Source organism: Sciurus vulgaris (genome assembly GCF_902686455.1).
Source record: "Sciurus vulgaris genome assembly, chromosome: 3".
NCBI classification, from domain to species: domain Eukaryota; kingdom Metazoa; phylum Chordata; class Mammalia; order Rodentia; family Sciuridae; genus Sciurus; species Sciurus vulgaris.
Genome location: NC_136463.1, coordinates 159583369 through 159727547, shown reverse-complemented (window position 1 = coordinate 159727547; position 144179 = coordinate 159583369). Strand labels below are relative to the sequence as shown.

The window sequence follows — 144179 nt, the reverse complement described above, 5'->3', positions numbered from 1 at the left end:
TATGTCAGCTTCTTTCTTAAAAAAAAGAGTCCCTTGGTGTTTAAAGCCATGTATCAGGGTTAAAAAACATGCAACCAAATAAAAACAAACCCGGCACTTGGGTCATCCATTTAAGTCACTGCTTGACAGCTGTTCTGGGAATGGCTGTTGCCAGGGGTTACTGACAGGCACTCAGCATCCCAGCCTTACCCATCACCCCCAGCCTGGGCTGTCTCTCTGGAGAGGCGACCCTGCCTTCCTTTCCCTGCCCCACCCCCACTTTTGTGGTCATATTAAAGATTATTTTTTTTTTCTCCTTTGCAAGAGAAATGAAGTAATAATATGCAGAAAATTCCCTAGGTGTTGCTAGGGTAAGTCTGTGCCTTTGATGCTTTTGTTGCCCCTGATTTTTCCTGGCAGATCACATCAGTACCACTTTTTCTATAAACCTCAATACAGGGTTCCAACCTGCAGCCTTCCACAGGTGGGCTGCCATCAGGCATTACCCATCCAGTGTAGATGCTGAACAAGTTGTATGTTCTTAATTAGATTTTTCAGACAATCGCCCATCATAGTGTATTTTCAAGACTGTTTGGCTTTGTTCTTGTTCTCCGTTCTCAAACTCTTCCCTCTTCTCTTGACAATGCATTCATATATTCCTTTTGACCAGGATGCAGTGACTTCCTTCTGTCACCCTCTTTTCACAATTTCACATCCACCCACATGTTTTAGGAAAAGGGTATGATTAAGGTGGGACATCCACTATAGTGCTGTTTATTGGAAACATATGATCAAATAATCTGTTTGGGGGTTGATTTACCATCTCTGTTTCTAAAAGCTTCAAAGTCATGAAATGTGTTTTCATCTATCACACTTAAACATGATTCGTGGGAAGCACTTTGAGATTCTTGTAAGAAATTGGGCATGTTCGCATTCCTTTGTTTTGGGCGTTGGATAATGTTTAAGAATCAGAGCTTCCACTGCTGCTCCCAGGCAAACCAGGTCTTGTCAGATGTGCTGTTGGGTTCTCGGACATTTTGTTGAAAGGAATCTGTTACCCATTACTTCTTTTTCCTTGCCTTTTTTCCCCATCACCTGCTCCCCAACCACTACTTTCTATGCGGCACATGCCCCCTTTCTAGGGTTTGCATATAGATTATTAAGAAAAAAGATGTAAACGCACAGGGAGGATTAAGGTAGACACAGCTGGTGTCAACAAAAACAGAGAGAGATGAAAGCACATTGGGCATGTCTGAATGGACAGCCCGTGGGGCTTTCTCATGACTCATCCTTGACCTTTACCCTCCCAAACCATGCCCAAGGCAAGTAAACAGCTTTTCAAAGCAGACTACCTTCTGGGACTCTTCATACATTTTCATTTTAATCTCTTTGCAAATTGGTCAAAAATAAATGTGCCTATGAAGAGAAAGGCTACTGACAAAAGTCGAATTTGAAATGACATAGAATCACTCTGTGCCTAACACACAGAGGGTCCTAAATTGCTTATCAGTTCATACCAAGTGAAAAGGAAAGGAAATGGTCCTCAATAAGCATTTTAACATCTTTTAACTGCATCTTTTATAACAGTTACAAAAGCTTTTGAAAATATTGCCTGGAGGCATTTCTAAGTGCCTTAATTTCTTCTTTGTATTTTGTAGATTATCTATTAGTAGTATATATACTTCTATCATTAAAAAAACTGCTCCAAAAATGGAATTATGGTATAAATTTTTTAAATAAGAAAAATACCACCCAGTGAGTTATTTTTATAAATGACTGGAATAAAGGAAGCAGCTTCTTAAAGTTGAACTACTTAATAATGTAGATAAATTGTCATATGGCTAAGAAATACCTTCTGATAAAAAAGGCAGGTTAAAGATGGGCTTAAATTTTTTTCATTCCAAACTTAGATTATATCTAAACTCATACAATAACTCTCCCTTTGTATATCTCTCAGACCAAATAGAAAAGGGAAATTTTTCTACCTATGTTTTTAATTTGCAAGTTGTAAGGAATTTTTGTAATTAGTCGCACTCAGTTGTGTAAAAAGAAACTTGAGACCACAAAATCATTTGACCTATAAAATCGAATGTCAGTCTTGTGCACTACTTGATAACAAATGGGACTTTTAGAAGAGAGTACAACAGAAAGGCATGTGAGCGGAGGTCTATTATCATCCCTCCATTTAATTTTCTGTGATTTTGTTTTGTTTTGTTTTGTTTTGGTCTGACAGTACCACTTTTTAAACTTAAGGTTCTAGTGAGTTCAATATTAAAAATATGGATAAGATTGTTAACCAGTTCTCAAGGTCAACATAGAAGGAAGAATAGTCCTGTCCCTGTATCCATCACAATGGAAGGGAGAATCTACCAAACAACCATGGAGCTTACTTCTATTAAAGAAAACTAATACAGAGATGTGTTCTAAGTTCTAGTTACACTAAATCCTAAATATCCAGCTTTCTACAGACTTGAAAATCAAATTGCTTTATGGTTAGAGGAGCATTTAATACAGTGTGACCAGTTTAAAGTTAACATTTTGCATTCAGGATGATTAATGACACTATATTGTATTTCAATTACTACAAGATACTTCTCTGTAATAAACGATGGCAATAATATTCACATTAAGTCAATAAAAAGCATCTTCAAAGTGTGATGTATAAGTGCCATTATTATAGTATAAGTTGATCACATCATACAATGAATTATCAACAGTGTAACAGGAAATCTGTATATGAAACCATATATTTTCATCTCAGGGCACAAAGATTTTGGCAGATCACCCTCATTAGTATTAATAGGAGTCAAGTGAAAATCCTCACACTCATTAGCCACAGGACTGCTCCTTCTTCTCTCAGTCTAACTACCCTTTCTCCAAACTGCATTTTAGCAGGTTCAAGTATGAGAAATCAACATCCCCCCCCCCCAGGGCATTTAAGTTCAAAGAGAAATAGATATGGTAAGTGACTTAACTATTTCTCTTCTGGAAAAAAACAACATTTATTTTTTGAGCATTTATTTCCTCAAAGAGACTGACCACTTGCAAGAGGGATTTGGAGCACCATGGAACTTAGAGAAGTTTCTGTATGATAAATCTCCAAGGGAGTGTTGCTTTTTAAATTGCTCTGGATGATACTTGGTTACAGAAACTAGGTCACTGATGAGATGGTCCAGGGGGCTAGGAAAGTAGGCAGCAGAGAAAAGGTGGGGAAGGTGGGTGGTTTCTGCTTCTTTGTCTGTTTTCCTGTCCTTCCCCACAGGGTTTTAGCTGACTTGGTCATCATGGTGCTGAGTCTGTGAACCAAGGCCACCAGCCTGACAATGTTATACATGAAGGCACCTGTTTGTTGTGGGGATGGTGATATTTGTTGGTAAAGCTGTTCCCTGCATGGTTGGGTAGGCATGTATTGTCTGGCTACACTTCTGTAGTAGTTACACATAAAGATAATCTCCAAAATAAAGGGAAGTCAACATGATCTCTCTCCCCTTCTTTTTTTGCTTCTATCATTTTAAAATATTCATTTTTTAAAATAATAATCTTGCAGATTTCATGATACTGTAGGTCCAGGTGATTGCTGGTGATGTTATGGAATCAAAATATTTTTAAAAATAACTTTAGATGTTCTTAATTTGGACATTAGAAGAAAATAGTCACTGGTGAAGAACTACAACCCAAAATCATCAATGAAGAATTTGTGACTACCCAGAGACAATTGAGAGCCGGTGGCAATGCCAATAGAACAGTCATATCAGATGAATGCAGACTTCAGAATGTAGTTCAGTTAGATCAACATCAAACTAAAATTTTCTTAGAAATCTGGATTCACTACATGGCTATGCCCTGTGAGTCTGCATGGTTGAAGACAGTGGGATCCTTATATCCAAATCCTAACCTGCCCATAGTTGTGGTTTTGCAGATTGTAACTGAGTTTTCAGGTGACCGTAGGACGGTTGTTATCCTTCTGGGGCCTCAATTTTTTCATTTTGTAATGGAGATGATGACCATCAACCAAGGTTCAATCCAGCAGGTGTGTGGAGGCCCTCACAAGTGCCTGCTACTTTGTAAGTCTTCTCTTAGTCCACAGTCTTTCACTTGTAATTCTGAAAGTCACCAAAATTCTAAAAAAAATAATTTTTTTTTTTCCTGTTTGTAAATTGGTGTCAAAACTCATTCGGTAGCAAAACCTGACCTGAGCTGACTTGAGGCTATTTATTGGCTCTAATTCCACTTAGTATAATTTGCTGCAGAAATGTTAATGGATAAGATCAATTTAATTAATGTATCTAAAAATCCCAAAATTACAAATTCCAAAACATATCCAAGGCCAAGGGGTTCAGAGAGGGGACTATAGACCTATGATGATGATGAAGAAGTTGATAATAATACCAACACTTGTGCCTCTTATGAGCTTGCTTCTTTCTCCTGGTTGTGATGCTTGGTTCTGATTCATTGTGTCTATAGGTCCCAGCGACCTTCTGTACTTGTGCCTTTGCTGCCTTTGTGACACAGCTTCTGAGAACGTGCAATTTTCTCTAGTTTCTTGCACTGAGTTTCCAGGATATCTCTGGTTTTGAGTTCGCTCCACCTCTGGTGATCTGGGCTCAACCATCAGTGGTCTCCAGGAATGAAGAACTTAACTTTGTGCTTGTCAATTGGTAAACGCTGTATTGCTCAATTTTGAGTAAGGATAGAAGGACACAGAGCATGGGAATGATTCATTTCCTGTAAATTAGAGTCCATTCACACCCTGGTACGTTCTTTATTCCTTATTCACCGCAATTCATTGTGGCTCCACTCAAACATGTTCTGTGGTCTGAATTCCATGATCAGAAATAGGAATACTATGGGAGGTCCATAATATCATCTGGGTAGGGTTCTCTCTTCTTGATCCCTCCACAGTGGGGGGGATTATGGCTCTTTGGTCTCTGTCCCATTAGATGCAGATTCTGTCTCTATTGACATATGGCCATAGCCTTAGGGATGCTTTCCTTCTTTCCGGAAACCTGCCTGAGGCACCAGGGAGAACTTTCCTGGACATTGAAAAGAATCTCTCCCTGAGGTCTTGTCAGGGGCTTCACATTGGCTATTACCAGGGCCAACATCAAGGACCCTGGACTTTCTCACTCCTTTCTGGGTCCAAACTCACATTATTTAAAAACACCTTGTTCCCAAATTTATCAATCTCAATGTTATGTAAGATGTATATATTTGAACTGCATCCAAAAGAAATTAGTTCCTGAATAATCATAAGGCTTTATTCTAAGGAAGTTTTACCTGTTAGGTGGCCCCTTGTCTTGGAACCAAAGGACATTCTCATTTAAGTACAAAAAGGGGACATAAATCCATGAAAGAAGGAGTTAAAGTTTGGAAGTATGTGATTTATAGCATAAAAAATAGAGGAAATAGGTGTTAACTACAGAGTTTGGTGAAGAAGGGAGACTAGTTTTGGTTGAAATATCAAAAAATTGTTTTTAAAGGTTGCTGGATTTAAAGTAAACCTTAAAATGTGTGTTTATCTGATGGAGAAGAATGATACAAACTATGGATTGGGGAAGAATGTGTGTCTAGGTCGTGCAGTGAGAACTATCAAGAAGTGGAGGGAGAGGCATGTTGGGAAGGCCTTGTAGGGTCTGGTGATCAATGGCCTTGACCAAGAGACCAGAGTTTTTGGCATTTCTCTGATGCCTTGTTTAGGTTTTGAAACAGCTTTCCTCATTTTTACTTTATTTAGTAAGAGAAAATTGAAAGAGGAAAATAGAGCAAACTAAAGAGGGAAGAAATTGATTATGCAAAACTGCTGAAAAAATAATGTAAGCACTTGGCATGCATTATCTTGATCATTGTAACACCCCGAGGGGTTGTTACTTATTGTTATCTGTGTTTTTCAGATGAGGCTTGGAAATGCTAAGTCACTTGTCCAAGGGGACACAGCTAGTAAGTGTCTGCTCAAGCATTTGAACCCAGATTTGTTTGCATCCAGAGCTAAACTCTTATCTACTTACTCACAAATTAATGATCGCAATGACTCAGTTTTTAGATTATAAAGACCTCCGTTAGAGTAATCGCTTTGGGAGTCAGAAAGAAAAGGCTGGAGATGAGAGATATTGTAAAGGAAGTACCCACAGACCTGACGACTGAGTGTGAGTGGCAACAGGAGGACAAGTTAAAGATTTGCTTTCATTGCTTCAAGGCCGGATATTTAGGAGGATTGCAGAAATATCAGTGGAGAAAGACAGTGAGGAGGAAGCCTTGGCTTGAAGGGACAGAATATGAATTATTCATGAAGCCACGGTCAACATTGGCCTCTAGTTCTTTCTCCTCTATCTTACCCCACTATCTCTGCCTTTTATTACTAGCATCTTTGGAAGGCAGTAAGATGCATGTTTTAGACCTATTCTGAGTCATGTAAGATAAAATTTATATAATATATGAGAGGGTGAGGTGAATACAGGGGGAAGAGGGGGAATTAGTATTTAATGAGAATCCTCAACTGAATCTATCCTCAGTCCTCAGGATTTATTGCAATCAGATTTTCCTGTAAAAACACTATTATACTTACTTTGCACAGCTCTCCCCATGGTGGCATTGGGCCCATGGTGCAGTTACAGGACCAAATCTCAGTAGGCACTTAAAATTCATGATCTTGCTGCTGCATGGCAGAACAATATAAATTGAAAAGCACAGCCTGGATACCATCTTGTGGTTTTTATAAGGGGAAAATTAGTGGCACTTTGATTCACGAAAGGCTTATGGCAAGCCTGGGCCCTGTGGTGGCACTAATATAGCCATCACCGGAATGCCAAGAGGTGGCCTGCTGTGTTAACAGCTGTCATTTCATGCCAAACTCATATAACTGAAAGGTTATGGGCCAATAAAAAAATAAAAAAAGCCGCCGCCCCTCTCCTCTGGTTATGAGATGCAGGAGCAAGCACTTTGGAAAGCAAGCTACCTTGTTTCCTGCTAAAATATGCCTGTCAAAGTGGGCAGTTTCTATGGTGAGAGGGATTTCATAAACATGTCTGTGTCGGCATTTCTTTGTCTAGGGGCGAGCCTTGCTGGAATATGTCCTTAGAGCTGAATACAGAGCCAGCAGGGGAGAGTGACTTACTATGGTGTTGCCTTAACATTTCAGTCAGGATGGTGGCCAAGGCAACTCTGGGGCAGAACGAACTAGGACAGAACACTGGAGCTCAGATCTGAGTGGTGGATCTGATTCTGCCACTTAGCAGTTACTCAATTTGATGCAGGTCACATGTCTGCTCGGAATCTGTAATGTCCGAAGGACTGTGTCTGTACAAGGGACTTAATGCCATTTGTTTTGAAAGGTTGCTTAAAAGATCAGAAATAATGTATGAGGGGTACCTTAAAATAATAGAGCAAATTTATTGAGCTCTTATTATCCTCCAGCCCCATGTTAGGCAGTTTGCATGCATGATATCATTTGATTCTCATACTTGCCCAGGGAGGTAAGTGGCATTTTTATTCCTATTTTACAGATAAGAAAACTGAGTCTTGAAGAGGTAATTTGCTGAATAATTGTCCCTGGAACCCGACTTTGGCTCTGGATACCGTGTGACTGACAACCAAGTTGTAAGGGCTAGTCGCACAGCTCAGGGCCTGTGAAAGAACTTGAGCTCAAAGACCCATGGCACCAAGGCGGGCTCCTATGGAAGTCTGGTGGCTCAGTAATCCCAGGTTGATTTGTGCACTATGTGCAAAACTCTCCCTTCCTGCAGAAAAGTCCCTGCTGGGATAAGAATCCTTCACAAAAGCCGATTTCCAAAAACCCATGTGTCCCCACATCAGGGCTGAACTGCCTGCTACCCCTCCGCTTTTTCTCGCCATCAGCGTTCCCATATGCGTCTGGAATGGGCTACTCTGCTGGGCTACTGAGCAGGGGGGACCAGGGAGGAGCTGAAAAGAACAGCATGGAGAATGGCTTCCTTCTCCCAGGGCCAAAAGGGGTAGAAAAGAAGAAAATCTGAATTGGAGGCCCTGGGAGTAATCTAGAAGGCAGCAGTTGCTCTGAAAACATGTGCTCTGCCCCTGAAGAAAGGGAACAGAGTGCTGACTGCTGACTTTGCTTCCTCAGAGGCAGGCTGAGTGCAGGTGCAAAGTCAACCAGGAGACAGGCAGCCTCGGGGTGGTCAGAGTGCAGGCATTGATATCCTCACTGTGAGCACTGGATGCTCAGAAGCAAGTACGGCAGTCGATTTTTCAGTAGAGAGGGTGGGAGCAGCTCTGGAAGACGGGACCTGAAACGAGGCCACGAAATGGTTTGATTAGCTGGGGGTCGGTGTTTCCTCAGCAGCAGCTGTCAATCAGGCGTCCCCCCTCCCAATGTCTTGTGGAGGACACAGGCCCCCTCCCTATAAAATAAGCCAGACAAAACAAATAAGAGTTAGTCATGATTATGATGTAGATTCTGCCTTTATCTGAATAATTCCAATGTGGTAGGTTCTGAGCATATCTCATTTATAACCTACTTCCATGTTGAATTAACTGCATTCTGTCTTGCTCTGAAATTGCAGGTCCATGATCCCGAATATGTACAATTTATATAGTCACAGTTATTTGGAAGAGAAAGAAATAGGAATTTCATAGAAATAGGAATAGGAATTGTGATCCCCACCCCCACTTTTTTCACTTTACACTGCCACAAACTAAGTGTGTTTTTTATTCAAACTATTAGAAATCTACATTTGGATTAGCCATCAGGAAAATGCAAATAATCGTCTTATCTAGGAAATGTTTCAAGGAATCAATTAAAGTACAAATAGTCTTGCTAATCTCTCTTGTGGGGCTGTTCTGGTGCCAACACAGTGATAGTGAAGTGTTAAGATCATTATCCAACCAATGGGTGGTACACAAAACACAAAGCATTTTAATATTCAGCAAGCCACCATCAGAGAGGAAACTTATCCTCCCTTCAGTGTGAATAGTTCTAGAATGTTCCATGGTCTTGCATAGTAATTGTCCACCTTTTTCCTAGTGGTTGTTTCTAGGGAATATAGGTAACCCCTAAGAATTCGCTCTTCCTTGAAAATGCATTCTAGCATTTAAATGCCTATAGTTCCAAATTAGCATCTCCAGAAGACTCCAGAGGCTACTTCAAAGTAGGTGATCAGATGGCTGAAGTCAAGATGGGTTCTGCATCTATAAATACCTTCCAACATCTAAAATACTAGAACACTTTCTTAAAGTAACTCAGGTGTTTCTTCTGACTCTTTTTGTGGCACTCAATGTTGTATTTATGCTTTATGACTACCCTATGGGTAGACATTATTTTTTCCCTAATTATGGATGATAAAAGGTGCAGAGAAATTGAGGTCACCTAGCATGTGGTAACTAGACTTCAAACATAGGCTTGGAATTCTAAAGCACAACCACAGAATTCTACAGCACTCTTGAAGACTTTCATTTCAGCCTTGGTCAATTACTAACTACTAATAGGTACTGGGAAGCTTTCTTGGAGACATGATGTGATGGTTATTGAGCAAAGCGCTGAGATTAAGTTGGGGCTCTGGACATTGTCTGAGCTTAACCCTGATTCTGCTACACATCTGTATAATCTTGGACAACTTACTCACTGTGCTTCATTCTTATAAATAAATAACTTCACAGGGTTGTTATAAAGATCAAACAGGTTAAGACTTAAATAATATATAGGAACAGAGGACATACTCAGAAAAATAGGCACACAGTATGTACCCAAGAAACATTTGCTCTATAAATGATTAAATTAATGAATGCATATGGGACTCGTTAGATATAATAATCCAAATCTTGGGGCCAACTAACATTTAGACTTTGTTAGCATGAACCTTCTGTTTGAGAGTACTATGGAATTTGGAAACAAGGAAAGATCTGTAATATTTACTTTGCCTCACTGTGATTGAGAAGAGTGAGTCCCTAGAGGCTAGGTGACTGTGAGAGGTAACTGCATGAATTGACAAAGTCAGAATCTGATTTTACCTCATTTTACTTTTTAAAGACTTTGTAAACTTAGGTGGAATTAGGTGGGGGTAACTTGAACTTGCTAAAGTTGTTAGGAAACCATTTTTTCTTTAGGTTTCCATGAAAGGAGGGACACAATGGAAAAAAGGAAAGAACATCTTGGTTTTGAAGTTTTGAGTTAATATAGAGTGGAATTTCCATAGTATTTGTGATATAAACCTACATTTTGCCTCTGATTCCTATCTTTGTACATGGGTTGGGATTTCAGCCCGGTACTATATAGGTATGCAACTTTAGGCAAGTCACTTAACCTTTCCAAGCCTTGGCATATGTCACCCATGAGATTTGTTGTCATAAAGACTCAGGGTGGCCCTGAGGAAGACTGACTAAGAAGATGTAACTTGAATACTCAGCACAGGGCCTGGTGCAGAACAAGTTCTCAGTAAGCAGAGCTGTGGACCATGTTGATTCTTTCTGTGCAATGTCGCACTTAACCCTATCTTTTCATGTGTGGACAAAACTCATCTCATTAAGCTGTCAGTTTGATAAATGTCTCCCAAGTCATCCATTCGTTCTGACTTCCTATATCAACATTACATCTGGACTTTCTGATATGTTTTTCAAAACTCTCATAAAGTCACACTTTACCTCTTCTACCACTTTCCTCAGGATCCCTTCCAAGTGCACTTTTCCATCCAGCCCATCTCTGCTCTGTCCATGGTCCTGACTCCTTGGGTTCCTATTCTTTGCTCCCTTTTCTTTTGGCCAAGCCAAATCCTCTTTGTGTTTCAAGGAGTGGTCGAATTTCCAGGACTTTTTGGAAAACATTTCTGATTATTCCAGTTCTCCTTGAGTTGCTATTATGAGTTTTAAAAGTGCTTTGGAACCAGTTGGGATGGCTCCTGATTTTCACTGCAACGGGGGATCATCAACTGTGACTGAAGTTGAATTGCATAAACTATTAGTGCAGTGTTATATTAGGAAGTTACAACTAACCATAAACTGCACTAAATATATAATTTTAATACTGACGTATCACATTGGTACGATGATATATCAGCAAGTTATATAGAGTAATAATGAATATATGTAGGAATTTCTTTCTTTCTTTTTTTTTTTTTTGCGGTACTGGGGATCGAACTCAGGGCCTTGTGCTTGAGAGGCAAGCACTCTACCAGCTGAGCTATCTCCCCAGCCCGGAATTTGTATAAAATAGGCACAGATGAATGAATATCTAAACTTAATTTGCTAAAGGAAGACCATGATATTTAAAAGGATATTTTTTATTATGAAAACCATGCAGTTCTTAAAAAGAACAAAATAGATTTATATGTATTGACAAGGAAAGATGTCCTTGATATATTATGTATAACAAGTAAGCAGAGTAGTTTATATGACTTAATTTCCAGAAAACAAGTATATATTTAAAATATATTTTATGTTTCTCTATAAATAGAAAAAAACTAGATATGCTGAATCATTGAAAGTGCTTATCTCTGAAGAGTTAGAGATTGGAGATGATGACAAAAGAGTTTTAAGTATATAAACAAATAAAATCTAACTCCTCTATGTCATAAGTTTCAAAAAAATCAAAATAATTATGCATATTTAAAACTCAAAAAAATCCTGTGTTTGTTTTCTTACAATTGTAAAGTTTGTTTAAAAATATAGCACATACGATTTCAAGAATTGGAAGTTTTCTCTGTGTAAATTTTCTCCCAGTGTTGGAGATAGTTTCCCTTGACCTTAGAGCTACATTTGGATTTACCAGTATTTCTCTCAAAAACCAGCAGTCAATGTCCTCAAACTTCAGAGACCCAGTCAGGACATTGTGGGGATGATACCTTAAAAATATATAACATGTTAAATGACTTTTGCACCGACCAGTCAGGATGGATGCTGGCTGGTGTGTCAAGGCTTCCTGGCAGAATACCATCCCTGACCTTTGTAAACTCGCAGAAAGTGGTCTCTTGAATCTTGTAAACTCACTTCAGGGAGTTGAGATGATGGAGTAGAAAGAGTGTGGGCTTTGGAACTGATAGATTTGGACTTGAGAACAGGCTCCATCATTTCCTGGTTACATGATGTTGGGCAAGACAGGTAATCTCTCTGAGCTGCTATTTCATCATGTGCAAAGTGATGATGATGATTTCTACTCCCCAGGGATGTTGGTTAAATGAGCCAACCTGCCAAGCGTCTCAGGCCTAATAGGTATCAGGAAACGTTAACAATCTTCTGGTACTCCCCTCACCAGATCCTCCTTCCTGTATGCCTGGACCTACTCCAGGAAGGTCCAACTCAGATCTTTTCATCCTCCACTAGCAAGTTCATTCTTTCCTCTGTTATGTACTATCTATTTTATTGCCCAGTGCCAGATCACACATCCATTATTTCACTGGATTAAAACAATGATGTGTGGAAAACAGGTGTTTTTTAGACTACTGTGAATGTACAATCCTCAAGCAGCTTATAGCATAGAACACACCCATGGAGTAATTTAGGTCATAATGGCTGAACATGTCAGTTTTACCTTTTTTTTTTTTTTTTTTTTTTTGGTACCAGGGATTAAACTCAGGGACACTCAACCACTAGTCCTATTTTGTATTTTATTAGAGGACAGGGTCTCACTGAATTGCTTATTTCCTTGCTTTTGCTGAGGATTGTCGTCGAACACGAGATCCTCATGCCTCAACCTCCCGAGCCACTGTACTGGGATTACAGTGCCCGGCAGAGTCACCTGTTTGAACTCCATCAGAAGCTCTTTGAGGACAGAAACCATTATTCTCCTAAATATGCAGCAATGCCTTACACAATCATGAGTACATTTGTCACACAGTCATTGGCCAATTGACTGGCTCAGGGGGTCGTAAAGCCTGTTTAGGTGTGGGCAAAGAAGGTTTCGAACTGGTGACAGGGCTTGATAAGAAATGAAGCCCAAATTAGCAATTGCAGCTTAATTACATTCCCTAAGCAAATATAACTACACCTATATCATTGCAGATTGGATAAAATCCTCCATCTGTTAGCTATTTTTCATTTTCTTCTTGGCTTTCTGGTGGCCGATTGGTGTAATGGAGATGCCTTGAGGCAGGTTTTGATAATCTTAGAGCACAGGCAGACATCCCTGGGCTTTCAGAAGTACCTGGACAGGCCTGAGAGCATGAAGGAAAGCTTTGGCGAAGGCAATTGAGACACCTCCCAGCGAGACATTGTCTGCGGATCACTGGCCCGATATCACATAAAAGCCCCATCTGAGTCATTACAGCCTATTGTGTCAATGTGTTTTCTGGGAGACTGTCGTCATAGATCACAGTTGGCAGCGAAGGTACAGCCTCCATGGGAGCTGTTACTAGTTCCCATCGGTGAACTCTATTAAAGGTCCGTGGGCCACTGCCACTCGAGTTCATATTAACTTGGCCAAAGGGATGGTGATTGATTCTGTGGAATTTTGTGAATACACACAAAATACATTTCATACTGTCATCCAGGTTTTGTATTGCACTTCTATGATCCCTGCTACATGGTAAATCCAATATCATCTACTCACAGTGCTGTAGAGAAAAAACCACAGATTCCCCCTGCCATTTTAAGGCTGAAATACCTGCCCATTTCCTTTCTTCTCCAGTCATGAAAGATTTAGATCTGACTATAAACCATTGACTTCTCTCCTGACTTAACAACTTGATCTGATGGAAAGGGCATTTATTGAATGCCCACTGTGTACTAAAAAAAATAGCAGGGAGAACTTCAGGATGATATTAAAAACTTAATACATTAAGGTTTGTACCCTCAGGGAATTTAGTTAGAAGATACCTAAACAATGATTAGAGAATATAATTATAAGACAAATAGCAGGAAGTGCCAAACTCATATGCAGGTGTGCTACCGAGTGCAATAGCTATGTTCTTCAAAAGATGAATGTGTACTGATTCTTGGGAGGCACTTAAAGGGGTCTTCAACAGAGTGAATAGTGATTCCTTCTGTAGTCTAATGTCCTGATGTTAAAAGTTCTAAATTTTGTGAATCATTCTTCCTTTTGGAGTAGCAGTTGTCCCCCCTTATCCACAGGGGTGGCTGCCTGAAACCCTAGATAGTACCAGCTATATACTGCTCTTCCCTAAACACAAATACATATGATAAAGCTTAATTTTCAAACTGGGCACCATAAGAGATTTTAACTAATAATAATAAATTAGAACAATTAGGACAATACACTGTAGGATGTCTTGAAAGTCAAGACAAATTTTAGTATGTCCAGACTATGTTTAACCGTGGGTAACTACAACCACAGAAAGTGAAGCTATGGACACAGGTGGAGGGGTATCTCTACGTATACTTTGTGCTACTGGGTCAGGACAAACACCAAGTTTAGGGCTAATCATAGAATTTTCTAGATGAATTGAATTTCAATGAGAGGCTGAAAGTGAAAGATAGGAATTGATAGTAATTTTAGTGAAGAACAACCACATGCTCAGAGAAGAAAAAATAGCATCAGGTCTCCATTTCCTTCCTGAGTGGGTGTTGCTCAACACAGGGAGAGTTGGTGCCAAGGCACTCATGTGGCTTGCATGTGGAGACGTGTTACTGCTGCGAGTCCTTTCTTCAATAGATCTTTCTAAACTGCGTTCTGACACATCCTGCATTCAGTGCCAAGATAGCCTGAGACCACATGTGAACATAGAGACACGTGGTGGTCTTTTGACTCTGTGTCTGAACTCCTGAAGGAGAAACAGACCCCTTCGAGACATCCTGGGTTACTGTGGCCAGCAGCACCTGAGTGGAAGGCCCAAAGGTCTCATTCATTATAGCAATTCCTTCATTCCTGTGACCCCTCTCTGCAGCTCCTCAAAATCGCAGATCATGTTGATTTATTTATTCCGAAGATGGAGTGATGATCTGGATGGGCAAAGCTATCGCTCATTCCTTCCTGAGACCCTTTACAATGTCCTTTGTATCTGTACTTCCTTTTAATTTCCATAGTTTCATTGTGGTATGGATTCTCTTAGGTAGATGATAGATGATAGATGATAGATAGATAGATAAGTAGCTAGATAGATAGCAACGGCCTCTTAGTGTTATTCTAATTTCCACCTCTCCCTTTCCAATCATTCTAAACCCAGCTGTTATTCAACTGTCCTCAAGCACAAGATCATCATCTTCTGATTAACAGTTACCTGTTGCTTACATTCAAAGGTTCAAATTCTTCACTCTAAAATCAGTATTCCTCACAAACTCCCTCTTACCACAACTAAAACCCTGTCTCAATCTCCCTCTTATCACTGACACTCTCCTTCCTTTGTCCTCTCTGCTATCTCCTAAGTAAAATCCATTTCCTCTGCTTCTGTGGCTTTCCGTGGAATATTTTAGGGCTCAGAAGTCCTACTCACTTCTCTTATCCAAGCCACACCCTGTAAAGCTCAGATTCAAATGCATCTTTTCTGGGATATCTTCTTTAGCGTAGGATTCCTCCCCTCTCCTCATTTGTAACACACCACTCCCAGTTCAGAAGGAAAGTCAGTACAGACTTGTTTATCTAATCATGCTTAAGAAGTTTTATGTTTGGGTTATGTTCTTCACTTAGATTTCAAATTCTTACAGATAGGGGCTATTTTTCCATTTCTTTTGCCTTTCCCTGGTCCCTGACCACACCCAGAATACATTATTGTTTTTAAGCCAAGGGTAGATAGAGGCAGTCACCAAATAATAACCAGATTATTTTCTAAAATATTTTAAGTTGACCTTTGAATTTGGAATAATTCCTCTTAAGAACAAAATTTAAAATGGTGCTTAGGCTTCTTGTCAAGTCTTCAAATGTCTGTTGGCATACGCAACAGCATTAGTAGCATTAAGTTAATATAAGTGCTACATTATTCCTAATAATGTTGTGTGATATACTCATTCAAATATTGTGTGTCTTGGGCTTTCTCTGAGCTAGTACAAGGTGCATGGTGGAGAAAAATGCATGGATCCTCCTTATGGGATATATGCTATGGAGGTAAATTGCAGCAAGCAAGGGTAGGAAATAACAGAGCAATCATGGAAGGCTTCCCTGGGGAGGTGACATTTATACTGAGACTTAGAAATATTGGAAAAAATTATTCATGCAGTGAGTGAAAGAGCACCCAGGCAGAAGTAATCTAGTGCGAAAAGTCCCTAGAGTAGAAAATAGTTTGTGATGCTCAAGAGCCTGGAAGGTCAGTGTGACTTCAACATGGAGGTAAAGATGGTGGCAAGAAATGAAATTAGAAAGGAGACAGGGACCAGGTCACACAGGGAGCCACCAAGAGGAGTCCAGATCTAATATCAAGGTGATGGGAAGCTATTAGAAAATTTTCAGTGGGACTGTAGTTTTTAAGATAATAAATTGGAAGTGATCTAAAGAACTAGCTAGGTATGGAAATGCCACTTTTCCACGGAGTGGACAGGAGGGATCATGGAGGATAGAGAATGCTTGTGCAGGATTCAAGACATGGTCAGAATGGAGCCAGATACCCAACAATCCTCCTCTGCAAGGATTTAACTATTGTTGGCCAAACAGTTGAATTGAGAAGGAATATGGGGTCCCTGCCTTAGGCAAACTCCAAATCTGAGAGCTATCAGCAGAGGAGCAATGTAAACTAGAAAGTTGCAGGGAAAGCTGAGGCCCAAGTCCCAGAAAGACCAAATCTCAAGTTCTGAGGTCAGAGGGCAAGGGTCACAGCTGAGTTGAATGTGAGGAAAGATAAGTCAGCAACAAAAAGCCCCAGGGAGCTTAAGGCTTCCTTTGGTGGTGGCTTCAGACCTGCCTCTTCCTTCCTGGAACGCAGGGACAGGGGAATCCTTCTCACTCACTTGGCCTTGAAGGATTAGAGTGCTCCCTTGACATGGACAAAGAAGTTCAGGGCAGGTGATAATTCATGACAGAGATTGTTGTATCACCTGGTCAGGAAGCTTAGCTCATGAAAGTAAGTAAAGGCCAGATTTGTCTGGTTCTCCCCAGAGCCTCGTAGGCTACTTAGAACTGTTTCCAATCAGTATGTAGCTGCTGAGTAAGGAAGGTTGTGGAGAAATTTAAATGAAATAACGTATGGAAGGGCTTAGCCAAAATTGAATCACATATATTGAAAGGCTGACTTAAGGATAATAATCAGTGAACAGATGATACTTGAAATGCTACATGTAAGTGATGACATTTTGCCTGTAGTGTGATAAAAGAATTTCAGAAAAAAAGACAAGACAAAACAAAAACAAAACTCCTTGTGTTCTGCAAAAACTTATACCAAAAATACCAGTGCTTTGGTTGGGGGTGGGTGGATTAAGATTGAGACAGACCAGTTAGCACTGAGGTGACACATAAGGAAAGCACCAGGAAGAACAATAATTTCAATTAAATTTATAGTAGCTTAGAAATCAGTCATATTTATTTCTTACGAAATATACTATCGCAAACACAAGTCTAAAAAAATGAAGGTAGCTTTATAAAGGGAACATTAAAGGAATTAAGAGATTATGTCTCTTAATAGGTCGACATGCACAAAGATTAAGGAAAAACTGTAAAAAATAACTTCTAAGAACAGGATGAAGAAGACAATACTGAATTCCTCTATGGTTTGCTGCACTGAACTGAGCGAATATACTTTGCATCCAGCAGCCATTACTATACCATATAAAGCATTCACAGGCAAGCAGAAAACTTGAGAACCAGTGTGCCCCCTATATTCTTAACACACGTCCCTATTTACCAGTCATAGATGAGCAATTTTATATTCTACAAAACATGTTCGAGCATGGCTGACTGGATTTTAAAACTTTGAATAAAAAAGGTTGGTGGAATTATCCCTCTTAAATCACATACTTGACACTGTGTTAAGCCCATGATGACTCCTTTTACGTGGTCTGAGCAGTATTTTAAAATTTTTGAATTTTTAAAATTCAAACATTCAGATTTATATAAATATCTGGATTTTTCAGTTTTTTATTCCTTCATGGTGACAATTTAGTGGACTCACAGTGGATGCCACCCACTCACGAGGTAGCTCTTTTCATTTATTACCTGCATTGTACTGTAGGCACTGGGGTTGGCAGGACTGGTTACACATTCCTTTCTGCAGGACTCTGTGCATAAGTATGTGTGTTCTTAAGTGACATGTTTGTAGCCTCTGGAATGCCTACATTTTATTTATATCCACAATTTTTTTTTGTGGACTTCTCATTACCCCAAAATGCATACTCTTTCATTTAAAAGTGACCCAGATCCATACTAAACAGGTCACAGGTAAGTGAGATAAATGAATTCCAGAAATAGAAAAAGAAATAATGAGTTTTATGGGCAAATCAAACATTACCCTCCTAATTATCACAGATGCTAAGGAAGATCTGTCGATCACCTTTGGGTAGTGAGTATTTTAGTGTATTCTTTTAAATTTAATTTGATTTGATTGCTGTGGTTCTTGTGGAAATACAAGTGTATATAATGTCAACGTAATTTTATTAACTGCCTCCACATAATTGCTTTAAAATAAGCTAATTCTTCATTGCTCTACCTTAAGGTTCTATTATTAGCATTAATGTAAACAGAGCTTAAAACCTTTAATTTTTTGTGTCACAACCGTCTGATTATTATTTTTAAAGTTGACCTTGTTATTGAGATGCAATCAATACACATGTATTTGATTTTTATTTTTCAAATAAGATAATGCATACCTGTACGTTAATCTAGAAAATAAAACTGGCACTAGCCTACTCCCAATATAAGTCTTATATCTAAAAAGGTTTTGCTTTGGAATTCAGCATTTCTTCATATCTGATTCTCACGTCATGTAACCATCCCACCCCATCCACAACAGAGTGCACAATGAAGATCCCGTGAAAGGGCTTATATGATGTTTAAGCCCTATCTCAAACAAAGAATCCATAGCCATGAACTTGCATTTGATGGATGTGTGTTCATTGCATCAAATTCACCCTGTCTTGTTCCAACAATGATTGATAGCTTTGATTTCAGACCAATAAGTTAAAGGCAGATTGTTCTAAGAATGCTCACCATTCCTTATCAGGATGAGAATGTTCTATAGATGATACAAAATGCACAACATTCATTATGGAGAGACCATAAAAATAGGATATATGAAATATTAATGTAATAGGTTCTTTTCTCCTTATTATGATTTTACTTGGTTAAAAGATTATTGACAAAAATCATGAGCAATCATCTGGCATGAGGTAATTTAGTGAATTATAACTGAATTTTTAAAAATTGTGAATCTAATATCTTCTCACGCCTTGAAGTTCAATTTACTATTCCTTTTGATGTTATTGCTAATTATTGCTGATTTCAGGGTCAGAAATATTCAATACATTTTCCCTGACCCCTCCAACACTCAGTGTTATGTAAATGTTTTTTAATGGATCCTAGTTGCTGATTCTGTTGTCAGTCAAGGAGCTTATGGTTTTTTACATCACCGTCTAATATCACAGTATGTTTCCATGGAAAGAAATGTGTAGTAAAAGATCAATTGTATCTCTCACCCCCAAAGGTATATTTCCTCTCCCCTTGTAAGTACATCTACTACTACATTTATTGCAAACATTGTTTCAAACCATTCTTTACAAATGTTTCTTCTTCTTCATCTTTTTTTTTTTAGCTGATATCACTGATTTGTTAAGTCAATACAAAACTGCACAAATTTCTCTCCCTCCATTTTTCCAAGTTCCATATTATAATGATTTCTAATAAGGGCTTCTGTTCTCGTTTTTGGTAATTTTATTCATGATTTTTAAAGAAGTTATTGAATAGATGCATAAATTTCTTCTATTTTTACCGGCAAAACCTTTTTTTTAAATCGTTTTTGAGGAATTTCGACTTAGAAAGCCTATGAGTGTGCCCAGTTAAATGCTTGTACCTCAAGTCCTTGTGGTGCTATGGATACAGCAGATGTCAGTGACTGAGGACAATGAGCCCACAGTCCCTCTGACGCTGGAGAGAGAACACTGAACTGGGAGTTAGGAGAGCTGTGCTGTCTTTTACAGTATCAATATTTATCCCCCTCCTCTTACCATAAGTAGTTTGAGACTACTTAACAATACTGAAATAATAATAAAGCCATAAATAGAAGTTATAATCTGGGACAAAGGCAGTGAGAACCAGAAATGTCCCAAGCCTAAGATCAGCGTAGTCACCAACGTTGAGTTGAAGTCTAAAGGATGTGGTTACAATCCTGCAGGATCTGTCTTTAGCATGCTGGTGACCTTGGACAGGACATTTCATCTCTCTGGGCTGTGACTTCCTCAACTAGAAAGAACAGAGTGAATTGTTAGATGATTCCCATGATCTCATGCAGCTTCATGGTACTAAATCTCTGTGATTTGGATATTTACTAAATATAAAGAAAAAATTGTTTTTAGGGCTGAGGCATGATCTTGCTAGACTTAGCCAGTGATCTTGCAGACGGGTAGCACTGTTGATCATGATATAGACAGTGCAAGAGAATATGGTAGGTGTGAGCTGTCTCCACTGGGGGTGGGGAGATAGGAAGAAGACTCAGAGCTAATCACAGGGAGAGCACTTGGAGTTAGCCCCAAAGAACATTTAATTCTGCTTTGCTCTGATCTATAAAATCTCCTGTTAACATTGAAAGTGAAAATTTTTTCAGGTTTATTTATCCTTCACTAAGATGTGGACATCTGACTTCTTTTAAAGGAAAATTACTAAATAGCTTTTGGTGTAAGAAGTATTTATTTATTTATATGACATAGATACTTTGAGTAAAACAGAAGTATAAAAGGAGGGAGCAAAACCAAAACAAGCAACCAAGAACTACACTAAAGTCCTGCAAACCAGAAATCAAATCATTGATTGCTCAGGTAAAGCTATTTTAAGAGAGACTAGGCAAATAGAAATGGTCTTATTTTACTAAGTAATATCCAACTTGCTATTTTAAACAATAAGAATTGCTTTCAACTTAATTCATATTTTATATAAAGAAAAATAAAATGAAGTGAAATGAAAAGAATTTCTGAACTTAAAATAAATGCTTGCTCCCAAGCACATGTCACAGGGAGGAGACCTTGGTCCTAGTTTATCCCATGTATTTATGGTCACTTATAAGGAGAAACGGAGACCAGAAATCCTAATGCTGAACTTGTCTACACCACTCTTGTTTTCAACTACTCTAACATTAAGTGCCATGAACGACCACACTTGGGAGTATAATTCCAGCTAAACTCGAGTATTTGGAACAATGGTACCTTGGGCATAGGGACTGCCAAGCCAAGAGCTGATAAGAGTTGACATGTGGCACCGAGTATGAGCAGTGCACAGCATGTGCTCCTTTACACGCACAAAGTTACTTCCTTTTTAAAGCTGCAGAAAGGTAGGATGATCAAGTAGATGTGTTCAAGGAAGCCCAGGATCTGCCCCTTTTCCTACACCCTACTCAATAATTTGGGGATTTCCCAAGCAGAGTGTGCACATGGAGAACACAAGATAATCCATGAGAAGAAAATAAAATTTTAGACTCATTCTTACAAAAGCTCTGTATTTGGTGTATGTTTTATAATGTCCATACTATGTTAGTGCAATAGTACAAATATATCATTTGCAAATAATACAAAGATATATTTGAGGGGTGCATGCTTAAAATACCTTCCTTATAGGTAGGAGTACCCAGTCAAGAGCTAGAATCATGCATTAAACTGTGGATATGGAACCATTTGGGGACTTCCTCTGTATCTTTGCCTCTATACGTGCAAACTGAAGTTCTGCTCCCTTCTCTTTCCTTCCAGAGATGTTGGGAGATCCAGAGAGAACATTGTTGTCCCAAACAGCAAAAATTCCATAAATACTATACATTACCTGGGATAATAGAACTCAGATTTAAGTATCATTTTGCTGCACTTATTTTATTCTTGTGTTAGTGGCCTCCACTTCCTGTATTTAGTTTATCTTAGTGAAAATTCTCCCAAATCTATATTCTGAATTAAGAAGCACCCCCCCCCAAAAAAAAAAAAAAAAAATCAAGGAGAAACTTTCATTCTACCTGCCAGATTCATATTAAGTCCTGTGTCTTAATACACAACTGAAGGGGAATAACATAAATGTACTCTGAATTTATCCCATATAACTTGTTTATCGAAATACCTTGGCTTGCTAAGAATTTGCCTCTTGTTGACCATTAGGACACTTACTAGATTATTTATTAATTATTAATACTGAATGTGTGTTTGCACTCACTGAAAGAAACGTAGCTCTCTATCTACTTACTGCTGGGATTGATTTAGATTATATACATATGTAGAATTAAAAATCACTAAATCCAAAAGTCAATTTAGGTGAGGCTCAGGAGTAGAAGAATGAGTATCCAATAGGGGCAGAAACCGAGAGAATTTCCCGCTATATCTTGAGTTTCTAGGATTCAGAGACCCAATTACTCAATAAGTCCAGACACCAGGGCTAGTTATGCCCAATACCGTGGCTGTTATTTTTTTGCTAGGGCTGCCCTAACAAAGTACCGCAGGTTGGGTGGTTTAAACGTGGATACATTTATTCTTTCACAATTCTAGAGGTTGGAAGTTCAAGTTCAAGGAATCACCAGGTGTCTTCCTTTGGCTTGAAGATGACCATCTTCTCTCTATTCTCCCATGGTTTGCTCTATGTCTGTCTGAGTCCTAGTCTCTTTTGATAAGGTCGCCAGTCATATTAGACTAAGACTTACCCTAATGATCTCATTTTAATTTAACCCCCTCTTTAAAAATTCTTCAATCTCAGTCATATTCTGAGGTACTGGGAGTTAGGACTTCAATATCTGAATGAGGGAAGTGCCATTTAGCCCATAAACAGTGGTGTTCCCCAAGGTGATGTCTGGACAGCCATCTCGATAGCTTTCTAGCTGTTACAGCTAAATTTACACTGGAAAGTAGCTTTCTGTGACCTGGACTACCTTTATACACGATTGTGAAATGCTTTATTGTGTAGCTATTAAAAAAAGAGTTTGTTGCTTTCCATGGCAGAGATGGCTGCATTCCAGAAATGAATGAAGGTTTTCTGTGCCTTTTCTGTAATGAAGGAAGGAGAGGGAGAAAAATTGGGGACAATGGTGCTGTCAGTTACTATTATAAGATATTCAGCAAGTTTTAATCCCCTTTGGAGGCTTCATTTATATGGAAAGAATATGATTTATGTATTAACATAAGTTTCATTTGTTTTGCTCCTGATTCAATCCCACCTGAAGGGACTTGAGCTTGAACTCTTCAGAATATAGAGAAGAGGGTCAAAATACAATTGGTTTGCTAAACTGTCACATAAGATTCTCTTGCCGACATCTGCAGGATTTTCCTTGGCTGACCAAGCACTTTTTTTCCTGGAAAGCAAACAGAAAACAGCTGTCTATGAAATGGGTCAGAGCAAACATATTTGGTCAGGTGCAAGATAAATAGATCACAGGTTGACTAAAATAGTCCTAAACAAAGCAAAACAAATCTCTAAGCCATACAGACCCAACCTGAAGACTTTCAAAAGCAAAAAAACAAAAATAAAACAAAACAAGAAACTGAATGTGCTCAACTAGCTCTTATTTCTATAGAACATATGTTTCCTAAAGCTTTATCCTCACAACTCTAGGTGACCAAAGCACCAAATAATCAACCAAAAACCCTGAGCTTGATACCCTTGTGACAGCTGTGATCTTCCATGATGTCCTAGACCACAGAGGTGGTTTAGAGGTTCTGCAACCCTAAAAATCATAGAGGACATAATGGAAAGGTCATTGCATTAAGAGACAGGAAGAGAATAAACTAGGTTGATAACCAAGTCTTATATTCCAGATCTAGTCTTTTAATGAACAGGAAAGAATTGGAAGAGATTTATGGACAGAACATCTAGAGAAAAAATTTCAACTTGAAGATGAAATAAAGTCTATACTTCCACTAGAAATGAAGCAAAATAGTTGCTTATTTTATGTTTGTAATGATGATGAGAAATTTAACTAAGCCAGCAGACATCAACTTTGATTTTTTTGTTATTCTATTTAATTATATCAGTTCCCTATCAAAACCCATGATTATTATAATTGTCAACTGGGATCACAGAATCCCAGCATTCAATGAGAACTCAGAAATTTTCCTTCCTCGAAAGCCCTTTGATCTCAATGGTATTGCTCTATATTGGTTCCCCTTCTACCTCTCTAGACCATTTTTCTCAGTCCTCTGTGTAGATTCTTCTTCCTCTGGCCATCCTTAGATGATGATGATTCAGTCCTTCATATTCTTCTCCTTTTTCCTGGGTGACCTTATTTGCTCCCAAGCCATTAGCTAATATCCCTATGCTGATGATTTTCAGTGGATGTCTTTCCTCTGAACCACTATCTGTAAATCCACCTTGTACTATTTATGTACTTTATATTTAAAACTGAACATTGCAAACTGTAGTTGTCATTGTCTCCAAATGTGATAGCCAGGCCCCAAGATGAGTTCCCATGATCCCCGCCTCTTAGGATTTATGTCTTTGGGTATGCCTTCCCATGTTAGATAGGGCTTATTAGTATAACCCAAAAAACTTTATAAAAATGATAATATGTCTTCCAAGGTTTTGTTAAAGATGACATTGTGACTTCTTTCTTCTCCCCTTGTAACATTTGCTTAGGGGAAGCCTGCTACTATGTCATGAAAAACTATTTCCTATGGAGAAGGCCATGTGACATAGAAGATGCCTCCTGTCAGCAACCAGCACCAACTTTCCAGGCATGTGAATGAACCAAACTGGAAGCAGCTCTCCAGCCCAGTCAAGTCTTCAGACGATTGCACTTTGACTAACATCTGGACTATGATCTCCTGGGAGAACTTAGACTAGAACCATCTAGCTAAGTCACTATCAAATCCTACCTCACAGAAACTATGAAATAATACATTTCTATTAATGTTTGGGGCCACTAAGTTTGGGGGTAATTTGTCATGTAGCAAATATATAACTAATACTAAAAGAATTTTAAAACTGTCAGTTGTCTACAGCACAATCCAAATCCAGCAATTCATGGAAGAAGTAATGGGAGAACTTTGATTAAGACAGTGGCAAGAAATAAATGGACTAAATAGACATTTTAAATTATTTGATGGAATTTGGCAAGAGGAGATGATGGTGGGGGATATTAGGGAATAGCAGGAGTTTAGGATGAGAGGCTTATTCACCTGGTGTTAGGTTTTCTTGAGCGCAATTGCAAAGGAAAGGAAATAAAAATCCATCCAAATAAACTTTAATGATCTAAGTCTTCTTTGATAAGTCAGTTTGCACAATTTCTTCACAGAAGTTGGATTTTAAATATCATGAGTGAAGAGAAAAAATAGCAAGAGAGGTTAACTTTATGGTAGAATGCAAATAATCTTTTGCATTTTGGTTTGTACTCTTGAAATTTTCTTTATATGCCTTATCTTATTTGCCATTCACAACAATGCTGTGTATTATTAGCTCAGTCAGTTTTTATGCAAATGTAAGTAGTGAGAAAAAATAAAATAGTATATTAGTTAGTAGATTTTATATTGAAATTGTAACAGAGGATCCAACTCAAACCAGCTCAAGTTAAAAAAAAATGATTTTATTACTACTAAAAGTGCAGCAATAGGTACAACTTCAGGTCAGAGTGATTCAACAAGTCTACTGCATCCATTTCTTGCTATGCTTCGTTGCTTCCTCTGGGTTACCTTATTCTTCAGCTGTATTCTTGTGGCTCAGTGACTTCAGGCTCCTAGCATGACAACACCTGACACCAGACCAATGGAGCTAAAGCAAGTCTCTTCAGGTAGCTTCTAGGGAAGTCCTGAGATTCACTCTGATTGGCTGCCCATCCCTGAGTAAACCACATAATGAAGGGAAATCTGAGCTGCTTTCACATGCCTCAACACCTGGAGTTGAGGAGGCAAGTCTGTCCTGAAGTGCCTGGACTCTGTCTCAAGGAGGCAGTTCTCAGAGGAAAATCAGAGTAGCATTATCAAAACAGGCAACCGCACATCCTAGGTGACCAGAAATCAATCACTGTCCAACAATAATATTATATATAAAGTCTGAGAACATGCACCTGAGATACTGCCATTAACAAGAAAAAAAAAAGTGTTAGGCTTACACATAAAAATTTGAGGTGAAAAAATGTGCTTAAGCTAGAATTAGAACCCAGGTTGCCTGAGTATCAGATTGATTAGTACCACTTCTGCTCTGCCAAGACTAAGGTGGGAGGTGAACCGTTTCACAGGTCGCAGAGAGTGGACCTTTCCCTCCCTTGTTGACCCCCAGTCACCTTGTCATTTCATGCTGGGCTGAGTCATTCTGTCTTCTAAGTGGTGACAGTGGAGATCATGGCCGTGTCCATCCATATACTGTTTTCTCTGAGCCTCCTGGGTCTGTAAAGATCCCTGGGACTTGTAGAGCAGAACCCAAGTGGGAAGTGGCTCCAGTGAGAGGACACCTTTTCCCTGGGCATTGGGTGGGACTAGTTGGTGGCACAGAGAACACGTTGTGCATTCTTCCTTAGTGCTGAGATCGGCATCTGTCTTGGAGTCCGGTGGAAGGGAGACTGAGCTCTAACCTAACAGGACAGAGTCTGAGCAGGGACATTGGTACAGAGCTGAGGCTGACTCCAAAGTACCATAGGAAAGTCTGTTTCCCTGGAGGGCTAACGTCATTCTCTGTAAGTTGAGGGCTGGGAAAATGTGAGTAAGAGTTGGGGAAGCCGTCAAGGCATGACCATTTAGTCAGAGCATCTTAAGATTTCTGCTCAGAGTCCTTAAAAGGTTGTCCAATAAATGCCCTGGCTCAGGTGGGTCAGCTTTGAAACCATCCAAAATACCCAGCCTACTGGACAGCGTTTAAAGACATTTGGACAGGAAGATACCTAATTTGGAAACATGTTCCAATGCTGAATCACCCTTTCAACTGAAAATGCCTTTTTATGAGTTGTCACACTCCGTCTTCTGTCTTTCAAGAGAGTTAATTAATTCCAATCTAGGGAGTGGGTTAAAGGACCAATTTTTCCTGACTGTTTGACCTCACTCCATCTTGCTCTTCGGTGCCCTGGTTTTTACATCTGTCAGAAATGATAAGTAACACATTGTGTAGAAGCAGATGAGGAGGTACAGCCAGAAAGACAAAAAGCACCATTTAATCCATTATTTAACTATCTGATCCTCATTATTACTAATAATGACAGTTGTTTTAGAAATGAGTTTACAGGAAGAAATTAGAGTAATTTCTAGTTTGGGCAAAATGTACAGATGAATTAAAAAACGGTGAATGGTAACCATTAGGTAGCACTTGATTTTGCATTTGTTGGAAAAGAACCAGGGAGAATGTCTGTCTTTTGGAGTGTGTGTTATGTGTATTGTGTACACACACACACACACACACACACACACAAATATTTGAAGCCAAAACTGGAAGCGAGTGTGACTTTAGGTTCTGTTCACTAATTAATTTTATACATTTCTTACAGTAGCCTCAGATATGTTAAAACCAATATTTTATTGTCTAATTTGGGGATGTTTTCTAGTGTGGATGGTCATAAATCTTACAAGAAATATTGCTCATTCTTTGAAGAATTCCCAGTGAGTCCTAGGCGGGCGCATGGAGTCATGCGCCGTACCCTCGAGCACCCTGGTTCTTCCCAGCAGAGGCGCCCCACAGAAGTTGGCAGCTTTGTTGTTCCCTATAGTTTCATGGTTACTGTCCAAAGCTGAAAGGGCACATTAACAAATCTTCATCCTACTACAATCTTGTCTTCCTGGAATTTGTAATATTTATCTAATATGGATAAGGAGTATTTTTTTTCAAGAGTGCATAGTCATGTTAAAATAAATACCCTGGAGAAATACTTTCAATTAAAATTCAGAAGGTTTAAAAATCCAGGCTAGAAAGGATTTCCCTGACCTACAAAGCCTAATAAGATTTTTTTCTTTCCATTTTCTCCCTCCTCATCCCCCTAAGTGTGTGGGGCTGTCCTGCTTTCTTACCTGGTGGCCCCATTTAGCACTGCCCTCTAGACATTTCAGTCAGAAAATGGCTTTCAAGAATATTTTGAGAAAACTTGACATACTGATCTACTCTCAAACTCAATGATTTTTTTTAAGTGAAAAATAGAAATCACAAAATCAAGCAACAACAAAATCTTTTAGTCAAATAAGAAAAATCTGATCAGGAGAGAGAGAGAGAGGTCAAATTTGTGGTGACTGAGAGGTTAATATAAGAAGAGCTGAGATGGTAGGGATTGTGAGGCTGAAGGAAGGGCAGACCTAGAATGAGATAGACTTATGCTGCAGTTTGGGCCTATAACAGGATAGACTTATGATAGAAAGAGCCCTCTCCTCTATGGGGGATGGAGCCTGCTTTTCATCTCTCCTGGTCATATCTATAAAGTGGGCTATGCTATGAATCTCTAGGCTGCAGAATTTCTTGGTGAGTTCTTCACATTGCATATGTAACCTACCTATGTGATTTGAGTACAGTGCCTCAAATCTATGTACTTAATTATTTACAGTTATCATTATAAAAACTCAAAGGCTTGATGGAGGAGGGAATAAGAGAAGAATGGAGGAACTTCGGATTGTGTAGAAGGAAATGAAGAGGGGAGGGAGCTGGGGAAGGAAAGATAGTGGACTGAGACAGACTTCATTACCCTATGTACATGTATGATCACACGAATGGTGTGAATCTACAGTGTGTAAAAACAGCAATGAAAAATTGTACCCCATTTGTGTATAATGAATCAAAAATGCATTCTGTAAAAATAAAAATTAAAAAAGTTTTGAATGGATAAAGAAACTGTGGCATATATACACAATGGAATATTATTCAGCCATAAAGAAGAATAAAATAATGCCATTTTCAGGTAAATGGATGAAATTAGAGAATATCATGCTACATGAAAAAGCCAATCCTAAAAAAAACCAAAGGCTGAATGTTTTCCCTGATAAGTGGATGATGATACATAATGGGGGTGGGGGGGGGGTGGAGGATCTTTGGGTTACATAGAGGGAAATGAGAGGTGGGAAGGGATGGGGGTATGAAAGATGGTGGAATGAAACAGACATCATTACCCTATGTACATGTATGATCACATGAATGGTGTGAATCTACAGTGTGTACAAATATAGCAATGAAAAGTTGTACCCCATTTGTGTACAATGAATCAAAATGCAGTCTGTAAAAATAAAAAATAAAAAAGTACTTTTTAAGAGCATTGCCGTTTAGCCTGAAAAATAAAGCTCTTGAACAGTCTGTTTAAAAAAAATAAGTTAGAAAAATAAATAAAAATTCAAAGGTTTTAATAATAGAAAAATTTCATTTTCTGTGTGTATCCTTATTAAAATTTAAGTATATGTATTTAACTAAAATTGATTAAAACATCCACTTAGAACCAAGAAGCAGACCGGTAGCAACCAAGACGAATATAAGGTGATGACAGTATTCTCTAGGGATTCTTATTCCCCAGAGGCAGGGCTGGGAGTAGCGAGGGGCAAGAGCAGCACCTGGAAAGACACCTAGGAGCCCCTCAGTCTTGAGTCCTGCCAGCCTGAGATTGCACAGCACGGAGAGTGAGTGCCTGCTTCAGGTTTGCGCCCCAGGTGACCCTCCCGCCCGACCCTAGTGTGGGACCTTCTCAGAGGACACCCAGCCTGGCTCATTTGTCAGGTAACTCGCCCTCTGTCCAAGGCTTCCTTTCACAGTCAACATCTGCAGATGCAACAGCCACTGTTGCCAGACCTCTTCAGCTTCCCGAAGGACTCTGAGAGAGATGTCAGAGGAGCTGGATGAGGGCGAGAGGCATACTGAGACTGTGAAGTTTAACTGCAGGGATGATCCATGTTCCGTCCTCAAGCGCATGGAGGGATGTGCTGAGCTTTCCACTGTTGAGGGTGACGAGTCATGACCTCATTCTCTCTCACATCAGTCTTAGTAAAGACACTAAAAATAGCAAATAGGATCCTTTTTATTGACTTTTGAAGAACCACATTGGGAACTGGAAGATACCAGTCACCTTGAAGAATTAGCCACCAAAGGGCTAATGGCAGTTAGTGGACAGTCTCCAACATGGACATTTTTTTTAGACTTTGTTCTTAAGATGTCTATAAAGGTGTGGGACTTTCAGTATTCAACTCACTCAACTCCACTCTCAGTCTAAATCATTTGTAAACATAGCCTGATGCCAATACTTGTACTCTCAGTTGATTGGCATTATTTGATAAATTCATACAAAGACTTATTTTTTTTTCTGAGAATGGTAATTTATTAGGAATGTGTTTGGATCCTAATATGTAGAAGAAAAGCTAACTAAGATGACTTTCAGCATATGGATTTATTTTTCTGATGCATCAAGATATCCAGTCAATTATCCTTGTTGGTCTAATCCTTCATTCTCTTGATCGTTTCCTCATAATCAAAGTAGGGCTGGGCAGCTTTGACTCTTGGAGTAGAGTAAAAGAGGGACAGTGGAAGGAAGGCACTCTGTGGCTGTCCCCTTCTACAAGGAAAGTCCACTCTCCCTGCTTGTTCAACATTGAATTACATCCCCCTACAAAAAAAGATAGGTTGATTTACAACCAAAGGACTTAAAATCAGCATACTACAGTGACACAGCCACTTCAGTGTTTATGGCAGTTCAGTTCACAATAGCCATCCTAGGTGCCCTTCAGCAGATGAATGTGTGGGAAAATGTGGTACATATACACAATGGAATATCACTCAGCCATAAAGAAGAATGAAATTATGGCATTTGCCAGTAAATGGATGGAACTGGACACTATCGTGCTAAGTGAAACGGGCCAATCCCAAAGAATCAAAGGCCGAATATTCTCTCGGATATGCAGATGCTAACTCACAGTAAGGTGATGTAGAGAAGAATGGAAGTTCATTGAATTGGACAAGGGGGAATGAAGGGAAGGGAAGGCAAATGGGAATAGGAAAGACAGTGGAATGGGTTGGACATGACTTTCCTATGTGCATGTGCAATTATGCACCCAGTGTAATTCTACATCATGTAGCCGGAAGAGTGGGAGGTTATGTTCCATGTGTGTATAGTATGTCAAGGTGCATTCCGTGTCATGTGTGTCCACTAATAAGAACAAATTAAAAAACAAAAAGAAACAAGAAATTTCTGCAATTAAAAATAAAGATATGTCAAAGTCCTCACATTCAGTACTTCAGAATGTGAACTTTTTGGAGATAGGATGTTGGCAGAGGTAAGTTAAAATGAGGTCAGCAGGGTGCATCCTAACCAATATGACTGATGTTCTTATACAAGGAGGAAAGTTGGATGCAGAGACTTGCTGGAGAATGTCACATGAACAGGGATGGTCATCTATAAGCCCAGGGGAGAAGCCTGGAACAGATCCTTCCCTCAGGGCCCTCAGAAGGAACCAATCTGATGAACACCTTAATTTCAGATGTTCATCCTTCAGAACTGTGAGAGGATTTCCTGTATTTAAGTCACCCAGCTTGTGGTACGTTTTTTGGCAGCCCTAGTAAACTAATATAGCTCAGATGACTTCCATTTCTATGTTGTTGACTAGGACTGAGACACCGGCCACCCCTCACAAGGAGAAAGTTCGGGTGAGGATGTATTTAGCTCAATGTATTCCAATGTATGTGGTTGTAAAGTGGACTTCAGGTGGTAGCACTCCCTCCAACTCAGAGTGGAGATTTGAAAAGCTCTTTGGAGATAAAATTGTGCGGTGGAAAGAGGCTTAACCCCTAAGCCTCGGGCTTTCTATCTGGCAAATGGGAATGGTAATCTATGCTCTTAGCATTTGAATGCTGGCAACATCATCCAGCTGTGGTGAAGACCAAGTAAAATAGCAGACATGTGCTTTGCTTTGAAAGTATAATGGTCTACTTAGATGTAAAAGGGTTATAAGAAGAAGATACTTCAGTTTATACACTTAGAAAATGAAGGAAAGTTGAAACAAATTAGACTTCTCTTAGAAGTTTGAGTAAGTGGAAAGGGGGCCAGGGAACCACCAGTTGGTAATTCTTACCAACAAGAAGGCACCATTTGATGAAGTGGACATGACATCAGACACAACAGGTCCATTCCCTTAGTGGAAACAGAAGTCAGGTAGGTGGATGTGACTGGATGGAATTGGCTCCAGCTTTGGGAAGCCATTTATCACAAGTTCAGACAACCTTTAGCTTGTAACCATGCTTCACTACATTTAATGTGCAAACAGACCACCTGGGGATTTCATTAAAATGCTTATTACAGTTCTGTAGGCCTGGGTGGGGCCTGCCATTCCTTGGCAAGCTCTCAGGTATTGTCAGTGCTACTGGACCAAGGACCATACTTAGAACAGCAAGGTCTACATCACTGAAACAGGGGATGATGCAATGGGACGGGTTTTCAAAACTAAAATTCTGATAACGTATTGGGGGCATGACCCTTCTGAGGGGGGGAAGAAAAGTGGAGAATCTAAAGAGTCTGCCCTGAGGGTCTTGGGGGTATCCTTAACAAACTAAGCTTCTAAGAGAATGCAGGGAAGTTGGAAAGAGAGACACAGTTGAGGAGAATTATAAACAATGGTGTGGACTTGTCTGGAACACATTAGAACGAGTAAGCAATACTATGTAAAATTTATTCAAGAGCAATGAGAGAGTTACTTGGGAGGTAGACTCCTGGCCAGGACCCTGACCCCCGAGTGCCACAGGTATCTTTGTAACAATGTATTTGGGAGCAAAACAACATCTCCTCCTGAGTCAAGCCGATATTTTGATTCTTGACATCATTTCTCCACAAAATTCTAGAATTCATAATTAAACTGATGGCATAGTGAACCCACAATCTTCAGGAACTAGCATCTATCTTTTAAGTTGGAGTCGGGCTAAACAGCACCATGTCCCTGTTTGAGAGGTGACCCAGCCAGAGGCCAAGGGCTCATGGACACAGTATACATAGTATATTTGAAGGCTGATATAGGGAAGGGGAAAGAGATGTATTTTGGGGTGGGAGGTAAGCTATGCTGAAGACAGAACCATGCCCATCCTGAAGGCCTCAGAGGCCAGGTAGACCTTTTCTTAGTCTTAAGAAGAAATGAGAAAGAACCTCACTCTGGTGGGGGATAGTGGTATCTCAAAGTCAGACTTTCTCACAAGGCGTCGTCCATTTCCGCTGTCTGTTCCTCTCCATCCCTCACCACTCAGCAGATTCTGAACTCCAATATGTAGGCCTTTTGAAGTTGCTGAAGCCTCTCCTCTTCTTCTCAACCATCAGCTGTGTTTTTGGCCTGACTTCCCATATCAGCCTGTGCTTGGATGATGCCATCCTGACTAGTGTGCTTATCACTATGGGCTCCCTTTCTCTTGGAGAGGAGGCTTGGTGAGTTTCTGCCACGTAGTTATTTTTTCAAACCCTCATCATGTATTTTCATATTTTGTCTAGATTTTCTGTTTGTTTTCAGGGGACTATTCATCCAACACCAGTTGATCTACCTTTGCTAGAAGACACTTAACCCAATGGGAGGCAATGTTCATGCTCTTTCTGAGAGCCAGCCAGTGTTAGGAAGGCGGAGCTTTAGGGTGCTCCTCAGTCGAGCTGAGTCTCTCCTTCATTTAGTTTCTAGCCCAATAATTCCTTATTATCTTGTTAACTTATCAATGCTGATGTCCATATACATATTTTTCCAAGCATTTTGGCTGTTTTTATAGAAATAGTGTCTACCCCAATAAACTACTTTGCTGTATTACTCATTACTCATTCTTTTTATTTAAGTCTCTCTTCAGTTAATATGTCAGTTCTTAGAAGGGCAAGAAACATTTCATTCACCTTTATAGCCCCAGTCCCCAGCCTAGTGCTTGACAGAATGATTGTCAATAATTGTTGAGCAAATGAAATTGTTTTTAAATGAGAATATCTGGGAGATGGGCTCACCAGAAACATAGCTCAGTTTTTCTCAGTTTAACAACCAAATGATTAATTTCACAAAGGTGAGATTTTGTGTTCTAGGGACATTGATTCACAAAGCAAATTTACAAGGAACTAATTTATAAATAACAACATAGCTTGATCAGTGTTTAATGGGAGACACAGCTAGAATGATAATGGATACCTATTATATTTCCTCTTCCCTTTTCCTTTGGTATTCTACTCCTGTCTTTTATTTAGTATAAATGATTTTTTTTGTTTTTTAGTTCCTGTTTTCATTGTACTTATTCAGACTTCCTCTCTGAAACTAGAAGAAATAATAAACATGCATGAAAATAAATAAAAACTGATACCAGGTGTTTACCAAGGGCAATCTCACAGATGTCAGTCCACTCAGAAGATGAAATCACAGACTAGAAGGTTGCTATGGTATAGATGAATCAGAAAGGGGAAATTCAAGGTTGTCAAATACTCACTTTAAAGCTTCTAAAGATCTCCTTCCACTTTTTAAAAGTGATCTTTAAAGGTCCTTTGGTATCAGGACATACTTTGCCCATGGACAATGTGGAAGAAATTGTAGTGAACCAATTCTTCCTCCCCAGCTCTCCTTTTTCTGATGCTGTTGCTGGTTCCAAGAAAGGTCTGTTATTGCATCACTTTGTGAAATGTGATAATATTCGAAATTGCAGCCTCTCTTGAAATGTAATGAATGTAAGTGTGACTGTTTGCTGATAGGCTGGCGTTATGGCTTGGATCTTAAATTCCCGCCAAAGGCCCACATGCTAAAGTCTTGTTGGCCAGCCTGTGGTGCTTTTGGGAGGTGGGGAACCTTCAGGAGGTGGGCAGAAGTGAGGTCATTGGGAGTGTGCCCTTGAAGGGGATATTGTTCCTTGAGCGCCTTACTGTCTCTCTCTCTTTGCTTCTCAGCTGCCATGAAGTGAGCGGTCCTCCTCTGCCACATGCTCCTGCCACAATGTACTGTGCCACCACAGGCCCAAAACGACAGAGCCAAGCAACCATGGACTAGAAACGCTGAAACTTGGAGCCAAAAAAACCTTTTCTCCTTTGAAGTTGATTTCTAAAGTTACTTTATCATAGTAATGGAAAGTTGACACACTGGGAAGTATCTTATTTAAAAATATATATATATATATGTTATCTCTAAATCACTCGTAAAGTAAATTATTTGACAGTGTGTCTGTGTTAGTCGGCTTTTTGTCACTGGGACCAAAGTACTTGACCTGAACAACTTAGAGGAGGAAAAGTGTATTTTGGCTCATGGGTTCAGCCGTTCAGTCCTTGGTTGGCTGACTCTATCGCTCTGGGCCTGAGGTAAGGTAGTGTATCATGGTAGAAGGTATGGAGGAGAAAAGCTGCTCACTTCATGGTAGACAGGAATGATAGAATAGGACAAAGTATATAATCCCCCAGGCATACCCACAGTGACCTACTTCCTCTAGCCATGCCCCCCACTGACTATACTTACCACCCAGTTCTTCCATTAGATGGATTAATCCACTGATTAGGTTACAATTCTCCTACTCTAATCATTTTACCTCTAACCATTGCTGTATTATCTGACATGAGCTTTGGGGGGATATCTCATATCCCAATCATGACAGTGTCTCATACACTTTGTGTAGATTTGGGTAATTTTAATTACAGTCATTCCCCCAGCCAGTAGCTTCATGGAATTGGTTCCAGTAACTACTGTGTATACTAAAATTCTCAGATGTTCAAGTCTCTTACATAAAATTGATTGTATTTGCATGTAGCCCACACAAATCCTCTTACATACTTTAAATCATCTCTGAGTTACTTATAAAACTAATATGATGTAAATGCTAAGTTGGTAGTTCTTATATTGTTTAGAGAATAATGATAAGGAAAAAAGTCTGTATGTTCAGTATGGATGCAATTTTTTTTGTATTGTATCAGAATATTTCTGATCTATAGTTGTTGAATCCATACATGCAGTATCCTGTATGTGGAGGGTCAACTGTACAGAGATTTTGCTAGGAGCCTTAGAACCTATATTTTCTTCCAAGCACATTTAACATCATTTGAGTTAATATCATCTCCTCCTGTTCAGGCCAACCTGACAGAAGCTGAAGCAAACCATAGAATGTCCAAACAACCCTGGAGAAAGAGGAATATTAAACTTTTATTAAAAATGTATTTTAAAAAATGCTTTTTAAAAATGTATTTTAAAAAATACTAAAAAAAAAATACTTAAATGATTTTTTTTTTTAAATAAGAGTTCATGCGTTCCATAGGAGATATTATATTCTCTTTAGGGTGATCAGATCAATGTTCCTCTGGAATTTATAATCTCAAAAGGGCAACAATACACATGAATACATAGAAAAAAACAAAACAATAGGGACAAATTTAACACAAACATTACTTGAAGATTGGGAATCAATATTGCAGAAAAGCAGAGGATATGATAATTGGGGGCATCCAGAGAGCTGGGTAGAATTTTATATTTGAACAACTGGGCATAGGGAGCAAGACTATCAGGTTGCCTTTTGGCCTTCATGAAATTGATTTGCCCTGGCCTCCCAAATAATGACCAGCGTGGAAGCAAAGCAGGCACATAGCCCGTCATCCATGTTACCCATCTTGAGAAAAGCCAACGTGAAATGACCCTGTTTAAAACAGCACCACATTTGCTTAGAACAATCTTCGGGCAATGCTAAGCAGAAGGAGAAAAGAGTTGGGAGACAATGTGAACCTTTTTTATTTTTGGTGTGTGGTACTGGGTTGAACCCAGGGTGTTTAACCACATCCCCAGCCCTTTCTATGTTTTATTTAGAGGCAGGGTCTCACTAAGTTGCTTAGAGCTTAAGTAGCTGAGGCTGGCTTTGAGTTCGTGATCCTCCTGTCTCAGTCTTCCAGGTCGCTGGGTTCACAGCCATGCGCCACCATGCCTGGTGAGAATTGTGAACCTTCTGAGATGGGCACCAACACATGATTCCCTCATTTAGACTGTACAAGTGAAAGGTTAACACATTTGCCTAGTTTGCTCTTGAGAAGCTCAGTAACCAGTCCTAAAATCTGTGACTCAGCTGACTTCTCTAACCATTCAAATAAGCATCTTTCTGGTAAAGAAAATTCAGTGGAATTCAAATGAGTGACCAGTCAGCAAAAAACTGCTGCTGACATTATTAATCTTCTAAATTACCCAGATCTATCATCCACATAAAAACTCATCATTGGGCACTTGTGGAATAGGTATCCCTCACTTAAAGAAACGGTCATTGTCAGCAAAGTTTGCAGTATGGAGACTTTCTATCAAATCAATCTTATTCTCCCATTGATTTCCATTACAAAATCTGAGATGCATTCTGCTGTTTAATCCCATTAACTATCTACCAAATCCTTTGGAAATGGTACATTTAAAAGAAAAATGATGATATTCTGATAAAACAGAGACAGTGATCTCTAATATATTACTATTAACACTGTTTTGTATTCAACATATCACAACAAAAAAGTACTCAGGATGAAACACAATACAGTCTCACAAATTGTGCCTCACATACTGCAAAGGGTAATAATCTCTAAAGTATTAGCAACTTAATTTCTCACTAGGTTTACAACTGCTTTGGCATTTCTATCATCATATAGTAAAACTAATTCTTTTCATTAAATACTCTTTTTTTTTTTTCATTTCGTACTGATCTCTTTCCTCAGATCTTTGTCCAGAAACCCTTGAATAGCTTGTGATGCTGTTCTTAGAAGGGGAACATCAGTCGACCAGGCTCAGTCAAAAAGGCTTATCCCTGTGCTTGCTGAGATTTCCTAACTATTGGAGGAACTGGGCATCTCCTGGAAGGAATGCTACAAAGGAAAGCAGTGGATCTGATTAAGCTTGCACCAGGCACTTCGAAAATCTCTTCTAATTTCTAAGACATGGTGCTACTATGTAACACTGGTATTGTGTCTCTTTACCATATTATTTTCAACCCATGTGCTTTGCATAATATATGTTAAATGAGTGTTTACCTAACATACACTGAATGACTGAATTTTAATGATGATTTTGTTCTTCATTAGAAGATACTGACACTTCTAGGTATTGGCACCTCAAGTTACAAAAGTGACAGTTGATACTGATATCCACAGGAACCAAATAAGGTCATTTACTGTCCAACACTGTAAGGTCTGGCTAGGACATTCTTTTTTTTTTTTTTTCGATAGCACATTCTTGGCAGTGGACTGTTACTGAGTTCTTCAATTTCTTATCCTTATCATCATGGTTAGTGAATTTTAGTTAAGCAATAGAGCATTTGAGTTGGAGGGAAACAGCAACTTGTCTACCTAGCCACCTGCCCATTACCAGTAATATTCCCAGACCCCTTTCTGCCTGTTTGTATGACCCACTAGAAGACAAGATTCAACATTCAGAGTTGACTTAGCTATTTTACTTAAAAATAAATGTCTTATTAAACACCCATACAATTCCCAAAAGTTAATGGCAAGATTAGGATGTTTCCTGGAGAAGATTAGCAGGCTACAGGCAAAGAGAGCTTGGTCAATTCCCCCCAAGCCAGACTTTTTTTTTTTTTTCAGTTCATCATATCCAGAATCCACAACATGTCACCACCTCAAAATTGAACACACCCAGGGAGTGGGACCCATACTAACTAAACTCACAAGAAACACACATCTAAGATGTCTTCATATTAGTCGACAACAGTACTGCCATACTGACCAGTTCCTGTGGTTGTAACCAGTACATCATTTCTCTTCTGGCAGAACAAATAGGAAGCCAGATTATGAGCAGAAAGTGAACACAGGATGAAAACAAAGAGAGATGTTTATTTTCTAGCAATATTTTATCCAAGACATGAAAAACCTGACAAAGCTGCCAGTTTTTTGTTTTAGTTTCTTTCCTCAATCATGAAACAACTCTCAAGTGCTACACACGTGTTCTTCCAAATGCAAATCATGTCTTCTCGCGCAGCTTGTGTTACCCACCTCCACCCTGGACACTTTTGTTTTCTATGATACAACCAAAGCACGCTCCCTAGGTTCACTGTTGCTCTATTGTGGTAAGATGGTTGGAGGGAAGCATGAGTATGTCATGAGCATGTGACAGCATCTATTAATGGCAGGACCATTTGTAAATTAGTCTCCCATTCCAATGTCCCTCCTTTTTTTTTTTTTTTAACCTTTTTTATTTGTTCTTCTTAATAATACAGGACAGTAGAATGTATTTTGATGTACCATACACACATGGAGTATAACTTCCCATTTTTGTGGTGGTACATGATGTGGAGTTACACTGGTCATGTATTCATATATGAACACAGAAATTTTATATTTGATTCATTCTACTGACTTTCCCATTCCCGTCTCCCCTTCCTGCCTCCCACTTTTCCCTGTCCAATCCAGTGAACCTCCACTCCAACCACCAATAGCCTATTGTGAGTCAGCCTCTGCATATCAGAGAGAACATTTGGCCTTTGTTTCTTTGGGATTGGCTAATTTCACTCAGCATGAGAGTCTCCAGTCCCATCCATTTACTGGCAAATGCCATAATTTCATTCTTCTTTATGGCTGAATAATATTCCATTGTGTATATGTACTACATTTCCTTTATCCATTCATCTGTTGAAGGGCACCTAGGTTGACTCTATAGTTTAGCTATTGTGAATTGAGCTGCCATAAACACTGATGTGGCCGTGTCACTAGAGTCTGCTGATTTTAAGTCTTTGGGTCATGTGCTGAAGAGTGAGATAACTGGGTCAAATGGTGGTTCCATTTCAAATTTTCTGAGGAATCTCCATACTGCTTTCCAGAGTAAACCTCTCCTCTTAATACTACTTCTCCTCTCCCAATGTGGCCAGATTTAATACGATGCAAGGATATTCAATTCTGTTGCAAAATGAGATTGAAAATCTTGCGGAAGGTGTAAGGTTCCAGGATGTCCATGAAAGTGGATCTGTAAAGCCACTGGCAGATGAGGACTATGGAATTAAGCCAGCAATGAAGGAAAAAGTCAACAGAGAAGACGACCACACTTTTGCTTCTGAAAAAATACTTGGGATATCAAAGAACTGAGACCCTTGGGGACAAAGACCATGCTCTCTAATGTTTTTACAAAATGACCCTCCTTTTGATTAGGCTGTAAAAGTCAATTATGAAATAAAGCATGTCATAAGATGCAAAGGAGAGAAAAAAGGTCTTTTTCTTAACTCAAGGTTCATGGTTAACCCTTTTTTTTTTTTTTTTTTTTTTTTGCAGTACTGGGGATTGAACCCAAGGCCTTGTGCTTGCAAGGCAAGCACTCTACCAACTGAGCTATCTCCCCAGCCCTACCCTTCTTAAGCAAAAGACAGGTTCAGAAGAAAAGCATAAACAATCTAAAACTTTTACATGATGTGGGAGTCTTCGGAGATGAAGACCTAGATCTAGGGAAAGGTGAAATTTGGTACTCAGGTTTGATGAAGAACAGAGTCATGTAGAAGTATGTTCGGATAAAGTGGGGATGACCTGGTGGTAACAAACTGGGGGACACTTAGCAAGGTCTGTTTGCTCAGATTCTTTTCGGCCTCCAGGTGTGGGGCAGGATTCCTTTCATATGAGGGTCTTCAGGGGAAAAGTGGGAGGTCAGAGAGTGACCATATTAGTTTTTTATGGCTCACTTGGGAGGTGAGGAATTCTAGTTTCTGGACCCTCTTTGGGAGAGTAAAGGAGAGACAGGGGAAGGTCAGAGGAGTTTTCTTGCTTCTGTGACTCTCCCAATCTCCTTCAACTCAAAATACTTAGCACACCAAGGTATCACACTTTTAGGTGTCTTGTTCTGAACGCTGGTGGGGGCTTCACATTTTGTAGGCAAAATTAAGCCTACAGTAATTTTCTTGATTTGCTCTTTATTCATTCTGCAATTAGCACATAGTTGTACTTAAAACACAAATTTTGTTCAATATAGTATAGAATGATGTCTTAATAACACTGAGTTTTATTGTCCAATAAAGTTCCAAACAAACTTCTTTCACTAATTGCTCTAAAATCTGGTCCCTGTTTTAAATAGATTTCCTTTGAGGAGACTTTATCAGTACTTTCACACCAGGATAATATCAGGCCTCTGTACCAATAAAGCACAACTTTATTGGCACTAACAATCTGATGTTATATCTATTTACATATTAAATTTTTGCTACTTTATTCTTAAAATATCCTCACAGTTGAGTTCTTAGGGGTTAATATTTACTCTTGGGTGTTTCCTATCAGATTACTTCCAAAGTATGATATTATTAGGACTCTGATCATCAGTGTCTCCCAAGGCAATACTTGTACAGGAGACAGACTTTGGAATCAATCTGGAGGCAGACCAATATTTGAATTTGCTTCTGCCACCTGACAGACATATGGTCTAGGTAAATTAAATCTGCTCTCCAAACTTCAGTATTTTCCCCTGTAAAAGTGGACCACCAATAGCTCCCTTACATGAGAGTAGACAGTAGTGATGATCTGATGTGAATATGAGCAAGATGCAAGGTGTTCAATAGTGTTCAGTTATACTATTATAACTGAATAGTTTATTTTTGGTTTGCTTGACTGCCAAAGTTCCCTTTGTGATCCTAATTGTTTTTTTTTTTTTTTTTTTTTGTATATTTGGATACTTTGCATGTGTTTTGCAACAAGAACCTAGGATCTCTAGGTTATAAATAGTAGTTAAATATAAGGAATACTTAAAATGCACTCTTTGGAATACCTTGTTGCATGCATCTCTTAGGATGAATTCTGAAATATTCTATAATGCATTAAAAAAAACTTCATAATGAGACTTGCATGATTTACTCTGTGAAATTTTGGTTGAGTTTTTTAAGTAAGCTGGATGGTTGACAGCTACTCAGTGGCAGTCCCCCAACCTCACCCAATTTTTTTAAAAAACATTTTGACTTAAAATCAAGACACTCAATCTTTCACTATGCAGAATCCAGTACAGAGCTGTCTTGGGAGTCAGTTGCTCTTGGATTCCAACCTCTGCCTGCCCATTTTCTGGTTGTTTGACCTTGACCAACTTACTTAATGTTTTCTAGCCTGGGCATCTTCATCCATGAGGTTTGGAATAATGAAAATGCCTACCTTGCGGGTATTCTGAGGATTAACTGAAACATTGCATATAAAACATTTAAGTACTTACTGCATATTTTAAGTGTTTAATAAATAGTAACTAGTATTTATAAAGTCTTCAAACTCACAAATTAATAAGTAAGTTGTATTTTGTTCAAAAATGGTAATATGGTAACAAAATTAAAAATTTAATTTTCTTAGGTCACAAACACCAAATTATGTGCTTTGGTGTTGCCTTGCCTTTTGCCTGTATCTACATTCATTTCATTCCCCTGTAACCCAGGAACATATCTTCTCCTCTACTGCCTTTCACTGGCTTCCTGCTAAGCGTTCCCAGGCTCCCCAAAGATAGCATGGGGTGGGGAGGATGGAGAAGGCAAGATCTTACAACAAACTAGCAAGGGATTTCTACCTTCCCTCTATCTGGAAAACTGGCATGTTCCCCATGGGGCCTATGAGCTCAGACGTTATTTAGTATATTTAGCTAAAGTCTGGAGCCATGATAGTTACACCTAGTATTCACCTAGTAATGCCAGATGCTATGTTAGGTGAGTCACGAATGTCATTTTGATGCTTGATAACAACTAAGAAAGGCTCATATCAGTATTCCTGTTTCTGAGGCTGGGAGGCAGAGGCTCTGATCCAGTAATTCGCTCAAAGTCATGCATCTACCTTAGAGTAAATGCACTGAATGCCATAAATTTGACCAACATAATTTCAGACACTAATAGATTAAATAAACCATCCTTTCTTCAATTCCAGTAATTTGTTTAATTTTCCCTGAAACTGTGTTTCAAGTTGTGCTTGTTCCACAAAATAGTCTTTCCAATATTGTGATATGGAGGCCCACATAGTCAAAGGCAGGGAAAGGTGAAGAAGGCGATCAAGGTTAAGTGTATTTTTTCCACTAAAGGCACAAGGAAGTTTCTCATCTCTTAAGTACTGAATTCTGCAATCATCCCAAAAGTAGAAGTTCAGCTCACAGCACATTTTGGAGAAGCTTGAACCACACTAACCATTTAAGGTCAAGCAAACAATTGGTCAACTCTAACAACGTGTAATGTGCAAGGGTTTCATCTCAGAGATAACAGAATCTATCTCTATATCCCAGCTCCGGAAAACAGTCGGGTTCCTCTGCTTCCCATCCCAGCTCTGCACAGTCCCTCTCGCTGGAAGCCACATGGTAAGCCTCACATAAAGACCCCCTAGCAAGCTGCCAGCCCCAGCCGGCGCCCGAGGTCTAGCCTGGCTCCGGCTATTTTCTCTAACGCCCACTCAAGGGTAGGTACGTTTTCAATCTACTGTAACCGGGCATCAGACTCCCCGCGGGTCTTGGGCTTGGGTCAGAAGGAACATGCGGGAGGGGGGTGTCGGCCGCGCGCACCCCGGCGCGCGGGTCGGGGCGGGGACTGCGCGCAGCGCGGGGGCGGGCGCAGGCCGCTCTCTCTGTGCGGCTCCCCTTTGTTCTCTGCCATTGTGAGGCACTTCCTCCTCTGGCGCTTCTGTAGCCTGGGATCCTGTGGGGAATTCATTCAGAGGCTTTTGGTGCTTTTTAATTTTTTGTTTACTTTGTAGTACGTGACCCCTACCCCTTTGCATCGCGCTTCCCTCGCGGCCGGGTGCCTAGCAGGGAGACAGAGTGCAAAGTGTCATTTTCCCCTTGACAGCTTCTCCGCGGCTCTCCTCCCTATTCCTCCTCCAGGAGGCATCCTAACCCAGCACTCTGGACTGGCACCTCCTGACCGGCCGCGTCAAAGCCACAGCGGCGACACGCAACCCCCTCCCCTCCGAGGGGCTCAGGCTCCGGTCGCCAGGGGCTCCGCCGGGCGGCATAGCGAGGGTCGGAGGCCGGCGCGCGGCCCGAGCGCGGCCGCCTCGGCGTCCCGGGAGCCGGCGTGAGTGTCGCCGCGGCCCTCCCCGGCGCTCGTGCTCCCCGGCCGCCGGGCGGCCGCCTCAGCCCCATTATATAGCCCTCTAAAAATAGCTCGCCTCTCACCGCCTTGTATGGCAGCAGGGAGATCCGCTGCGCGCCAATCCGCGCCGGCCGTTTGGGCCAAGCCCCGCCCCGGGGCCCGCTCCGAGCTCCCTATTGGTCCTCAGTGACTTCATGAGCCCCCTGTTTACCTTACATGGTCACACGCGGCCTAATGGATGCCCTCCTCCGAGATCCCACGGCTGCGCGGAGAGCCGGGAGGAGGGAGGGAGTTTGGGGAGGGGGAAGAGCAGGAGGAGGAGAAAAGTGGGGGGGGACTACAAACTAGCAAGGATGGGTGGGGGGGTGGGGAGGGAAGGGAAGGGAAGGGGTGAGGGGGAGAGAAGCGATCGCGAGAAAAAAAAAATGCAACCTCCCAAAATAAAGAGCAAAGATTGCATTAGGAGCGAACAGCGCTGCAGAAATAGATGGCAGCTTCGTGTCAGTGAGTTTGCATCCCCTTCCTGATCCACGAGCTGGAGTGATTAGAGCCCTGGAAGGGAATTGTTACTCCCGTGAAGTCCCCTTTCCTGGCAGTCCTCTGCACTGTACACGCTGGATGCCTCTCTCCATCCACCCCACTCACTCTCTCCTCTCTCACCTCCTCTCTCCCTCTCTCCTGCATTGATTTTTTTTTTTTTTTTTTCTTTTTAGTTGACTGAAACAAAACAAAACAAAAGGGCCACTGGATGTCTGCCTTCTTGGGGGGTGAGCCAGACAGACTGACAAACAAACAGACCCAACTGTGCTCGGGGGAGGGTTTCTCCTCCCGTTTTGCCCGGCAGCAGCAGCATGGACGTGTTGGCTAGTTATAGTATATTCCAGGAGCTACAACTTGTCCACGACACCGGCTACTTCTCAGCTTTGCCATCCCTGGAGGAGACCTGGCAGCAGGTGAATGATTTAAATTACTTGTGTAAATCGTGTGGTGGCGGCGGAGACGCAGGGGCTGCGTTGGTGTGGGCTTTGGGTTGAAAAAAAATTTTGTTTGTTGTATGTTTTTTTTTTTTTTTTTTTCCTTTTTGGCTGTATGTTGTTTAAAATGTTTTCTGAAAGTCATATGCGCTTACCTCTCCACCCACCCCTAACCCCTCAGTGTGCCGAGCTAAGCAGCCCGTCTGAGCTGCCTGTGTTTCAGTCACCAACACACATCCTTGCGCACACCCCTGTCCTCCAGCCGAGACCTGCCGAACTTTTGGGGTTCGGAGGAGCCGAGTTGGGAAGGTGGTTTCGGGCTTTAGAAATGATCGCTGACAGCATACCACATCTCCACATGCACGAACTCTACCTGCTTGGTACCTTAAATCAGGTTCCTGTATTTCAACTGCTGCTGACGACTGTCAGATGGGGTGGGGGGAGAAAAGCAGAGTGTTTCCCCAGTAATTAGAGAGTGTCAATAAAGAATGGGAGCTTGATTTTGAGATTAGAAGGTGGACGGAAGAGAGAAGAGCCCAGTGACAAAAGGTACTCAAGGATATCTACAAGGAGGACGGGAAGATGTGTCTATCTTAGGCTGACAATACCTTGTAGGTTTCCCCTGTGTAATGCCTCTAGAAAGAAAACACCCTCTACATGTGTCCTTGTTTCTCTTTTTTGTTTGGGGTCCCTCTCCAGTTAGCACAACCTCAGACAATGGGTGGTGTGTGCTTCCACGCCTCTGACTTTGTCTTGGAGGACTAGTTAAGAAACTCCTAGGATGCTGAAGGGCACCCTTGCCAAGTTGACTCTGCGTCCCAGGGAGGATGAAGCAGGGCTGGGGACAAGTTCACTGGGCTTTGTGAAGTGAAATAAAGAAAGTGCTGGTCAGTGGAAAGTGCTGGCTCTACCCGGAAAAGTGTTTTTATTTTTTTCCCCCAGCAGAGATTAGGAGCTGCTGAGGGGTCATTCTGCAGGAAAGATGGTGGTGGGTGGGGGCGGGGGACCGAAGGGTATTTAAAAACTCTGCAGTATGTACCATGGAAAGTCCAAGAAGATGGTCTGGATTTGCACATCTGAAGTGTGAACTTGTACAGTCCGTCCTGGAGAAACCGGCTTGCCCTTGGCGAGGGTTGCGAGAGGCTTGGTGTGTGGCTGCTCTTGTAACTTCTCTGCTCAGTGACAGCAGCTTGTTAAGGCTAATGAACGGCTGAATTTCCTCTGCCAGGATCCAAAGCAGGATTTGCCAGCTTGAGGCTGCAATGTAACAGTTGCCGCTTTAGCGAGAGAGGTTTGGGCTTTTGGTATGAGGAGCCCAGTGGTAAAGCGGATCCTCTGACTGTACCATTGTTACTAGTTGTTATTCTCCTCTGGTTAGAAGCTGCGGGATTTCCTCCAGGTGTTGGCCTCTGGTGTCTATGTGTCCACACATGCATTCCTGTCTGAAGATGCTGGCAGATACTGTCGTCTCTGTCTCTCTGAATGCATGCACAGTTCACACACATTTTTAATATAAAGCATTTCTTCATTGCCTTCTTTCCCTGGTTCTTAACAAGACTTTATCTCATGAAGTGTCTCACTGCATCTTTTCCTTCTTTTATTTTGCATGCTAATTAAACCAAAATGTTGCCAGAATTTCATTTTCTAAATCGCCTTCATTTCACACTGTCAGCTCATTGGTGTCGAATCAGTTGCATATTAACGACTGTCTAGACAGGTTAGGGAAGGGAATCTGTTGATTTAGTCAGCTTGCCCAAGGCAGCCCTTGTTTGTGACTAACTGTTAAGCAGTGTTGGAGGGAAGAAAGTTGGCTTTATTTGTTAGAACGTTCCCTCCTGATGAATCACACAACTTTGTTTTGGTTCAAGTTTTCACAGTAGTAAAGCTTGCTTTGGGGGAAGGCCTCTCCAGAGGAAACCTGCTTTTCTAGATCTGGCTAGACCATCCAGGAGAAACTCTAGATCTGCAAAGAAACATCATTGGCTTGACAATTAGGGGATATATTAGCTCTATTGTCTCCTCAGAAGCCAGCTCTGCTCTCCCTTCTCTTCTCCTCCTCCTCCCTCCCCCTCCTCCCTCGTCAAGGAACCTCTAGCTTAGTTTCTGTCTGCAGGCAAGGTAATTCTCACCCCTCTGGACCCCTTAACCCTCTCTGTCTGCTCTCACCCTCAAATCCTTCACCAAATTATTTCAGAGACATGCTCATAGTCTGTACAGAAACATAACTTGTGGGTGAGCACTTAGAAACAAGGTATTTATGTCTCCATGGAGCTTTCTGCTCTGCGCTCTGTAGTCGCAACTGCTCTGTCACTATAAAGGTAACTAGGACCCTAAGTTCACACTGATGACATTATCTGTAGCCTCCATCTCCATCTCTTCCTTCCTCCCCCTCTCTGAACCCCTTGCTGCTTCTGAGTCTAAGTGGGGGGAGTGATTATATGCAATTGTTGGTTCCAAATCAACCATCAGATGAGACTCCTTGCTCAAAACAGCTGGAGAAGGTTGCTGCAAAGAACCCCAGGCAGGAGGAAGTTTCCTGATGCTGTAGGGTAATCAGATTTTAGAGGTCAAATGAGGAGTAATTATTAGATGTTCTTCTTAAAGTGAGCAGTGTACCTGGCCTCGGGGAGATGAGCGAAATACTGAGATCTGCATAATCTGATTTGGTTTCTAGAGAAAGAGTGGCTAGGATGATAAACCCAAGAACATCTGTGCATTTGATAATTGAGGATGGACTATTTGGGGATTTTATTTCAAACTTCTGAAACAGGATAATTTCCTGTGTCAATGAGCCTGTGACAAAGTCACTGACTACGACAGGGCCACCTCCTCTCTTGGAGATTATCATTTTGACATTGGATTTTCAGGCAATGATGCTGTAACTGCATACAGCTCCAACTCTGAAAAATCGTTGCTGGTATAATTTAAAAACCCAAATGGACATCCCACATTAACAACTCTCCATTCTTGGGCTCTGACTGCATACTTAAGCACTTGGCCCAAGTAACATCATCTCTCCCTGTCATATAACTGTAAATTACACTGTGCTTATGTGGTCTATTATTTTATGGAATTCAGCTGACACAACTTTTAAGGCTACCAGCCTTAAGCTCTTTGGAAACTTGCAGGAAAATTTCCAAGAGCTGTCTGAGCAAAAGTGGGAAAAAGTCAAGGGTAGAACAGAAGCTGGAGTAGATTATAGGGTACAATTTGATGTCAGATAAAGGGAGACCCATTCATGACTTTTATTGCCAATAGACATTACGATTCTTTGGACACATGGCTGATTCAGAAAATAAAAAGGATTTGACACAATACTCTTTTTTTTTTTTTTCCAGACTATATTCTAGAATTTTATTTGTTTATTATACCTAGCCGGTTATTTCCTGAGTACAGGTCAAATAATGACGCTGTAAGTCTTACTTGGACTTAACTTTGCTTCATGTCATTGAGGGGCATGCATGGCATGTTTACTTGAAAACTCTTCTGCATTTATGTTCATTGTTAATGCTGATTCATAATTGGCATATGGGGTCAGTTTCAGGCCTCCCTTTTGCTTGGAGAAAATTTTCCACTGCTACTGGAAACAAATAAATAAATCATAGAACATTCCTCCCTCCTCCTCCATTCCCCCATTGTTTTATACTAATGGCATACTTGGCCACTGTAAGGACTAAAGTGTCCCCATAACACTGCAATTTCATCTTGGTTTCAGGCACCCTGAAACACTTTTTATGAGGGCCTTTGGTAGGAGCCATCTCTAGGGGAAAACCTACAGAAAGAAATCCTTGCCTTCCAAGAACAGCCTCCTGGTACCAGCGATGGGATTTAGTCTGCAACCCACATTTCTTTTCCTTTTGTATGATCTTACCTTTGCCTGCCTTCTATAAGCCTAAGCAACCAGGTACTGTCTCAGGCAGAAAGACAAAGCAAACTGTAGGATCTGTCCATCCGCAGGTTTGCCACTGTCCCCAATTTGCAGAAAACCTTGTCATGAATTAGAATTTCTTGGCAATAGCACCACCCTGAGAAATTTGTAGACACAAAAGAGCCTTGGTAACCATGCTGAAAGGATAAAATCGCTGGCTTTTAAAAAATATATGTAAAGTATGCATCCTTCAGTTACTGTAAATCTCTTTCTTTATTCAAAAGGGTGTCTTGGTGGATTAAAAAAAATAGAATTGTCTGTTATCCAGATTTTGCTTTATGAGGATGCATTCACTAAATAAATGTAGCTGTAAAGATGAAAGCACATGTGACGGCAATCAATCACACACTTAGCCTTTCTTTAATAAATTCATTTCGTGTTCTTTTAATAGATACATCTTTGTGTGGATTTAGGGGCCCTCAAACATTGTAGTTCATTCTACCTGTTTGCCACCATTTAGTATTTTAAAGTGGGTGAAGATTTCAACGCAGATATTTTTACTCCGTCTGTCCTTAGTAGGGGGGAAAGGAAACCACCATTCTTTGTTCTCCACGAATCTCCCACCCCCACTCCCTACCCCGAGGAGAATGGGATATTGGGGTCCCATCCATTTAAAAGGCAGAACAGAAGATGCAGGGTGACAGCCTTGCCCTGAAATGATTTATGGATGGGCAGGACAGAGACCTGAAGTGTTCAAATGTGGGCTCTTCTCTCCCAGCCCACTCTAAATATAAATGCCTATGGGGCTAATCTCCCTCTCCACTTAAATAGGGATAGTTTAGAGAGGGTCAAAATGGGGTTTTAAAATAGCCATTCTCTTGTAAGTCTTCAAATGCTCCCTTCAGAGAATTCCCGTATTTTAACTTTTTGAGTATAGGCATTGCAGCCTTCTTTCATCACTTTGTTCTTATTAGAGAAAGAAGAACACAGTTTACTCTGGCCAGTCACAGTGTCTCCTGTGAGATAGGACAGCTGCTCTGATAGCTGCCTGGTTGGTAGATGGCCCATCTTTGCAGTTCGTAGTACTATGGGACAGGTTTTTAATCACCTTATGACTGGAGAGTGTGGAGAATGCCTCTGTGATTTTGGTTCACTGTGTATCAGCAGGAATGTTGGAATAGGGATTTGCTGAAAGTTTAGGACAGCTCCCCAACTTAACTTGAGCAATGCCAGGAAGGTGAGGTGCAGAGATTTAGTCTTCTCCAAGTCCCTTTGTTCTCCCAGATCAGCTCAGTGCTCGTTTAGCATAAACTGGTGAAGATGTTTCAACCCAAATTGCCAAGTCTTACCAAGTACAGTAATTAGAGAACTCTGCAGCTACTAATGGTGTTAAAATTGGAAGACATTGCAGTATCTAATTATTAATGTTACATATTTCATTGAGAAGTTAAAAAACACTCCTTCTCTCGTTACATTGTATGCTCATTTTAGAACGTTCACATCATAAATCATCCTATTAGACTTAATGTAGGAGTTCCCCAAATAAACAAAGTATTGGCATCCCTAGGAGGTGCTTTGACCTGAGATGGGTCATGATCTTGCTTCTCCACTTGGCCTTATTGTTTGCTGTTAATTTGCAGAATCATTTCCATTGCCTTGGGTCCTTTTTGTTTTTCTCACTTGATATTTGGTGTGACCCTGAGAACTTGGTCCTGTTCAGTGTATTCTGTCTGTTCATCTATGCATTGGAGCAGCTGTACCCGCCACATGCTTGATATGTAGATGTTACAGCTGAGTGTCTGTGGCAGCCTTGGGGTGTGAGTGTAGTGTCAGCTGCTTGAGATGGGAGAGCTGTCTACTTTCCTGGGGAGACCATTCCTGATTGAACTGGTAGATGGACTTACACCTTGTGAGGTTTTCTTATTTATATTAAAGTCCAGAAAACATTCCATGGTACATATTTTGTTCCTGAAGCTCTTGTTTTGTGCAAAGTCCTAGGTTTGGGTGATGCAAAGTTGAGTTGGGTATAGATTTTGCACCCTAGGAACTTGACTAGCAGGGGAAAGAAAACAAGTTTTAAAATACACACACACACACACACACACAAGAACACAGTTGCCACAAAACAAGCAAAAAACCTTAAATTCTGTGAGTTTCTGAACACTGACTGGTCTTTGCCTCTGTGCTTTTATGCGCATTGTTACAAACTTGCTTATAAAACACACTTGAGATTTCCTCAGTGCCACCGTGGGGCGGGCATGCTTTTAGTTAAGGGCATGCTGGGGGCTGGATACTTTTAGGGCAGATGAGTGTACGATGTGAATGGATACACATGCCCGTAATGGCCAGGAAACTAGTCATTCGGAAGTGATTCTAGATAATTACGATAATTAATGTAGAGCCATATGCGATATCTATTTCTGAAAATGAATTTATTGACATTTCCTGAGGGTCATATTGAAAGTCAGGCCCCCAGCCTTGTGCCAAAGCTAGGAACATACAATCCTTGAAAGGATTTTGGTTTTCTCAACTCTAAAAGACTAGAGTTGGATCAAGTGATTGTTAAAGACAGACGAGGCTTTGAGGTCTTTAAGTCCGAAGCTTGATGTTGACACCCATGGTTTCAGGGTGCAGGACTTTTTCAGATGCCCAAATAAGTCTGCTTGCTTTCCATCATTGCCTTTGAATGTACTTGGATTCACTTCTCATTCTTCACCCTTACCTCCATAAAGGGAGGCTAGAAAATCCCTTTCTTTACTTCCAGGAATATGAATACATAGAATTTTGGAATTGCCTGGGTCCTAGACCAAGCTATTGAATATTTCAAAGAAGACTTACTTGTTTAATTTAATCTTTTTCCCACTTTAATAATGTGTGGTAAATTGGAAAATATACACTGTGCTAGAAAAAAGCCCCCAATTACAACACTAGTCTTATAAAAAGTACTGTCATTTAAATAATAAGTGGAGTGGGCGTAAGGAGGGTGCATCAAGGCAGACGTGGTAGGGTGTGGGGTGAAAGATGGAGTGTTTTATGTAGAGAGGAGCAAATGTGCAGTGGCTTTTTTTTTTTTTTTTTCCTGGCACCTTGCCAACAGAGGATGGCATGAAACAGCAACCCATGTGCCAGTCCATGAAACTCTTCTCTGAAGTGGTTTAAAATTCTTAAGGGGGCTGGATGGGCAGTGGAGTTGGAATGTTTTATAAATCTAAACAAAAATTACCGCATACTCTAATGAGGAGTAGGGAATGAATTCAACCTAACAGAGGGGACTGGAGGATGAAGCAGGCCTTATTTTCACAACTATCCCTAATTATCGCTCCCATGTCCTGGCTGGTTCCTTTTTTTGAACCTAGAAGCTCTTAAACCACTGAGCTGTATCCGCAGCCCTTTTTAGTTTTTATTTTGGGACAGGGTCTCCCGGAGTTGCATAGGGCCTTACTAAGTTGCTGAGGCTGGCTTTGAACTTGCAGTCCTTCTGCCTCAGCCTCCCTAGCTGCTGAGATTACAGGTGTGCACCACTGTGCCCAGATGGCTGGTTCTTTTTTGCTTTCCCTACCCCTTTGTCATCTCTGCTAGTTCTGATGGTGGAAATTCTCTCTTGGAACTTGTCTCACAAATCTCTTTTACTTCTAAGATGAAGTTGAAGTTTACTTTCCAAATTATTTGGATACTTATTTTTTCTTCTACAATCTACAGATCGAGTCCACTTATTTTCCTGCACTTTAGGTCCATATTTTTTAATTAGAGCTATGCAACTGATAGTGAAAGCTTTTCGGGTTGCTCCACCATTGCTACAACGGAGTATGTCCCAGACCCCTAACTCATGACCTTCTACCATGAACCTCTTCTTTTTCCTGGCTTTCCTATTTCTTTTATTCATATGACCATTCTTCTCATGATCTCGATTTAACTTGCAATTCATCTTTCTTTCCTGTCTGTCTCTCGAATATAATTTGTAAAAAGTTCTAGATTGAAAAATCCCATTATTGAAATGAAAATTAACTGAAAAATCCCATTGCTTTGGCTTCTGTGGTGCATTACCATTGGTGGCCTTCAGTTTTCTGCTTCCTCTGTCATTGCCCAGGGGAGACCCCTGTCACCTCCAGGAAATTGTCTTTCTGCCTTCCTCACCTGTGTGGCCAGCTTGCAAACCATCAGTGGCTCCCTACTGCCCACAGGATGAAGCCAGACTTCTGAGCGTCAAGGTGCTCCAAGGCTGGGCCTACCTAAGATCTGCAAGTCCTTCCCTGTTTTGTGTGTAGTACGTGCCATTCAAAGGAAGTGACTGTGCTTTTCCTGCTTCTGTCTTTACTTTTTTTTTTTTCTTTAGGCTTTTCCTTCTTCCTCCCTTTTCCTCTTACACCTCCCACTTCTCTTTTTCTGAATACTACCCATTCTTTAACTTTTAGATAGTTGCCGCATCTTCCAGGAAACCGCCCCCCACCCCTTTGCTCTGGGTCAAAAGTAATTGCTCTGATTTCTACACTCTTGGGTAAAACTGTGTACTTCCTTAAGATGTTTTCTAGTTTTTGTCTTGTAATCTGGCCTATCTTCCTCTCCCTCTCTCCTCTTATTTTTCCAGTTAGGTAGCACGATGTAAAGCAGAGTTGACACCTTGGTTATGATTTTGGTAATCAACTTTTAATATGTAGTCTGCTTCTTAGAGAGCCTTGCACATAGTAAGCATTCAATAATTATTTGGGGAGCAAGCTCTGACTATGACTTAGATTTGACTGTGTTTTTAGTAGTGGTTCCCAAACATGGCTGCACTGCAGATGAGGTAAATCAATATCCTTTGGGGGAGGGACCCAAATATCAGCATATGTAAAGCTTCCAAGGATTCCAGTATGCAGACAAGGCGTTGAGCCATTGATCTGTAGAGAGCGAATGCTGTATCAGAGATGCAGGTACCTATTCCTTATGTTGAAATATCAAATTTCTTGTATAACTTGGATTTTAAGTGTACCAGCGGTTTATGAAAAGCAGGAAGGAGCTGGAGCTTCGTTTTGCTCACTGGTTAATGGCAGCTGCTCAAGAACTCTTTATTCTTCTTATTTTGCTTTCCTTCACCTTAAAGTGTCTAAGGCAGTCCTGTTTGGCTCACATTTCCTATGACCCACCCTGGGTTTGCTTAACCTGGTCAAATTCCATTTCTGGAAACTGTGGTACTGGGCATGAAGCTCCAACCATGTGATGTTTCAAATAATTCATCTTTGGTAGGCGCTCAGCCCTGATTTTCCACTTACCTCTGCCTGCTCCTTGGTTTTACAGGGATGACTGTCTGGATGTACATCTGTTGGACTGTGCCAGATAGGCGTTAGGTACCAGCCACACTGTTTGGAAGTGGACTTTATTTATAAAATATTTCAAAGAAACCATCTTTCTAGTAAGAGAAACCAAAATAAACTGTGGAAGAATTGCTGCTGAGGACATTCAGGCACGGAGGCAGGCTCTGTATCCATAGAAGGCTTGGCTCCTGTGGTCATGACTGTGGGCCTGTGGCGATCTCCACAAAGAAGCCTTAGAAATGCTTCTTTTTCAAACTGTGATGTTTGCAAAATTGTATGTACTATAGCTCCATCTTTTCATCTGTGAACTGTCTTTGATGGGAATATGGCTGGCAAGAGGAGAGAAGCTCAGGGCTCAGGGTTGAAGGATGCTTTTTGGAAAGTTCAGCCCAGCTGTGAAAATGGCAATTAGCCGTGGAGCCATTGCCCTGCAAGGGAGTGCCCACCTGCTCTTGACCCCACTCTAACATTCACCTTCCAGAGCCCAGTTAGCGGGAATGCAATGGCGTGGTCAGAGTGTTGGCACTTATTTTTGGAGAGACGGCAAATTTGCTCAGCATACAAAGAAGTGGAAATAGATTCTTCTACCCCCTGCCCCTACCTTTTGAGCTTCTAGTGTTTGTTCTAGTGGCCACCGTAGACCCAGTTTGCGGAACTCCTGTGGTGTTGGAGGTCTTCTGTGAGGAGGCCCTATGCACAGCTGCTTCTCGTGTGAGCTACTGAGATCCTACTCAATGTCAGACCTGAATCGTTGTCTTTACCTCTGTGTTCCAAAATTGCTTAGCCTCAAACCACGCATTTTCCTGCCTGTCTCAGGGCTCTTGCTTCCTTTCATATGATTTGCTGCATGAGGGCTTGATGGGGATTTTCATGCTTGCTTAGAAGAGTTGTGTTTTTTGGTTTTGGTTTTTGTTTTTTGATACTGGGCATTGAACCCAGGGTTGCTTTAGCACTGAGTTACATTCCTAGATCTTTTTATTTATCTATTTGTTTATTTGATTTTGAGAGCGGATCTTCTGAATTACTGAGGGTCTTGCTAAGTTGCTGAGGCTGGCCTCAAACTCACCATCCTCCTGCCTCAGCCTCCGATGTTGCTAGAATTACAGGTGTATATCACTATGCTCAGCTGCTTAGGAGAATCTTACAAACATCTGTACGAGCTTTTCTTCTGAAGGGCTCAGAGGGTTTTGTTCTTATTGACACGTACTTTCAAGTAACCAAGGAACAGGCAGATATTATAGAATTTATCACTCAGAGGTGAGAAAATTGGGCTAGAGGATGATTAAGCAAGTTGTCTTACTGTGGCTGCAAAGCAAACAAGCTGCAGAAACCATGGCGGATACACTTTTCTCCTCCCTCTTCCCATCTGGCTATTCTTCCTATCATCATAGTTTTATCTAATATATAAGTCAGCTACTTCCTGAAGATTATCTCCTTTGAGCACCTTACATACATCGTTTCATTTATTCTTCACAATAATCCTGGGAAATACATATTTTGCTTATCCCCATTTTATAGATGGAAACATTAAGATTTCAGTTATTAAGTGGCCTGCCTAAAATCACAAACTGTTAGAGTCTGAATCCAAGCCTAGGTAGTCTGCCCAACACTCTTATTTATATTTATAATGACTCCTGGTTAGGTAGGCGACATCAGGGCAGAAGCCAAAGTTTCAGCCTGACAGTCAGTGGACCTGTGTGTATTGGAATAGCTTACTGGTCTGTTTGCTTTCTGGGCCTTGGTTTTCTCATCTATAAATAGGCTGGACTGTGCAAATGCTCCTTAAGGTCACACTGTTTCATAGATATATTGCATGTGGGCTTTGACGTCAGGCACAGGTGACACCCTGAGAAAGTCACTGAACATCTGAGTCTCGTTGGTCATCTGTGGTATGAAGTTACTAATTCCTATATAAGAATTGCTCTCCAACAGAACTGCCACTCAGTGAATGCTCCCTCCTTCCCCGTCTCTCCCTCAATAATAGTACAAAATGCCACAAAATAGCATTACTGGGTGTTGAGGCTCCCACTGAGCCTGAAGTGTCTAAGAGAGAACGAAGAAGGGAAGGTGGATAAAGCAGAATGCCAAGCATTGGGTCTGGTATTCCTTTATCCATCCACAGAGACGCTATCATTAGGAACTTGCACTTAGAACTGGGGAAAGAATAGCAGTACCCATTGCCCCTAGAAACTGGATTTAGGGTGACATCCTTGGAATTTGCTTGCTTGCTCATGCAAATATCCAACCCGTTCCCTTTCTTTCTCTCTAGTCTTATGACTTGTTTCTCCTAATTTTTTTTCCAGCATGCAGTTATTTATTATTATTATTTTTTTTAGGAGCCAGAATTAGGCACATATAATATAATACAGTGCTGGTTACTACACCTGCCATTTCTGCCTTACCTGATGACTGAGTTTACAGCAGCTTATGAGAGCGAATCAGGTTTTATGAGATCTATAAATATCTCAGATAGGATTTTTATTTCATTTTCCTCCTTCAAATAAGACATAATGGAGGCGCTCACATATATAAGGAATGTTCTTTCTGTGATAAAGTAGGGTATTTTTGAATTGGCTTCTGAAAAGCAGTTTTTGATGTGGTTGTTCCTGTTGGGAGTTTTATGGGGGAGGGGCCGAGTCATGCATATGCTGCTATAAAACTCAAAGATTATTTCTTCATGTTTAAGGTTTAGCCTAGTACCTACGGAGAGATTTATTTTAGAGATGCCAGCCTGGTGTGAAGACTGAATTCCTTCCTTCTGTGAGTCGTGCATTTGTTGTTAGCTTAGATACATAGAAACCAAGGAAGGAAAGTCCCGCTGACTGGCAGAGTAGGGCTCCCTGAAGGAACGTTTCCAGTTCTTTGTCTCCTCTGTTTCCAGCTGCCCTGGGTGGGGGTGGGGGTGGGGGATGTTCTCATCCTTCCCTCCACTTCGTGGGCTTTCCTGGGAAGATTTTATACCACTTCATATATCTCAAAGGTAATTTTTTCCCCTTGGAATTACACTTAAAAAATATTCTTAAACTTACTTGTTTTCTTAATGTCCTTTAACCAATAACAGGAATGGAAAAAAAATTTCTTACCTTGCTCTTGGGAAAGTAGCCAGAAGGAACCATGAACCCATAACTTTAAAAAATACATTTTAAATAACAGACTATGAAGCAACTGTTGTAAGTGCCTCACTTTTCCTATCTGTAGAATGGAACTTTTGGACTCTGTTTGCCCCATCTCACTCAGGGTCACAGACTTGACCATTCTTCTTTTCCTTTTAAATTTAATGTCTGACTTTCTGACCACTTAGTTTATTTTTTCTCCCTCCTTCCTTTCTCTCTCTCTCTCTCTCTCTCTCTCTCTTTTCTTCCTTTCCTTTCCTTTTCCCATAATTTCCCTCTGTATCCTCCCCTAATCCTCAGTAACTTTGTATTTAACTAGTTGATCATTTAATTTGTCCTTGAAAGAATAAACCACATAACTTAGTATACATGAACCAAAAGGCATACAAAGGATTTTGTCTCTTTGCCTTAATTTCTTTTCTTTTTTCTGTTTAACCTCAAGTAAGGTGTAGCGTAATTCTAGTGCTTTGGCTCCGCTTCATACAGCAGCCATTCTGTGCTTCTCACAAACTGATATGATTTCCCTGGTCTGTAGTTAGGATAGTTAGGAATAATAAGATTATCAGAGATACAGACAGTAAGCTTAGGCTATAGTGACTTAAAGATGTGTATTATTTGGCCAGCATGCAAACTTCAATTTTCTTTTTAACTTGGATGCTTTTAGACACAATCACGTACTCTTCAGTTAACCTTGTCCCCATGATTCCCACCTCGTTTAATTTCTGATCTGGCCCAATGAGCTTGCATTTGGGTTTGTGACCTTCCTAGACCAGTAGCTCTCTAAGCCACCTTCCCTCCAGAAAGCTATGGTTGGGGGAAAACTTTTATTTCTTTGTACCATTTCAAGCTGGCTTCATCTCTGCTCTCACTCAGAATCCATTTTAATTTCTTTTTCAATTTCTCTGTCTTGTTGAATGTCTTTGTTTGGGATTCTATTTTATAAAGCAATTTCCAAATTGCATCTCACTTTTTCCTAGTCATCCAGGTTCTGTTGTAGCTCATCGAAATCTGGGATGGAAAAGACCATCTGGCTCAGCCCTCCCCCTGCCTGGGCTGAGCAGTTGTCTTGAGCATGTTCATTCTTTATTGGTATTTGCAACATTTTCCAACTTGGAAACTGACTCTAAGTTTCCTGAGTATGCAGCCTCTTCTTGGTCTCAGTAGGAGTAAACTGGAACAATATCAAACAATTTTTTTTTCATCAGACATCCCCCATTAACAAAAATGATTGCCATTGCCATGGTCTCTTTTCTTCTCACAGAGACCCGACTGGTCAGTGGTGGGGAAAACCCCTTTTCCTGGAAGAAACACATGTAACCCGCTCTGGAGTTTTCTTAGCCTGACGTAGACACACATGGTACATAATCCCACTAACTGCTTTAACTGCTTATTTTTTGTGGAAGTGGATTTTATAGGGTTTGTTTCACTGAGGAAGTAATGCTTTTTGTGTGAAGAAGTCCAAGGTATTATAATAATGTACTTTCCTGAGAATCAAGTAATTTGCTTTCTTCCTCCCCTTAGCATTCAAAAACTGCTAGCGAGGCACTTGGCCTGCATTTTCGAATGCTTTCAGGGTGCTATTGTACATTAGGGGTGTTTAAAAGAATTGTTCTTTTATATTGGCTTCCTTCTATTACTCAGGATATCATTTAGGTTGACCAGATGGGGATTTTCAGGGTCATTCTTTTCCGGTTAAAACCAGTCATTCCTTTGAATTACCCGGAGGAGATCTTCTTTTCTCCAATCTCCGGTTACTTTTTTCTTTTTCAAAATTTCTGACAGCTAAGTGAAGCCCCAAGGTCATCATTACACTGTCTTTCTTGCTTTCTCTCTATTTGTATTATTATTTCAGAATCAAGAACTGTTCCTCTTACTATGTGAATTAGCAAGTATTAAAATATTTCTGAAAAAAGATTTCTAGAAAGGAAGAAAGAAAGGAACAAAGGGAGAAAAAGAAGTGAAGACAGGCTGACATTATGTAGACCTCGGGTATCTTTGCACAGTTTTCCTACACATCAGAAGCAGAATGCAAACCATTTGTCCTTCTACCCAGCATACATCTGCCTGCTGTTTCATCCACAAGACCTGGATTCTGCAAAATTAAAACTTTCTTAGGAGCACTCAGCATTTCTTTCTGATCCCTCCTCCTCCCCCTCAATTTGCAAATAACCTGCCTGAGCTGTAGGGATCATTAAGTCCAAGCCAGTGTTTGACTTTCAAGAATTCTGAGCCCCTTTTCAATATTTTAAGCACATTTGCATGTTAACACAATCCATGATGTGGTGGTGACTTAGGGCATTGCTTCTCAAAGGGTGGGCAGCAGTCCGTGGGTCAGGCTTACCCAGGAGGTTTTCTTCTGACTCAAGGAACAAAGTCAGCTCTGGGAGAGCTTCTTTAACAGCTCTCAAGGACTGATCATCTCTTCCTCTTCTCTCCTACCCTCCCTTCCTTCCTTTACCCCCTTCCTTTTATATTTATTTTTTTAATAAAGAGAACAGGTTTCAGACTCAGAGCTTCTGACAAACAAACATCCACTCAAAACTTCATAATATTGTTTTGATTTTGTTGTTTTTAAGTTTATCATGATCATTTATCGACGAATATTTGTAGGGAAAAAAATTTTTAAACGCATGCACCCTTAGGGAGAAAACTAAAAACTGAAAATCGGGGAATGATTGTACAGATGGAATGTTGTCAAAATGTGTGAAGGTGGAATGAAAATGAAGTCTGAGAAATGCCAGTGTTATGGAAAATTTGAGGGATTTGCCATCGGAAAATGTGGAACTTAGTCCTGACTTCGTAAGTATAAACCAAGGCAAATTACTAAACCGCATTTTCCCATCTGCAGTGGGGGGAATTATAATAATAATAGGATTGTTATAATCAAATGATATTTGGATGTGAAAGTGCTTTGTAAACTGTCATGCGCTCTGCAGTGTTATTGTTTTCTATTCCCTGGTAGGGGAAGCTTTTGTTTCAGCTTTAAACTAATGCTTCTTGTTGACTTTCTTCCTCTGGATGATTTCTACTGTTTTCTGAGTGGAAACGTAGTAGCTTACTTGTTCAAACAGGGCTGTTACTTGTGCCTTAATTGTGGCACTTTGAAAACTTTTCTACTGGTTACCTAAATGGGGACATAAAACACTTATATGTGTATTTGTGCGTTCACTTTTAACTAAGTTTTGTGAAAATAAACTTAAATCTGTGCTTTAGAGTTTGTCAGAACTTCTGCGTAAAGATAATACATATGTCTTAAAGTTTTAAACACATTTTTATCATTAAAATATGTTACCACACTCACAAAGCAATTGTGTGCATCTGTGTGTGTGTGTGCGCACGCGCGTGTGTGTGTGTGTGTGGTTGTACCCGAGGATGAAGGAAGTCTAGGTTTGGGGTGGAAGTGAGAGCCCTGAGAGCAGTTTGCTTCTGAAAGTGGAAGTCTGTGTGGCTTAATGACTCAACAGTGCCCTGTCACATGTTGTTAAATGGTAAGAGGAAGGGACTTACCTGAATAGGAGGTCCTGAGCGTCCCAGGACCTCTGAGAGCCTGACTTCCTGGGAAACCTGCCGGTGGTTTATGTCACTCTGGGGTGGGGTGACAGAACCGAATGTTGTTATCTGGAACTGTGGACCCTTATCCTAGCCAGAGGGAACCTTGGTGGGAGGCAGTGTAGGCTGAACTCTGGGACGCCAGAGCCACATTGGCTATGTTGGCCAAGCCCCATGAACTCCTTCACTGACCATGCAAGGCCTCACCTGCTGCTTAAGGCAGGCGCCACACTGGCAAGGTTTGGAGGCCCAGGGGGCAGGTGTGAAGTGCCCTCTCATTCTGTCTCACCTGGAGCTCTGGTGGCATGAAGGCACATCTGGACCCCTGTTTTTAGAGGCTTTCTGGTGTCTTCCCATCACCAGTGACTCTGGCAGGGGTGCTGTATCCACAGTGGACAGTGCCACACTGAGCTGAGTGAACACATCCTGAGTCAGCCAGGATGGATCCTTGGTGACTTCTTCCACAACGAACAGCATTTCCAGTAGAGCAGGTGTGGGCAAACCTGGGGTGTGGGCCCAGGAGACCCCTTCCTCTGTGCAAGTCTGGCACCCCTGCTGAACCTCAGTAGTGATGGTGCTGGAAAAATGTACAGCTAACGTAGAAGACAAAGGCAGAGAGAGAGCGACAGCTGAGCGGGGGTGCTGTTTTTAACATATTTAAAATTTTTCTCCCCAGAAATTTATTGAAGATTCATCACAGAAAGGAAACCATACCAATTTCTTATTTTTGATGAAGAAAGCAACATGACTGGTGGCACTGGGGAAAAGACAGATTTATCAGCCCCTGAGAGCTGAAGGAAAGTACATGCTGTGGTAGAACAAAGAGTGGGGTATTAGGAGACATTCCTTTGTTCTCATGGTCTTGAACAAAAGGGGGTACATTAGAGGGCTGGGTGATGACTGGGTATGTCATGTTAAAGGGCATCAAGAATTTAGAGGATGAAGAATGGAATGGTGGTGGAGATAAGAGGAGATGCTTCCCCTCAAAGCAGACAATGGCCAAGAAAGTCAGGGGAGCAGGAGTCATAAATGGCCACCAGGAGCCAGGCTGGTGGTGCTGAAGAGCGAAGCAGGCAGAGTATAAGGCAAGAGTGTGTTGGGGACTGTGGTGACATAGTCAGTTCAGATTCCATCTAAAGGGGAAAGTGCCATTCAGGTCTAAAGGGACACAGGGTCTTTAGCCAGATCTGTTTTTTCAAGAACAGCTAGGAATCGGAATTTTAAAAATTTCTAATCCCCTAATTTTAAACAAAAACAAACAAATGAGCAAAAAACACAAAATGGGCAGAATTAAAATATTGAATGAATCAAAAAAATAAATTAAGAAAGACCCAGGGCTGGGTCTGAACCCTGGTCCACCAATGTTTAGCCCATCTATCTTTTGGGGATGAGTACCTCTGTCATTATACATCCATTCAAAGTGAAAGCTTACAACTAGGAAGTCCTGGGAGGTAGTGGTGTCCAAGGGCTTGGCAAGGCCCTTCTCCTTTCATCTGCCTGGGTAGACTCTTGGTAGCACTGGGTGCTGTCCCTGAAGTTCACTACTGCCATTGGCCCTGGCTCTAGACTTCCACGGGGAAGAAGAGGTGAAGAGGGACAAGAATGTCAGCCTCCAGAACCTTCTGTAGGGCTGTGTTGGGACATACCTTTGGCTCAACCTCCCACACAAGCAATTTGATTCTGGGGTCAGGAATGTGACAAAACACTTGAGATGCAGCTGGGCTTTTGCCATCAGTGTGATTTGCAGGGAAGTGTGGCTATAAAATGCTTGAGATCATGGGTTGGATAGCCTCCCCATCTGGAGAGCCATACTTTCTCTGTAAAATTAAATATTTATGTTCTTTTAAGATTTAGTTTTGATTTTTTTTTTAAAAGCATAAAGCCTCACTCTCCTATTAAAAAGAAATAAAATGCTGTAGATCAAGTGGTAACATTCCAAGTTCACAACAAGGAGCTCTATTGGAAAACATTACTTTGTTCTTTAAAGAAAATCAGACATGTCCTAAAACATTTCAAAAAACTGGCTGAAGTTCCTACCCTGGCTCACAGGGATTATGGAAGCAGCCAGGCCAGGAGCCGATATTCACATTTGGCATATAATATTATCAAAGAACTTGGTTGTCATTAATTAGTTACTTGTCCTCCTCTCTTGTTGGGTCCTCCACTGTGCTTTCCTCATTAAGCACTGAATTACTTCACTTAAAAAAAAAAAACAAAAAAAAAAAAAACTTTTTGTTTTGAAATAATTATAGACCCACAGGAAGTTGCAGAAATAGTACAAAGAGGCCCATGCGCCCTTCCCCAGCTTCTCCCAATGGCAATATCTTATTAGCTATCCTAGGACTTAGTCCATTTGGAGGCACACACTGAGAGTGTGTGTGAGAGGATGTGGTTGAAGAAATGCCTAGAAAAAAGGGGTGAAGCTCTTAGGAGGCAAGGGGAGCAATAGGCAAGGGGAGGAAAGAAGAGAGAGAAGCCTCCAGGCCTCCCCTCCCCCAACCTTCCTGCACCTGGGGTCTTTCAGTTGATAAAATGAAAGTAAATTATCTTCTATATAAATGAGGAGAGAAGAGGAATAAAAATGTCTATTATATAGGTTCATGCACATAATATTTGAATAAAAGGATATTTTAGCTCTTATTGATAGTGGGGGGCAGTGAGGGGGGAGGGTATCTGGGGACAAAGAAAGGGATATTTTTACTTTTTTTCCTTTCTCTGTTCTGCTTAAAAATGTTTTTGGCCTCCACATATAATCATTAGTTTTTATCTTTTTAAGCACAATCCAGATAATGGAATGATGGACTACTTATATTTTCCTAGGCTAATATTTACTTAAAGACTTACCTATTAGCTTAAAAAATAGTAAGCTTCTTCAGAGGATCAAAAATTTGAACCATTAATAGTTATCTATAATTATAGTACGATTGCTGTTCTTTCAGTGGGGGCAATAAATGAACTTCCTTTCTCCCCTTCCTTGGTCTATTTGAGAAAATAGACTATGAACCAGACAGGTGGAGGTCAATATCAGCTTTGTGACTGAATTTAGACCAAGTTGGCAAATCAGTGTCAGTCCGGCCTCTCGGTATTCACTGGGTCCCCATCCCCATCTAGCTGTGGGCCAGGCCAGCAGTGGGCATGTGTATATTGCACAGCATAATACAGGTCCTACTTGAAGCCTACTTGGCTTCAGTGGGGCCACAATGTCCTTCCCCCATGGAAAGGGGCAGGGCAGAGCCCTCTGGGAGATGTCAGGGAAATGAGGGAGGAGGGAGACACTCTTTCTCATTTCCTTGCTTTCTCTTTTGGACAGATGCAAGTGAAGGGTGTAAAAGGAAGTCTGGGAGCTTTGTATCCTAGAAGATGCATGCTTTGGGAATGAATGTCTCTTGGGGAATCATAGGACAAGGGAAAGGCGTCCCCCAAGGAGAAGGAAGACTGAGAGGAGTGGGGGTGGAGGGGAGGGTCCAGCGAAGCAAGGTGAAGGGCAGGGCGGTAAGAAAGCCGAAAATTGGTCCCACCCTGGAGAAGGGGGTCAAGGGGATATTGTCCCTTGGTATTTGTGGAACAAGTGACTGAGAATTGTCAGGAAAGGGGAGTATGTCTCAAATTCCCCCATCCTCACCTGGAAGTAGAAATGGAGAGATTAGGAATATAGACCAGCAGTGTCATGGAAGTGTGGTATTAATAGAGACATGAGAACAAAAGAACCCCCATGTCTCTCAAACGCCCTGGCTGTGGAAACTGCTGTGTCCTTTATTGTCCACCTGCCACTTGCCTGTTCTTTGTCACTTACATCAGAACAGTAATTCCTAGTCCTAGAGTCAGCTGGCTCTTGCTAGGTCTAGGGCCTTCATTCACCAAGAAGGGTTGAAGATGTGAGAGTGATCACATCTGCCATAAACTTTTGAGTTCTTGAGAAGGAAGTAGAGGGAGCTTGATTTGTAGCTGTATTTCATTTTGCTTCTGTGATTTTTGTTTTAATTATTTAATTAATTTTATTAGTTTTATGAATTATTTAATTCCTCCTTCTCCCCTTCCCCCATTCTTTCCTCTCTTTGTTTCTTGAGGGCTTTCTATGTGCTAGGTAAGCACCATGCTAGGTGCTGAGGACACCCTTGTCCCCGCTGTCATGAAGCTCAGAATCTAGAGGTCGCTCTGAGACAGTGAAATCCGGGAGGGTGAACTGTCACTGGGATATAAGGAAAAGGGAAGACCGCCAGGAAGGGACATTCCTTAGTGACTTTCATGTTCACACCTGACAGGGTTGAGGAATTTTCCTGCTTATCTTCCCAGAAATGTTCTTCTAAAACTCACCCCGACATTTACAGTTTCTTCTCAAAAGGAATCTACAATGGAACAAACATTTGGGAATGCACATTTAAACACCTGTATTTCGTTCATCACGAGCTCCTCTCAGGCTTTATAGCATCCTTCTTAGGTATCTAACTGGAGTTTTCATCTCACTAAGCAAAGACCTTGCCACCCTTACATTTTTTGTAGAGTCAGCCTTTTATATCTGTGAATTCTACCAACTCTGGATCAAAAAATCCTCAGTAAAAAATTATGTCTGTGCTGAACATGTGCAGACTTTTTTTTTTTTTGGCTAAACAGCATGGCATGGGGACTATTTACGTAGCACCTACATGGTAATAGGCACCTAGAGATGACTTAAATTATATGGGAGGAGGGCATAGATTAAATGCAAATATTACACCATTTTACATAAGGCACTTGAATACATTTTGATGTCTGAGGTGGCAGGAGACTCCTAAAGCCAGTCCCTCAAGATGCCAAGGGAAGATTGTATATCATTAGCACTGAATAATGGTGATGTTGTTTAAGTTTTTTTTTAAATCTTATTTTCTAGTAAATTTATATTATTTATCCCATTGGGAAAAATGTGAAGGCACTAAAGAAAAGGAAAAGTTAATGGGTCTTTCCCTGTTACATATTAAATTCCATCAGATAAGAAAAGGCTTTAATGATAAGTTACTGAACAGCACTTCCTAACAAAATCCATAAACATAAAAGCAGAAGGTTGGTTTATGGTCATCACTGGCAGCGATTTGTTTTTAAAATATAGATGTGATAAGCATTCCATTCCTTAAGTTCCGCCCTAGGACTGATTAGCAAGTTTGCTGTAGTCCCCAGTTGACAGATGTGAATAACATCAGTAAATAGAGCAAGTGCATTTGTCTGATTCTGGCTTGGTACATGACTAAAGAGAAAAAAAAAATCCTTTCTGGGAAGAGTGATGCTTTCTTAACAGCAAATGGATTGAACTGATGTAAGTCTGATTTGCAACAGGGGATGTTTAACCTATCTAGAATCAAAAGCCAGAATCGGAGAAGCTGAAGGCAACCGTGACTTCATAAAGATCAGATTATTTACTTGATCTGCAGGATTGGAAAAAATATTTCGGAATTAAGGCTTATCTGGAAACTTGCTTTGTTTACCTTTCATATTAACAAATTTGCAGTTTGCAAACACAGTAACCTGCCGTACTGAGGAATGGTGGCAGGATAGACCTGCCATATCCTCCTTTAGGGCAAAGAGCCCCTGTGCACTGCCTGTTGATGACATTTATTGGTGTTACTGACCTGGAGATGAGGGTATTTGGATTGGGTTATAACGACCAAGGAAGGGAGCAGTGACCCAGCTGGGGGAGAGTCCTAGACACACCTAAAGGAACCCAGGGATAGAGGTGCTGGCTTCATCTCCAGCCAGGTTTACCAACAGCTCTGGATTTTGTTCAGGTGAAAAAAATTGGGGAAAGCGTTCATTTTTTTATTTGTAGATGATTCAAGAACACAGTGAAAACTTAGTGAAAGTGGGATGTTTTAAATGTCTGAGTTCAGAGGAAGGAGTTTCAGTCACACTTACGTGATGTATTTAAAACGTTTGTCTAGGTCGTCCCCAGCTTGACTTGTCCCTCGATGGCATATTGGAAACCTACACCACCACCAACTGCTCTTTGCCGTCCAGAATTTCCCTGGCCCAGCTGTACTTTTTTCCACCGTGGCCGCTCTTGGAGCAGGGGCAGGATTTTCATTTTCATGGGAGCCTTTCAACACTGGGCTCCTCTGTTGGGCTTGTGCAGCCTGCTCCCCACCCCCAGTTGAGACTTTAATGAAGCTCCCATCCCCCGCCTTCTCCGCCCACCACGGCCCAGCGAAGCCCTCCCGAAGCCCTCTCTTATGATATTGCAGAGTTAATAATGCTGCTCTATTGATTTTGTGAGCCTCTCTGTCACGGGGGAGCGTGGGGGAAGGGCCAGAACTTACAGTGCGCTTCCTCCCACTCCCTTTCCAGCCCGGAGCTTTCCTTTTCAGTCTGGAAGCTTCAGACTGGGGCTGGATTTCCAAAGGTCAAATGTGCCTGCACATTTTGTCCTTAATGAGGGAGCCTTGCCCTGGAGCCTCACAGACTGGCCACCGTGGAACCTGGGCAGGAGCAACAACAACTCCATAATTAGAGGCACACACAGAACACACTGCCCTGCCACCCTGGAGAAGCGTCCAGGAACTGCCAGGGGCCATTGGCCTGCCTGTCTACAGGAACGGGTGAGGTTTCCTCTTTGCTTAGAAAGTCAGAAAAACATCCACAGAGAGAGGCTGCAAAAGAGAAAAACATACTCAGGCCCTGAACCTTTGGTCCCCTTACCCATAAGGCCTTTGAGCATTTTTAATGAGGAGATTCACCTTTTAAACATTTTTTTTTTTTTTAAATGGGGGAAGAGATTACTTTTTCATCACATAATTCCCTCATTTTTCATTTTCCTTCTCTCCCATGTTTTCTTGTCCTCCTCTTTTTCCTTTTATTTCATAAACATCACGTGCACAGAACAATCCCTGAGGTCCTTACTGACATTCCTTTTATTCGAAAGCAAGGATTTCATAACTCATGGTTGATCTTTTTGCCTCTGTTGCCAGGCAGCTCAGCACTGAATTTAATTCTGTGTGTTTTTTTTTTTTTTTCCTTTTCTTTTTAGTCAAGATCTTCTGGGGTAATATTTGTATTTATTCTTAACATTTTTGTCACTGTTGTCCTTTTGTGGTTTGTTATGTGTGTACTTTACATTGGAAGGATAACTCTGAGCAAAAATGCCTCAGATGACTGTTAGGTTCAGAAATATTACTTGGCCACATTAAATGACTATTGGGCTTCACTAGTATCTTTTGAGTGCTTCAGTCTTACCCTAAATTATCACTGAGGATCTAGAAAAATGGCCACTGGCTTTTAGTAAGTGCTCTGGTAAAGCTGAGCATGGAGCAAGCCAGCAATATGATTGATGCCCAAAAACACTTGGCATCTTCCAATACCTGGGGATGCATTTCTAGTTGTTCTAGAACATGTACTACAGATCTCTCCTCCTTCCCAAACACACTTTGGGGCTCTTGTGCCTCTCTGCCCTTGCTCTTGTGGTCCTTATGCCTCTCTGCCCTTGCTCTTGTGGTCTACTCTTTTAAGAATGTCATTGTCCTTTTCTCCACTTGGCAAAAGCTCACTCACTTTTCAAGGTCTAGCTCAAATGTGACATCTTCACAAGGCCCTCACTGACCTCTGCAGGAGGAGTAAACCAGTTCCTTCTCTGTGTTGCTGTAGCATTTTTATTCGCCCTGGTTACTAGTCACACCGGGCCATGCTGTCTTTCATTGTGCAGGCATTTCTATCCCTCCAGCCCTATTACTCCACGAGCAGTTTGTAGCAGGCATGAAGCCCTAACATCCCCTGAACGCTCTTGCACAAAGTTTTTATAGAAAGTGGAAGCTCAGTGAGTAACTGTTGAATTAATTTCAAAACAGTAAAAGATACAATTCCTGTCCCCGAAAGAATGACAGCGTTCACACAGGTGCAACCCATTTATCCTGAGAGTTCTTTCTCCCTAGTCATTGTCCTATTGGACAGATCTACCAATCCAGGCCTGACCCAGTCCACTCTCAGACATGAAGGGGTCCCCAAACCAGATTTTAAGAACAATCATATAAGAGGAATTTATTGATCAGCTACTGATTATGACAAACATGGGCTTAGCCCAAAAGAAGTTTACAACTTTAAGGCTCCTGTGGATTTGTCATAGTGCCTTCTTGGCATTTTATGGTGCAGATCTTTAACTCTCGTTATCCTGATTCTTCTTGAGAGCAAGGATTCAAACTCAGTGGTGCTGGGCAAGAGTAACTGAGCAGAGGGGTGATTCATTATGTTCTCCAGTTCTGTCTCTCCTCAAATAAGGGATTTCATAGGACCACTTTGTGGGAAGTGGCTTGAGTTTCCCTAGCTGGTAGCTACTCTAAGGGACAAAGTTCTACAGCTATCTTGTGCCATAATATGGGTACACAAAGAACTGCCCAGATCTGCCTCTGTTTTTTCTTTAACCTCTCCTTTCATTTGGAACAGAGTCTTAATTTGGTACCTACAGGCCTCTTGCTTGTCTCACATACTCTTAACTTTTAATACTAGTTAGCAACATTTTTAAAATTTAGATTTTCATATAACCTTCTGGATTTTTACCTTTTTTTTTTTTTTTTTTTTTTTTTTTTTTGGCAACTTTGGACTCCATTTCCAACCTGATACTGGTGAGCTGAGCTGTGTAACACCCTCCTTTTAGATGGTTTATGCTGTCTAGTTTACCATATTCCCACCCCTCCCTACTATCATAGTCCTTAACTATTTCATTAGTGTCTATTATTTTCCTGGCCCCTGTATGTATTTGAGTTTTGTTGATTTTTCAAGGAAGGCCTTAACTTTTAAAGGAAAACATCCTTAGATATAATATCTATCTACCCTGGATTTAAGGGATAACCAAGTAGCTTCACATCTTTGGACTCTATTTAGGAGCCTGGACAGAATCTGCAGGCCAGGGTCTGTAATTGAGATCCTTGGAAATATGGTGCTCCTAAAACATGGCAGAAGGGTCAGAGTAGTGAATCCCATCTGCTTCTTGCTTAGCTTCCCTAGACAAGCAAAATTTGGTCATAAGAAATTTATTATATTCACATTAAGAGGGTTTCCACAGCATTGGAATAGATTGTATATAGCTAGTCCATTTTATTAACATCTTTGGTTTCTTGGTGAAAGACACCGAGGAACAGAGGGAGTTGATTCATGGAAGGGCACAAAAGAGGAGATGGTAAAAGTCCTCCCAACTTTGATCTGTGTTCTTTGCATGACTACTCCTTGCCTTTGATTTTACATTCTTATAAAAAGTCCCAAAGTTGAAGAACTTTGATATTTAAGACTGCTTGACACCCCTTCCTAAAAATATGCTGTTACCTAATTTTTAACAAAGATAATCTTCCACCTCCACGTATGTCTGAATCCCAATGGTCTTCACCCATGCTATCCCTTCCTTTCAGTCTGTTCCTTCTGTTACTACCAGGTGATTAGAGACAAACCACTTCAAAATTAATGTTTAATTACATTCCTGGTAGGAGGCAGAGTCCCATGTAAATTTTGCCCCTGAGCTGACTTGCTTCTCAATCTTTGATAAACTCTCTTTGTTAGAGGTATTTTCCTGATAAAAGGCAGCTATTGGCATCCGCATCCAGGATTTTTATACAGGAATGAACTGCTTGCTGCTCATCTATTTTCCATTGCTCCCATTTCTCTTCCTCTTTTTGATGCTTCTATTTCTTGCATGTCTTTTTTTCTAGCTGTGCTTTCTGTTTGATTCTTGAACAAAAGGGATGGGTTATTGACACTGGTGCTGAAAATGAGCCAAGAACCACTATTTTGGCGGAAACTACATGGAAAAAAAGATGTGGAATCTCACTTAGTCAAATTCATGTTTTCATATTTATTAAAATTAGGAAGTATTTATAAAAATTTGTATAATAGATTTAAGTCCCTGCTTTAAAATAGAGTATAAATTTTAGTTTCCATAATTTGGCATTGGTCAAGTAAATAAAATAAGCTCCCCCATAAGCTACATTTATGTTTCTCAGTTCACATCTTAACAAATGATACTAGTTCCATTTCTTTTTACCTCAAAGGTTATATTTGATGTCGATAGATTGGAATGACTGAAATCCCTTTTGCTGTTAATAAATTCACCAAAGTAACCACAGGAAACTCAGAAATCTCATAATAAAAGGTGTTACTGAAATCAAGCCCACACATCCCAGTTCCATCAGAAGAAATGTCATAGGGAAATACAGTCCAAAAGCTTATGAGATGAAGTTTGGGATCTGGTGGTATTTCTAATTTGGACGATCCCAAACCTTCATCAAGATCTAAGATTATTAAAGGATGATGATTTGTTGAATTTCTAGAAAGTTTTGAGATGCTTGGTGAAAGGTTCAGCATTGGACCAGAAAAAAAGTCTAATAGTTGGTAGCCAAGAGACTTTCAGTTCTCTTTCTGGTCTTATTGGTAATATGACTGTATAACTTTGGGAGCCCCAGTTTTCTCAACTAATCTTGGTTCCCCATAAATAGGACAGGAATTTTAACCTTTGCTGCCTATATTGTCTCTTAGGGTGACTCTTAGATGAGATCACATGACAAATATTGACAAGCAGTTTTAGAAGCTTTCCACAAAAGAATTTTCTGTTAAAAAAAAAAAAAAAGCCTGTTATTTTATATGGGTTAGATTGGAAAAGTCCCAGTTTCACCTGAGTGTTATAGTTATGACTTTGTTCTCTTTCTGTCAGCCTGTTTTCTAGAGAAAATGGAAGGTTTCCATAGATCTCTGATTCAGTAAATCGTGGGTTGAAAGCTCAGTGTGCTTTTAAGAACTCTGCAGATAAAGCATCCCCTGCTTTAACAAAAGTGATCCTTTCATTCACATAGTTGTTGGCAAATCCTGATAGCATGGGTATCATTTTTATTTTCTTTTTCCAAAAAAGCACATGCAAAGAACTCCAATTGTTGAAGATCAAGCCAAATATGACCAAACTTCATGGCAATTGCAGACATAGACACAAACATCAAAATATCTCCTTAATTAAGTCAATGGCTCTGTTGGGGCTCACATTCCAGGATTCTCAGTAGAGAAAACATGTTTTCTTTATAGAGGAGTTTTATTAGCAGCAATGTTCCGGTATGTGGTTCAGGTTAATTAATGATGTAGTCACACTGGTGTCTTGCCATGAGATTTTTTTCCAGTAAGTAGGGCACTAGGAAATCACATTGGTATATCTTGTCATGCCAAAAAAGGAATCCTTAATTTGGACCATTAAAATATATTTTGATGATGTCTGTTAACAAGGTAATTTCAAATTTCTTCATGTGGATTCAGCTTTAAATTAAGAGTCAATTCACTATAAACTGTCGGTAGCAGGGACAGTGGTTTCAGTGAATATATACTGGTCTTAAATGTTTTATTGGCTTAGATGATTGAGACCTCAAAGACAGACCACACACAAGTTCTGAGGGATCTGACCCTACTTGTATGAGGAGATTGGTACCAAGAGCCACCTTTTTCCCAGGAGAGTTTTTAAAAATTATTATTATTAATTTTAAATCATGGCAATGTTTTAAAACTTAATTTGTGTTGTGCATGTGTAGCAACCTTCCTTGGAGGTTGAAACAACAAAGCAACTGGATTGGAAATTAGATTCCCCCCCCCATGCTGCTAATGTAGTTCTTGTTCCATTGGGATTTCCCCGTTGCATGGGCTGATGATTTCTTTGAAACTGTATGGAAATTGGTTCAGACAGGAACAAAGGGGAGAGGGGATGGCAGTGATGATTCAAATTAGTGTCTCTTCTTCAATGAGCCTGGTGCGCTTGAGAGTGCATGTCATCTGATATCAGTCGAGCCACCTAAGGTTAAGTGAGGTGCCAGAGTGACTGGGATCCCAACTTCAGAGTCTCAGCACTAGATCCTTCCCTGTCAAATTGGGTGGAATTGTTAATTTGAAATCTGCAACATTGTCATGTGGTTCAGAAATGGGCCAAGCGCAATATTTACTTTTCTTAACATGATGGAAAACCATCTCTTCCTTTCCCCTTCATCTTTTCCCAGTCAGCATGTGAAAGGTTCCCATTGCCTAACATAATGAATAAGAAAAGGAACAGCTTTGTGACTCTGGGAACAGTGACAGGTTTAGAGAAAGGCATCTGAAATACAGTAAAAAGAATATACATTTCATTGTCATTGGCGTGCGGGGGAACACACATGTACACACACTCACAGGAATCCTGTACAGCTTCTATTCAATATTTTCACCCTCAGCTCTTACCCAGTTCAAACGCCATACCCTCTTAATTGGATTTTGGCTCACTTCCAGTGTCAGAGAGTTCTGTATCTGTGAAATAATGATCCTGAAATAAATAGCACCTCTCAGTAGAGATATCTTTTTATGTAAAATTCTTAAAGGAAATGGAGGGGAAGGAACTGCTTCATGTTTGGGAATTTATAGGAAAGATATCAGAATGGACCAATATAAGGATTTCGAAGGAACTCACCTGGTGTTAATGGAGTGTGGCACTATTTAGGATACGAGAAAACTGGAGTCCTTGAAGACTGCTAGGTTTGAAAAGACCCTTTCACTTAAGGACCTTTTATTTAAGGACTGATGGATGTGTGGCTGATAGTGATGGGGACCAAATTGCCATGAGTCTCAAGTGCTTCAGAGACGAGTGGCCAGAGTGGCCTTTCTCAGGTAGATCCTTTTAGGTGATGGAAATGAAAATAAATGACATAAATGATATAGGTTAAGCCTTGATCTTCATTTTGTTCCCTCGGGACACCGTTAATAAGCACCTGTCATGGAGGTGCAGAGAAGGGCGGGTTTTGTTCATCCTAGTGACATTCAGAGCACATGATGCAATACGGATTGCTGGAAGAAATGGGCAGGTGTTTGCATCTGTCTGAAACAGCAGGTGTGAACACCTGGGACAGACCTCTTTGTCTTGAGAAGAGGCTCCCTCTCCCTCTTATCTGATGAGTGTGAATAGCGAGTGACTTCTTAGGGTTAGAACTTGAACTGAGGAGGAATAACGATGGAGCCTTTTGACCTAATAAGGCAGGCGTTTAAGGTTAGATTTCTGGGCTGGAGAAACCAGCTCAAGTTCCTTGGAATTTCCAGATTAATCAATGGCTTCCATTATTCATTTATTCATTCAACTGTTCTGTTTGGAATGCTTATTCCAGGCACTGTGTGGGGCTCTGGGGATTCATTGGCAAATAAGTCGAAGTTCTTATTCTTCTAGAACTAGAAGATAAACAATAAACATGCAAACAAATGATTGAGATTTTTCCAGGACTTGGTAAGCACTAAAAAGCAAATAAAACACAGTCGTATGGTGGAGAATGGATGGGGAATTTGGGCTTATTTGTCCAGATGCATCAAAGAAGCACTATCATGGCAGTGAAGCTGAAGCATGACAGATAATAGAAGCAGGTGTGCAATGACCTGGGAAGTCCACATTCCGGGATGCAATAGGCAGATACTAGGGCTCTTAGGGAGATATGAGAGTGGAGTGTCTGCATGAGGAGTGCAGTGAGGAGGCTAGGGGGTGGAGGAAAGTAAGGCCAGGTCAGGCAAGGGCTGGTTGGAGAAGCGGTGATGGGCCATTGACAGATTATCGGCAAGAAGTCAGAGCAAGAAGGGGTCTTGGAGAGTGTGGTGCACTCATTTTGCAAAGACTGAGGTGAACTCCCTGCTCAGGTCAGTAGTTTAATGGAATCGTGCTGGGGAGGCACTAAGCCTGATTCCTAGGCTGGGGTTCTTTTCTTTTCACCAATAAAAAGAGAGTTGAAAACAGGATTGTGTCCACTTGTCTTTTTATTACTTCTCTTCCTGGTGTTCTCTGGGGTTTTTCTGGTGGCCAGAGGAGAACCGAGGAGATGGTGGAGGGAGAGGGACATTCTCTGGGGGCAAGGGATGACTTGTATCCCTACATAGGTGCATACTCTCAGGGCTATCCCATGAAATTAAAGTTGCCTGTTTAGTAAAGTTTAGTGTACTGGATCTATCCCAGACCAAACACATACAAATGTTTTTCAAATGAAAGACAAGGAAATAACACTTACAGATAAAGCTTAAAATACTGATGTGTCCCATGAGAAATACTAGTAATAAACACATACACATTGTTTATGATGTTCTTTTGAAGAAGAAGGAAGAATTTTTGGCATTCACCCTATTGTTGGATCTCTACCTCCCCATGATTGAGATCACCATCAACTTTTCAACTGGTTCTAGAGTTCGTTCATTCATTCATTCATTCATTCATTCATTCATTCAATGAGGCACATCCCACATTTGAGGAACCCACATTCTTGTGAAGTTCACATTTTAAATGTTGGTGAGACTAATCAACTTTCAAGCATTCTGCGAACTTGGATTATTGAATGCCTTAGGCCTTATAATAGAGGCCCTGAGGTCTCAATTCAGAGGAGGGTCTGAGACCCAACCTTCTCCTAGGTTGTCCAAAACTCCTTACTTTCTCCACCTGATTGACAGAAGAGTTTTGTGTCAGTTCCTCAGAACCTGTTCTGAATGAACCTGTCTCACTTCCTAATCTTTACACTTCTATTGCTATTCAAGGCATCATATAATTCCATACTAATAGGTCCTTTAGAAGTTCAGCACACTCCCCTGGTAGGTAAGAAAACTGAACCCTGAGAGATTAAGTTCACTCCACTTCATAGGCTGATCTTCCCAACTCAGAGTCCTCTGCTTACTTAAACTTTTATGTTTAACTGGTTTCCTTTACTTTGAAATTGTTTGATATTTTTGATTTTCCATTTCCACGTCCTTGATAAATTTCTTTATTGTCTGCTTGGAAGTTTAATGGAAATAACTCTAGTTACATAATAGCTACAACCTACATAGCTTGTGTGCCAGGCCCTGTTTTATATACTTAGTGACTTATCTTGGTTGATAGATCTTCCCAACACTCCTGGGTGGTAGGTAGTGCTATTACCCCATTTTACAGATGAGGAAACTGAGAAAAAGAAGGGTTAAATAGCTTCCTCCAGAGCAGTTGAGTTAGTAAGTGGTATGAGCTGACTTTGGACCCTGGCAGTCTGGTTCCAGGTATGATGCTCTTCAACCCCGACTCTTCTGCCTGTCTGTGTGCATGGGGCCAATCTCTTCCCTCAGCTGGGGTGAGCAACTCAAAGTCTTAGCCATGCAGCCACCTTAAATATTGGGGGAAGTTGATTCCAAGTATCTGAAGTTAAGTAAAAGTACAATCATCCAGGCAGGAAAAGCAGCGTAGGGCTTAGTGTCATTGTTTTTGGCTGCCATGTTATGTAGTCTGAGTAGAACAAGCATTCCCCTTAGCATCCCTTTGACATTCTACACTGGAGGTTCCTGAAAGCTCTTAGTTTTGCAAGTATCCTCTGTGATCACCAGCCACTAAATTACATCTGCCAGTGAAGGCCCCAGTGGGCTTTGAACCTGTTGTTCTTGAGAAATCCAAGCCGTGAGTGGGAGAGAGAGAGAAAAAGAACACTGCACACATGTGCAATGTGTTTTGAGTCAAAGAAGTAATTGTATATAAATGTATTTTTTTTATGGGGGGTAAGGGAAAGGTATATTTAATTAACCCAACTGAGAAGGCCATAACAATGTTCCAGGAGGGAGTCAATGAAATGAATTTGCTTTAAGGGAAAAAAAAAAAAAAAAAAAAAAATCCCAGTAGCCTGAGTCAGCCTGTGCAAGTGATTTGGGAGAGGAAGGGGAGATGATGTAATTGGTTCGGCATGTTCCCATCTTGGCCACTGAGAGTAAAGGGGCCCAGGGAGTTTGAGGAGAGTGTGTGAGTGTGTGTGCAAAGTTAATAGGAATGGGGGGGGCGGTGGAAGAGTGGGCTGTAAAACAGGATTAATAACCCCTTGTCAGACCTTTCCCTGTAACTGTGTTTTTCAGTAATTTTGGTTTGAATGAGGACTCTCTAGCCAATTAATGTTTATTTGTTTCCTTTGGCAAGACCCGTTGGGGGAAGGGATCAGAGTGGTGAGTTTAAAATTTTTGTTTTGTTTTTGCATTTTGGAAGAAGAGGCGAGTAATGTGAGTTTGGGTTTTCAATGATGGCTCCCCCCCTTCCCCCTCAAGAGGCAGGAGGCAAGACATGGCCAGCTGGTGCTTGAACTGACACAGGTGCAGAGGCTGTGGGGGGTGGGGAGCCAAGAATAATTACAGGTTTCTGAAGCATCAGGCCCTGCCTGACACAAGCGCCCGTCAAGAAAACTGCTCTTTATGGAAAATTAATGGTGAAGCTGAAAACCCGTCAGGCCTATTGTTCTTCTTTGGAAGCCATCACTCTTCAGAAGAGCAGCCTCCCCAAGTCCTTGGGCTCTCATGAGGAGCTGGATAGAGTGTCCTTCTTCCCCTCCAGGAGCTGGTTGACTTTGCCATAGGCCCTGGTGGTGTTTTCCTTCAGGACTATCTCTTGCAATTTTCTTTAGTAAGTTTCTCCTTCAGTCCACATCTAGCCCTTTACTCTTACTAGTAGTATACATAGGGTAATTTTTTTTTTATTGACTCTGAAGGCACAAATTAAGATTTGTGTCCATGGAAATGTAATGACTAAAATAGGGACATTTAGTGAAACTTGCTTTCAAAGCTACCAACTAGCAAATGGGATTCCACCAGTAGGTGTCAACCTAAATGGCAGCTTGATTGGGAAATAAGAGAGTAATAGGCTTGAACGTCTTCTGTAATCCAGCCGTACATGAACCGTGATATCTCTTAACCAGGTAGAAGTTAGAATTTATAGTCTAGTGTCCAAGAAACAGTGAGCAACACTTCTTAAGACTGACCTGCAATTGTGGATGGAGGCTAGACCAATAGACTTCAAGTCAATGTCTTCTGAGAGGTAACATCTGGACAGACAACACAGAGCCAAGCTAGGAAGGCTGGTCTGTGACACTGTTAATATTGAGGATCATGGACATTCTGAACAGGGAAAAGGTAGTTCTAAGTTGTTGGAGGTGCAAGAGATCCTAGGATCTTCCTCTGGGAGCGAAGTCCTGGGCCACAGTTCCCAGCTCTGCCTAAGGTTGTGTGACTTTAAGGCTTATTTTGACATTTAATTTGGATTTGTGTTGTTGGGGGATTTCTTTTATGCATTGCAACTGAGGAATCCTTGGAAGATGAAAGGAATATTTGAGGCTGCTTTGCATCATGTGCCTAGGGAAAGTAATTTCAAAGACATCATCCTCTCCCCAGGCCTTTAATCTTGTCTCCTTCCTCCCTGGCCTCCCCAAGGAAAAATATACAAACAAATATTTTCTTTGTATGTTGGAAATAATTTAGGGAGGAGAAACACTGAAGAGGTTTTGATAGAAATTTCCCAACTTTCATGTTTGTTTAGAAATAAATTAATTTTCACGGCATTGTCTTTCGGAATTTACAGATTACTGGAGGGAAATGCTTAATTTGGTTTTAGCTCCAGCAACCGGCTGATGTGAGAAAGAGTCTAAAGGAATGGGACCTTACATTGGGCGTAATACCGTTGTTATTTTGAGGAGTTCAGCAGTTCTGAGAGTAATGTGTAACACTATTTTACTCTGGGGTGTGTTATTGATGTGTGTGTGTGTGTGTGTGTGTTTTAACCTAATAGCTAAAAAATGCAGTACGAGATTTTCACTTATACTGTATATTTGCTTACCCACCTTTTCTGGACAAAATCCATTCTTTCCTAATCTTCTACCCTAACGTTGTTTGGAATGAAAAGCAAGAAAAAGTGAACACTTGCTTAAAATCATCTTAGGACTCGGTTTTTAGGTCTTAGGAGGTTCATTCTTGTTGCTGGTTCATGTGTCCTTCCTGCCATGAAGTAGGTTCAATGTCACCATGCAAGCAAGGTTCAAGTGCTTGACAGCTGAGGTTCTCCCACGGGTGTGCTGAGTTTATTACTCATGGTGCTTCTTTCCCCTCTTCCACCCTCTGAGAAAAATGGCACCAGAGCTCTCTGGCTGTGCTTCCCACTTCCTTTCCCATCTTTCAACTCTGACCTAATTTTAAAAGATGAGAAATATGTCAGAATCATTACATCAGATCATTCTTTGAAGGGGGAAAGCCACAAAGCTCCCATCAATATCAATCTTTGCAGTCCTACAGTTTTTTAAGTTGGTTTTAGGAGTCAGAGGAAAATGCCTTTTTGGCTAAAAAGTGTGAAGTGGAAGCACATCTATGATGTTAGAAAAGAAGGCATATTTTAGAAGATGACTTGAAAAAAGAAACCCAGATTTTTCTCCTGTTAGTAGCAGGTCTTGTGTCTCTTTGAATTTGCCTTCTGGGGTGTGTGTGAAGATTTCAAAGCGCCCTTTCCAGGAGAAAGCAAGGGATGCCTTCCCTTTTCTGTATTTCAGATTCTTTGGGGATTATGGCACCATGGTTAATAGCACGTGACAAAACCACACATAATAAATGTCAGAAAGAGGCTCCCATGGGCAGCCAAGTGCAGTTGGCCTGTGTGTATAATTACCTGGGAGAACATTCTTGCTTGGAACCTAAGTTCACCCCTTCTTTGCCAGGAAAAGCAGCATCAGTAGCATCACCATCGACAACATCATCATGAGGTCATGGTCTGATCTCCGAGGAAGCCTGACTTTGCAAGTTTCTAAGTGGAAAGTTGCCATTTCCCCGTGGCTTTGCGTCTATAGATGGGAATAGATTCTTTCCCAAGATTGTCTTATCCTTTTGTGCTTTTAACTCTTGGCCCTTGTAGGTAAGATAGGTAGAATGACTGAGATTAAGGGTAGCTAGCTAAAGGGACCATGAATGACTGATAATTGATCAGCAACATAAGTGTGGTTGGTAGTTAAAGGGTGGACTTTTATTTCTTTGATGTTGTCTCATTCCAAAAACATTCATTAGCAAAATGCAACAACTTTTCTTTTTTCTTTTCTTTTTACTTAGCAACTGTGAGAATTCATGGATCCAAAGGTTCCAAATAATTGCTTATTACAGCATAATTATTGAGTGATGGCAAAAGTATTACATTAATGGTTTTGTCTTATGTTCGAATTAAAAGAGATAAAAATCAGAACTTTTAATGTCCTAACACTTTGGAAAGCAGTGGCACTGAGGAGACTCAATTAGAGTCCACACTCATTACCTTTAAGGTCATAATCTTGGTAAACCAGACATCCCACCAAGCTGTGGACTCTTAAATGCTTTTTGGAGATACCATTTTATTGCCCATTGAGAAGGGTCATCTTTCCACATTTGTCAATCAGCCCATTTTCTTTACACTGTTTTTTCTAGACCAGGTTTCCATGGTCTAGATGGAAGACCATCTAGGAGATGCTCCATGTTGAACTTTGAACAAAATGATGATTAGTGGGAAGGAAGATGAATGACTTTCAAGCAGATGGGCATGAGGGAAGGTAAACTGAGGAAAAATAGGTGACAAAGTCCTTTAGAAAGTGTCATGGGGAGGTGCTCAAAGTGACAGGAGATGTTTACCATCCTGAATGGCAAGTTTCAGGTAATTTTCGATGAGCTAAGGGCAGGTTGAATGAAAGTCTTTTGGTAACTTTGTCATTGTGCCCATAGATGATGAAATGTCATGTTTTCTTGAACCCATAAAAGTAACAATTTCTTGCTGATAGCAGGGAGATTTTCATAAACTTAATATGTGCTACAAGACATGGATTATCCTATTTTTTCAAATGTTGCCTCTTCTGGAGGTAGCAGTAGAAGGTACGGCAGTCCTAAGTTCAAAATCTTTTTTTAACTAGGTCTTGGATTATTACTTTTAACAAGCATGTTTCAACAAGTAAGAAGGCCGTGAAAAGCATGACGAGTGTATTAATAGAGCTTTCAGGGTGATCGTTTCAAAACCAATTTCAGGTGATATTTATTAGGAGCCTAGGAGAAGATGAAGCCACGCATTTCAAAGTTGAGATATTAGAGAGTCTTCACAAAGCTCATTTGTGACTCATAAATATATGAAGAAATCACTTTGCACTTGAGAGCATTCTTTCCCATTGCTGACTGTAATAGTTTTTTTTTTTTTGGTGGTGGTGGTGGTGGTGGTAGTGGGGAGGGTGTTATCCAGTGGCTCAGGCGCTTAAATTGTATTGCTAATTCAGGCTGAGGGAAGCCTCACATCTCCAAGGCGTGGTACCAGACAGGCATAATTTATGTCATCAAACACATCTGCTGACTTAGATTTGGAGTTTGCTGGTTAGAGTATCAATGGAACAGAGTGACTGGTTCTGGTGGATCCACAAACATATCCAAATGTATAATCTCCTACTTTGTTTGCTTCCTGTCCACATCAACAATAATTGTAGTCTAATTATCATTATCAGGAAATTATCTTTTATACAATTCCATTTACTAATCTTTACACTTCATCTGAATTCCATTATTTTTCCAGTCAATGTCCTTTTACTCTAGTCCAGGATCCAGACCAAGATCCATTGGGTTTAGTTGTCACATCTCCTTAAGTCTCCTCCTCTAATCTGTGTCAGCTTGCTTTGTTCTTTATGACCTTAATACTTGTAAATACTAGTCAATTATTTAGTAGAATGGTCTTTAGTTTGCATTTGTCTAATGTTTTCTCATGATAAGACAGTTTCTGCATTTGGGGGCAGGACTATCACAGAATATTGCAGAATATTTCAGCATGCCGTATTAGCAGTGCACATTATCAGTATAACTTATTACTAACTTTGATCACTAGCTGCTAACTTTGATCACATGGTTAAGGGGGTGATTGCCTGGTTTCTCCACTGTAGGGTCATTATTTTTGTCCTTGTAATTAATAAAATCTTGTTGGAGGATAAATTGGGAGTAGGCAGTTATCTTGTTTCTTATCATACTTTCATTTTCATACTGATTTTAGCATCCACTGGTGGTTCCTACTTGCTATCATTATTAATTTGGTGTTTGCCTCATTTTTTAATTTCCATCAAACTTTCTATGTTTATTCATTATAATTTTACTGTAAGGAAGAGCTGACCTCCTGTTTGCTTGTTTATTTGTGTCAGTATGGGGTTTTAGTTTATTCTGTGGGTTATAATCCATTATTATCACTTCCATTTTTTTGTTGCTTAAATTGCTTGATGTTTGGCCATTGAGAGCTTCTTTAAGTGGGTGCCTCAGTGTTTTTGCTGTACTTCTCTTACTTTACGAGCATTTCCGTATCTTCTGGTATCTTATTGTTTCTTTGTCTCAGTCCTTGAAACAACTGTTTCTCCAAGGAGCCCTGCTGTCCCTTACTGGATAAAAGTGTTAGAAACCAAGTTCTCACTGGGCGCGGTGCACACCTGTAATCCCAGGGGCACGGGAGGCTGAAGTAGGAGGTTCCAAAGTTCAAAGCCAGCCTCAGCAAAAGCGAGGTGCTAAGCAACTCAGTGAGACCTTGTCTCTAAATAAAATATAAAATAGGGCTGGGGATATCACTCAGTTGTCGAGTGTCCCTGAGTTCAATCCCCGGTACCTCCCCCTCCAAAAAAACAAAAAGAAACCAAGTTTTCTCTGCTCATTACTGCAGCATTGTCTTTGCTTCTAGATTCTTCAGTGGGTGGAATTAGGAAATGTGTATGTATAATTGCATATGCATGTACACATTTATTCTTGTATATGCTCTATTGATATAGCACTGGTTTGCCCAGTTCTCTTATCTACTTTGTGTGTCCATTACCTAGTTGTGTGTGTGTGTGTGTGTGTGTGTGTGTGTATTAAAATCCAGTAAATAGTGATATACCGCAGATTGCTATTGAACATCATGAGCATTGATTAAGGAAATTCTCTTAATTATTTACAAATAACATTGGAAGTAAATGTTATCTTTGGCTTGGAAACATTCCATCTTAAAATCCTCCTTATTTAGCTTTTTGCTCTCCATGCTCTTGATGAGAAAATCTTTTAACCTCTAGGTTCGAGTTGACAAGCTCTTTTCTATCTAAGCTTCATCTCCAGCAGATATTGTAAAAAGTGGATTTCTCAAGACAAAAATCATTCTAAAATGATTTCACAGGGAAACCCAGCACCTCCTGATAGGTACTGATGCTTCTCTAAGTCTCAGATGGAACAAGAATGCCGTGTGTCCAGATTGCAAGTTATAGCCTCTCTGATGGGGTCCGGATTTTAGTGAACGAGGTCTCCCCATGTCTAGATCATAAGTATGACTCATGTGCTCCTGCGATGCAAATTGGGAAGGTTATTTTTTAATCCTCCCAGATTAGTGTTTAGAATATCTCAATTTCTCAGAACTCTTGACTGTGAAGAGAGATGAACCCCTATCAATCATTTTCTTAGTGACTTTCAAGTCTTTGAGCTGGGAAGCATGTAAGTAGACAGGGCACACTAAGGCTCTGTCCATAGACAACAATGACTAGAAGTATGAATTAGTCCTTGTGTGGGAGGCAGGGACTATCCTATAACCTCAAGGACACCCTATAACCCATGATTCAGCTGATTTTTTTTTTTTTAACTTGGAACATATCCATGTCTTAAAGACCTGGTTCTTCCCTTTGGGCAAAGCTCAAGAAGCATTATGATTATGTTCCCAAAAGATCTGTATTAGTGGTCATTTCCAAGACCTCCAGCCTCAGCGGGATGGACCATACTCTGGGCCATAATGTAAACCTCAATAAGTTGGAAAGGATTGATATCCTATAAAGTATGTTATTTGAGCACAAATGAATCAAACTATAAATCAATAATAAAAAGATATCTAGAAAATTCCAAAATATCTGGAAATTAAACAACACTTTTTAAAAAATTTCTATCCCTAATGATAATGGATTCCTCTATTGAAAATAACTGTAAAATAATAAGCATAATATTAAAGCAACTACCTGAATACACTTGAGAGTCAACAGAAACAGATTTTGATGACAGATACATATTCAGAAGAGGGAAATTGGGGAACTGGGCAGATATTTTCCCATTACTTGGGAACATGGTGGGGTGCCAGGGTTAAGGTGGATACCAGGTTTGGGTGTCAGAAGATGGCTTTTGAAGAGTGGGGAAGAATGACCAAAGTAATAGAATATGATTGATTGTGTATTTAGCAGCTATTGTGTATCTGTTGGGTGCCAGACACTGTGCTTGATTGGCAGCATTTCCAAAAAGGGAAGATGACATTAAGAGAGGTTTCAAGAGTAGGCTTCTATAATGCAGTTGTGAACTGACTGAAGCTAAGACTGGGAGTTTCAATATTGGGGAGAAGTAAATGATAATTTCTGGCAATAAGATACAAAAGGGAAGGGGAAAAATTTGGAGACATGGAGTTTCTGGAAAAGGGACAAGTGAGGGTAATGCAAATTTCTAGAACTGAGAAGGTAGTAATAGTGTAGTATTGGTTTCTAGTATAAAGTGCTGAGAAGCTACTGAGCCAGAGCTACCATTTAATCAAAAAGTGAAACGATCAAATCTTACTTTTCCATTAAGCTTTCCTTAATGGATATCTTCATACTAGAGAGTTCATTACCACTCATCCCCTGACCAATTCACTTTATAGTACGATATTTATTTGGGGTCACTGTGCTTTGTAAATTCATGTCATCTCTCTAGCTTGTGATCATTTATTCTGCACCTCCATGTATATTGCATGGATCTAGTCCTGTGTTTTATCATTCTATCACATACAAAGCCTTGTGACTTGCTATGGGCACAGTAGTTGAATAAACACTGTGACATGAGTGTTGAATGAAGATGAAAACCATTCATTAGTTCATATCATTAAAAATCAACTGTGAAGCCCAAAGCTGATTCATACTTAAGAATCTGGTTTTCTTATTCAGTAATACAGAGTTTTTCTAGAAGTCTGATTAAAACCCAATCTTTTGAAATGTCACCAAAATAAAATCCTTGACAGATACAACACGACTAGGTATATCATTAAAATACATGCATAGCAGAATAAAAGCCTAGAATCAGAATTCTGGTTGAAAGCATAGAAGCTTCACGAAGGCATTCAATTGGGAGGCAGTCACATTAAAATGTGTCATTAGAAGCCCAGAGGATGGAGCAAATTGGACCAATAGTGCAAGTTAGCAATATAGTTTCATGCTAGAGTCTAGAGTAGCAGAATTTTTAAGTGAGAAGAGCATTAGAATACAAACTTCTTAAGTATCTACTTTTGCCATGGAAGTACTACTATCAACTTACAAAGACTTATGGGCACCAAGGATGAAGATTTGTTGAAACTAAACCTTTTGGTTCTTCTCTATTTCTTTATCAGGGGAAAATTTTTATGTTGAGATATGCGGGATCCTATCATTAACAGGTCTCAATAGCTGCATTTGAACTTATTTTTATCACGTAGTCAGAGATGCTAAACCATGGTAATGAAATTCATGCCCCTTGCCACATAGTGTGTTGGAATTGTATTTTTAATAACTTGATGTGAGCATCAAGGGTTTTGTTGTATGCCTCAAAGACTTTATGGTAAGCATTCTTTAGAACAAGATCCATTCCTCCTGGTTGGGAAATCCATGCTTAAGCCAGGTCTTGCTGTTGGTTAATTGCTGCTGAGGTCACATCTTGGTTTAAGTGGACATGCTTTGTTCTTTAGAACAAGTTGGAGAATAGACTTATTTTTGTGACTTGATCAAATCTATTTAAAGAGTGGAAGTGTGAATATGGGAAGTCTTATCTGTTTCTATTTGCTTCTTGCTTCCATGGGAAATCCTGGGAATGCCTGGGGCATCCTACCTGCTGAATTGAATTGAAGGGCTGGAGCATCATTTTGGCATTTGAGTTCTCTGGGATCTTGAAGGTGTGAGATAGTTCTTCTGGGACTCTAGTTGTCCTTTAGCTACAGTAATTGAAGTCATATGATGGGTCCCTTCTGAACCCTTGAGAAGTATTTAGAGAGTAAATAGCAGGGTCAGACCTTTCCGTGAGAGCATTTCAGATACCAGCCATGAAGCCATTCTCCATCCCTTCCCCCTCTGCCTGTCAACGGTGGCCTCCTGGTGTTCTTTGCCTCTGATGGTTATTTCTCTCCCTCCCTCCTTCCTCTCTGCAGACATGCCTTGAGTTGGAACGCTACCTACAGACGGAGCCCAGGCGGATCTCGGAGACCTTTGGTGAGGACTTGGACTGTTTCCTCCATGCTTCTCCTCCCCCGTGCATTGAGGAAAGCTTCCGGCGCTTAGACCCCCTGCTGCTCCCAGTGGAAGCCACCATCTGTGAGAAGAGCTCTGCAGTGGACATTTTGCTCTCTCGGGACAAGTTGCTATCTGAGACCTGCCTCAGCCTCCAGCCAACCAGCTCTTCTCTAGACAGCTACACAGCCGTCAACCAGGCCCAGCTCAACGCAGTGACCTCATTAACGCCCCCATCGTCCCCTGAGCTCAGCCGCCATCTGGTCAAAACCTCACAGACTCTCTCAGCCGTGGATGGCACGGTGACGTTGAAACTGGTGGCCAAGAAGGCTGCACTGAGCTCAGTAAAGGTGGGAGGGGTGGCAGCAGCAGCCGCCTCCGTAGCGCCAGCTGGGGCAGTTAAGAGTGGACAGAGCGACAGTGAACAAGGAGGGGTAGGGGCGGAAGCATGCCCCGAAAACAAGAAGAGGGTTCACCGCTGTCAGTTTAACGGGTGCCGGAAAGTTTATACAAAAAGCTCCCACTTAAAGGCCCACCAGAGGACTCACACAGGTAGTGGTACAAGTTGGCCGCATGTGGTTTCTTCCTCTTTTCCCTGCTTTTGCCTTGAGGTGGGAAGGGCTCCTCTTTGTTCTAAGCAGGGGCCTTCGTGCTGAGAAGGAGGTGACAGAGAAGCAGGAGGGCCCGGGTGGGGAAGCAGAATGACACTTTTTACCCTGAAACCTCAAGATGCCCCAAAGTGCAGGACACAGTTTGTCACTGGCTGGCTGAGAGCTGCTTTCAGAGGCAGTGCTAACCACAGCATAGACTCAGAGAGTTCGGAGGCTGACGGGAGGGGATCTGGTAGCGTGACTCACGATGTGTGTACGGTACAGACTCTGGTCCCCTCGCCGATGCCTGTCCTTGTTTTCTTAGCTTGCAGGTTTCATCAACACCAGAATCCAAGGAGGTGCTCTTGAAAGCATTCACAGTTTAACAAGGTGGCTAGGGTGTCCCTATTCACTCTTTTCCCAGCATCCCTGATTTTTCATCAAAGTCACCAACAGCAGGAGGGTTTCAGAGTTCATTAGATGTGATCATTCTATAATTAATTGGCATCTCCTCTTTTGCATTGTTCTCTGGCGCGTGCTTTATGGAGAGATGGCAGAATTGCTTTTTAATGAGCTTGTTACTGAGAAGTTGCTAAAGTGATTACATTGCTATGTGTGTGGTAAGGGAGGGTGGGGGAGGGAGAGGGCCTGTATGTTTCACTCAGGACTTCTCTGGTGATTCCAAGGACTCATATTGATCTTTTGAGCAATGGGATCATTTAGAAGAGTGAGGTTCACACAGAAAAGAGAGAGATTGATGGTATCCTTAAACCGGTCTTTGTTCTTTGCTTCGAGATTGTAGCTTATGGGTAGTGTCTCTTCTTGGTCTAGTAGGGTGCTACTAGGAGCAATTGCTGTGATTGGTGGTTTTTAAGTGGGTCACTAAGAGCATATGACTTGTATGGCTTTTGCATAGTGCTTGAACACTGCAAGCTGAATAAGGAAAATCCCCAAAGGTATAAATGGAAGAATAAGAACATTCTAGAGAAAAGTGGATGATAGCATCTGAGATAAGAGAAGTATCTGGTATTCTGTGTAACTGTGGACTGTGCCACCAAGGAAGTGTGCACCAGGAAGACCACTGGCTGGAAGATCAGAGCACCCTAGATTCTAGTTCTAACTGCCACTAACTAGCTCTGTGACTTGGAGTACATTTCTTTATCTTGATGGGCCTCATTTTCTACATCTGTCAAACAATCTGGCTCTTGAGGCCCCTTTCAGCTCCAATGGTCCATGAAATGTCTTTGTGCAGTACTAAAGAACTTTCCTGAAGTAGGTATGCATAAATGTGACCGGATGAAAGTGCTGTTTTGAAACTCAAATTTACTCCTGTGAGATGGTGAGACCAGACATTGCTTCCTTACACCCAGGACCTGGCATGTCCTTCTAATACTAAACTTAGTTTCCCATGTGGCTCTTCCTTGCTTCATGGGATCATCTCTTAACATAATTTTTTAGTCCTGTGGCTCAGGTGTAGGGTTCCATTCATGGTTTTGCTGCAGAATTTGGGTTCCACATATGTGAAGCCTAATGATTCCTCATATTGTCAATTTTTTTCCTTCTCTAATTTGTCCTGAAAGTATTTATTGACTTCTCTCTAAAGTCAATAAATAAAGACAAGACACATTGCATTGCCCCCTGGTTTTAATGCGTGACTAATTTCCTGCCCTCACCCCAGGAAGCCAGAGGAAGCACCGTGAACCAAGAATTGTCGAGATTTGTTGGGATCGTAGAATTCATAATTATGGACACCTTTCAGAATCATTGACACTAAGGCTGGGCCACTCTGGCGAAGCAGACTTTCTTTTGGGGGATCTGCAGCATTTTCTTCTTTCTATCCTTTCTTCCCAGCAGAGATAGTGGAAGATGTGATGATTGATACATTATTTGGCACATTGTTTTTGGAACATTGTCCGCCCAGTGTGACTACCAAGGTGGAGTCCATTATGCTCCCCAGCGCCCGCCTCCACTGCCTCGTGGTGGATTGCAGTGCAGAGGCTTCTCCCTGTGGGGAACGCACTGAAGGAGGCAGCAGGCCTTATTAGAAAGGCAGCATGGCAGGGGCGTTAGAGCAGGGCTTGTGGTTAGGTAGACTTGGGCTTGCGTTCTGGCTCTACCAGTTCCTGGATTCATGACCTGGATAAGTTATTTATCTTCTCTGTTTCCTCATCTGTAAAATAGTGCCATTCCATGTACCTCATAGATTGTTTTGAAGATTAAATTAGCAAATTGGCAGATAGTAAAAACTCATTACTGTTATTGCTGATTATAGTTATTAGTATTGTTCTTGATATTGAATAGTGATAATTGAGTGAAAAGCAGCTTTATGTAAACTAGAAATGAACCAGTTAGCCAGAGTTAAATACAGGTCAAGTATCCCTAATCCCAAACTCCAAAAGTGTTTTGGTCCTGGGAATTTATCCCAGGGGTGCTCTACCACTGAGCTGTACTCCCAGCCCTTTTTATTTTACTTTGAGACAGTGTCTCCTTAAGTTGCCGAGACTGGTCTTGAACTTCTGGTTCTCCTGCCTCAGCCTCCCATGTAGTAGGGATTATAGGCATGCATCACTATGCCCTGCTCCAAAGTCTGAAACTTTTTGAGAACCTATGGGATACCACAAAGTAGAATATTCCACCCTGGACCTCATGGGACAAGTCAGTCAAAATGCAGGAACACTTAAAATATTGTTTAAAATTCTAGCTATGTGTATAAGAACAGGAACCATAAGTGAAGTTATCTCATTATGTGCATGTAAATATTCAAAAATCAGACAAAATCCAAGATCTCTAACCCTTCTGGTGCCAAACATTTCAGATAAGGAATACTCAACCCGTACCTCCAAAAAGTAAGCGGTTTTTCCCCCTCACTCCCAGTGGTTGGCCAGTGGGGTGTGGGGTGATGCTGCTCATGGGCACCAGGGGAGGAGGGCAAAACTGGCCCTGCAGACATTAGCCCACTGAGATTGGCAGTAATATGCAGAGTGGCTTTCCTGAGACAGCTCGCAAGTCATTGCCTCGTGCCCTACAGAAGCACTCTGCCTGTGAAAACCTTCCTCACAGACCAGCATGGAAGAAGAGAGAGATAGATAAGAGGGAGGTGGGATCGGGATGGAGGATGGAAGAGAGGCTATGAATTAATTTGGATGAAATGGAGGAGAATCAGAAGTATTTATTTGGAATTGGTGTGAATGGGGCACATGGGGAACTGAAAACAAAGGTGATAATTTATGTGGTGTGGATGAACTAAGACTAATGAAAAAAGCATGACGGATGGAATTAAATTAAGTGTAAACATATCAGGGAAATGGACTGGTAAAAACTCGAGGGCAAAGGTATATGGGCGACGGAAACTCGTGTGGAAAAGCGTCTGCTTCTACAGGAGTGGAGTGAGAAGAGCTGCTGACCAAATATTGAAATGAAGTTTTCACAAATGGACTCTGGATGGATTCAGGCAAACTATTTTAGCATAGGACTCACTTAGCTTTTTAAAAAATTATGATTATGATTATGATTATTTGTGGTACTGGAGAAGGACTCAGTTTAATTCAATGGAAATAAATCTTTTATCTTTCAGGTAGAGAGGTGTTTTGAGACAGAAAATAAAGAAAGGGAGAGAAATAAGAAAACCATCCCAGAGAAAGAGAGATATCGGCATTTTGTTCTCTAGAGTTATATTTATGCCATATCTCTTTTATATGGTAATATATTGCAAAGGAGACACAGTTGCAAAAGTGAAATAAAATAAAAAAATGTGTGAGTCTCCATCTTCTCTGCATAAAGAAAGACAATACATTGTCGGTGACATGGATTTGCTTGCATTGAGGAATTTTTAAAGTGTTATTCATTTAATCTTTATATAGATAGAATTCACTGGACTGGAAAAGATATGCATTTTTTTTTTTTTTTCCCTTCTCTGGCTGTTTTTTGAGGATGCTGAATCCTTCAAACTTTTTGCCCTGGAGGATATTAAGCAATGAGATGATTTTCTTTCTTTCTTTCTTTTTTTTTTTTTAAAGCTAGCAGATGTTCAAATTGGTAGCTGGGGCATAAATACTGGTTGCCCAAAGAGGTGAAGTTAGTGATGGGGGAAGGAAGCAGGCTGGAGGTGAAAGAAGATGAGGTAGGACACGAGACAAAGAGAATAGCCCCATCTTAGGGAAAGGAAGCATATGAAAATGGACATATGGTTTATTCATTGGGAGGAGCACTTACTGCTGGCACAAGAGTACAGATGTCCTTCAGCAGCCAAGCCGTGGCACACCCTTGTCTCCCACTCTGTTTTCTGGTCTTTGTATGATACATTTTTCTCTCTCAATTATTCAACCACTGCAATCATGCTATCGTCCATCTTCTGGAGTCAGCTATGACGCTGATATTTTGATGGAAGAAGAAACCTGACTTCCAATATAAAAAGTAATCCCTTTATTATGCTCAATTTCAGTCAAACACAGTTTGTTAAAATGTTCGTACTTTCTATGCAAAATCAGAAAGAATTATTTCCCACATTTCTTCTGGGTCACTTCTTAGAAGAAAGGAAAAACCTGAAATTGAAATAGTTCTTTGTGCTAAGTGAGTTGACTTTTCAATTTTGGAAATTTGTAAAAAAGCACCTCTACATTTATATTGTTAAGAATGAGTCGTGTTGGTAAAGTCCAGACAAAGGCCAGCAATTCAATCTCAGGTTCTTGGTCACTGTTAAAGGTCATATGAACAAGCCAGAGTCTCTCAGGTGCTACTTGGAGGACCATTGCCATAGACTGGAGTAGCTGGAATTGAGAATGCAGGTGGTGATAGATTTTGCACTGAAGGGTGTAATTGGATGCCTTTTCAGGTAGATGATAATACAAGTGTGCAGTGTGCTTAGTGTTCTGCGTTTGCTTTGGAGCAAACCTTATCGTATCCAGAGGTAGCATGATCTCTAAGTTCAATCAGTGTTTATAGTTCATTTTCAAATGAAAAGGTGAATAAACATATTTCAAACAAAAGGAAAAGTGTATCATGGAGGAGGCAAACATAAGTGCTCATAGTGTGCACTTAATGAAAGTTTTTCGAAGTTTGAAATATAATTTGTTTATTTTCTTTCTTTAATAAATGTTTGGAAAGCAGTTGCTAGGTACCAGGCATTGTTTCACCTGTTTTACAAATATTAGCCCTATTGATTCTCATATTAAATAGCACATGGGTGCTATTATCTTGTCTTAGAGATGAGGAAACTGAGATGACCCAAAGAGGTCACTGAGGTGCCCAGCATCACACAGCTCAGAGGTGGCTGGACAAGGCTGTGAACCACTGTGTTGGTCTAGCCCACGCTCCTAACCTCTCTGCTAACCAGTGATGGGGGAACAGTCAGATGGATTTTTTTCATGATCCATTCTCAAGAGGAAATGAAGCATATATATTGTTTAAATACAAACGAATAATGAAAACTCCTTTAAATAAACAGTTAAGAGTTAAAAGGGTTCTTAAACATATTTAGACAGATGACCTCTCGGCTGCCTAAACCAGTACAAGGAAATGACAGGAATGAATGAATGGCCTCCTCTTTCCAGGCCATTACAGTTGTTGCTGTGACTACACTATTATAATGGTCATTACCGTTACTTTTCTTTTTAGTCTTATGATTAGGGGGATACTTCCATGTGGCAGTGCCAGTTCACTTATTAATGTGACAAATGTTAGTCTTTTTCCTATGAAATAAAAAAGGCAAGAATTATGGCATATATAGGGGAAACTGAGGAGCGTATGTGTAAATATGACTTGACCTGGGCTCTGTCCTGCCCCCTTGGCAGAATTAAAAGTCGACCCATGTCTCCTGGTCCTTAGGCCTGCATCCTATTTAATAATTACCTTACTTTGCATTTCCTTTATTTGTTCCTCAGTCATTCCACAAATGAATATTAAGTACCCATAGTAATTATAAAATAGATACAAAAATAATAATATAGATATGAGACACTATGCCATCCAGACACATCAAAGGAGACTAGAGCAGCCAATCTGAAAAGACCTCTGAAGAAAAATGGGCATTGGATGAGAGTAGGGGCATGTATCAGTAATAGGAGGCAACATGGAACATTCTGGAGCAAGAGTCCTCTCTTTGTGGACAGGGTATTATTATTATTATTATTTTGATGCTCTTCATCTTTTTAAATGGTGCCAATGTGATAATACACTAACTGATATAAATAGAAGACCTAATTCAAGGTCAGGCATATCAGCAGGATAAAATTAAATACCCCAGTGTTGAGCAATAGGGGATCTATTGCCCACTTTCAACTTCCTCGGTGCCATGGATAAGAATTCTTTGAATTTATACAAAAGCAGCTTAAACGGGGTGATTTCAAGACACTAAAGGGTCTTTAATATGTTGAAACACTTGGCTGCTAATGAAGTTTATCCATGAGTTGAGGCAGAAGCTCATTAGACCCTGATTATGGGATGGAAACAAGAATAAGGGTTAAATGCTCAGTTCACGCACAAGGTGGAGAGAGTGTAGTGGGAGAGTGTGATAGTTTGCATTTAGTATATTCAGAAGCTTAAGAGGAGTTTGAAAGGAAGGGATGTGACATGAGAAAAAAGTGAATGGGAGAAATTTATAATTCTGGAAACTTAAGAACTATACCACATGATAATTTAGCAATATGATAAATCATAACAATTATAAAGATAACTATGTAAACATATTGGGTAGAATGGCTTCAACTCGGCATACATACAATAAGCATATTTGTTTTATCATTATAATGTGATAATAAAAGTAGACTTTAGCTCAGTGTGGTGGCACACGCCCTGTAATCCCAGTGACTCAGGAGGCTAAGGCAGGAGGATCAAGAGTTCGAAGCCAGCCTCAGCAACAGCGAGGCTCTAAGCAACTCAGTGAGACCCTGTCTCTAAATAAAATACAAAATAGGACTGGGGATGTGGCTCAGTGGTCGAGGGCCCCTGAGTTCAATCCCCAGTCACCCCCTCCCAAAAGTAGACTTTTGTGGGCTATTCCAGATATCCTTTTAATGGATAATTGGTAGTCACACAGTAAATATGTTAAAATAAGAATCAAGAAGAAAGGAAAAATGTGAAATCAATGAGGATTTCATGATAAACAATTTTTGAATACTTGCTGTAGTATATACCATTCCTTCTTCCATCTCTCAGAATCTCACTTTTTGATACAGAAGCCTAAATTATAGTTTAATAAAGCCATTGTATTTGGAACCTGTTCTCAAAAGAGTGTAGTGTAGTGGTGTGAGGTGGGGGCTGGGTAGGAGGGAGATAAGAAGAATCTCTCTTCAGAAAAGGCAGTGGAGGTAATAAAATCTTATGAATTCTAAGAGATAAACGGTAGGCCCAGCTTTCTTTGATAGAAAAGAGAAAAAGTGGACTGTAAGATGTCTGTACATATGAAAAGTTGATGTTGGGAAGGTCAAGCGTGAACCTTGGAGTGATAGTGCCCTTTAGTAAACAGGTAACGTACAGAGGTCATCTCCGTTATAGTAGAAATAGCACCGACCATGATGATCATGCTGTCCTGCACATACTACCATGGAGGTTTAGGGAAAGTTAAATAGAGCTTTATAAAGAGCCAAGATGATGCTATAAGAACTCACTGGTGGTAGGCAATAATTTTCCTATGTCTCCTGAAGTTGAAACAAAAATGGAGTCATTATGTTTGAATTAGGAAAAAAGCAGAATTGAAGAAAGTCATGGGTAATTTACAAAACTCTTAAAAAAAAAAAAAAAAAAAACTTATCGGGAGGCTGAGACAAGAGGATGGTGAATTCACAGCCAGCCTCAGCAACGGCAAGGAGCTAAGCAACTCAGTGAGACCTTGACTCTAAATAAAATACAAAATAGGGCTGGGGATGTGGCTCAGTGGTCAAGCGCCCCTGAGTTCATTCTTCCATACCCACCCCCTAAAAAACCCAAAAATCCAAAACCACCCCTCAGGAATGATTCTTTTTTCTAAAAAAGCTAAAAATCGAGGACAGATGAAAAGATATTTGTAAAATATGTGACTCTGAAAATTATTCAATTCGAATTTAATAGAAATTACACTTGAAACCTTGATAATGGATCAGTAGGAAAAAACTTTTCATATAAAGAAGTTGGTTCTGTAAAGCCAGAAAGAACTGTTTGGGAATCCAGCCCACATGGCTCTGCTAGGCTGTGCAGGTACCCAATGAAGAAAACCTGATCCTTCCCAACCAGGTAGATTGTCTTTGTCCCCAACCTAATGGTGGCCAATTGGACGGCTCTTCCTTTCTCCTGCATTCCCCACCTAAGCCCCATCCCTGACACCCTCTGCACTCCTCTCCTCCTGCCTTGGCAGCCTTCCTTTCCCCTCTTCCACATCAGGACCTGGTAGCAAGACACTGCTGATAGGTAGCTTACACAGAGGCCAACAGGGTACAACTCATTCATGTCTGCCTATTTTCTTAATTTTCAGTGATGGAGACTATTAATAGAAATTCAGGAGTCTTCAAGTAAGAAGGGAGTCTGTGATGGGGAGTGTTGGAAACTGGGGCAGCATTTCCCTCTCCACCCCATCCCTGGGCTATCACCCTTCCCTGCTGCTGTGTGTTCTACATTTTTTAAGAGTAACTTCTTTACAGCCACTTTTTCATGTAATATATTGACTTGACAGTTTTCATGCTAAATGTTGGTAGAGGTAAGACTGCCCAAAGTAATCAAAGGTAACTTTTTAATGTGTTGGTTATTCAGCCAGCCAGTGCTGGAGTTAGGCCCTATTTCTGCAGTGTGCTGGTTTCATCCATCAGCAGTAGGACCTGCTTAGCGTATATAATGGAGCACAAGCCACCTAAATTATTTAGGAATATCTGCAGTGAGAATCAAGCTTACCATTTCTGTTTTCCTTACCCTGTCTGTCACCATCTATGCTTATGGATATAGATGAATAGAGGCTTACCCAAGAACTGAACCCCATAAGCTTTGAGGGCACAGAAGATCAGGGTGCCCCATTGGCAGTTCCTCAGTCTAGCTCCAGCTTTGTCTTTGGAAGACTGCCTTCTTCTTGAACCCTGTATCCTTTCTTCCCTTCAAAACTTATCTGCATTCAGATAAGTGTCTTTTTATTTTTGTTTGCAAAATAAAATGCATTCATAATTTAAAGCTCTTTTATATTATAAACCATCCATTTGGTATCATAAAACATATATTTAGGCTTCTTTTGTTGTTTCTGCCTTCAGAATGTACCTCTTTTCATTATCATAATTAACATTTAATCTATGGAAGGAATTCAGTGAAGTGGTATATACTGTTTTCAGGCAAACAATATAAAAATTTTTTTTATTTGTTAGGGAATTGTTTTACCTATTTTACTAGATGAGCTAAAGATAATAGATGCTTTTAATCCTTTTGTTTCAGGCAAGGAGGCAGAAGCAATCCTCAACTAAGAAAGCCCTTTTCCTCCATGGTAGAGAATTATCTAAGTAGATGTCTTATGGTATCTTATATCTTCCTCTGGAGTCCTTGTTGTTTGCATATCAGGGATATTTTGAAAGAAGTCCTATGGGTTTTTCTAGTATGGATGCCAATTTTAATTGAGAGAGGGTCTGGAGCAATAGATGCTCTAAGAAATATAGAATTATATAATCTGTGTGATAATGAATAGGACCCACCAAAAAGGTTAACTCTGGCTTGTATTCTTCTCTCTATAAACAATAAGAAGTGGGTAGGAAACATGTGAGGGTAACTTTGCAGACGTCATGTTTTGAAGTTTTCTGTCTTCGCTTTGTGTGTTCATATAATTTAATGTCACCTCAATGGGATTCACTGCTTGATTGTACCCTCATAGCATGGCGTTTTGAATCCCCTTACTATGGGATGTACAGCATCTTTCACTCACTCGTAACTTGCAGAAATGAAATAATGATTCCTCATATATTGAATTCTCAATTGGTCATGAACCTATTGAAACTAGTATTGGTATTTTTAAAAGAGCAACAAAAGATACAGCTCCCTTTTCTGATATAGATAATAAGACATTTTATGTTCCTAACATTTAGGAGAGAGTGTCAGAAAATCAATAGGAATAAATTCAACTACATAGTGCAGTAAACCTATTCGAAAATGCCATGTGCAGCAAAATGATAGTATTTATTATTAAATGTTTTTGTTTTATTCACATGTAAATATACTGACATGTAGAAAAGGTGACATAGATTACCTTTGCCTAAATCTAAGCAGAAGGTGATTTGCTGGATTTTTTTTTTCCATTCCTTCTTGTTGTTGTTTAGTATCTCAAGGCTTACAGCTAAACTGAATTTGAAACTAAATACTGTCATTACAGAAGATTTTTTTCTGAGTTCTTCCAATTTCTCTGGGGACAAAATAATAGTTGCTTGAAGCAGTGGAGAAACAGTAATTAGGGCAAATAGTAATACTGTGCATGATTGAGGAAAAAGGGGAGGGGGAGAAAAAATGCAACAGACAGACTTGTACAGCTTGTTACTAGGAAACCACATCAGCATTAAATACAGTGTGCTAATTGGCTATCCTGTTTCTGCCTGGGTACCAGCCTGGGCCTGCTACACAGCTGTTTCTGCTCTTTCTGGTTGCTAGGTAACTGCATCATTTCCCCTCCTCCCACCCTCTTTGTATTCTGGAGGGTAATTGGCTACTTCTGCTCCTGGTGTTGCTGCTGGGTACCAGCCTGGGCCTGCTGCTCTGCTGTTTTCCGGAGGGATTTAATGGGGGGAGGGGAGAAAAAGGGAGAGGAAGATATGCTGGCAATTAATGGAGCATAAGTGCAAATTCTACACAATGTCTGGCACCTGCGTCCCCTCATCCTGCTTTCTCAACTAAATCCTTCAGCTATGAAAACACATTAGACTCTTGAAGTCTTTCTTTTCTCTGTAGATACCTTGTGATTATAGTTTAAAAGAAACAAGATATTTGAAAACTTATAAAAAATGGATTTAGTCTTTTTAAGAACAAAACTGGCAGAATCTACATTTGACATGGACACTACTAGAATTTGCAGAAACATTAAAATTTCTAGCTTGATAACAAAACAGCATCTTCAGTGTCTTAAAGGTTTGCCTCTTTATCCTTTAAATAGACTGAGTTCTTTTGTAATGATTCTTCTTGGTAGAGTACAAAATAAAATGCACTAAAAGCATTATGGGATTTTCCCAACTGTTTTATTCATGACAAAGAAATACAGGAGCTTCTAGACCCTTCTGATTTTCCATTATTCCTCTGTTGTGCACAGCACATGTCCACATGTTTGTGGATGATATGTTGCATTTTATCCCACGTTTTGCACACACAATTTCTTAGGACAAAAGAACAGTGTAGTGCAAAATAAACCTGAAATCAATTTTGTGAGTAAGAAAAAGTAAAAAATGTAATTACTTTCCATGTCAATGTGATCATCTGTTGAAGTAAAAGTTTCATTTCATCATTATTGAAATTCTTACTGAAAGTGTGAGGAGGAAGATTCTTCAGAAGTGAAGTCACGCTCCAAGGAGATTTTACTTTAAATGGTTGAGAAAGTGTATGTCAATTGGGAGCCCTTGAAGAGGCGACTTCATCCTCCTGGGAAGGTGCTGTTTTATTGAGAAAACTCAGAGCATGTTTTTTGACTATGCACAGAAATAGTTAGTAAAGGCAACTCTTATTTGACACTAATGGATAACCCCGGTTCCCCATACTAATGAGATCTACCATCCCCTTTGAAAAGTGAAGCAGACAGAGCCCTGTTCTGAGCTACAAGCTCTTCCACTGTGAGATAAGACCAGGTTCTGTGGAATCATTTCTCCCTAACATATCCTCAGAATTGGAGGAAGGCCTCTAGGCAGGCTGGGCCAGTAGAAGGAATATTGCAGCAGTCCTTAGGTTTCCAGGAAACTAAGTAGCCATTAGTAGTATTCAAAGAGCAAGAGAAAAATCTCATTATGAGAGGATAACTATCAAGGACCTATAGTAGTTTTTCTGCTGTCTATTAAGAGAGCCAATTGTTAATCACTCATAAGTATTTGTCTACTAAAGGACTTAGCCATTTGCATGGGAGAAAGCATCAAAAGTTAGAATATTCCTTTATCACCTGACATATCATGAGATTGGGAAAGGACTGGTTTTTGATTTTTTGAAGGTTTGGTCTTTGTTGACAGAAGATTGCTAGAATAACAATTTGTCAAGTGTTTTGTGAATCATCACTATTTGACTTAAGTGGGATGTAGATCAAAAAGTCCAAAGAAATCCTGGGCGTTTATCTTGCCCAGTCCCATTCTTTACCCACTGGATGAATTGGATGTGGTTATGTTTCCACCGTATGGTTCTAGAAAGACCCTGGAAACTCAAGGCGGAGGTCTTAGAAGGTGGATGTGGTGGTCATGGTTAGTCCGTACTTCTGCGCTCCCTCTCTTCGTGTTTTCTGGCAGAGCAGATCTTTTTCATTGGCTGTGTCCATCTTTAAAGCAGTAGTGAGAGCACCAATATACAGATGTGCTTTGAGGACAAGAAAAGAAGATATTCCACGTGTAGATGCTTCAACCTTTGGATTCTCCTTAGTCCCAGAAACAGGTTTGCTAATTCTCATGCCATGCCACCTATCATATCAGTAAAATTATTTGTCGAATCTGGAAAGAATCTGTTGGCTGCTCACCCCCCACCCTCCACAAGGGCTGCTGCTAACCCATAGTATGTCTTTTTTGGGGAATTAGTCAAAGGGGTCCCTTGTATGGGGCAGTGCTGCCCTGGGCTTGAGGAGCAAAGCTGGATTCTTCCTTCCTCTGTGCTTCACCTGAACACCCTGTGCTCACAGTCTGGCGTGGCTCCTTGCTCATCAGAGGACTGATCCACCCAGAGGGAACTTCCCTGGCCTTTTAAGAACTTCTGAGGCTGATGAGGGTACAGTAGGAAAATAAAGTCACATGATGGTTCAGGAGGGTGTTGAGCCCTCCTCTCAGTGGCTGAAGAGGCATTGCACATGAGAGAAGACCTTTTCATCTGGACCTTCTCCCAAAATGTGAGGTCCTGAATTGCTTAATGCAGGGATTCTTAACCAGGGGAGATTTTGGCCCCCGGTGGAGGGGACATTTGGAAATGTTTGGAGACGTTTCTTTGGCATTGGGATAGGGGGTTGCTGCATGCATGTGGTGAATGGAAGGCTGGATGCTGTTAAATATCCCACAGTACCCAGAACAGCCCCACAGCAGAGGGCTTCAAGTGTCAGCAGCGTGGCCCGACACCACCTTCTCTGTCCTCGCCTTCTCTGAGTTGCTCTGAACCACTTGCAAAAGATTTTCTTAGTCTTTTAAGATTACCATCCAGGTCTTGCCTTTTGTTATATGCTCTTTAACTGTATGGACTAAATATAAAATAATATAGAATTTGTTATTTCTGTTGAGACTTAGAAGAGGTACTGTTTCCTCCTAGGATGTAGAGAAAATTGCTCCCTCGGCTAGATGCTTACCTTTCTAGATTTAACATTTGTGATTGCAGCCTTTCTCCAGCACCATCCCCTCCCATTTTGCTGAAGGCTCCTGACCTGTAATAATTTGAGATTTTGCTGAGACAGGGGTTTGAATCACGAGCTGCCAGCTTGGTATGTGGCAGAGAGGCGATTTGCCAGGAAACAGGCCTAGCCAACCTGGCCCTAAGGATCTGCATCGCCATGCGGTGTAGTCCCACTCTACCTGTCCCCTTGTGTGGCAGCGACACTGATTTATAACACTGGTTTCCTTATTATCAAAAAGAATATTAACAGTTAGTACAGAAACAAGATAGACATGTTTTCAGATAGAAAATAGAAGTTTTATTGGAAAAACTGAATATTGCATGGTATTTGCTACTTTAGTATATTTCCTGTTCTTCACTGTTCTGGTTAGTACAAGCACAGTAAGGAAAGTACTGGAACCATTTTGAGTTCTTGGGGAGAAAGGTGCTATTTCAGGTAAAAGGATTTCAGTGGCATTATCTAATGGACACATAGTTTATTGCCTGCAATTTGTCAGGAGATGTGAATTATGTATTGGCCCTTTCAGCTGTATTCACATGCATAGAAAATCACATTGTCAGACGTGCCATCCCCAGATACAATGGACAATATGCTATTATAATTGTATGGCATTGTCCTTGCTGTTTGGAGATAATACTGCTGACATTATTCCTCTCATACATGTGAATGCAGCTATAGGGAGTACGTGACATCTGTGGCTTTCACACAGATTAGCTTATCCCTTGCCACTTGGAGAGATTGCCATTAGTGAGCTGGCCTCATGGGGTCATGGTAAGTGCCATGTTTTGGATCACAATTGTTATCGGACCTTAGTTTTAGACCCTGTTGGGAATTAGTAATATTTATCTTGATGACCTGAAGATTCAATGGTTATTCAGTCAGTTCCCCAGAGCAGATGTGCTAAAGAATGGGTAGGCTGAGGCACTCCTACTCAAATTGGCTTTGGGAGTGAGAAGGAGTTGAGTACCAAGCCTGGGAATGGCTGCTTCCACCTTATTGCATTACCCAACTAAGCAATGACCTCACCTGCATTGATCTTTATAACTTGCCAAGGGCCATGACATATACCATTTCACCCTGACTTACCTATGGAGAAAATATTCTCATCATACCCATTTTACACATTAGTGAACTGAGGCTCAAAGAAAGATTGTTAAAGTTATCCCTGATGAAATGTAGCAGAGCACTCTGTGTTTCCCTTTATAGATTGGTTATTTCTTTGGTGACAATAATAATCCTGAATGAAAATGAATTTATTTGCATTTATAGTTTAGGAAATAAATGGCTTAATATTTGCCATCCTGCTTTAACTTGCACATATACTATCATGTGAGGTGATATCTGATTTGTCCAATGTGATTACGGATTCAGAATAGCTAAGAAAACAGAATGATTGTCTTGTATTATCTATCTGTTTTGGTTGAATTTAGGAATGACCTTCATTGGTTTTTCCCTATTTGAAGAAAGAAAACTAGTTTTAAAGATGCAAACAAACACAAAATATTTATTCTTGAAAGATATCTGAGTGCTAGTCACCTGTGTGCTGTAGAGAACATGGGGCAAGAAATAGTAAATAGAAACTTTTCCCTGATTACTTGAAAGAATGGACCTTAGCAGTCCTCTTTGATTATAAAACTCGGAAATTCATGAAGATGGCTTAGAGAAGAAGCCCAAGGAAGCTGTGGATGGATGGACCTTGGCACCGAAGTTGCACGTTCCTCTTCTTGTGCCAGAGGTTTACTAGGTGAGTGGGAACAAATGATTTCTGTGCCTTTATTTTTGTTCATATGGAAAATATGGTCTTAGGGATCTTTCTGTTTGATTCTTTTTTGTGCCCACTCTTTGGAGGATAGATATGGGTGAGTTAAATGTCTAAAGGACCCTTGGTAAACACAGGGAATTAGAAATCCACTAATAGGCAAAGATCTCAAACTCAAGTTATGATTCTCCTGGCCTGTGCAGTGGTCTCTCCTCTGTATTCAGAAAAGCACACAGAACAGAAGAAGAGCTGCTTTCCAACATTCTGCCCAAAGGATCCACAGGAATGTCAGGATGATGGGCACTTGCATTGTCTTCCAGGGATTTGAAGAAAGAAAAGATATTAACACCAAAAGACAAATTCCTGGAAGGTGGAAGGAATAGCATACATTACCCCTGAGGGCATAACTTTTCTGAGCATTGTTTGCCTATAGATTTTTCTTTGTGTCATCCTGTGTTCCTGTACGTCTTTGTATTTTTAATTCATTCCCCCTTTTATTTTATTCTACCTGCCCAGGAAATAGTAAGTCATTATAATTGGCGGGGCCCTCCATCTTCATTTGATATTAGCTCTTGTGCTTTCTAACCCACCTGTGTATCTCTCCGTCCCACTGTCAGATCTTGAAGTTTTTCTATGGTTTTCCTTAGTGTCCTTCTGTGAAAAGAATGTTTAATGAGCAAAACCAGGGACTGGATAGAATCCTCTTCAGCCCAGGGAAACTTTGCATGTGTTCTTCCCACTATTGTCACTGCACAAGCCAGAAGGACCATAGGTACAAAGCTTATGGGTTCAATTACCACAAGCTCTCTGTTAAACATTTTTTTAAAAAATCTGTTGTGAGAAGAATAAAGCAATAATTAAAATTAACAGAACAGCTTTTGCTCTGTTGAGGCGTTAAATCTTTGTGTAAACATAATCACATTGTGCAAACATCGGTCTTTTCAGCTGGGTGATTTAGACAGCAAAACCACTGAAGTTTTGAGGTCTCTGGGTCAAGGGCCCGTTTTGACACGGTTTGAAAGGTCACCTGCTCATTTGTGTCTGTGTTCTGCTGCAGAGAGCCATGCGCCTGTATGGTTCCCTGCCCGCTGCCGCAGCACAAAGAAGAGCCGGCTAGCATTTGACAGATAGCACTCTGTGACAAGCGGGAAGGAAACTGCACACGAAGCGAGACTGCCGCACACCGGGGCCGCGGGGAGTGCTTGGGAACCTCTGGGGCCCCGGCAATGAGGCAGCTTGAATGTGGAGAAAACAGCAGTTATAAAATATAAATGTGTTTATTATTACACTGGGCCCATGCTATATAATTTTACACACGCTCATATTTGTGATTTACGGCTGCAGGTCCATATGGAGGAGAAGCTTGCTAATTTACCCAAATTGATAGGGAGGCCTCTGAAGATGATCCGACTGGAAGGAGCAGGAACTGGGGGAAAAAATGTTCTCCTAAAGCAACCCAAAAGAAGTGGGGGCAGGGACTGCTATGTCAGAGGCAGCCTTTGTTCATTTATTTTGATAAGCAGCGCTTCGCTTTAATTATTCATGATAATGCTTGCCCTGGAAGGAGCCGGCCTCCAATGTCAGAGCAACCGCACTCTGGTCTGTGGTCCTCTGTGTAGTTAACACTAAAATAGCCCACCTGGCTCTTCTTGAGATTTGTCTTGTTTCCGCTTGGGAGAGGCGAGAAGAGCTGAAGTTTCATTTACACCTGTCACCCTCTCTGGGAACTGGTAATGACTGGGTTTGAGGGGAGGAAAAATACCGAGCAATAACAGTCCTGCTTCTGGAATGTTCTCTATAGACCAGGCAGGCCAGTGGTCCCCTACCTGTCATTTCACTGAATCCTTTTAATGTAGGCAGGGTTTTCCCGAAGTAAGGATGAGAAAACGGAAGCCTAGAGAGGCCGGACATACCCAGCTAGTAAGTAGCGGGTCTGACTCCAAAGGCTGTTCTCCTGCGATGCTGTGCCAAAATTTCCTAGGGCAGAAAGTAAGAAGGAGGCCCTCGAGCAAAGACCCCCCCACCCTCCTCTCACCCTAGTCAGCCCCATTAACTATGCTTTCAGCTTATTTTCTGGTCTAGCATCAATTACCATCATCATTTCCAGCAGCATTTCAAAGTGTTTCTTGTCTTGGCAGAATCTTGAGGTACTTGCTGTGGGAGCTTTTCACGAGGAAAGCACTCTGGAACAGCATGCACTAATTCCAAGGTCCCCAGAGCATCTATGATTCATGCCTCTTGCAGGAAAACTTCATGCAAACAGGCTGCTGTGACCCCAGGATGCTTGATGAACCATAAATACTGAATGGCCTGTCCGCTGTGCTCAGAGCGGAGCCTGGGAGCCATTCCTGATGCACACCCTTCCGATCAATGGCTATATCTTGTGGGCACTGCTTTCTGACTGTTTTGTATTTATCCACTTTCCTCCATGTCTACTGCTGTGATAAAATCCATGTTCCAGCTCCTGTCTTCTCTCTTGGATGGTGGTAGAACCTCCTAGGAAGCCCCCCACCCCATACTCTTACCCTGTCTTGCCTATCCTCCATGTTATAGCCAGAGTGATGTTTTCTATTCTGATCATATTATGCCATTGTTCATAGGGTGAAGTCCAAATTCTTAAGTGTGGTCTGTAAGGGTACTTTTCTAAAGAAAGATAATGTGAACCACATAACTTTGAATTTTCTAGAAGCCACAATTAAAAAGCAATTAATTGTGTGAATTTATTAATTATACTATATTTCATTTAATTCAATATATCCAAATATTAGCCTTTTGACATGTAATCAACATAAACAATTGTTAATGAGCTATTTTACATTCTTTCCTTTCCCGTTTTGCAGACTTTGAAATCCTGTGTATATTTCACACTTCCGGCACGTCTTAGTTCAGAGTGCCCACATTTCAAGCGCTCAGGAGCCACCTGGCTAACAGACTGCGTCGTGCAAGTCTGCCTCTCCTCCTGCCACATGTTGTCTCTTACTCCCTGTGGGGAATGCACTGTGATCCTCCTCTCTGCCCAGATGTAGGAAAGATGCTGCAGAGGAAGGAGAGAACCTCATCCCTGCTAAGGAGTTGGAGGAAGTAGCCCAACGTGGCGTCATCTTCCTTCTGCCTTCTGCTGGGTTCACCAGCATCACTCTTGGCTCACCAGGCATGGGTGAAAAAAGAAGCCCTGGCTTTGCTCTCAGCCTTGGGGTCTCCATTTTTTGGTTTACCTTGAACTGGGTCAAGCCACACAGATGGTTTTTGAGAAGGTGAAGGGACTGAAGTAGAAGTGTAGGTGAAGTCCAGTCTTCTTCTCTGAGAAAAATGACTCCCTCCCCACACTAAGGTTCTGGGGCAAGTAAACCAGGCCCTGGTGAGGGCTGCTAGTCTCAGGAGGTTACATTCCTTCGCTCGTTCATTTTTTTCAAAAGTTAAAACAACTATTATATGGGTGCATCTAAATAGTTCTGAAATTCTTTCCCATTGAAACATTTGTTTTACCAGAACATATTTCCAAAGGGAATGTAAACATTTATTCTATTTTAATTGTTGGCATTTGAATAAGAGGCAGTGAGGTAGTGGTTAAGCACGTGGACTCTGAAGGTGAAACTGTCTGGGTTCAAGTCTTGACTGTGACCTTATGAGCTGGGTGAACTTGGTGAGCTTGGTGATTGGCTTAATATTCTCCGACCCTCATTTTCCTCATCTAGGAAACAGAGGAGGATAATAGTATGTGTGTCCTGGGGCTATTGACAGGATTAAAAGACAAAATACATAAAAAGCCCTTAGTGTCTGTAGGGTCTAGCATATAGTATTTGCTCAATAAACATTAGCCTACAGTTCTTTTCCTGGGGATATGTAAAATACTATTTCCATTGAAAAGGGGTGGAATGGTTCAGGATGATCATTCAGGGTATTTTCTCCCACTCCCAGTTTTCTACTACTCCTATGTCTACGTGAGGAGGAAAAATATCATCATCCATCAGGGTTTGAGTCTGCCATCAATACAGTCAATAGAAGAAACCAAACATATTTTAGTGGATGAGATATGTGCTGTGGTGGGATATGCCCCATATTTTAATTGTGCTGGGACTTTGGGCTGTTTTTCTCTATACACTGATGAGTTTGTGCTGCTTGGTCCAAACTCATTGACTTTCTGATCAGCAATACATTACCCCTTGTGGAGCCGGGTGTGGGGTCTTATTTCTGATCAAATGAAACATCAGTCTCAGGAGGTGGTCAGCTCCTTACACCTTCACACTGGTCTCTAGCCATCTTTACTAAAATCAGGTGACTACAGGCACCTGTGTACCTGAGTCCTGAGTGCTGAGTTGTGTTGCATGAAGAAGGATTTTTGTGTGGAATAGTTTAATAATCATCCTACCGATCAAGTGCCTTTCAATACATAAAGTGCTTGTACAGAAATCCTCTCCTCATACTTCACAATAGCCCTGTGAGGCCGGTGCAAAAGATGGGATTAGCTCCATTTTATAAAGGATGAAGGTGAGATTCAGAGGGTGTAAATCTCCTAAGGACATAAAGTGATTTGGAGAGCTGGAGCTAGAACTCAGGCCTCCTGGTTGAGAAGTGTGTGTGTGTGTGTGTGTTTCCACTAAACTTTACTTGCATACAAGATACCATTTCTAGAAGCTCTGGCAACCTTTCTGGAGAAAAGAAATGAGATTGAGACGTGAAATAATTTTTATGGCACAGATATTAGTCATTGGGACATGTATCTTTTTCATTTGTCTCTGTTACCCTTTGTATGAGTTAGATCATAAATGAAGCTTTTTTGTCAGAGACCTAAGCTAACAGAAGCTTGAATTTTTCTCATGCATGTGAAGTCCAGGCTCTTAGATAGATCTGCTCTGCAAGATTTTTGGAAACTCAGACATACTCTTTACGCGGTGTTCCCCATACCTAGGATCTCCGTTTCTAAGGAATGATCATGTTAGCAGGGTTGGAGATGGTGACCATCAGGCTTGCTTTCTAGGCACTTGCTTCTCATAGTTATTTTGAAGGTGGGAAGGGGCAGGGATGCCCCTACCTTTAAAAGTAGTTTGAATTGCATTTGACACTTGCACTCACATCTCATCATCCGGAGCTTAGTCATATATCAATAAGCAACTGCAAAGAACTGAGAAAGTCTTTATTCTAGGTGGGCATGAGCTCAACTAAAAGGTAGGGGTACTTTTACTGCTGAGAAAAGGCTCTTAAATGTAGGTAACAATGGCAGTTGCTGCTACGCTTCTGGTCTGAAGAATAATTTCTTTTTAGCCTATAATGCAGACATCTTAACATAAAATGCTTGAGTTCTGAAATTCTAAATGTGTGACCTGGTGAAAATCCTAGTACATTAGTTTATGGCACATTGCAAAATTAAAGTTACTGCATGAAAACTAGGTTTCATGGGAATAGTAGAAGTCCATAATGGAAACTTCAGGTACATTTTGCATTTCATGAGAATATTGTATTATTGGAATAATATGAAGTGACTGAGAAATTATTGACTTGAGAGCAAGCATATAGGATCAAATGAACCACACATCATATTCCTTGCATTTTTTGCACCTCCAAAGTGTAAAGTTCTGTTGCAGTGACATTTTCCTCCCAGATGCTTTCACTCTTCAGTAGAAGAATAAAGAGAAAGCATCTTGTAGCTGTGGGTTTAGCACAGACAAAATGAAGGCTGTTTGAGGTTAGGGGTATATAGTCTGACAGATTGTGAGGGGGTGTTTCTACATATGTGGGTGTCAATATGTTTGTACTGAATTGTTTGCAGATTTGGGGGGGAAGGGGAGGCTGTGTGTGTGCGTGTTAATGTAGATGCCACTGGTTTCAGTCATCAAGGGTTCTTCCTAATGATTCCTACTGGGGAGCAGCAGGCACAGGATGTAGGAAGATCTTGTAGGGACAGTGCTGGAAGGAAAGCTGGAAGATGGAGGAGTAGTCTGTCCATGTGCTTGTTCAGCAGGGTTTATGGAGGGTCTTTGACAGGTCTTAGCATTTTAAGTCTGAGGAGCACTGAGAGGGATAAGGTCTGGCTCTTGCCCTGGAAGGGACCATTGGTTTTGTAGGGCCAGAGCATGTAAGCAAATTACCCAGTATTGTTAGTCTCCTCCAGATCAAGTTATGAGCAGAGGGAAGGAGCACACACCTCTGCCAGAGTCACTCTCAGAGACCGTGCACTGTGCCAGCTCTGAGCACGGTACTAAGATTGTGCACTGTGCCAGCTCTGAGCATGGTACTAAGGCCGTGCACTGTGCCAGCTCTGAGCATACAGAGTACAAAGATGAGGGGCGGGGGGACTCTGGCCTCAAGGAAATCAGTCTCTTCGGGGGAGAGTATTGTCATCAAGGTCCCTCAAGATCTTGTTGTTACCACCTCTCTGTCCATTCTTTTTCTTTTTTTTTAATATTTCTTTTTTTTACTTGTAGGTGGACACAGTGTCTTTATTTATTTATATTTTATGTGGTGCTGAGGATCAAACCCAGTACCTCACACTTGTGAGGCAAGCACTCTACCACTGAGCTACAGCCCCAGCCCCTCTCTGTCCATTCTTCAGATTGTACCTCATATACTCATTCTTCACCTACATAGGGATAAACCACCATCACTGTTCCCTGGGCCTTGGCACATGCTAGTCCTCCTCTCTGAGATGTACACGGCCATCATCCCTGGCAACTTTCAAGTTTCCCGGAGGCTGCTCTACTCTGGGACACCTACCTTATTGGTCCTACAGAACTGTAGGGAGTCTCTTTTCCATGTGCATACACATACACCCACATTTATCCCACTCACTGGGCCCTGTGTTGTTTGTATGCACGTGTGGTGCTTTTCTACCTGGAATATTTTTAAAGCAGTGACTCCTTTCCACTTTATTCTCTAGCAGTGTCATTGGTGGGTGCAATTAATGCTGGTAGAATATCATGTGTCACACTGAAGAGACTATATTTTCCCTGTGAGTGAACTGGACCAGAAATCTAAGTATTTGACTGGGGATGTTCACCATGGACAGAGATGAGGTGATCTGGAGATGACGCGTGTTAGGATTTTTGAATCTGGAAAGCAAAGCAAACAAAGCTTTCTGTACTGATGGATTTTGTTCAATCACTGATCTATTAGTTAACACATGTCATACTGAGTGCATCCGTTGTGCCTGAACCTGTGCTGGACTGAGAGACAAAGAGGCAGACAGGAAGTATCTAACCGAGTGCCTGGGCACACATTAGACACTTAGACAGGATTTACTGAATCGCAGGTATAACATGTCCCAGTTTTAGAAGCACTTTCCAGCTAACGTGGGAGGAGAAAAGAGGGCATGAGATCGAGACATAAAAAGATAAATATGTACAGGAAGTAGTAGACAAGAGGCCTGAGTGGAAGCTTAGGCAAGGCTATAGTTTTCTGAGAATTAAAATGCTTGGGGAGAGGGTGACATGTGGAAGGCTGACACCACAAAAGTAGACGACTCCCCAGTAAGTGGGAAAGGTGGGGGAGGGGTGTTTAGAGATGCGGAGGAGCAGAGGGCTTATGTGAGGTGCGATGGGTGGGGAGCATAGAAAAACAGGTGCCTTGGTTTCATGATGATCTTTCCTCGGTACGTGGATGGTGCTATGTAAAGAGCATCTCTCTTCATTTATCATTCATCACAATATGAAACTACAATTTTCTTTTGGGTTACTCTTTTTTTTTTTTTTTGAACTTCATACTTGGGTATCATATGAGTTGCTTTAGCCAATGGGAAAATTCAATTTCTGAAAAAAAATTGATCATCTTGGAAGAGAATTATGTGGATTATTGATGTTTTAAACCTTCGCTGATTTGATATTTGCTTTTAAAAATCTCTAGGGAACCGGATCTGTATGTCTTCAACTCCAATGGTAGCTAGTCCAGGGGAGGGCCTGTGCTCCATTATCCGTGTGTAAATGGTCCAGTTTGGGTTCCTTAAAGATTGATAAAGTTACCTTTTTTTTATTATTGCAAATTATCTTATGAAATATTGATATATTTAGGCTACTTCTCTATCATCTGCATTCCTTTAATCAGGGAAGAGCAATCAGTGTTATCATGAGCTTTATCAAAACAAATTCAGGATGCTGAAGCCAATCACCTGGTTTCCAAAAGCAGATCTTAGGTGATCTTTGGATTATTTTCTCCTATGGGATTTTTTTAAATACCCTTGGTCCATCTCTTTTCATATATATCATATATGTAGCAGAAAGTTAACTTTCATTCTATAGTAAATGAGTCAGGCTTTTATTATTCAATTTTAGGAAAAAAGAAAATATTCAGCATATTCAGAACAGTAAATTAGACACCATCAACTAAAGTGCCAATTGGTAACCACATGGGTCACTGATCTGGTGAGACTTGGATTTGTCTCCCCGTCCCACAAGTATACTGGCCCTCTATGCCTCTCCATTTCCCATGATTCCCAGGTCCCTGATCCTTTCGCACTACCCTCAGCTCCCCAGAGACCTCTGCAAGAGGCCTCCCCACCCTCAAAGCTGTGTGTGCCACAGCTATTCTTTTTCTTACTACCCACCTCCATGCAAAAATAATGAATGCCTTGCTATATTTATTTGGAGTTGAGTATGTGATTTGCCAACCTCTGACATTGATTGGATCTTTAGGGGAAGGTTCTGTTCTAAGCTGATTTACTTCTGAAGGTTGTCTGTCTGCTTTAGGAGTATCCTCACTTTCAGTGCAGCTTGACAATGCCCTTCATATTACCCATGTTGTTTGGAGTTGAAGTAAAAAAGTTTTTTTTTTTTTTGCTCTCTTCATTCTTAAAAGTTTAAAAAGTGATTCAAAAACTAATAGTTTGGTTATTATTATGGTAAAAATCTGTTCTGCGTGTCTTCTTTGCATTATGAATCTTTACATTTGAAAGCAAAAACTGAAGTTGACCAAGGGGAGCTTAAAAAGATGACTGGGTAAAGAAATTGTGGTATATATACACAATGGACTATTACATGGTCATAAAGAAGAATGACTTTATGACATTCACTGGTAAGTGGATGGATCTGGGGACTATCGTGCTAAGTGAATAAGCCAATCCCCCAAAAACAAAAGTTGAATGTTTTCTCTGATATGTGGAAGCTAACCAATAAGGGGTGGGACATTGAAGTTTAGTGGATTAGACAAAGGGAAATGAAGGAAAGGGAGGGAGATAGGAACAGGAAAGAGAGTGGAATGAACATAATTGTCTTATGTTCACATATGAATACACCACAGTGAATCTCACCATTGCGTACATCTACAAGACTGGGATCCTAATTAGAATAAGATATATTCCATGCTTGTAGAAATATATCAAAATAGATTCTACTGTCATGTATAATTAAAAAGGACAAATAAATAATAACAATCGAATTCCTACCTAAATATATTGATTTAATTATGGGAACTTGGCTTATAGAATAATACCTTCAGTACTAAATGGAAGAAACATCCTATAAATTAGTTTCAGTGAAAGTCACACAATGAAGTTGTCATTTTGAAAGGAAAAAAGGTGGAGATTTTAGTAACCTTTTTCTTCTAATTTAATATGTAGCTAACTTTTAACTTTATTGTAATTGATAATCACCAAAGTATATTTAAATTTCCAAGAGACATTAAACTTTCTTTGGATTATTCTCTGAAAAAGCTGATAGGAATAACTTTTAAGATTAAATTTGAGCAATGGCAATAAAAAGAATAAAAACAAAACAATAAAAATATTTTTTAAATTTGGTGTAAAAAAAAATGTAACTCTCTCAAATGGTGGGTCATACTTACCTGTTTCAAAACTTGAGAACATATAACTTCAGGAATGAGTATGTTGAAGTCTAAATTCTTAAACGAGTCTGGTCTTTGGGGAATAACAGCAATATCTATCTTCGGAGTTGTGGGGTTTTTTTGTTTTGTTTTGTTGGGACTGTAGTGTTAATTGGTTATACTTTGCTCAGCCCGCTGGAAAATATTAGAATACTGCACGCATTTTTAATTGAATCAAAAGGAACTTGATTGAGAATTCTGTTTCGTGACTTAAGGGAAATGGTACAGAATCTAAAAACATATATATTGGAGTCACTATACATTGTAAAAGCTGCCTTCAGCATTCTAACAAATTCACCACAATTCTCCAAACAAACATTTCCATAAAGTTGGTAATTGTTAAAAATGGAGCAGGGCCCCTGAGGGTTTGTTTGATCCTGTGTCTTCCCCTGGCCGAGCTTCCTTATGCAGGGTGGCCAGCGCAGTGACTCAGGCATCGCCTGGCTCCAGCTGCAGTCGCCTGGAGAAACCCCTGTCCCTTGCCCTGAGCAAGAGGCTCTGCTCCCACCACCCTCCCTGGCCCCTTCCATGCTTGCAGACTCCCTTTTGATGTCACCACCATCATTGTGACCTTTCCTTCACTTGGGACTTTTAATCTCCCAGCCACTCCATACTAGGTTCCGTTGAATCTTCATAAGGGCAAGGGAAACAGGACATTTTTTTTTTTAATTCCTTCCCCACACAGTTCAGAATCATGTCTCAAAGAAGTTAACGGACTCTACAAGGCCACATTGTTATTTGTGGCAAAGCCAGAACTAGAATAATTGATGTTTTGATGAGTTGTCCGTTTTTTTCCCCTACTAGAGCAATGTTTCTTGAAGTGTGGTCTCTGGACCAGCATCGTCTAGGAATTTGCTAGAAACGCAGATTCTTGCACCCTCCCCTAATGAATCAGGCTTACTGAATCAGACACTCCCAGGGCGAGGTCCTGCTGTTTTATAAACCCTTCCGGGGATTCTAATGCAAGCTGGATATGAGAACCTCTTCACCAGAGGGCTGCTGGTGAGAGGGCTAACAGGGAAACAAACTATTTAAAGCTTTAAATTACTCTGGGTTTCTTATGGGATGTTTATGGGTAATATGCAAATAAGAGTGTTCTCTAAGCTTCTACTATGTATAAAGTTCATGCTTTGCTCTGTGGATAAAGGGGAGAACAACTTAAATGTCACTCCTGCCCTCATGAAATTTACACTCTGTCCAGGGAGAGAAACGCAACCACACGTTGAGTTTGGGGTGAGATGTAGAGACCAGAGAGGCTTCTTTGAGCCCCTTGGTTTAATGACAATTCCCTAAATGCTCCAAGTTCTGCTCCCAGGGCCTTCGTACCTACTGTACTATTTTTTTTTTTTTTTTACTAAATTCTTTAACCCCCTGCACTTAATTACTACTTTCTCCTTAACATCTTGATATAAGCATCACTTCCTCAGATGCCTGGTCCCATACACAGGAGTTCTAGAAAAGAATTCAGATGGAAGGTCTGGGATGGGAACCAGAAATCTGCATTTTTAGCAAGGGTCTTAAGTGACCCTGGCGCAACAACGAGGGTGGGGGGGCGGCTAAAAACCAGGCAGGGTTGCGGTTGCATTTGGTGAGATTGCCAGGAACCTCTAGATGGTAAGGTCAACGAGGGCGAGAATAAAAAGAAAGTGGTGGAGATGAGAGTCGCCAAGGTGGAGTAGCCCGCTCCGTGGCACAGTCTTTGCTCCCCTCTCCTTCTCACAGCTAGGAAGTCCTCCAGGCTTTTGTGTGGGGGAGAGGGCATCTGTAGGAATGTGGAAATAACTGGAAACACTGGTAGTCCCTGGGCTGGGCACAGGCCAAAGTCAGAAAGGATGAGCTTTGGAGCTCCAGCTGACGGTGGGGCATCTGTGGAGAAAACGTCTTTCCAGCTACTGCTGTTCAAAATGCAAATGTATGCAGGCCACGCACGAAACGTAAAGTTTCCTCGAAACTTCATTTTTAACACAAGTAAAAAGAAACAGGTACAATGAAAATTAATAATATATTTTACCTAAATCACTATATGAAAAGTAGGATCATTTCAGCATTAAGTAAATATGAGAAATTATTAATGAGTCATATTTTACCTTCAACAGCCTATCTCAATCCACAGGCTAACTTTTTCAGTGGTGAAAGTTCAATATAATCCTGAGCACATCATTTTTCACACAGTATCCATTTTTTTAACTTTTGATTAAAATTAAATTTAAAGTTCACTTCTTTAGTTACCTTAGCAACAAGTCATACTCTTAGCCACATGGGTCTGTACCTACTGTACTAGAGAGCACAGTTGTCAACAGTTTTAGGATTAGGTCCCAATTCTCTTTCACCCCTCTCCATATTCTGCAGGGGTCGTGCCTCATTGAGGATATGGTTTAAATTTTGGGCTACAGAATTTGAACAGTCATTTTAAGGAGGTGATCCAGTCTATGAGGAGGTAATTGAGACCAGTCACTATTTTAGAGTTGTTTTAAGAATTTTTTTTTTAAAAATAGGGTTAATATTTGCTTCATAAAGTGACTGGTGCTTTGTGCAAATGCAGTAGCTTAAGTCCCAGCACCTAATTGACCTTTGGATGAGCAAGTGATGGATGAATGAAAAATCAAAATGGAGCATAAATTAATGACTACACATTTTACTGTATGTAGTATCTATTACAAATGCTTTTGAGAGACTGGAAGCAAAAGCCTTTGTCTTGTTTTCCATCAATCAGCAAAATGAAAAATCTTGGAAAAAAAGAAAATATTTAAGATTCAGGTGGAATGTTAAGGAAACTCAGGCAATTTTCTAAAGCAGAGTCAGTCAATAAGTTGGTATTGGTATTTTTTAGTTGTAGCACCTACACTTCAAGCAGGCATGGCCAAGCTATGGAGTGATGTTTACTCGTTACTATGTTTCCAATGTTAAGATAGCTTAGTGACATTTTCTCTCTACAGTGGCTTATTTCCCAGGTGGCTTAAATTCTCCAGTGCTTCTGAGTGTGTTGGGGAAGCAACTGCAAAGTCTTTACTGATTTCCTCTGGATGTACTTGTGGTGACACAAACCCATTACAGAACATTCTTCCTCCTTTCCAGGTTGCTTTTCCATTTTCTGATCTGAGAAGTTTCCAAGTTCGTTCTTTAATTTTATTTTTAAATTATTTTTTATTTGTACAGACTGCATTTTAATTCATCGTACACAAATGGGGTACATCTTTTCGTTTCTATGGTTGTGCGCAATGTAGATTCACACCTTTGTGTGATCACACATGTACACAGGGTCATGATGTCTGTCTTAGTCCACCATCTTTCATAGCCCCCATTTTCCTCTATGGAATCTAAAGTTCCTCCATTCTTCTCTCACCCCCCACCTCCCAGTTTCCAAGTTCTTTATCCAAATCCCAAAGATACTAGAACCACTGACATACCCAGATGTCTAGTAACCACATTTAAAATAGGAAGAAGGAGGAAGAGGAGGAGGAGGAGGAGGAGGAGAGATACAATTAGTTTTAAGAGAACTTTGAGCATGTCAAAAAGTCTTAGTGTTTTTAGGACTTGGATTAGAAATTTGAAATTTTGCAGGTCAGGAAATGGATGAGAAAAATTTGCATTAGCAATGTTTATTTCCAAGGAACTTTTAAACCTTGAGCGCAAGATTCTGCCACGGGTTCTTATTTCATGCTACAGTCTATATCTTTAAAGGCAAATTTCTAACCCAGTACATCTGCCATGTCATTTTTGCTCTCCGAGATACAGCTTCAGAGACATACTTTACAAATGACTTTCATAAAATGACGCACTTTGCCTCCCCGAGGGGACGTTGCTCTGGAGGCTGAGGTCCTAGGTGTAAGATGAAGGTGATAGGAAGGTTTTCAGGATTCTTCTCTTTTAGGCTCTGAGAGACAGGGGTGAAGTGGAAGTAATCTCTGTTGGGGAAGGGATGCTTCACCCATTATAGAGGACCACATTTTCATCCCTGTCAAAGAGGAATGTCAGGCTTAAATAACCAAGCACACATTTCAGCTCTTAAGCCAGCTCCACACATTGACAGCAAGGGATTGGAAATCACGTAGGCTGTCCTGCCCCTCTGTGCTTTCTTGGATCTTTGTTACAAATCAGAATGCTTTCAAAAGTTATTCTGTGTGTTCAGCAGGGTCCAGCAGGCCCTGCTTTGGTGCTGTGGGTCTCATAGTAAGCAAAATGGACACCTACACGATGGTCTAGTGGGGAAGCTGGCAATAACATACACACAATATACAGTCTAATTTCAGAATGATCAACTGTTGCAGATAAAGTGACTCAATCCTATTTTTCATGGAGGAGAGTGAGTGCAGGTCTCTCTGAGGAGGAGACATTTAGGTGGAGACCCAGATCAAGAAGGCAATGAGGGAGTGGAGTGTTCCAGGTAGAGGGAGTAGTAAGTGCCAAGGCCCTGAGGTACAGCCTGAAAAGTAGGGTAGCAGTGTGTGGTGACTCTGGGAAGGACAGGGTAATGGAAGGGATCAGAAGGGTGGCCAGGTGCTGGATCATGCAGACTCTATCCTGTGGGGCCTTATTGGCTTTTTTTTTTTTTTTTTTGCGGTGCTGGGGATTGAACCCAGGGTCTTGTGTTTGCAAGGCAGGCACTCTACCAACTGAGCTATATCCCCAGCCCGGCTTTTTGACTTTTATTCTGAGAAGAATAGGGAACCACTGGAAGCACTTACACTTTTATTTCATCTTAACCTTTTTCGGGGTTGTGAGTGTTCTTCACAGTCTGGTGAAGCCTTCCAGTACCTTTGGCAGAATAATGTTTTTAAATGCATCAAACAAAATCCAGGGAATGTCAAAGAAACCAATTATATGGATATGTAATATATTAAGGTCCCTAAAAGGGACACATATGCTGTGATTTACATTTTCATAGGATTCTCTGACTGGTATAGGGAGAATAGACAGTGGGGGTCAAGGATGGAAGCATGGAGACCAGGAGATGGGCTGGCAGCAAAGCCGTTTCCATTTATCCCACAGGGCACTGGCCTCAGCAGTGGCTTGTGCAACACAGTCTTTCTGAGTGCAAAAGGAAAAAATATATAACTTCTATTTATGTTTAATTTATAACCTTTCTGAGTGTTAGAAGAAAAATGTATGACTTCTATTTTAATTCGCCCTCATTCTTTTTAATTGCTCCACTGAATGTACATTTTATAATATTTGAATATACCGGGGCATTAGCACATTTATATAATTCATGAATAAATCTACATACATTGGAGGTGCATGCTCAGAAAATATTTATGACAGTGTTGTTTGATCAATCAAATCTGATGATCACAATTTAGGGCGGATGACCCCGCAGAAACTCAAAAAATGCCACAGTGCTTTAGACCACACTCCATTTCAGATCCATTTTGTGGGAGAGTGTGAATTCTTGCTATGATTCAGCCTCGCTAAATGTCAGTCATGTTTCTCAAGCACCCTTGCCTCTCCTCAAGAGCCCTCATCTGGCTGTAAATCTATTTACACCTGATTAGACCTACTGTCACTTCTGAGGTGGCACGTACTCCCCCAGGGAAACACGTTTCCCAAGGTGATTGCCAGGCAGGAAAAGTGGTTCTGGATATCCTTCCTAAAATACAGGAGTTTCTGGAGAGTTTCCACCTCTAGCATGGTGAGCTGGGCCCAAGACTGCTGCCTCATCCACCCTCTTGGTGAAGTGATCACCTCCTTTCACTTCACGCGTTGCTTCAGGACCGAACTCCTAGTGTTTTACGTCTCTCTTCTCTGCCTGTCTCACATAGACCACTCTGGAACACGTGTGTTCATTCTTGAGGTGCAGCGGACTGAATGTGTGTCATTACAGGTGTTGTGCATATTCCATTTTATACCCAGGAGGAATATCTGGAGTGGAGGAGAAGAGAGGAGGGAGGACTGATTTTGCTGGAAAGCAGCTCCAATTACAAAGGACCTGCCACCCAACCCCACACCTCACCCCAAACCCTCTCTCTCTCTCATAAAGCTAGGACACATTTCTTCTTTTCTTTCATAAAGGAATTCTTTTACAAAGAAAGAAGCCCAAGCCACATGCAGAATGAGCAGAAATCTTCAGGTGGGCTATTAAGATGAAAACAAATGCCTTGTGGCTCAAGGTGGGTCCACCTTCAGATCAAGCCACAGAGACATGCCATTTTGGCCATGCTGAAAATACTGTGAAGAAGAATTTCACCCCCCTGCCTCACCAAGAGAAATTGGTTTATGGGACTATGTACAGAACCTGGAAGCGAGGCCAACCCAAGCCCACTACCGCTGTGCCCTAAATAGGAAGTCGTATTCCCATTCCACATATTTTTTCTGCTCCTCTGATCTCTGAACTCTGCCTGTTTCAGGTACCACTCCTTCATTCATCTAGTTATTTCTTATTATTTTGACTTTCTTATTAGTGAGTATTTGCAGAAATGGCAGTTTAAAGGTAAATTTAAAGAATAGCTCGAGGGCTGGGGTTGCAGCCCAGTGGTGGGGTGTTTGCCTAGCATGTGTGAGGCCCTGGGTTCGATGCTTATCACCACATATAAATAAATAAATGTTCATTGACAACTAAAAAAATATTTTTAAAAAATAGCTTGATAGATCACTTTAATATAACTTGACCAAAATATCAAGGCACAAAGGGACCTGTCCTCTGTATTATTCTGTGTAGCACCTGGTCACAAACAGAAAACAGTGTAAGGTGATAAGACCGTGAGCCACGTCAGCTGTCTGTAGTTTCTCCCTACACAGTGGCCAAAGGGAAACAGCCACTGGAAGGACTCTGACATAGCTCCTGGACAGGACGGTCGATGTGTGCTGGGAATTAACTAAGCATCTGCAGCATTTTCTGGGAAATGACGGAAACCTTGATGTTATTTATCAAAATAAAGCAAAAACAAAACTGGTTAAAAGAATTTGGCAAAAGGAAAAGCAAGTAGTTTTGAAATGAAAGAAATACTCAAAGACATCCACTTCAATCTCCTTTCATTTCTTTGTCCTTCCTGTGCCCTTCAGAATGTGGTTTCCTGTGATGGATGGGTCAGTTCGATTGTGGGATTGATTTTGGGGACTGGATGTCTCTGCTTGTTGCTGTTGAGTTTCACGGGATTTCCTGGGAGACTTGTTGCACTGGGGGGTGTGTTTGGTTCCCAAGGTGCCAGGAAACCATAGTCTTATTTACATTTGAACCTCTTTGAGCGTGGACAACATTTTTAAATGTCTAAAGTCTTAGGTGCCTCGTTCTCCTTATTATTTATTTATTTTTGTGCCAGATCTCCACTCAAAGTAACAGAACCTTGTGGGTGATCAGTGGCATTAAGTAAATGATGCCAACATGTCTCTCAGAGAGGGGACCGGGGTCTGTTAATTCTCCTTCAGTAGCCCCCTTATTCAGAATAGACCTAAAGAACACTCAGTTTTTCAGATCCATTCTTCATCAATATACTAAGAAAATATTTAAAACTTAAAAGGACTTCCTTTTTTCTAATATTTAGGCCGCCCAGAGTGACTCCAGACTTGGCTGTCTGGAACCCAGGAGCTCTTAAAGTTTTCAGTGACAGCTGGTTAGACCTTTCTCCCTAACAGCCCCTGCAAAAACAGGGGGAGGAAAGGGAATTGAGATTACTTGAATACCTGCTGGGTGCCAGGGTCAAGAAACATATCTTGTGCATGACGACCGACTTAGACCTCATAATAAATGCGGGTTTATGAAGAGACCCACCCCCATTAGCAGATAAAGACTGAGGTCCCAAGTAGGCTGACTCTAGAACTGATGGGACACCTCCACTCAGCCACCTTCTCTTCAGCAGGTGCAATCTCTTCTAAAATGTTGGCTATAAGGAGCCAGAAGGTGACCTTTTAACACTGCTCAGTGATTCATTTTTCCCCCCAGGTTTCCAAAAACGAATGGGTTTCCTCCTGGGCTTCCAACCCTCCTTCCCATCCTCTTGGTTCCCTTTAAAAGAAGTGTATGTATGTCTCATTCCTCTTCTCTGTGGGTCTCACAGAGCAGTGGCTCACTAGGGCACCGATTTAATGAAATAAAATTTTCGAGCATGTTTAGTTTGATTCTAGGTGATACCAATAGAGGCTGTGAATGCTTTGTAGTCAAGTTTAAAGGGAAGGGAAGGGTGGAAAGAAGAAAGTAGGTCAAGTATAGTAACTGGTAATGTCTTCTTAAGGGCTGCCGAGTGAAGATTTAGCTATTAAAAATGGAGAAATAATGTCACATCCATCGTACTTTGACAACTCTGTATCCTGAAACTGAGTTATGCTGTGTATAATATACCAGCTATTTGAATTTCATATGTGCCAGTCACTGTTCTAATTAATATATAATTTGTATGTATATTGATCTATCTTTTCCAAACATTTTGCGGTACATAATTTTGTTCTCCCTAAGAAAACAGAGGCACAGAGAGGTTTTAACTTGCCTGAGGTTAGACAGTTACCCAGGTTTACTCAGCCTTGCCCAAAGTTACCTGCCCCTATAGGGCAAGCCAAGCCTTGGAAAGTTGGCTTGGGAGACCTTAACCACTGGGCTTACCCACTTTTGGGTGACAGGGCCTCGGTTTCATGATTTCATGGAGTTTTTTAACATTATTTTTCTTCTTAATTAGAACCAGCCCATGACACAGTTGGAAGGGTAAATATTTGTCATGTTCGGTGACAGATGTGATGTGTTAAAAGGAATTTAAAAAAAAAAAGGTCTAAGGCAAAGGCAAAGTCATGTCTTTCTTTTCATACTCTTCATTTGTATTTACTCTATGAAAGGTCACTTGAGCACACATACTCAAATTTCATGCTTCTAAGCAGCTTCCCTGTGGCTGAAACCTTGCTTTACAAATTGACTTCTAAAATATTGTGTAATAATAGGAATGCTCTAGAGTTATGGGTTTTCTAACCAGGACTTTGGTGACAGTATTTTCCAAAAATGCCAGGACTCATCAAGTGATTTTTGTTTTGCTTTCAAATCATACCCCTCCTGCCTGTCCCTCCGCTCACACTTACTGGAAGGCACAAGGTTCTGGGAGACTGGGCTGTTGGTCTTGTCAGTCAGCTACCTGGCTATGGTTTGTGGTAGAAAGGGAGGGGACAGAGGAGACCGAAAAGCCCAAAATGGTAAATTACTGTAGGTTCCAGAGAAAAATAGAATTAGAAGCATTTGTGGTTCAGGTGAAAATAGCACATTTCCTTTCTGCTTGGACAGCGGGGGGTCAAAGTGCTCTAGGGAATAGAAAATAAATAAAAATGGATCCCTCACAAGTCGAAGGAAATGCTCTGACTGAGGACTGGAATGACAGCTTCAGATTTGAGGAGCTCATGAAACCACGTTTGAAGGTTAAAAAAAAAAAAATACCAAGAGACAAAAAAAAAAAAAAAAAAAAAAAAAAAAAAAAAAAAGTGGGCGTGCCCTGTTAGGAAATCTAGCCTTTTAAGAATGATTTATAGAGGCTTTTTCTGAGACTGACCACCAGGCAGCACACCTGGATCATCTGTAGGAGGTTCTGTCACTGACCCTGGTCTTTCCATCTCCTCTGCAGGTGAGAAGCCTTACAAGTGCTCATGGGAAGGATGTGAGTGGCGTTTTGCACGGAGCGATGAGCTCACAAGGCACTACAGGAAACACACAGGTGCAAAACCCTTTAAATGCAACCACTGCGACAGGTAAAGAGGCTTAGAAGCTGCTGGGCTGGGGAGGGATGTGAGGGGGGTTGAGGGTGTGCTTAAATTTGCCACAAGCCTGTCTCACAAATGGGCGGGGGGGCCTCGAAATGCCTTTTACTTCTTGCTTGCATGTCACGAAGAGGTGGTTATGAATTCTTGGTTCAGTTATGCAAGCATTTATTGAACCCTAGCTTTGGGCCAGGGCCGTGTTTGTCACTGGATATCAACAAGACATTGTTCCTACCCTCAGGGACATAATGTGACAAATAATTTTAGTATAATAAGAAAAGTAATAGGGTAGAGAATGGTCACCTGCAGCTGCTGCTTCTGATCTTTTTATTAACATCAATACCATTTTCCCTCATCCTTCATAATATGAAAAAATAGCTTGCTTAACAGAAGGTAGGTTAGTTTATAAGGCTTTTATTATTTTTTTTTTTCTGAAACATTATTGGAAATGAATTTACAGGAGAAAGCCTCCATGCTTTGGAGGTCTGGACCATTCTTTCCCCCTTGGAGGAAAGAGCACAAAGGTCCGAAAGATGGCAACACTTTGAGAACTCCCCCCATAATTCAATTTCAAACCTTCAGCATTTGCTAGTGGAAGAAGGATCACGTAGCAACAGATACTACCCAAGTAATAGTATCTGACAGCCCTGGCATTATCAACCAATAAACCCCAAAATGGAGACTCTGCAGGCCAAGGTGAAGGCAGGATTAGGTTTAGACATAATCAAATAATGGGCTTGCATCTGAGCGTGTTATCCTTCTAATCCTATTTCTGTGTTTAAAAGGAAGCTTAAGAAAATTAACCATTTTTTAATGCAATACTAAAGGTCTCAGTTATGATGAGAAAAATGCTTCTAATACGATAAAAGCCCCTGAAAGCCTCAGGGTTCCCCGGCTTGGGCAGCAGCTCTCAGGATGGCAGGAGGGGGTGGGCAGGATGTCAGCAGTGGCCCGGTCTGTTGTTGGGAGGAAATGCGATCGCCTTTGCATCCTGCCTCCCCCGTCCCTGTCCTGCATCTCCCACTGGCCAGGCCGTCCTCAGTGGTGTTTGTTTGTCTGAGGAGCACGCAGGGTTGTCCCAGTCGCATGGTTGGCCAAGTTGGCTGGGTGCTTCCTTAAGATGCCTCGAAAGGAGTAATTGTGTTTTTTCTCCTCCTTCCCCCTCCCTTCCCCGCCCACCCCCAGGAGGCTATTTTCCTCTTATCTTCATTTTCTAAGAACTAAATAAGGACCCTGTGCCTCCTGGAGCCCAGAGATAGCCTCCCACCCAGGGCTGAGGTAGTGCACCTGCAGAACTCTGTTCTGCCTCCCAGGAAGAATTGTTTGATTTCCATCCACTCCCTAGAAGTCCTTCTGAGTGTCATGAGTCAGCAGTTGTCCTTCTGCAGAGTATGTCCTAAGAAAGTGTCTCCTGTGTGGCATCCTTCAACTCCCAGTGTCCCTGGTTCATTCCTCTCTAGCCCTCGCTAATGAAGAAGCCGTGTACCTGGTGGCTGTTGCTCAAGGTCCTTTGAGGGAGGGCATTCTGTGACATCAGCCAGATTGAAGGTGGATTCTTTGTGAGCTGTGACAGTGTGTGGGTAGCAGGTACACACACAAGACACTTGTCTCTGAAGGGTGTCGAGTTGTTCCTTGGGCATGATGGGTCGCCATCGTCCTTGGAACTGGACAGAGAGTTCTCAGGGGAAATTGACAGGGTTGCTATCCCTCTCTTCAAATCAACTCACTTATTGAGGAATTTATAACTCCCAAGCAATCAATGTATTAGCCTTCCATGGCCATGTGTGTGATTTATGTGGAGAAATATTCCATGTGTACTGAATATTTCAGTGAAGGAGTTTTCAGTGATTGACTCTTCGGTTAGTCCTTTGCTTTATTTATTTATTTTTTCCATCAAAATACACTATGGTTTCTGGAGCTAGAATTTTGCTGGACAGTTGGTACAAATTCTGACGATGCAGTATTTTGGGGGAGACCATGAGCACAGCAGAGTCCTGTGGTACAGGCCAGCAGTGCATTTGCAACTGTTGGAAATGAAGGGTGAGGCTCTCATCAGCGTCTCATGACAGGCAGCACCTTGCCTTTCAATTGCAGCCAGTGTGCTAAGAATAGCCAGGTCTGGGAGGTGGCTTGGGGAGTTGGAGTGGCCCCAAGCAGATGAAAGGAAGGCCTGGAGTGACCGAGGAGTTGGCATTCCATAGGAGACTTTTATCTTCAGACACAGAACATCTGCAGCCCTCACCAGAACTGCAGATTGGTACCACAGGGTCTGTGAGGACACTACTTCATGCCCTCTAAAATGTGAGCAATCAGGGCTGGGGATGTAGCTCAGTTGGTAGAGTGCTTGCCTTGGAAACATAAGGGCCCTGGGTTCAATCCCTAGCACTGCAAGAAAAAAAAAAAAAAAAAAAAAAAAAAATAAAATGTGAGCAATCAGACTACCCTGTTGAGAAGCTGAACAAGGTTTGAACTTTCTTTTTTAGCACCAAGTCTCACTTATGTTTCTGTTTGGTGCAGAGTAGTTTAAAAAAATACATGAGGCATTTTTATTTATTTATTTATCTAGCCAATATTTTAGATTGTTAAATTTCATATGGAAAAGCCTATATTTCTGACTTTGTCTGGAAAAATCAGACCTGGCCAGAGTGGGCTCACATTCCCACATGGCTCATTGGCTAGAATTGACTAGCCATCACTCTCCATTTCTGATGACCACATTATGACATTTTTCCACTGTCCTCACCACCCCCCTACCATATCCCCCACATGAAAGCAAAGCATTTATTGTCAAGTATTATCCTACTTGCTCTGTTGCTTCCTTTTACCAGAAGAGCAATATTTCTTTGCATCCATGCTTAATCAAAAGTGGGAAGGGCCCAAGAGTGCTGCGGGTTTCCACAGGTGGTTCCCTGCACTACATGCTTTATCTCCTTGGCCCTGTAGACACATTTTCGTTATCTCTGACTTCAGGTTTGAGTTGGGGGAAAAACCAGTAAGGTGGCTGGGCCATTTCCTCAGCATGAGACTGAACCATGCAGATCACACAGTGACCAATTGCAGCCCATAGAGCACAGGGCTGCTAATGGTGGTAAATGGGGCTCTGCTTCCATTAGAGGAAGTAATGCAGAACACTATTCGGCCAGCTGAGCAGTTCTAATCCAGGGGCACTGCTGCCAGGGTGTTAGACCCGAGATCTTGGGCATTTTGCTCTTTATGTCAGCTCACTGATAGGCGGTAAATAATGCCAGCCAGTATCTCAGCCCATTCGTCCCCTGGTGGATATCTGTCAATACTCACGTGACTTCAGTGTGCCTTTTTCATAAGCAAGAGAAGTGGTTGGGGGTTTTGAGCAGTTCTCTGTAATGTACAAATTTCAGTCACTAAGGACCTTCTTATTTAAGGTCATCTGGCTGCTGATCAGTTATAAATACCCTCTGGGAGTCTATTTTCCTTAAAATTATTTGATTCTGTGTTCCTAGGTGGTGAGTTTAATCTATTACCTTTTACTATTCCTACATGGAATTCAGTAAGTGTAAATTAATAAATACAAATTAATCATGACTAAGTATCTTGCTGATGTATTGGGAACCTTGTCTTAATGATAAGGAACCTTGTCTAATTCTAAGCATCATGTATTTTCTAGCATTTGAACAAATATGGATGATGCTCATTTGATTCAGTTAGAGTTCATACCATGTTAAAGATTTGGTTTGATTTTTTTTTTTCCAATTTCATTTTTCTGAAAAAAATGGAAGGATAAAGTCAGATGTGTGCACATATATTGTTAGCTAGCCACTATTGGTAAATGCAGACTAAAAGTGAACACAGTGACCAGACGATGATTTCAAGTAAAGTTCCATATCAAGAATGCTATTTTTCTGAACGTTTCCAGGGCATAGGAAAGAAAGCAAAGGGGTTTTATCCCCTGCCAGGACCTCTTCACTTCTCACCCTCTCAAATCCCCATGCTCTCTTTTAGAAGGGCAACATTCCTGGTCCTTCTTTGTTGCTGTCTCTCTGGCCCTAACTGCTCCAGCCCGACCACTTAACCTCTGGATTATGTTCTAATTGCTGCTGTAACCAATGTCCACACATTTAATGTCATGTTTATTTACTTTGCAAATGGACTCGCTTACCCTTCTGTGAGTTAGAAGTCCAACATGAGTCTCTCTGGGCTGAAATTCGGGCTTTGGTGGGACTGCATTCTTTTCTGGAGCCTCTGAAGAAGAGTCTGTTTCTCTGCTTTTCCAGCTCCTGGAAGTTGCCCACCTTCATTGGCTCATGACCCCACTCCCCACTTGTCAAACCTGCTCAGTCCTTCTCATGCTGCCATCTCTTTGATCCTCTCCTTCAATCCCCTCTTTCATTTTTAAGGACCCTTCTGGCCAGGTGTGGTGGTGCACGCCGTAAACCCAGCAGCTCCGGAGGCTGAGGCAGGAGGCTTGAGGGTTCAAAGCCAGCCTCAGCAAAAAGCGAGGTGCAAGCAACTCAGTGAGACCCTGTCTCTAAATAAAATACAAAAAATAGGGTTGGGGATGTGGCTCAGTGGTCAAGTGCCCTTGAATTGTATCCTAGTATCACCCCTCCCCCCCAAAAAAAGAACCCTTCTGGTGACTTTGGCCCAACTAGGGAACCAGGATTACCTCTCCCTACTTTAATGCCAGTTAATTAGTAAATCCATTTCATCTACAACCTCAATTCTCTTTTGCCATGTAACTACACATAACCACAGGTATGGGGCACTCAGCATAGATGTTTGCCTACCACAAGCTCCTTAAATTAATGGCTTAGTTATCTTTGTCTCAGCCTAAAAAAGCAGATGTGGCTAAGCTCATGAACTCTAGAGTTGAGACTGCCAGGGTTCAAATCCTGGCTTGGCCACTTTCTGATAAATAGCTCTTCTAGTACTTGGGATAAGAATGGCATCTTTTTTTTCATAGTTTCTTAGTAAGGATGTTAACTTTAAAAAAGAAATACCTAAACAGAGAAATTCCCAACTTGGGTTTTTTCCTTTAGGTTCTTAGGATAATGGGAGGTGGGAAGTAGGGAAGGAAGGAGGAAAGAAAGGAGGAGAGCTTGAAAGAGAACAGGCAGTGGGCATTTCTGAGCTGTGCCAGGGCAGGACAGAGTGGTGTATCTTCGAAGGTCAATCCCCAGCAGGCTGTGTAGCTTTTCCTGTGTACCAAAGGTACTTATCACTGTTTTACAGCAGATCAGATCTCCTTCAGTGCTATCTCTAAGGGATTATCCAAATAGCTTGCTCATACTAAATCAGGGCCTGAAATTGGTGGGTGCAGTTGACATTGTTATTATTCAGTATGTTATTGGTTTAGGTTATGTTCTGCTGAAGTTTTCCCATTCTTCTGTGTTTTTCATTGTACCTTTGTCCTGTTTTGCTTCATTTCCTTGGGGTTCTATCCTGCATGTGAACCTATTTAAGGACTGGACATAAACAGAGGGTGTGGAGAGAATGTTGGGGTCAGGGGACAGGGTGGATTTTTTGGTTTGTTTGTTTTAAGAATGAACAAACACAGGGAAATCCTGCTCTGGACAGGAAACCCTGCTAACCTGAGCAGGGCAGTTTGCTAACATCCTAACAAGAGTTTTGGGTGGTGGGGAGCCTGGGGACATTCTCATAGGTAAGGAAGTAGCCAGTTTCCAGAGGGAATCCAGAGTGAGTGCACAGAGCCAGGGCCAGGCATGATGGTTCTCTTACATACTCACTTAACTGGGATTCCAGCCAAAACCTTAGATTGCAGCCTGTTGGGATATAGAAATGCCCACCCCATTAGTTATAAGATAGAGAACCTGACTTGGACTGGTGTTAGCTCACACATAGGGGATGTATTAGCTGAGATAACTGACGAGAACAGAATTAGAGTTGTCTTCAGGCTTGGCTGGATCCAGGTTCTCAGACATTGTCATGGGGTCTTTTCTTAACCTTCCTATCCCCTGGAACCCCTTGCTTTCTGTTCACTTGTTTCTCAAGCAGGCTATTTCTCACAATGGCAGTATGGACACCAGCAGCTCCAGGCTTATATCTTAGCAATTTAGCAATCCCAGTGGAAAGAGAGCTGCCCTTTTCCAATAATTTCAGCAGCCATCTGAGCTGCCTTTCACAGGGCTCCATGGGTCACATGACTGTCACTTAGCAGATCACTATCACCATAACTTCAGTCTCAGAAGGAATGACAGACCCATATCTCCAAGAACTCAGAAGGGTTAAAACGCCAGAGTTCCGCTCTTCAATGACACAGTCTAATTCTTCTTTACTGTATTTATAGTATTTGATCATGACACGTTTTCAAAGTACTTTCACATTCGTTTCTTATTTAATAATTATAATTATGATCATGATAGTTAATGTGCATTGAGATCTTACTAGGTGTCAGGTAATAGTGAAAGTACTTTGCACAGATCATCTCGTTTAACCCTACCAACCAGCCTATGAGCACAGCGATGGGGTTATCCCCAGCCATTGGTAGAAATTAAGGCATAGAAATTAAGGCGTGAGCTCAGAGTCACACAGCTGTGGAAGGGCTGGGATTGAAAGCCACCTGACACCTGAGTTGACCTCCAACACACACTTCATGTGTGCCACTTTTCTGGAAAGTAAGGTTGATCATTTCCTAATGGAATGATGGAGGTCTCATACCCTGAACCTGTCTAATACCCTCGTTGTTATTTATATGTTCTAGGTGTTTTTCCAGGTCTGACCATCTTGCCCTCCATATGAAGAGACATATCTAAAAATCCTAAAGGCCAGAGTTGCCATGGCGTCGGCCAATGTTGGAAGGAAATGCCGTGAGGCAGGGGGCTGGACTTCAGGCGGGGACCCACTGCCTCGCAGAAGAAAGTTCTCACTTGTAAACCTCTGTGTACACACACACACACACCCTCTCATACACAGACCCACACACGTCCACGCTGTCATGCACTCAACTATATTTAAAATATATACGTCTATTCCTTATGCCTTGCCCTAGCCAGATGGTAGAGGCGAAGACGAAGGAAACCAGGTGAACTCAGCAAGACAGACTGGCCGCTTACTTCAGCGCTATTGGAATTCTTCCCGCTGTTGCCAATGGAAAGCAAAGCAAATGGATGTGACGTCTCTGCGGGTGGACGGCAGTACGAGGGGCTCACTTAACTTGCTTCTCGGTGCAACTTGATAGGAGAATACAACGGCTTAAAGTTGCAAATGTGTAGCACTAATGTTTCTTTTTACATAGTTGGGGGAAAATGACCTAGAAAACCAAATTGCAGTTTGGTAGCCAAAATTAACTCTTGGTTTATTTGTCCTTTGTGTGTGAAAAGTCCTACTATTCCGTGCGTCAGACTTCCTCACAGAACTGTTGATTGATTTCGGTTCTTCTTAGTACCATTGAGATCTTTGCAGTCGGTACCAACGGCCTTAGCGGCGGCAGACTCTGGAGTAACACCTTACACCTTTCTGGCCTGAATTTCTCTAGACTTCACTCTCAAGGGAGGAGTTTTCTTTTCTTACTTTTTGACTCTTGCACACCATATGCACTAGGGATTCTGGAAACTTCTAGCATGACTGCAAAGTGGCCAAGAGAATAAAGTCCTTGATGATAAATCACAGTATATCCCTTGAGCCTCACCTTTTTGCCAGTGCTAGATTTTTTCTTTTTAATCTCTGTTTTTGCTAACGAAAACTTGAAAAGCTTATTTGGAAGCTTAAATGTTTTATCTTTTCTCCATGGACTAAGCCTCTCCAGGACTCTCTCTCTCTCTCTCAGCACCTGGATGTCCAGCTCTCGAAGCAGCCAATCAGACGGGACATCACAGTTCCCTCATCCTCCTTGAGGCCCGATGACCTCAGCTCGTAGTGATCAACCACTGTGCTGTGTGTCATTGCTACCCTATAACCAGTCACAGCATAGATGTCGCTAGTCTCAAAGGGCAGCTGCATATTTAATCTAACTCTGGGTTATGACCTGACAAAAAGCCAAAAATACCACTCTTTCCAGGAGTGGGGAAAACTGAGGATGCCTCCCAAGTCTAGTGGCTTCACAAAACATCATCCTATCTTCCTCTCTCATACCTACTGAGCTCATATTACCCACTTGTTAAAATCCACCACTCAGAATGCCATTGTGGGAATGAGGGTTGACTTTAAGGGGAGGGTGGCGGTGTCTCTCTTGTGATGTTTCCCCGGGTTTTGGCCAGACCCACCATGCCTTGTGACCTAGAGCACCCAGGATCAACAGAGGCCTCACACTACTCTGCAAGCTGACTCCGAGGGGGTTCACATTCCTCACCTGTCATCCCACACACACATCCAATATTGGTCTCTATCTACCCGCATTCTTAGCTAGCTGGCACTGGCCTCAACTCCAAAGACTGCCTTTAGGACCATTAAATGGCCTATGCAAGCAAGCGGGGTGGTTATTAGGACAGATTGTATATTTTGTATATTCTGGGACCATCCCTTCAAGACACGTCTAACAAACAAACATGGCATTTGGTCCACACATGGTTGCTGCTCCTCATACCAGCTGGCTCCCCTCCTGCCCTCCTTTGACTGTTTGACTCATTGACTGTTAAAATGCCACCCCATATCTATTTGGGATGCAAAACTGAAGTCTTTCAAAGGAAATCATAATCTAAGGAACACAAACACATATATGACAGCAACCTTCAAGATCCTTGGCTTTTGGGTTTTCAGCTTTCTGCAACCTTTGCTTTCACTGCAATGTTGAAGCTACTCGTCTGAGGGTCAAGGAACCTCCTTATCACAAATGCTGTAGCTGCCATTTGGACACTTGGGGCGTTTCGAGGTCTGGCCCTTAGAATTTTCTTTCTCTTTTTCCTTTTTTTTTTTTTTTTTCAATTTAGACCAAAAAGAAAAACAAAAACAAAAACAAAAAAAGAAAAAAGAAAATAAAAAAAAGAAAAAGAAAAAAAACCACCCTAAACACACAGACACACAGACACACACGCATACAGATTCTGTCCATTTGCCGGAGGCAATTATATATATGTTAGTTGGAGGGTATTTAAAAAATCAGTTTTATTCCAAAGATTTAAAACTAGATATGACTTAGAAACAATTTCTGGAGCACTGTTTGCTGACAATCTCGTAGTCCTCTACTGCGTTTTGAGTGTATTTGTGGCCAGTCCATCAGGGCATCCCATGGGATTGTATTTGAATGTGTGGTACATCCTTTCTGGATGAAGGGATGTGTGAGGGACCTTGAACCTCAGCTGTATTAAACTGTAGCGCCTCCAGTCAGTGCACTAGGTGAAACTTTAGATGCCCCACATTTTGTTGGTTCGTTGGTTTTCCTTTCTGTAGCAGCCTCCAGCGCGGACGCACGCACACGCCAGTGATGGCATAAGCCGTGGCTGCCATGATTTACCATGTTCTCCCCAAGCTGGAGCTGCTCTTGCCTCTCAAAATGCTATTATTAAGGGTTTATAATACTTAATTTAATTTTTGAACTGACCAATGCAAGGCTCTATTAAAAAGAAAGTTTAAAAAAAAAAAAAAAAAGAATGCAAAAGAGTAATCATTGCTGTTTGCTCCCCGTTGTCATCTGTGGTCTCATTTGAATATAGCAGAACAAAGGCCCTTTGGTCCTCATCAGTGTCTGAAATGTTTGGTAACTTCTCTCTCTTTTGTATCAGTGAGGTCCTTTGTACTCTGCTCCTGACCTTTCTCAGAGCAGGGTGAATTGAAACGCCATGATGGTGCTTGCTTGCTTCAGTCCTACGCTGACTGAGAACTGGCCTGAGGATTCAGAGGGTGCTACGTGTATGGCTTTGAAACTGTTCTCTCTAGCCCAGATTGACACCTTTGAATGATAGCCAGTCCTCGCTGTGGGCTTGGGGTGGCCCTGATCATTTTGGAGAATGGAACTGTGATAAACCGTCCATCATCTCTGATGTGAACAGGTTTTCCAAGAAAGAATTGGAATGCGTTTTGCTCCCAAGCAGGCTGGTTATTTTTAGCAGTGCTTTCTTTGATGGACATTTGAAACACATTAAACCCCTTTCTCATTTAAATTTTTACCTCCTAACAGTCCAGGGGATCCCAAATTTGAAAGGAGAAACCTGACATGGTGTTTCTTGTGGATGTCCTCTCAAGCACGCTCCATCTAGGGTTCAGAGTTTGACGTGTAGAAAAAGTGTTTCTAAGCCACTGACAGTTTTCTTTATTTCACGTTTTGCTTCTTTCTCCTACCACATTGGCTGTAAGTCAGAGATGTGGACACCTGAATGATAAAGCTGCTCCTAGCTGCTGGCCTCCTGCCCCCTGTTGGTTCACTGCCCCAGCTTACGCCTGGTGGTGATCAGAGTATTATGTCCAGATACAGAGGCATTTGGATTCCATGACAAAGCTGCATTTTGTAAAAATATTGGAGACCCCAAAATGACCTTCATGCTGACCATTTCCTCCTCTCTATGTGCTTTCCCTTGCAAAGCCCTTCAAATACCCCCTTCTCTCTCAATGCCATCATCTCCCCACCCACACCTCCTGTGCCCTTTTACATCTTGATTGCCTGATTATAACAGGGTAAAAAGACAGCCAACCTCATGCATGATGAGCAGAATGGATTTCTGGTTTTAAAAAATCTTCTCTAAAGACAGAGAAAATTTTTTTAAGGATTTAGAGTGGGATAAGCTTCCAGATTATCCATGTCTATTTACATCAAAGGGGAAATAAACAGAGTTTTGGGGTGGTTCATCCAGAGCATTCAGAACATTCTGCCTGTAGCCTTCACTCCTGCGTTCTATGGGAAAGCCAAAAGAAATAGATCTAAATTGCAAGAACAACAAAACCCGGTGATTAGTTTTAATGGCTTAAAATGATTTCCTCTCTGGAAGTCACTTAGTAAAATGTAAAATACGGTGGCAAGTGCTTTTGTCTTCTCCTTTGCATGAGTTGTTTTTAGGAGAAGGAAGAAAGGAGGGAAAGTGAGAGACCTAACTGACTACAGAAATTGTTTCTTTCCTCCTTTATAAAAACAAAAAACCTTCTGAGGGCCAGCATTTCTGGCCACAATTTTGCACCCCAAACATTGCCAAAAGTAAAACCTGGTTGAAATTTATTCATGGAAGTTTCTCCTTCCATATTCTGCAAGTGGCAGGAGCGGAGGCAGGCAGGGAGGATTCGAATTATGGATGTCTGGATTAAAGTTCGGTAAACATGGTGATATCTCTCAGCTTGGAAAACTAGAGGGCCTGGCCTGAGGATACATCAATGTCTTTTCGATGGCCTATTTTCCTCTTGGAGGACTTTTGGAAATACTTGAGATGGGACAACAGAGATGTGTCAAAGGAAACAAACTGCTTGTAAATAATGTGATATCTCATGACTAACTGCCTGAGGCTCCAGGATTTTCTCTTGCTTAAGTCTCCTCTGTTGGTTCCTATAATAAATCCCAGAAAGGGGACAAACAAAGCTGCAGTTAACTTTCTTACGCTCATCCTTCCAATATAGTACTGTATTCTTCAGGTGTTTTGCTTTTACATGTAAGTCCTCGGGAAACAGGTATCAAAAATGAGAGAGAAATCCTAGGCTGTCACTTCACCAATATCCCAAACAAGATACTCTTTTCAAACAGGGCTCCCTCTCAGTGGTCACGAGGGAATGTTGATATGTTCTTGGTTGGGGACTGTTTATACAATTTTTTTCAACTGTGAGCTTTGGAATCGTAAATTGCTTTCACTCCAGCTTCTGTCTACTGCCATAAAAAAGGACCCCACGTCAGAATAATGAGGGTGGTATGTGCGCACGCGCCTGGACGTGTGTGCGCGTGTGCCGATTGTACCTTCGCAGAAGGAAAACAGGCTACTGACGTTTAGGAGGAGTAGCCACCAGTGCCTAATATCTTTTGGGGGGGGGATGGATGCTTGCAATTGCCAGTATATTAAAACCACACTGGGAGTTAGTTCCACATGGAGGGGAGGGGCAGTGGGTGGAGAGAGGGGACATTTATATCCTAGGCCTTTAGACTGGAGGCAGAATGATTTCTGCAAATCTAGGTCCTGAAGGCTTTGGGGCTCATTGGCTGGTTCTCAACCTTTATTTTTATTTTTATTTTTCTTCCCAGCATGCATTTCCTATCCAAACCCTGACTTAGTTTAATTTCCTTATTTTTCACTTCTGCTTCATTCCAGGGAGGAAAAATACACCTGTTATGGCCAAGATCTCCTTGCTAACACAGAGGCAAAAATAAATGTTTAATGTTTTTGAAGCCTCCCCTTCCATTCACGACCCCCTCCAAGCCCCTTCTCCCCCACCCCACTCTCACCATGCAGCTTCCCCGGCCACCATGACTTTCTTTCAAATCTTGATCATCTTCTTCACAGTTGCTTGAAGAAATTTATTTTTGCACTATACATTTTCCTTTTGCCAGATGTGTCTAACAAGTGTGTTTGGAAAGACCTACTCCCAGCCCCTCCCCTCACCCGCCTCCCCCGTCACATTCTCTCAGGCCTTCTCTGGTATTTATAATATATCACAGAAGTACCCAGTCTTATAGCCCTCGGTTATGCCTTTTTTTGACATTTTATTTTTTTTAAGCTTTTTATATATATATATAAATATATTACTTTGTCAAGTTTTTTTGCTGTACAAAAGTCTTAAGATTTAAAACTATTATTTGTATTATATGATGGTGGTATGTTAATGTTACAAAATTATTAATGAAGAAAAAATTTATTTTTGTTACTGGTCTGTTTCATAATTCTTTTTTAAATTGGTATATTGTAAGATATCTATGCAAAAAATGTTATGTGACGCATTTTTATTTAAGAATGTAATATGTGTAATAAACAGTAGAATGTGTTTGGCCTTGGAATGCCTTACTGTATTTCTCCTTAGCTTATTTCATTGGGGAAGAAAGTCCTCAAAGAGACACAAATTGGGCCTTATATACTTCTTGGAGTTTTCTCTCTTGGAGACAGGGAGGGTAAAAGGTATTAGGTCATTTTTCTTTGGGGGGCTGCTGTGTGTGTGCATGTACACGTGCGCACTTTATAGTTTCTGTGAGGTAGCTCCGTGCCCAAAGAAGAAAGGACGCTGAAGGCAGCTTATTTCTTCAAGAGGAGAAAAAGAGCAAATAGTTGAAGATTATGAAAAGCAGTAATTTAGAATGAAGCAGGTGATGGGATGTTGTTTGTAGGAGGTTGGGAGAGGCTATTGAAAATAGTTTATTTGGTGAGAGGGCATTTGCTCTGGGGTGGTGTTAAATTGGAGCATATTTGAAAAGGATTATTTGAAGCAGGTGTGGAGCAGGGAAGATGGGGAAAGGTTGTGGGGGATAAAGAGATGAGGAAGAGGGGGTGTATTTACAGGAGATGCTTGGTAAGAAAGTGGGGAGGAAATGACTAGGCAGGGCAGAGAAATTCAGGTTGCTGTACAGAGTGCAGAGAGGCAGTTGCACATGCAAGCAGCCTCAGATTCCAAGAGGGAGATGAAAGGCCTGGGGAAATTCTCAGAACCCCAAAGACCACTACTGAAATCTTCTCTTCCACACATGACTTCCTGGAAAGAACATCGAAGTAGGGAGGAAGGTGGAACACCCATCGGGTGGTGTTATCCCAGCATCCCTTGCCCAGCTGATCCCGAGGAGAAGTGATACCATTAACTGGAAACAACAATAAGCACGTTGTCCCCGGGGACTTGGTACTACTTGAGATTTCTTTTCATTCTTTGGACTTACCAAAACGGATATGACGGTGAGAAGTCTATATCCTTAGTCACATGAATCTGGTAAGAAACTTCTCAGAAATTTTCACATTAGGAACCATGGCTACAGAGACTGAGCTGACTGTGTGGGTCCTACGTTTTTTAGGTCTCTAAACAGGAGAACAGGTGACAGGTAAGGGCCGAGGCTTGGGAGGGAAGTTGGGTGACTGTGTCCTCACTAATAAAATAGGAAAGGAAATAGTAAGGGCTGCAGGGGCCAGAAGAATGGTTCTGAAAATTATAAACATCAGCTGCTGCATCTCCTGAGCAGGTAAGGGAGTCAGACACACAGTTGTCCAAGTCCGACAACAACCACATGCTCTAGTGGGAAAAGCACAGCACCGGGGTCTGCAGACCTGGTTCCTACTTCCTGACCTCTCCAGGACTAGCTGAGCAATTTAATTCTCATAACCAAAATCATTTACCTAGAAACTTCTTTGAACAAGGAGGGATAAGATAGCTTTGCACTATACCTAGAACAAATCTTATTATTCTGCTTCCCTGACTTATAAAAGGATATCAAATTGGACCTTTTAGGTGACTGACAACCTGCACTGTGCTGAAATGTTAAGAGCAGAGAGTGGTAAGTCTGATCTATGTGGCATAAGAAAAAGAGATGGTTTACTTAAGGGAACATTCTAGAAGACTGAAGCATCCATATTGAGAGACACACATTTTGCTTAAAATAGTCCTCAGTATATATTACCCACTTTACAACTTTTTTAGCTTTCGTTTTTGTAATATACTGTAAATTCAGGGATGATTCCAGAATGTGGGGTCGCTCGCCCTGGCACTGAATGGTATTAGGTAGTTCTACTTTTCCTGTGGTGGTCTCCCTTATTAAAGCGGCAAGGTCTGTGTGTGTCACCTTCTAGCAGTATTTATCTCCTTGTCAATCAGCACATCAAATAAGCAAGACTGGTAACTTCTTAAGTGAAAAAAAAAAATAACTATAATTGGAATTCAACAGACAGTAATCTGAAAGTGTAAGCTGGGTGTCCCAGGCGAGTAAGTTCCTGAACCTTATAACAGCTATCATCTGAGGCTGTGTATCCAGATGGGAATGCTGGGCTAATGGAAAGAAGCCTCATAAAAAGAGTTCAGAGGAATTAATAAATAATTTAGTATTTCTAGCTCATCTTCCACTTATAGGTTTAGAAAGGCAGATGGCTAAAATTTTTAACTGAAACAAGATTTTGAGGTTACCCATAGGTAATGACTTTCTGGTTTATTCGTGATGAGCAAATTCACAGTTTCTTCTCCAACATTAAATATTCCACCTGAACTTTTTAAAACTATCCATTTTGACTGGTTTGAACTTATTACTTCAAAAAAATCCTTTATGATCATAATATAAATGTATATATGACCCCACTAGATTTTAAGGTAATGAAATGACAAAGAAAGAACAAGATTTTTGTTTGTATAGAAGTTTTCATTTCACGTACACTGCACTTGAACTGTCCATCAAGACTGCATAGACTAAATAGGCGTTTTCACCACCATGTCTATTTGCCCTCTCAAATAGGGGAACTGAGGGCCCAGAAAGAGAAATACTGCTAGATCTCATTTATATAGAGAATCCGAAAAAAGTTGAATTCATAGATGATGAGCGTAGAAAAGTGGTTACCAGAGGCAGGGAACTGTTGGGGAGATGTTGCTCAAAGGATATAAATTTAAGCTAGACAGGAGGAGTGTAGTTCATAATAACACATTCTTGAAAATTGCTAAGAAAGTAGTTCTCCAGTGTTCTCACCACAAAAAAGAAAATGAGAACTTTGTGGTATAATGTATATATTAATTAGCTTGCTTGAGTCATTCCACAATGTAGACATATTTCAAAACATCATGCAGCACACAATAGATACATATTATTTGTCAGGTTAAAAATAGTTCATTAACAACCCAGCAAGCCCTGCAGTCAGAAAAGCAAGAAAAGAAGCTGGATACCTGTAATCCCAATGGTTTGGGAGGCTGGGGCAGGAGGATTGTGAGTTCAAAGTCAGCCTAAGCAACTTGGCAAGGCCCTAAGCAACTCAACGAGACCCAGCCTCTAAATAAAATATAAAAAGACAGTGGGATGAATTGGATATAACTTTTTTATGTTTTGTATATGAATCTACCATCAGTGAAACTCCACAAGAATGGGGTCCTAATTAGAAAAAGTTATACTCCATGTGTGTATAATACATCAAAATACACTCTACTGTCATGGATATCTAAAAAGAATAAATGAAAGAACTGGGATGTGAAAAAAAAATAGTTCATTAAAAAATAAGTAGAGAAATGGGTCCAAAGAGAGTACATGACTTGGTGAAGTTCCCATAGCAAGTGGCAGAGGTGGCTTACAGGATCCCATAACTCCAAACCCAGCAGACCCTCCTCTATCTCTCACTGCTTCAAGATAACCAGGAATTAGCTCAGTGCTTATGTATGTTTCCAGGCATTAAGGTAGTCAATTATAAAGTTAGGATTGTCCCATGCTAGAATTGGAAGGCAGCATGGACATGTCTGTCCTTCAATGTCACTGGACTACTTGAATCAACTGAGGTTCAGGAAGTTCCAACTTGCCCAAAGTCATAAAACATTCTTTGCAGAACAGGACCCAACCTAGGGATGTTGATATGCAGTAATGCTCTACTGATCCTGGCAGTGTTTCTTAAACTTGAATCACTGGAGTGTGACCTTCAAGATTCTTGTGATATCCTTGCACTATTAATTCCTTTCTCTGTATTTTTCTTTAAATTGATACACTTTTTAAAATCCTAAATACAGGTTCTAGCTTTGATCTAAGCAAAAATATTGCCCAAACTACTGACGATATTTTTCCTTTAAATATAAATGAAAATAAATAACTCGAATGAAACTGTTCATCTTTATGTGACATTAAAATGCTCATTTATGGCTAGTGGTACTTAAGAAGTACTGTTCTGTAGCATTCTCTAAATTCTATGCCTTACCGTTTCTCTTTAGCTAATTACTTAGTCCATACGATACTCCTTGGAGCACATTTCAAATTGAATCTAAAAGTAAGTGCATGTGAAAATTAAATAAAGACCGATTTGATGACTGGTAAGTCACTTAAGGACACAGATGTGTCTTTGGAGGAAAGATAGTGTGGCCTGTGGGTGAAGTGAATGTGCCATCTCTGCCTTGCTTTCCCCTCCTTGGAAGGCCCATCTTCCCCCAGGGAGAGGCACTCTCAGTGGGCGGGCTCGTTGTCCTGGGAATGGAGCCCTGAGCATTAGACATCCACCCCGTCAAGGGCACCTTATCCTTTCCTTGTATTCTGTGGTCAGCAGTCAAGGCCTAGAAGCTCGTGCATGCTGTGAAGCCCCTTTCCACTGTGCTCACCTTCCTGGCTGCCTTCCTGGGATCCCGAGCTCACCACCTCTGCGTGCACACATATGCAGAACTCAGCCCCCCAAATATTTTTCCATCCAGCTTCCAGACACCTGATATTCCACTAATAAATATTCTTTGCCCAGTGTCTTCCCTGGTTCCAATCTACAACTAGCAGGGAGGAGATGACTCCTCACACCTTATCCATCATATACACTTGAATAAGATGGAATTGCTTCCATCCTTTCACATCAAAAGGTTTTATGTGCAAAATGAATAAAAAATATAAAGATTATGGATGATAAAAAAAGATGTATAAGCAAGTATCCAACCTTGGGACTCAGGAGGAGGAGAGGAGAAGCAGTCAGCCAGGCAGTGCCCATCACAGCAGAGCCACGGACTGTCAAGCAACTTCGTAAAGCAGATGAAGCAGTAATTTGTTGCCAGTAAACTCTCCTTATGTAATCAAAATGAGAGTCTACAGGAACCTGGCTCTGCTGAGCTTATCACAGGAAACAGCTATCAGCAAATGGGTAGCCTCTAGTTAGATTATAATGGCAATTACATGTCCCTACTCGCTCGGCTTGATTCCGTTCTTTGAAGCAACAACTTTTAGCATCCTGGTCTTGTTATGGGCATAAAGTTAACATTTCCTTTACAAAGATAGGGACATATTTGACTCACTAGGGGGTATATTTAAAGGATTACCATGCATGGACTCTAAATAACATCAGAGCCAAAGCATTGATGATATATTTTCTTTAACTTAACTACATAGGATGTTCTTGGGATTTCGTTTGCAGACTGTTCTCACAAGTACATGAGCTAGGACTGTAAAATTTCTGATGAAGAATCCCAACTGTAAGAAATAAAAACCCTGACATTAGTATTTTTTTTCTTCTTTTGCACTGCTGGGGATTGAACCCAGGGTCTTGCTTGCCCTAGCTCCAAAACCCTGGTAGTATTATCATGCTTTGGTGATCTCAGAGAAATGCAGGCCAGAAGACATGCCACCCAAACCTTCAATGAATTGACTTAGAATCAAATTGGTAAAAAATTGTTTTCCACCACTTCTTAGAAATATCTAAGTACATGATATCCGAAGATAGTATTATTGAAAGGCCAAAATTTAAATCTTGTCTCATTCTGGGAATTTTTCACACCTTGCTTTTTCCCAGTCTTGCTGTCTTGGTTGTTTTCATTTTCTTTCCATTTATTCTTTTTTTTTATTAATTGTAAACAAATGGGATACATGTTGTTTCTCTGTTTGTACATGGAGTAAAGGCATACGATTTGTGTAATCATAAATTTAATAGGGTAATGTTTTTTGATTCATTCTGTTATTTTTTCCCTTCCCACCTACCCCTCCCACCCCTCTTTTCCCTCTATACAGTCCTTCCTTCCTCCATTCTTGCCCCCCTCCCTAACCCTAACCCTAACACTAACCCCTCCCACCCCCCCATTATGTGTCATCATCCGTTTATCAACGAGATCGTTCGTCCTTTGGTTTTTTGAGATTGGCTTATCTCACTTAGCATGATATTCTCCAGTTTCATCCATTTGCCTGCAAATGCCATAATTTTATCATTCTTTATGGCTGAGTAATATTCCATTGTGTGTGTGTGTGTGTGTGTGTGTGTGTGTGTGTATCACAGTTTCTTTATCCATTCATCAATTGAAGGACATCTAGGTTGGTTCCACAATCTGGCTATTGTGAATTAAGCAGCTATGAACATTGATGTGGTTGTATTTCTGTAGTATGCTGATTTTAACTCCTTTGGGTATAGGCCGAGAAGTGGGATAGCTGGGTCAAATGGTGGGTCCATTCCAAGTTTTCTAAGGAATCTCCATACTACTTTCCAGAGTGGCTGCACTAATTTGCAACCCCACCAGCAATATATGAGTGTACTTTTTCCCCCACATCCTCTCCAACACCTATTGTTACTTGTGTTCTTGATAATTGCCATTCTAATTGGGGTGAGATGGAATCTTAGGGTAGTTTTGATTTGCATTTCTTTTATTACTAGAGATGTTGAACATTTTTTCATATATCTGTTGATTGCTTGTACATCTTCTTCTGTGAAGTGTCTGTTCATTTCCTTAGCCCATTTGTTGATTGGATTATTTGTATTCTTGGTGTAGAGTTTTTGAGTTCTTTATAGATTCTGGAAATTAGTGCTCTATCTCAAGTATGAGTTGCAAAGATATTCTCCCACTCTGTGGGCTCTCTCTTCACATTACTGATAGTTTCCTTTGCTGAGAGAAAGCTTTTTAGTTTGAATCCCAGTTGTTGATTCTTGCTTTTATTTCTTGTGCTATGGGAGTCCTGTTAAGGAAGTCTGATCCTAAGCCGACATGTTGAAGATTTGGACCTACTTTTTCTTCGATAAGATGAAGGGTCTCTGGTCTGATTCCGAGGTCCTTGATCCATTTCGAGTTGAGTTTTGTGCAAGGTGAGAGATAGGGGTTTAATTTCATTCTGTTACATATGGATTTCCAGTTTCCCCAGCACCATTTGTTGAAGAGGCTATCTTTTCTCCATTGCATATTTTTGGCACCTTTGTCTAGTATGAGAAAATTGTATTTATTTGGGTTTGTGTCCATGTCCTCTATTCTGTACCATTGATCTACCTGTCTATTTTGGTACCAATACCATGCCGTTTTGTTACTATTGCTTTGTAGTATAGTTGAAGTTCGCTCTTTCTGCTAAGGATTGCTTTAGCTATTCTGGGTTTCTTATTCTTCCAGATGAATTTCATAATTGCTTGCTCTATTTCTGTAAGGTACATCATTGGGATTTTAACTGGAATTGGATTGAATCTGTGTAGCACTTTTGGTAGTATGGCCATTTTGGCAATATTAATTCTGCCTATCCATGAACATGGGAGATCTTTCCATCTTCTAAGATTTTCTTTAATTTCTTTCTTTAGTGTTCTGTAGTTCTCATTGTAGAGATCTTTCACCTCTTTTGTGAGATTGATTCCCAAGTATTTTATTTTTTTCGAGGCTATTATGAATGGGGTAGTTTTCCTAATTTCTCTTTCTGAAGAATCATCAATTATGTATAAAAATGCATTGGATTTATGAGCATTGATCTTGTAACCTGCTACTTTACTGAATTCACTTATGAGTTCTGAGAGTTTTCTGGTGGAATTTCCAGGTTCCTCTAAATATATAATCATGTCATCAGCAAACAGGGATAGTTTGAGTTCTTCTTTTCCAATTCGTATCCCTTTAATTTCTTTGGTTTGTCTAATTGCTCTGGCTAGAGTCTCAAGAACGATGTTGAATAGAAGTGGTGAAAGAGGGCATCCCTGCCTTGTTCCAGTTTTTAGGGGGAATGCTTTCAGTTCTTCACCATTTAGAATGATATTGGCCATGGGCTTAGCGTAGATGGCCTTTACAATGTTAAGGAATGTTCCCACTATCCCTATTTTTTCTAGTGTTTTGAGCATGAAGGGGTGCTGTATTTTATCGAATGCTTTTTCTGCATCTATCGAAATAATCATGTGATTCTTAACTTTAAGTCTGTTGATATGGTGAATGACATTTATTGATTTCCAGATGTTGAACCAACCTTGCATTCCTGGGATAAAACCCACTTGATCGTGCTGCACTATCTTTTTAATATATTTTTGTATGCGATTTGCTAAAATCTTGTTGAGAATTTTTGTGTCAATGTTCATTAAGGATATTGGTCTGAAATTTTCTTTCCTCAAAGTGTCTCTGTCTGGTTTAGGTATCAGGGTGATATTGGCTTCATAGAATGAGTTTGGGAGGGTTCCCTCCTCTTCTATTTCATGGAATACTTTGAGGAGTATTGGAATGAGCTCTTCTTTAAAGGTTTTGTAGAACTCGGCTGAGAACCCATCTGGTCCCGGACTTTTCTTTGTTGGTAGGCTTTTGATGACCTCTTCTATTTCATTGCTTGAAATTGATTCATTTAAGTTGTGTATGTCCTCCTCATTCAGTTTAGGTAATTCATATGTCTCTAGAAACTTGTTGATGTCTTTGAGGTTTTCTGTTTTGTTGGAGTATAGATTTTCAAAATAGCTTCTAATTATGTTTTGTAGTTCACTCGTGTCTGTTGTAATATTTCCTTGTTCATTCTGAATTTTAGTAATTTGAATTTTCTCTCTCTCTTTATTAGTGTTTCTAAGGGTTTATGAATTTTGTTTATTTTTTTCAAAGAACCAACTCTTTATTTTGTTAATTTTTTTATTGTTTCTTTTGTTTTGATTTCGTTGATTTCAGCTCTGATTTTAACTTTTTCCTGTCTTCTACTACTTTTGGTGTTGGTCTGCTCTTCTTTTACTGGGGCTTTGAGCTGTAGTGTTAAGTCGTTTATTTGTTGATTTTTACTTCTTTTGTTGAATGCACTCCATGAAATAAATCTTCCTCTAAGTACTGCTTTCATAGTGTCCCAGAGATTTTGATATGATGTCTTTGTTCTCGTTTACTTCTAAGAATGTTTTTATTTCCCTCCTGATGTTTTCTGTTATCCATTCATCATATAATAGTGTACTATTTAATCTCCAGGTATTGGAGAAGTTTCTGTTTTTTATTCTGTCATTTATTTCTAATTTCAATCCATTATGATCTGAAAGAGTACAAGGTAGTATCTCTATCTTCTTCTATTTGCTAACAGTAGCTTTGTGGCATAAAATATGGTCTATTTTAGAGAAGGATCCATGTGCTGCTGACAAGAAAGTGTATTTTTTCTTTGTTGGATGGTATATTCTATATATGTCCATTTAGTCTAAATTGTTGATTGTGTTATTGAGATCTATGGTTTCTTTATTCAATTTTTGTTTGGAAGATCTTTCCAGTGGTGAGAGAGGTGTTTTAAAATCGCCTAGTATTATTGTGTTGTGGTCTATTTGATTTCTGGAATTGACAAGGATTTGTTTGACGTACATGGATGAGCCAATGTTCGGGGCATAGATATCTATGATTGTTATGTCTTGCTGATTTATGCTTCCCTTAAGCAGTATGTAATGTCCTTCTTTATCCCTTCTGACTAGTTTTGGCTTGAAGTCCACATTATCTGAAATGAGGATGGATACTCCAGCTTTTTTGCTGTGTCAATGTGCATGGTATGTTTTTTCCCATCCTTTCACCTTTAGTCTGTGGGTATCTCTTTCTATGAGATGAGTCTCTTGCAGGCAGCATATTGTTGGATTTTTCTTTTTAATCCAATCTGCCAGTCTATGTCTTTTGATTGATGAGTTCAGGCCATTAACATTCAGGGTTATTATTGTGATATGATTTGTATTCTCAGTCATTTGACTCATTTTTGTTTTTTGACATGATTTGGTTTCTCCTTTATTTGGCTATTCCTTTAGGCTAGTTCCTCCCGTTGCTGATTTGCATCATTGTTTTTCATCTCTTCCTCATGGAATATTTTGCTGAGAATGTCCTGTAATGCCGGCTTCCTTTTTGTAAATTCTTTTAGTTTTTGTTTATCATGGAAGGATTTTATTTCGTCGTCAAACCTGAAAGTGAGTTTTCTGGGTATAAGATTCTTGGTTGGCATCCGTTTTCTTTCAGGGCTTGGTAAATGTTGTTCCACGCCCTTCTAGCTTTTAGGGTCTGGATTGAAAAATCTGCTGATATCCTTATTGGTTTCCCCCTGAATGTAATTTGTTTCTTTTCTCTCAGCCTTTAAAATTCTGTCTTTATTTTGTATGTTAGGTATTTTCATAATAATGTGCCTTGGTGTGGGTCGGTTGTAATTTTGTATATTTGGAGTCCTATAAGCCTCTTGTACCTGGTTTTCCATTTCATTCTTCAGATTTGGGAAATTTTCTGATATTATTTCATTGAATAGATTGTTCATTCCTTTGGTTTGTTTCTCTAAACCTTCCTCAATCCCAATAATTCTTAAATTTGGCCTTTTCATGATATTCCATAATTCTTGTAGATTCTGTTCATGATTTCTTACCATCTTCTCTGTTTGGTCAATTTTGTTTTTAAGATTAAATATTTTGTCTTCAATGTCTTAGGTTCTGTCTTCCAGGTGTTCTATCCTATTGGTTATGCTTTCTATGGAGTTTTTAACTTGGTTTATTGTTTCCTTCATTTCAAGGATTTCTGTTTTGTTTTTTTTTTTTTTTCAGTATCTCTAACTCTTTATTCACATGATCTCTTGTTTCCCGTATCTGCTCTTTTAACTGTTGATTGGTGTGATCATTTAATGCCTGCATTTGCTCTTTCATCTCCCCGTTTGCTTCCCTGATT

General features: G+C 40.9%; 1 protein-coding gene across 5 annotated transcripts; it reads left to right on the top strand.

The window, feature by feature from the left end:
* The first annotated feature begins 42926 nt into the window (after positions 1–42926).
* Positions 42927–133694, top strand: KLF7 (KLF transcription factor 7). Of its 5 annotated transcripts, none has more exons than XM_079130699.1 (5): positions 42927–43080; positions 44524–44763; positions 85501–86134; positions 120743–120866; positions 127573–133694. In XM_079130699.1, the coding sequence occupies exons 2-5, from the start codon at positions 44662–44664 to the stop codon at positions 127622–127624; spliced, it is 912 nt and encodes a 303-aa protein (XP_078986825.1). In that variant the 5' UTR covers positions 42927–43080; positions 44524–44661; the 3' UTR covers positions 127625–133694. The 5 variants fall into 5 exon arrangements, with proteins under 5 accessions (XP_078986825.1, XP_078986826.1, XP_078986828.1 ...); XM_079130700.1 differs by lacking the exon at positions 42927–43080 and adding an exon at positions 43155–43178; XM_079130698.1 differs by lacking the exon at positions 42927–43080 and adding an exon at positions 44199–44314.
* Positions 133695–144179: the final 10485 nt, after the last annotated feature.

Excerpts from the sequence above, each read along its gene's own strand:
- KLF7 (XM_079130699.1), top strand. The coding sequence starts at position 44,662 with ATGGACGTGTTGGCTAGTTATAGTATATTCCAGGAGCTACAACTTGTC. Across the intron at positions 44,764-85,500 it reads TGGAGGAGACCTGGCAGCAG|ACATGCCTTGAGTTGGAACG; the intron begins GTGAATGATTTA and ends TCCTCTCTGCAG. Across the intron at positions 86,135-120,742 it reads CCAGAGGACTCACACAGGTA|GTGAGAAGCCTTACAAGTGC; the intron begins GTGGTACAAGTT and ends TCTCCTCTGCAG.